The sequence below is a fragment of the Canis aureus genome, chromosome 21 (genome assembly GCF_053574225.1).
Source record: "Canis aureus isolate CA01 chromosome 21, VMU_Caureus_v.1.0, whole genome shotgun sequence".
Taxonomy (NCBI): Eukaryota; Metazoa; Chordata; class Mammalia; order Carnivora; family Canidae; genus Canis; species Canis aureus.
In genome coordinates this window covers 2,061,405-2,202,769 of record NC_135631.1, presented here as the reverse complement: position 1 = coordinate 2,202,769, position 141,365 = coordinate 2,061,405, and the positions used below count along the sequence as shown (strand labels likewise).

At 49.0% G+C, this 141,365-nt stretch overlaps 4 protein-coding genes and 2 long non-coding RNA genes across 13 annotated transcripts in view; 3 read left to right on the top strand and 3 right to left on the bottom strand.

Moving 5' to 3' along the window:
* Positions 1–28,832: 28,832 nt before the first annotated feature.
* LOC144292191 (uncharacterized) lies at positions 28,833–105,551 on the bottom strand. Of its 3 annotated transcripts, none has more exons than XR_013359665.1 (6): positions 105,281–105,551; positions 104,354–104,458; positions 32,554–32,792; positions 30,457–30,669; positions 29,298–29,418; positions 28,833–29,149 (listed from the first exon to the last, which is right to left on the bottom strand). It is a non-coding gene; the product is annotated as an uncharacterized LOC144292191 (long non-coding RNA). The 3 variants fall into 3 exon arrangements; XR_013359663.1 differs by lacking the exon at positions 105,281–105,551 and adding an exon at positions 105,118–105,233; XR_013359664.1 differs by lacking the exon at positions 105,281–105,551 and adding an exon at positions 105,118–105,233 and having other exon boundaries at positions 32,554–32,673.
* SLC22A8 (solute carrier family 22 member 8) lies at positions 34,913–53,991 on the top strand. Of its 2 annotated transcripts, XM_077862074.1 has the most exons (11): positions 34,930–35,128; positions 35,883–36,257; positions 46,829–46,932; positions 47,496–47,650; positions 48,344–48,512; positions 50,756–50,879; positions 51,069–51,184; positions 52,111–52,325; positions 53,009–53,117; positions 53,264–53,467; positions 53,556–53,991. In XM_077862074.1, the coding sequence occupies exons 1-11, from the start codon at positions 34,976–34,978 to the stop codon at positions 53,653–53,655; spliced, it is 1,824 nt and encodes a 607-aa protein (XP_077718200.1). In that variant the 5' UTR covers positions 34,930–34,975; the 3' UTR covers positions 53,656–53,991. The 2 variants fall into 2 exon arrangements, with proteins under 2 accessions (XP_077718201.1, XP_077718200.1); XM_077862075.1 differs by lacking the exon at positions 35,883–36,257 and having other exon boundaries at positions 34,913–35,128.
* Positions 62,281–70,611, top strand: SLC22A6 (solute carrier family 22 member 6). 3 transcript variants are annotated; one of them, XR_013359662.1, is made up of 11 exons: positions 62,286–62,943; positions 63,308–63,411; positions 63,657–63,811; positions 65,247–65,415; positions 65,879–66,002; positions 66,152–66,267; positions 67,328–67,542; positions 67,644–67,752; positions 69,330–69,533; positions 69,758–70,019; positions 70,269–70,611. XR_013359662.1 is itself a non-coding variant. In XM_077862072.1 (10 exons), the coding sequence occupies exons 1-10, from the start codon at positions 62,575–62,577 to the stop codon at positions 69,843–69,845; spliced, it is 1,653 nt and encodes a 550-aa protein (XP_077718198.1). In that variant the 5' UTR covers positions 62,286–62,574; the 3' UTR covers positions 69,846–70,033. The 3 variants fall into 3 exon arrangements, 2 of the variants coding, with proteins under 2 accessions (XP_077718199.1, XP_077718198.1); XM_077862072.1 differs by lacking the exon at positions 70,269–70,611 and having other exon boundaries at positions 69,758–70,033; XM_077862073.1 differs by lacking the exons at positions 69,330–69,533; positions 69,758–70,019; positions 70,269–70,611 and adding an exon at positions 69,213–69,241 and having other exon boundaries at positions 62,281–62,943.
* A 5,668-nt stretch (positions 105,552–111,219) lies between the features above and the next one.
* Positions 111,220–125,228, top strand: CHRM1 (cholinergic receptor muscarinic 1). Of its 2 annotated transcripts, XM_077862070.1 has the most exons (3): positions 111,220–111,835; positions 112,293–112,384; positions 122,721–125,228. In XM_077862070.1, exon 3 carries the CDS (start codon positions 122,807–122,809, stop codon positions 124,187–124,189), a length of 1,383 nt encoding a protein of 460 aa, XP_077718196.1. In that variant the 5' UTR covers positions 111,220–111,835; positions 112,293–112,384; positions 122,721–122,806; the 3' UTR covers positions 124,190–125,228. The 2 variants fall into 2 exon arrangements, with proteins under 2 accessions (XP_077718196.1, XP_077718197.1); XM_077862071.1 differs by lacking the exon at positions 112,293–112,384.
* On the bottom strand, positions 113,084–132,180 carry LOC144292187 (uncharacterized). Of its 2 annotated transcripts, XR_013359661.1 has the most exons (5): positions 131,655–132,180; positions 122,177–122,260; positions 119,496–119,544; positions 115,859–115,988; positions 113,084–113,743 (listed from the first exon to the last, which is right to left on the bottom strand). It is a non-coding gene; the product is annotated as an uncharacterized LOC144292187 (long non-coding RNA). The 2 variants fall into 2 exon arrangements; XR_013359660.1 differs by lacking the exons at positions 115,859–115,988; positions 119,496–119,544; positions 122,177–122,260; positions 131,655–132,180 and adding an exon at positions 114,004–114,283.
* Positions 132,181–137,503: 5,323 nt separating this feature from the next.
* SLC3A2 (solute carrier family 3 member 2) overlaps positions 137,504–141,365 on the bottom strand; it is an 8,889-nt gene continuing 5,027 nt past the window's right edge. Inside the window, exons 4-9 of the mRNA XM_077862068.1 lie at positions 140,619–140,687; positions 140,454–140,512; positions 140,112–140,292; positions 139,854–139,997; positions 138,449–138,532; positions 137,504–138,336 (exon numbers count right to left, since the gene is read on the bottom strand). Coding sequence (XP_077718194.1) covers positions 137,974–138,336; positions 138,449–138,532; positions 139,854–139,997; positions 140,112–140,292; positions 140,454–140,512; positions 140,619–140,687 — 900 coding nt within the window. The 3' untranslated portion in view covers positions 137,504–137,973. The remainder of the gene's footprint in view (positions 138,337–138,448; positions 138,533–139,853; positions 139,998–140,111; positions 140,293–140,453; positions 140,513–140,618; positions 140,688–141,365) is intronic.

The window sequence follows — 141,365 nt, the reverse complement described above, 5'->3', positions numbered from 1 at the left end:
TCTTAGATTTCTTTTTCACAGCAGTAAAGATTCAAGAGAAACCAGGAGGATTCTTACATGAAAGTAACCCAATTTTAAGGTGTATTGCTTTCTACAAATAAGTATCCCCTTGTTTTAAAAAGAAGACAGTCAGGGCAGCCTGGGTGGCTCAGCAGTTTAGCGCCACCTTCAGCCCAGGGCCTGGGATCAAGTCCCACGTCAGGCTCCCTGCATGGAGCCTGCTTCTCCCTCTGCCTTTCTCTGTGTGTCTCTCATGAATAAATAAATAAAATCTTTTAAAAAAGAAGAAGACATTCATATTTAAGTAGTTTCATGATTTGACTTGTTTGCATTATAGGAAGCAAGCTGGTGCTAAGTATTTTTAAATGATTACGTAAGCAAGCAGAACTATAAATCTTCCTTCAGGAGTATGTATTAAGATTATGGAATGGGTGAAAGACATGGGAAAAGGTGGGTATGACTAAATGTATCTTTATGGCCCTATAATCTCTCCTTTCCTTGAAAGTTCTGAAGAAAAAGTGGAAAGATCATTCTGCTGCATTCCTCCATTCTTATTTTTTAAAAAAACAAGTCCCAAGCGCTACAAATGGCTTGTATTGAACTTTCACATTTGAATTAAAGATTGTTAAACATGAAAAAATTTTAAAGTTAAAATAAAAAAATAAAGTGTTCCCAAGAGCTAATCAAAATCAGAGCAAATAAGGCGGAAAAAATCAAGACTGCAGCTTTATACCTGAAATACTAACCAAAAATATAGTAGACAGATGGATACTATTTAAAATGTAGCACTAAATATATCCATTTTTCCCAAATAAACTATGAGTGTAAGTACTTCAACCAAACGACTGCATGGTTTTGGAAAGAAGTTGCAAAAATCATTCCAGATTCATCTGGAAATTAATAATAACCAAAATAAAGATTTAGAAAAGGAGCACCACAAGGTAATAGTGGAGCTGGCTAGTATATAATGAAGCATATGGAAGACTTCGTTGTAAAACTGCAATCATCACAACAGTAACAGCGACAACCACAAATCAAAATTATTCCAGAAACACACCCAAGTATGCATAAACATTTAATATATAAAATTTTAGGCCCAAAATTATTTACAAATTAAAAGATTATGCAATAAACAGTATTACTTAGCTCTATATAAATAAACTTACAAAATTGCATTGCTTTTCCTTTGCATTCTCTCTGGATTTGTATTTTAAACAACGTGAATTGTTTTAAAATAGTATAAACGCTGGGATGCCTTGGTGGCTTAGTGTTTGAGCGTCTACCTTTGGCTCAGGGTGTGATCCTGGGGTCCTGGGATCCAGTCCCACATCGGGCCCCCCACATGGAGCCTGCTTCTTCCTCTGCCTATGTCTCTGCCTCTCTCTGTGTGTCTCTCATGAATAAAATAAAATCTTTTTTAAAATAGTATGAATACTATCAAGTATTAAAGGCCAATTAACACAATAAATGATTTTAAAATGTAAAAGGATATGTATGTGTACATATTTAATAAATATCATTACAAATAAAATCCTACTTCAACACAAAAAGTGAACAAAGAGCAAGAACAAATAATTTTCAGGAAGGAAAAACCACACAAATAATGATCATGTGAAAAGATGTTCAAATTTAATAGTGATAAGAGAAATATACATTAAAATGAAATGCCGGGCAGCCCAGGTGGCTCAGCGGTTTAGTGCCACCTTCAGCCCAGGGCCTTATCCTGAAGACCCGGGATCGAGTCCCACGTCAGGCTCCCTGCATGGAGCCTGCTTCTCCCTCTGTCTGTGTCTCTGCCTCTCTCTCTCTCTGTGTCTCTCATAAATAAATAAAATCTTTAAAAAAAAAAAAGATTTTCATTTACCAAGCTGCAAAGACTTAAATATGCTGTTCATTCTCAGAATGGGTGAAGTACAATATGGTCACTCAGATGTTACTGAGGGAAGTAGAAAGCGAAGTATGGGATAGAGCTGAAAAAAAAAGTGGGACTCCTGGGCTTAGTGATTGAGCGTCTGCCTTTGGCTCAGGTTGTGGATCCTGGGGTCCTGGGATCCTAGGATCGAGTCCCACATCCGGCTCCCTGCATAGAGCCTGCTTCTCCCTCTGCCTGTGTCTCTGCTTCTTTCTCTGTGTCTCTCATGAATAAATAAATAAAAATCTTTTTTAAAAAAATAAGTAAAAATTTAAAATATAATTTTTATTTTTTTTTATTATTTATTTATGATAGTCACACAGAGAGAGAGAGAGAGAGAGGCAGAGACATAGGCAGAGGGAGAAGCAGGCTCCATGCACCGGGAGCCCGATGTGGGATTCGATCCCGGGTCTCCAGGATCGCGCCCTGGGCCAAAGGCAGGCGCCAAACCGCTGCGCCACCCAGGGATCCCCTAAAATATAATTTTTAAAAAAGTAATGTGACATTCTTTTTTTAAGATTTATGTTTTACAGAGAGAGACAGAGTGGGGGGAGAGGGGGAGGGAGAGAATCTTCAAGCGGATTCCCCACTAAGTGCAGAGCCCAAGGTGGGGCTTGATCTCAGAGATCAAGACCCATGAGATCATGACCTAAGCTGAAACCAAGAGCTGGGCACCTAACCGACTGAGCCACCCAGGCACCCTATAATGTGAAATTCTTATCAAAAGCTTCAATACATATGCAAAAAAAAAAAAAAAAAAGCTTCAATACAATCTTTATTCACTCAGCAAACCCTGAACCTGTACAACCCACTATGCTAGTTCTGCTCACCCACCAATAGTTTTTCATTCCAGATGCCCTTTCTTTTCTTTGCCTTATTGCTCTGGTAGGAAACACCAGCACAATATAGAATAGAAGTGAGAGTAGAAATTCTTGCCTTGGTGCACCTGGGTGGCTCAGTTGGTTAAGCATCTGCCTTCTGCCCAGGTCATGATCTCAGAGTTCTGGAATTGAGCCTGGTGTTGGGCTCCCTGCTCAGTGGGGAGCCTGTTTCTCCCTCTCCCTCTGGCCCTCCCCAGCTCATGCTCATTCACTCTCTCTCAAATAAATAAATAAAATCTTAAAAAAAAAAAAAGAAAAGAAAAGAAAGAAAGAAAAAAATTTTTAAAAAAATGAAATCCTTACCTTATTCCTGATCTTTGTGGGCTGGGGGGTGGGGAGCTTTCAGTATTTACTATGATATTCGTAAATTTTCTGTAGGTTCCCTTTATCAGTTTGAAGAACTCCCTTTTATTCCTACCATGGTTCAAAGTTTTTATCAGAAACAAATGTAATTTGCCAGGTATGTTGAAATGATTTTTTTTTCTTTTTTAGTGTCCTAATATGCAAATAGTACTGCTTCATTTTCAAATGTTAAAGCACCTTTGTGACTCTGGGATAACCTCCACTCCATCATGATGTATTATTTTTGCACAATGCTGGATATTCTTTTCTTAAATTCTATTGATATATTCTGTATGAACATTCATGAGGTATTGCTCTGCAACTTCCTTTTCTTGCAATATGTTCATCTTGTTTTTGTATCAGTAATTCTGGCTTCACAGAATTCATTTCAAAGTGTTTTCCCCTCTGTGAGAATTTGTATAGACTTGAAATTATTTCTTCTTTACTTTTTGTTGTTTTTTGTTTTTTGGGGGTTTTTTGTTTGTTTGTTTGTTTGTTTGTTTTGTAAAATTCACCAGTGAATATATCTGGCCCCATAGAGTTGCCTTGTTACATTTTGTTTTGTCTTTTTTTTATTTTTTTTTTCCTTAATTAGGCTCCAGGCTGGGGAGCATGGGCTCAAACTCACAACCCTGAGATCAAGACCTGAACTGACATCAAGAGTCAGGCGCTTAACTGACTGAGGCACCCAGGTGCCCCTGTTTTGTATTCTTTTTTTAAAAGAATAAGAGGAGTTTTTTAAACTACAAATTTCACATCTTTAAGAGATGAATTAGACTATTCAGGTGACTGCTTCTTCAGTGACTTTTCTCATTAAAGGTCATCTGCTCTGGCTTATTTGTTTGCCTAGTAATTTTTTATTTAATGATTTTATTCACTTAGATGCTTGATTTTTCTTCTTTTTTTAAGATTTTATTTATTTATTCATGAGAGACACAGAGAGGGGGAGAGAGAGCTGAATCCTTGTGGGGCCCTCCGCTGAATACTTGTGATGGATCCTATGCAGATCTCTAGAGCTATCTCTTCATGCAGGTCTCTCCTTTCTGTAGCTATCTGCTCCAACTCTGGCCTTGTGGGTCTTCCAAGGCAGGAACAAAAGTTTTCTCACTGTGAATTTCCTAACTTCAGCATCTTTTTCAATCTAGATAGGCTGAGAATGTCCATAGTTATCAAGACCTGGCTCCTCTGTGATTAAGTCAGTCTCTCTCTCTCTCTCTCTCTCTCCCTCCCACCCCCAACCCCCTCATTATTATGAGCAACAAAAAGAAAACAGCAAGTACCTTAAACATTTTGCCTGGACATCCCCTCATTGATATACCCAAGTCTGTCACTTACAAATACTGCTTCCACATAACCGTGGGACACAACTCCACTAAGCTTTCTGACGCCACACATGAAGGATCCCCTTCCCTTCCATTTCTGGTAACATGTTCTTCATTCCATTCTGAGTCTGGCTACATTCCTATCAAAGTCTGTTTATAAGAAAGTAGGAGTTTTCTAAGATGACACAGGTTTTTCCCACCATGTTCTTCACATGCTCAGTCCTCACCAGAAGTCTCATTAACATCCATATTTCAACTAATACTGAAGGCAATTTCACTTTTCTTTTAAAAAAAAAGATTTTATTTATTTATTCATGAGAGACAGAGAGAGAGAGAGACAGAGAGAGAGAGAGACAGGCAGAGAAGCAGGCTCCATGCAGGGAGCCCAACGTGGGATTCGATACCGGGCCTCCAGGATCACACCCTGAGCTGAAGGTGGCGCTAAACTGCTGAGTCACCCAGGCTGCCCAATTTCCACTTTTCATATCATCCTCCTCAAAATTTTTTCAGCCTCTGCCCATCACACAACTAAGGCAAGAATATTTTTAAACAAAGAAAAAAAAAAGGAATATTTTTAAACAAAGAAATAAACCACTAATTCAATATAGTATGAAGTGGAAAGTGCTAAGATGTTCTACACTGATGTTGGTAAAATTAAGACTTCTTGCCTTATGCCATTTACTCAGTAGCCTTAAACACTGTCTAACTCTTCTACAGCACACTGAGAATACATCATACATGGCACTTCTGATTAACTCTTTCTCTGGTGATGGACCAGGAGACCATTAAGGACACTCAACATATTCTGTATATCACTGTGTTCCTTTTTTCCCCTCCGATTTTTAATTTTATTTCTAGTTAGTTAACATAATTGTGTAATATTGGTTTCAGGAGCAGAATTTAGTGATTCATCACTTACATCTAACACCTAAATCTCAAAACGAGGCCTTCCTTAATGTCCATCCCCCACTTACCTCCCTGCATCAACCCTCAGTTTATTCTCTATTGTTAAGAGTCTTATGGTTTGCTTCCCTCTTTTTTCCTTCCACACATGGGTGCAGTCATGTGGTATTTGTCTTTCTCTGCCCAATTTATTTCTCTTAGCATAATACTCTCTAGCTCTATCCAGGTCATTGTAAATAGCAAGATTTCATTCTTTTTAAAGCTAAGTAATATTCATATATATATATATATATATATATATATATATATATATATATATGTTTTATATATTACATCTTTATCCATTCATCAGTCAGTGGAAATTTAGCTCTTTTCATAATTTGGCTATCGTTAATAATGCTCCAAAAACATCAAGGTGCATGTGCCTCTTTGAATCTATATTTTTGTATCCTTAGGTAAATACCTAGTAGTGCAATTGCTGAGTCACAAAGTAGGTCTATTTTTAACTTTTTTGAGGAACCTCCATACTGTTTTCCAGAGTGGCTGCACCAGTCTGCATTCCCAACAACAGTGTAAGAGGGTTCCCCTTTCTCCACATCCTCACCAACACCTGTTGTTTCCTGTGTTGTTAATTTTAGCCATTCTGACAGGTGTTAGATGGAATCTCATCATGGTTCTGATTTGTATTTCCCTGATAATGAGTGATATTGAGCATCTTTTCATGTCTGTTGGCCATCTGGATGTCTTCTTTGGAAACAATGTCTATTCATGTCTTCTGCCCATTTCTTAACGGATTATTTGGTTTTTAGGTGTTCAGCTTGATAAGTTACTTATATATCTTGAATAATAACCCTTTATCAGATATGTCATTTGCAAATAACTTCTCCCATTCTGTAGGTTGCCTTTTAGTTTTATTGACATTTTCCTTTGCTCTGCAGAAATTTTTTTTATCTTTTTTATATATTTTATTTATTTATTAATGAGAGAGAGAGAGAGAGAGGCAGAGACACAGCCAGAGGAAGAAGCAGGCTCCATGCAGGGAGCCTGACGTGGGACTCCATCCCAGGTCTCCAGGATCAGGGCTAAAGGCGGTGCTAAACTGCTGGGCCACCTGGGCTGCCCGAAGTTTTTTATCTTGATGAAGTCCCAATCATTCATTCTTGCTTTTGTTTCCCTTCCCTCTGAAGAAGTGTCACTATTTCCTCCATCTCCAGTGGCAGCTCCTTCATCTGAATGGGATCTTCCCAAACATCGAGTGATATCATTTGAATAAGAAACTGGGCATGGGCTCAAGGATTTGAATTTTTGAAATTTACCTAGGAAAATGAAATATGCCAGAGTTAGGAATCATTGTGCTACATGACAGATGGATTCTAAAATGGTAATGTAGTAGGGTTCCTAATATAATCTACAGAGCCTGGATGGCTTCCTGGAAAAACGTATGTTTAAGATGACACTTGAAAGATATTTGTCAGTTACTGAAGTATTGAGAGTTGGTGGGGTAACCTTACTCAGCTAAGAGAAGCAGGTTGTTTGAAGGTTCAAAGGTGGGAGAGAGAGACTGGGCATTTGAATTTCTGGCAGAAGTCACTGTTTAGAATGTGGGATGCAGAGAGAATGACTAGAGCTGGCTCTAGGGAAAGAGAAAAGGTTGTGTTAGTTTCCTACAATTTCCATAATAAAGTATTACAAACTTGGTGGCTTAACACCAGAGAAATTTGTTCTCTCACAATTTTAGAGACTAGAAGTCCAATTCAAGGTGTCAGCAGGGCCATACTCCTTCTGAAGTCTCTAAGAGAGAATCATCCATTGCCTCTGGTTGTTGCTGGCAATTTTTTTATTTCTTTGGCTTGTAGACACAGCCCTCTCAACCACCAACATCACATGGTAATTTTTTTTTAAGATTTTACTTACTTATTCATGAAATAGAGAGAGAGAGGCAGAGGGAGAAGCAGGTTCCCCCGGGGGGAGCCCAATGTGGAACTCAGTCCCAGGACTCCAGGATCACATCCTGAGCAGAAGGCAGATGCTCAACCACTAAGCCACCCAGGCGTCCCCACATGGTATTTTTCCAATGTGCTTCTATGTCCCAAATTTCTCTCTTCTCATAAGGATACCAGTCATTGGATTAGGGCCTACCCTAATCCAGTATGACCTATCTCTATTTGATTACATTAGCTAGAAGAAAAGAGGAGGAAAGCTCCTTGACAATGGTCTTTGGATATGATACTAAAAGCATGAGCAACAAAAGAAAAAAATCAACAAGTAGGATTCTATCAAACTATAGAGGTTCTTTTTTTAAAGATTTTATTTATTTATTCATGAGAGACACAGAGAGAGGAGGGGGGCGGGCAGAGACACAGGCAGAGGGAGGAGCAGGCTCCATGCAGGGAGCCCGATGTGTGACTCGATCCCGGGACTCCAGGATCACGCCCTGGGCCGAAGGCAGGTGCTAAACCACTGAGCCACCCAGGGATCCCCTAAAGGTTCTGAACGGCAAAAGAAACAATCAACAAAGTGAAAAAGCAAACTCTTGGTTGGCTGGAAGAAGAGATTTGAAAACCACACATCTAACAAGGGATTAGTATCCAAAATATATGAGTCTTACACAATTGAGTAGCAAACAACCACAACAATCCTATTAAAAATGGGCAGAGGACACAAGTAGACATTTTTCCAGAGAAAACATAAATGTGGCCAAAAAGTATACAAAAAAAAAGCTCAACATCACTCATCATCAGGGAAACTCAAATCAAAGCCACAATGAGATATCACTCACACCTCCTGGAATGGCTATTTTCAAAAAGACAAGCTATAATAAATGCTGGTAAGGATGTGGAGAAAAGGGATCACTTTTGTACTATTGTTGGGAATATAAACTGGGGAAGTCACTATGGAAAACAGTATAAAGGTTCCTCAAAAAATGTGAAACAGAACTACTACATGATCCAGAAATCTCACTTTTGAATATATAACCAGAGGAGATCAAATCACTATCTTGAAAAGATATTTGTATACTGTTTACTGCAGCCTTACTCACAATAGCCAATACATGGAAACAGCCTAAGTGTCCAGTGATGGGTAAATAGATAAAAAATATATATATAGTATCTGTGTGTGTGTGTGTGCGTGTGCATGTAATGGAATATTATTTAGCCATAAAAAATAAAGATATCCTGCCATTTGTGATAATACAGTGGACCTTGAGAGCATTACAAAAGTGAAATAAGTCACAGAGGAAGATAAATACTATATAATCTCATTTATATGTGGAATCTAAAAATGTTGATCTCAGAAACAGAAAGCAGAAGATGATTGCCAGCAGTGGGGGGCGGTGTGGAATGAAATGAGAAGATGTGGTCAAAGGATGCAAACTTCCAGTTATAAAATAAATCCCAAGGATCCAAGCAAGGTACAGCATGATGACTATACTGTATTATATACTTGAAAATTGCTATGAGAGTACAGCTTTAATGTTCTCATCAGAAGAAGAGTAATTACACAACAGTGATTATGTAGAGAATATGTTAACTTAAGAAATTTATCCTCTCTCAACAAGATGAGATTTATCTTATTGGGATAAACATTTAACAATGTATACATATACCCAATCATCACACTTTGCACCTTTAGCTTACACAATTTTACATGTCAATTATACCTCAACAAAGCTGGTGGGAAGGATACGATGTGGAGACAGGGAAACGATCCACCCTAAATAATATGTGTCTTCTTCTTGGGCATAGCCTATTCATGCACTTGCCTGCGAATTTATACACTCATGCTCTGTAATTCAGCCACCTTGCCTCCTCAAGAGTTTCTCCCAGGTTTTATTGGGAGATTTATTGGGTTTAATTGGTTCGTTTATCCATGAACCTACCTCTCTTACTTACACTTCTTAGTCCACTTTAAGGGTGGAGTTGAGAAATAATACCAATAGGACATACTAGTTTCAAATCTTATCTAAAACTGGAAACCCGTTTTAATTTTCCTCTGTCTTAATTAACACAATAGCTTTAAAGTGTTTGTTTTTTTATTTAATGTAACAAAAAGAATTCCGCCTAATAAACTAGAGCAGTTGGTCAAGATCAGATGAGTGCAATCACAACTTACTGGATTTCTCACTCAGCTGAATTGCCAGTGATGGTGATGGTTTGGATTGCTTGGCATTTTGTTTATCTTTAATCATACATTGTTGAATTTATACATATAATTGACTGATGGTCAAGTACAGAAAGCATTGGAGAAACTGATGTTGAAATACAAGTTAATAAGTAGCATGATAATGATAGTAATTTTGCAAATTCATTTCAAGATTATTTTAACTAGATCTTCATGGAAATTATCTAAACAAAATTCTGACACAGCACATAGCCAGATGTCCCAAGTATTTTGAAATCCAATGCTAAGAAAGAAAAATCTAAAATGATTACATCCAGTTTGTCTTTTCATTTGTTGAGAATTAATTCTATCCACACCTGCAATGAATAGAATATAGCATCTTGAAAGTCTCTTTATTTTCAACATTTAGAGACTATTTTTTTAACCATTAGTATCAGCCAAGTGATTTTTCTAGTGTTTTGAAGCAAAAATGCCAGACATCATTTTTGAAAGCTTTATGTCTAGTTTGGATGCCCCAAAACCTATTTAAATAAATTTATAAAATGAAATTAATTATAAATCATATTAATAATATCTATTACAACCCCAGACTATTTTCAAATTTCTTACTGAAAAAAGTGTATTTGCTTGCACACACACACACACACACACACACACCACCTGTCTAGAGAAAAGAAAGAAAAAGACTCAAAGATGTCAAAGTCATTCATAGAAAGAAGTCCAGATCTTTAATTGAGGAGAGCTGTCAGGGAAAGCTGCCTAACCTACAGTACTGACTTTATGAGTGAGCAAGAAAAAATTTTATAATATTAAATCTCTTGAATTCGAAAATTTTGTTAGAACTGCTAGAGTTCAACTTAACTAATACAGTTTTCTTCCTGTATCCTTCAGATGGCTCATTATTTTTCACTAAGATCTCAGAGAACTCTGAATCCAATCTGCTGCCAAATACATCATTTATATTTTTCACTTCTAAAAGCCCTACTTTTTTCATAATTATGCTATTTTATAGTTTTCTTATTCCTGCAAATATTTTTAATCTTGTTTTTACTTAGATATAGTAAGGATCATTGTTCTTCTCATGTGTCTGATAACTTCCAACATCTGAAGATTTTTGAAGATCTCATCTTGTTGAGAGAGGATAAATTTCTTAAGCCAAACTCATTGTTACTAGGCTCCTAAATGTGATGTATTAATGTATGCTTGTATGTGTAGTGATTATCCTTCACTGCAGTGAAATATGTGTAACATAAAATTAACCATGTTGGGCACCTGAGTGGCTCAGTGGTTGAGCGTCTGCCTTCGGCTTAGGTCGTGATCCTGGGGTCCTGGGATTGAGTCCCACATCGGGCTTCCCTGCGGGGAGCCTGTTTCTCCCTCTGCCTATGTCTCTGCCTCTCTCTCTGTGTCTCTCATGAATAAATAAATAAAATCTTTAAAAAAATAACCATGTTAATCATTTAAAAGTGTACATTCAGTGTCACAAAGTACATTCACAAAGTTGTGTAACCATCATCACTATGTAGTGAGACTATGTCAACCTAAAAAGCTTCTGTGAAACAAAAGAAATAGTCAACAAAATGAAAAGACAATCTACAGACTGGGAGAAAATATTTGTAAATCATATATCTGATAAGGGGTTAATTTCCAAAATGTAGAAGGAACTCACACAACTCAATAGGAAAAAGAAAAAATCCAATTAAAAAATAGGCAGAAGAACAAATAGGCATTTTTTTCGCAGAAGATAACCAGATGGCCAACGGTCACATGAAAAGATGCTCAACTTCTTCATCCATTCATCTGCCCATGGACATCATGGCTCCTTCCACAGTCTGGCTATTGTGGACATTGTTGCTACGAACATTGGGTTGCAGGTGCCCCTTCATTTCACTATATCTGTATCCTTGGATAAATACGTAGTAGTGCAATTGCTGGGTCGTAGGGTAGCTCTATTTTTAACTTCTTGAAGAATCTCCATACCATTTTCCAGAATGTTTGTGCCAGCTTGCTTTCCCACTAACAGTGTAAGAGGGTTCCCTTTTTTCCACATCCTCGCCAACACTTGTTGATTCCTGTTTTGTTAATTTTAGCCATTCTAATTGGTGTAAAGTGATACCTCGTTGTGGGTTTGATTTGTATTTCTCTGATGACAAGTGATGTGGAATGTTTCTTCATGTCTGTCAGATGTCTTCTTTGAAGAAATGTCTGTTCATGTCTTCTGCCCAATTTTGACTGGATTATTTGTTTTTGGGTGTTGAGTTTGATAACTTCTTTATAGACCTTGAATACTAGCCCTTTATTTGATATGTCATTTGCAAATATCTTCTCCCATTATGTAGGTGACTTTTTAGTTTGGTTGACTGTTTCCTTTGCTGTACAGGAGCTTTTTATCTTGATGAAGTCTCAATAGCTCATCTCTGCTGTTGTTTCCCTTGCCTTTAGTGATGATTATATATACCATGGAATATTACTCAGCCATCAGAAAGGATAAATACCTACCATGTACATCAACGTGGATGGCTTCATCGTTCATGCCCTAGGAGATGAAATTTCCATGTGTCTTTACTAACATATAATAAGATGCTAAGTGGACAAATAAGAGATTTAAATAATGCTAACAGACCAGTTCTGCATAATCATAACAACAGGATGCCAGGCTAAGAGGATTCCAAAAGAACATGGGGCAGGGATGATGAAGGATCCAGGTTGTAAAATCCAAAAATCTACCTGATGTAACACATTAAACTGCAAACAATGAAGGAAGCTAAGCCTAATAACTAGTGTCTTGGATCTGAATCACCTCGGGAGTCTCCTGCTCTAACTAAAAATCATTTCATTGCTCTAACTAAAAATCAGCCCATTTGTTACCCAGATTGCTTCTTTAACCTCAGCTGGTTGACTTGTGGTCAAAACTGGCAGTAAGCCTCCAATATCCATTTTCCCCCTCTTACATACTACAGAATTTTGGCCATTCAGGGAAAAATGCTAAAAATCCTGCCTTGCAGAAAAGTGTGGCCATGTGAATCCTTAGCAGCAGTGTTTTCTGGACAATGAGATGTGAGAAGAAATAGTGTGCATAACTTCTAGGCTGTCTTCAAAGAGAAGAGATATGCCCTCTCCTCTCCCACTTTTGAACCTAGGTGGCCCACCTCCATAACAAAACAAAACAAAACATAGAAAAACCCCTAATTCTGAACCATCATGTTATATGTCATATTGTTACATTGCCACTGGCTCCATCTTGCTCTTCTGCTATCGCCACGCTGTTGCCTTCCTTCATCATCATGATCCAAAAGGAATCCTTCCTCTGTCTTGCATTCTAGAACCTCACCTGGAAGGAAAGAGATGCAAACAGGAACGCCTTCAGATCCCAAACTCTTCACACTGTGCTGTTGCCCTCTAGTGGAGAGATCTGGTGTTTGATGTAATGGTTGAGGCACTGCTCTGGCCCCAGGACATCCTGTGAAAATGAACCCGGGCACCAAGGGTCAGTGTGGAACGAGAACATTGTGGGGATACAATAACTGGTCAGTTAGCATTCCATTATCGGGATACCTAAAAGGATATCAGCCGGAACCTAGAAGAACCCTGATAATGCCCTCTACCACCTGGCTCAGCACTTTTACCACTTCTTCAGGAGAAAGGACCAAAAGCGAATGTCAAAACTAAGTACAGAATTACCATGGTTCCTCGCCTAAATTCATTTATGTCATCTGCCTTGTAAACATGTTGGCTGAGCACCCACAGGACACCAGGCACAGTTCTCTGTCTTGTGATCAACACGCAGATAAGCTGCTTGCTCTCAGATTTACATTCTAATGAGGGGAGGAGTAGACGGGGGAAGTAACAGAGATGATGACCAGGGACAAAGGAAATCTTCAACTTTTAATGTTTGTGGGATCTGCTCCTGGGCTCCCAGGAAAGCTATCCTTTAACCAAGGCCAGAATGACTTCACCAAACTTCAAAGCATGGGCTCTCTTTCTGCTCTGAGCACACATTGTACATCTGTTAGCTTAGCAAATAACCTGAAAGAAACATTTCAAACTAGAGAACTCAGGGAGAAAAAAAAACCTCCCTGAGTTCCATTCCACACCTCTGAGACCTGCACATACTAAAACCATGCACATACTAAAAGCATAAGATACATTTCTCTCTATATAGATAGATAGATAGATTAGATACATAGATACATAGATAGATAGATCTCAAATGTCTCAAGTTTTCTGAAATGCCCTTCATCATAATGATTTTTAACTCTTGAGGTAACAAAAAACATATGTAACCCTGTATGATACATTCCTTCTGTGGAGCACACTCCTTTGTACAGGTTGTATATCCCTGGGGAGCTGTCCTCACTTGAGCTCCAATAAAACTCACTTCCTTTTTTTTTTTTTTTTTTTTTTTTGGAATTCTAAAAGTTTTGTTCATCGTGCATCAACACAATAAGAAATAAATTAATACAAGTGGTGTCAGATGAGGATTAACAGGGACCAGTTTGTGTAGGACTTTAGAGGTCAAGAGTAGTGAGTAGACGTTTTAAAGCAGGGGCTACATGGTTGGAATCAGGTTTCTAAAACTCCACTCTAGCTGCTTGGTGGATACTGGACTGCAGGGAGCAAGGATGGGGGTAGGAAGACCAGTCAGAAGATTATAGCAGAGGTCCAGAGGAGGGAGGAAGATGACTTGGATTAGGGAAGGAAGCAGTAAAGGACAGAAGAAGTGGAAGGATAGGGCTTCACTGTGGATGTGAAGCCAATAGCATTGCTGGTGGATTAGATGGGGAGGAGCTGAGAGAAAGGGAGAGAAATCCAAGATTTTTGCCTAGTTCTCATTTCAGGCCAGTGCCCCCATCACTCTCAATATATTCTCTTGTTCTCTTAATAAAATCCCAATCCAAAGAACTCTCCAGGTGACTAGAGTGAGTGGATCCCACCTAACACCAAGATGATTCTTGATCCAAGAGCAGGCAAAGCCAGATAAGAAGCCTTCTTCCAGAACTGGCTTATTTTTGCTGCATGTGCCTATATGGCGCCTGGCCTGGAGCAGAGTAAGATGAGCCAGCTTCCACGGGGTTCCAGCACCCTCCACTTGTACAGGGGCTTCTGTCCCTCTGTCCCTCTGTCCCTCATCCAAAAACGCCACTGCCCAAGAGACTTTAAAGATGCTGTGGAATAAACCCTCCCCATGTGTCCTAAGGACATCCTCTCCTCCCAGCCCCAGTCAACAGCTCAGGATTCTGTGATAGGAACCCTTGCTGAAGGAAACACCCCTCCAGCCCCTGGGCCCTTGTCTCATACCAGAGGGCAAAGAAGAGTCCAGGTGAACTGATCCGCCCATATGGCAGCCCAATTAAATGCCTCCCATAACTGAAATTGGAAGCTCTTTTAACCTATTTAGGCACACCTTGGAGTCAAAAGTCATAAAGCTGAATGAAAAACTTCAAATACCTCCTGTCATTAGGTCAAATGAAAGTAATTTTCTTAATGAGTCCAAATGTCTTAAATTCTTTTCAGTTCTGTTCAAAGTCTGTTATGGCTTGAGTTGTGTCTCCCCACCCAAAAGATATGTGGAAGTCTCAGCCCCAATGACCTCAGAATGTGTCTTTATTTGGAAAGAGGGTCATTCAGAACAAGAGAGACTCCTAACTCTGGGAAATGAACAAGAGGTAGTGGAAGGGAAGGTGGGCAGGGTGACAGGGTGACTGGGTGACAGGCACTGAGGGGGACACTTGACAGGATGAGCACTGGGTGTTATACTATATGTTGGCAAATCGAACTCCAATAAAAAAACACATACAAAAAAAAAAAAGAAAGAAAGAGGGTCTTTACAGACATATTTAGTTAAGATGAGGCCATACTGGAATAGGGTGGGGCCCTAACCCAGCACAAGTGGCATCCTCATAAGAAGAAACAGACACACAGGGAGGATGTCAGGTGAGGATGGAGGAGTGGGTGACACATCTAGAAGCCAAGGAATGCCTGGGGCCACCACAAGCCCAGAGGGATAGAACAGACTCTTTCTAAGAAGAAATTAACCCTGCTGATACTCCTATTTTGGCCTCATAGCCTCCAGCACCATGAGATGATTTCTGTTGTTCCAAGCCACACAGCTTGCAGTACTTTGTTACAACAGCCCCAGTAGATTGATACCCAGTCAAGTGAGTAGAGAAGAAGCTGATGACAAATAGGCAGTTGAGGGTTCTAGATAAAATCCAGTCTCGCCTCAAGAAGTATCACAGCCCAATAGAAAGGGCACATCTAGGGTAGGGAACTGAGCAGACCTGGGTTTAAATGCTGGCTTACTGACTACATTTACTTCAGAAACAGTTTTAACTTCTCGAAGTCCTTCCTCATCTACAAAAGCAAAGGGAAAAAAGATAATCCAGTCTAACTCAATGTCTTGCAGAGGCATTGAGGTCAGTTTAATTGATGATTCAGGAACATAAACATTAGTTTTTTAATATTTGGGTTAAACAGAAAGCAGCAAAAGTGATACGCTGTCATTTCTGAGATTAGGTTATAAAAAGGCTATAGAGGGTTGCCTGGGTGGTTCAATCACTTAAGCATCTAACTTTGGCTCAGGTCATGATCTTGGGGTCCTCGGATCAAGCCTTGCATCACACTCAGCACAAAGTCTGTTTCTCCCTCTCCCTCTGCCCTCTGCTCTCACTCTCTCTGTATCTCAAATAAATAAATAAAATCTTTAAAAATAAATAAATAATAAAAAAGCTAAAGCTTCCATCTTGAGTCTATGTCTCTATCTCTCTCTCACTCATTATGGAGGAAGCCAGCTGCCATATTGTGAGGTTGCTATGAGGAGAGGCCCACATAGTGAGGGATGGAGACCTGAAAACAACCACATGGAATCAAATCCCCTGTCCCCAGTAGAGCCTTCGGATGAGACCCTATCCCTAGCCAGCAGCTTGGCTGCATCTTCATAACAGACCTTGAACCCAAGGTATCCAGCTAAGCCAGGTCCACCAGAATCCTGACCCACAGAAACCGTGAGCTAATAAATGTGTTATTTTAAGCCACTAAGTTTGGGGGCAATTTGCTCCACAGTAGTAAGTGACTAATAGAATAGGTTCCATGGGAATCTGAGTTTGTGGAAGGATCTGGAATGTATATTTTGGTGACCAAAGTTTAGACTTCTTTTCTCATGATATAGGATGTACTGGGCAGCATAGGCAATTTCAGTAAAATGATGAAGCATGCATTTTGAGTCTGTGTGCTTTCCTCCATCGAGGAAAGTTCCCGAATCACATTCACATTCACAAAGCCTTCCAGTGGCTCCCTGACAAACTTTCTCCCCCCTTGAAATCTCCTGGTGCCTGCTCACTCACCCACCTATACCCTCTTTTTCCATCTTTACAAAATTTAACGAGATAAATCCAGTTTTCTGAAACCCACTTGTAGTGAACTGAATGGTGCCCAGAAAGATAGGTCTACATCCTGTGACTTAAAACCTGTGACTATTGCCTTATATGGTAAGACTTACTCTTCCCTCATATGACAAAAGATGTGATTCAGTTAAGGGTTTTGGGAGTAAGGGCTTATCTAGATTATCTAGGTGGGCCCTAAATTCAATGACAAGTATCCTGAATTTGTTTTCACTGGAAGTAGAGGAGAAGATTGACAATGTGACCATGAAGCCGAGAACAGAGTGATGTGGCCAAAAGTCAGGGAGCACCAGGAAGAGGCAAAGAACTCATTCTGTCCTAAAGCCTCCAGAGGCAGTGTGGCCCTATGACGCCTTGATCTCAGACTCCTGACCTTCAAAATTATAAGAGAAAAAATTCCTATTGTTTTAAGCCATGCAGTTCATGGTGTTTTGTTACAGCAGCCTCTGGAAACTACTATATCACTCTATCTCCACATATGGATGTCCTCCTTGGTTCCTGTATGTTGTGTGTCAGTTTGTATCCTCCCTAAACTCATATGTTTGAAGCTCTAACTCTCATTGTGATGGTATTTGGAGGTGGGGCCTTCAGGAGATAATTAAGTTTAGATGAGGTCATGAGGGTGGGGCCCTCATGATGGGATTAGTGCCCTTATAGCACGAAGAAGATAGGGATATCTGCCTCCCTCAGTGCACACACTGAAGAAAGGCCACGTAAGCCCATAGAGAGAAGGTAGCTGTCTACAAGCCAGGAAGTGAGTCCTTACCAGACAGTGAATCTACCATTCTGACATTGGACTTTCCAGCCTCCAAATCTGTGAGAAACAAATTCCTATTATTAAAACCACACAGTCTATGGTATTTTGTTACAGCAGTCTGCACAGACTAAGACACTGTGGTTGACAGTGAATATGACCACAAATCCTTCCCGCGACCCACTCTGCAACTATAGCCTTGTAATATGACATGATCTTCCCATCAAGAAGTGGAGTCTGGGGGCTCCTAGGTGGCTCAGTCAGTTAAGTGTCTGCCTTTGGCTCAGGTCATGATCTCAGGGTCCCACACCAAGCTCGCTCTCCCTCTGCTGCTCCCCCTGCCTGTGCTCTCTGTCTCTCTGTCTCTCCATCTCTCTCTGTCAAATAAATAAATAAAATCTTTTTTCATTTTTTTTTTAAAAGAAGAAGAAGAAATAGAGTCTGACTTCCAGGTTGGGGAACCAGAACATTTTCACATGCTGCCATATCAAACCCTGAACTCCATGAGGACAGAAGCTCTTTTGTTTGGACCTTGCCCTATGTATTTCTTCATCTGGCTGTTAAGTTGTATCTTTTAATATCCTTTGAAATAAACTGGTAATGAAAGAAAAGGAAGAAGAAGAAGAAAGAAGAGGAAGAAAAGAAGAAGAAGAAGAAAGAAGAAGAAGAAGAAGAAGAAGAAGAAGAAGAAGAAGAAGAAGAAGAAGAAAGGAGAGGAGAGGAGAGGAGAGGAGAGGAGAGGAGAGGAGAGGAGAGGAAAGGAAAGGAAAGGAAAGGAAAGGAAAGGAAAGGAAAGGAAAGGAAAGGAAAGGAAAGGAAAGGAAAGAAAGGAAAGGAAAGAAAGGAAAGGAAAGGAAAGGAAAGGAAAGGAAAGGAAAGGAAAGGAAAGGAAAGAGGAAAGGAAAGGAAAGGAAAGGAAAGGAATGGAAAGGAAAGGAGAAGAAGAAAGAAAGAAAGAAAGAAAGAAAGAAAGAAAGAAAGAAAAGAAGAAGGAGGAGGAGAAGGAGGAAGAGGAAGGGGAGGAGAAAGAGGAGGAAGAGGGGGAGGAGGAGGAGGAAGAGAGGAGGAAGAGGAGGAAGAAGAGGAGGAGGAAGAAGAAAAAGAAAAAGAAGGTGGAGGAAGGAGAAGGGGAAGAGAAGAAGGAGGAGGAGGGATGAAGAGAAGGGAGGAGGGGGCAGGAGGGAGAGCAGAAAGAAAGGGGAATCTATTGCTCCATCCCATGACTGTGTGACTTGCTTTGGTCAAAGAGATCTTATCAATCATGAACCAAGTAGATGCTTGGAAAGTACTTGCTCACAGGGCTTTCCTCTCTTGCTGCTCTTTGGCAGTCCAGGCTAGTTTGCTTCCTGTAAGAATGAGAAAATCCTGGAGCTGAAATGAGCCCCCCACCAGATCAAACCAACCAGCCTGCCAACCAACCCACCAGCTTACTGCAGACCCATGAGAAACCCCGGCAGAAATCGTCTGAGCTGACCCGACCAGAAGAACCCACAAATTCATGAGCTAAATAAATGAAAGTTGTTTTGAACAACTACATTTTGGAGGACCGGTTTGTTACACAGCAATAGATAGTTGCCATAGCTCCTCAAGGTCACCTCAATCCAGTAATAAATGTTGATATCCATAGAGGGTCAAGCTCTGCGTTCAGGGACAGGATAATGTCATGGGCCACTTCCTGATCTTTCTTATTTTCTTGGCGGAAAAAAGATTTTGCATAATCTTGCTTCCGATGGGCCTATGCTCCAAGAAGACTTCCAGCCTGCCGGGCCATTTCTCTCTGAGTGACCTTGGCCAAGTCCCTCTCTCTCTGGCTCTTGATCCTCTCATCTGTACACTCAGGACAATGGGTTTGATAAGTGGTTCTCAAACACTGATTTATGACACAGTATGCATCTGAGTGCCATAAAATAAGAAAAAACAAGACAGTAAATATTTTTCTTTCATCTAAAATTCTTCCATTTAAAGGACTCTTCTTTGGTCTCAGATCATATTCTCCCCACATTGGTAATGTTAAATTGTCCTTTTAAACAATGAGAAGAAAATGGGGCAGGGGAGGATATAGGTGAAACATGATTTGCCAAATGATGAAGCTGAGTGATCCTAATAGATGTTTGAAAAATTCCATAAGAAAGGGTTTTAGTGGGACTCCTGGGTGGCTCAGCAATTGAGCATCTGCCTTCTGCTCAGGGCTCCAGGATCCGGTCCCACATCGGGCTCCTTGCATGGAGCCTGCTCTGCTTCTCCCTCTGTCTTGTCTCTGCCTCTCTCTCTCTCTCTCTCATATGAATAAATAAATAATCTTAAAAAAAAGAAAACATTTTAGTAAATGATGGTACAAGTCAGAGCTGGTGTTTGGGCACACATTTGCTATGCATTTTAATTCTAAAATGACAAAACATGGCAATCCTGAAAAGCAAAAACTAGAGAAGGAGGGAAAGGAAGAGGGGCAGGAAAGGAGAAGATGCTGGGGAAAGTCAGTGAGCGCAGACAGAAGGCTTAATTGTGGAAGGAGGTGCTCACTGAGTGCCCCTTCGCCCTCCACTTCACACATCTCCTGCAACATCCTCCAACTCCTTCCTTCTCCACTGGGCGCCAGAAACTTCCCACCCTGACTTCCAAGTGAGCACAGGTTATCTGAGGGATCTCTATTTCAGGGGGGGGTCAGATGAGATAGTGGCAGTGCACAGGCTGTGGGAGGGGATGGTGCCTATACCTGTTGACCCTCCCATCTGTTGAGTAAAGCAGGTAGATTGACTGCCTCCTGGCCCTGGCCACACACCCCTCCCAGGAGTCTTATGAATATAGAGGGGGACAGGGCCTTGCCATAGTCCCACCACACTCTCCTCCCTCCCATACCAACGCTGACAGGCAAAGACTCTCAATACCCTGACCACAGCCCATTGGCCTTGGCCATTTTGGTAACTGATGGCCTGACTCCCTATTGCCTTACCAATACCCCAACTCCCTCAGCCAAGGTGCAAGAATACTCAAAGACATAAGATCCATGCTGTCTCCTGAATTTCCCCAGTGGGATTCAGCTCCAGAGGCCCACAAGGGTATCTGTCTAGATGACCCACCCTCTACTGTTCCCCTTCCCTTCCCTGTCCCATTTCTCCATTGCCCTCCTAGGTCACCTCCTATATAAACCACTTGCTCTTGTCTCAGGATCGATATGCTTTTGAGAGAACGCAAACTAAGAAACAGACATTGGAAATTACGGTAGACAGAATAATGTCTCCTCAGCAGTATCCACAGCCTAATCCCCGAAATCTGTGAATATGTTACCTTACAGGGCAAAAGCGATTTTGCCAGTCTTGAGATTGCAAGTTAATTGCAAGATTGAAGTAATCCTGGATTATCTGGGTGGACCCAATGTAATTCCAAGGGTCCTTACAGGAGGGAGGTGGTTGAATCAAAAAAGATGTGATGATGGAAGCTGAAGTCAGAGCAATGTGATTGCTGGGAGAGGCCACAAGCCAAGGAACGTGGAAACCTCTAGAAGTGGAAAAGGCAAGGAAACAGATTCTCCTCTAGAGCCTCTAGAAGGAACGCAGTCCTGCGGACACCTTGACTTAAGCCTAGTGGGACTTCTAACCTCCAGAACAGTAACAGAACAAATTTGTGTTGCTTTAAGTCACTAAGTTTGTGGAAATTCATTGCAGCAGCCATAGCAAACTCATGCAGTAATCAACCGACCACTCTCTCCCACCCAACCCAGGCATCACAGAATGCTCCCCAAGGAATGCTCGTCGACAGGAATTAATACAAAAGGAATTATGGGTACCTACAACCCCTGTGCCAAGAACATCTGCCTTCCAGATCCAGACCCTTTGGACACATCCGAGTCACCCTCGTCCTTTGGTGAGTCCAACCCTCACTGGCCTGGGCCCAAAGGCACATTAACAATGAAGAACACCACTTCCCTGGCTCTGTGTGAAAGATGCTCCCTGGAGCACAGCACAGAAAGCTCCAAGAATGACGCTCGGTGACCCAGGGACCCCTCCCTGGCCTGACCTAGGGACGCAGCCCTTTGGGTGTGAGACACTTTGCTGTGGCTGCTTTGGTGCTGCCATTTCGTTTCAGGGACACACTGAGGCAGCCTACGACACACGTCACGAAGCAGTCAATACTTGATTATCAAGTAATGTGGGAAACAGACACCTTGATGCCAAAGCCAAGACCCTCCCTACCCACCCCCACCCACCCCCGCCCTTCCCAGGTTGGGGTCAGGGATGCCTGTTGCATTATAACTCGGTGGTCAGGGAATGTTAGATGATAGCGACTGCTTTTCCCGGTCGGTTGATCAAGCCCCCAGCTGCCTTGCTGGTCCCCTGCCCGCAGCTGGAGCGGTCCGCAGGGCCCCGGAGAACCCGCGGTCCCGCCGCTGGCGCCCCTGGCGGCCACACGGCGACCCGGGTCCATCCAGGGGGCGGCGGGGCTGCTGGGGGCGGGGCTGCTGCGCACTCCGGGGCTCCTGGCGGAGGCTGCCTCCAGAGAGGCTGACCAAGGAGGCCCCGGGGGATCCAGGTGGCCCGGGAGGCTGGGAGACTTGCTTCTCTCTCTCTCTCTCTCTGGAAAGGATGCCCGTTCGTGCACAAAAGGATCACAGGAGGGCGCCCAGACACTGAGAGTGGAAAATACAAATGAAAGACAAAAATCACCAGCCACCCCAGAACACCCATTTGCAAAAGCAGAAGGGAGAATTAACTAAGCGTTCAACCAGAATGTGCTGCGCATCACAGGCAGCGAGCAGAGATGGCAAAGGAAGTCTTCTCTCTTCTTCTGTGGCCAGGCAGTTCGCACAGCAGGTACATCACCTGTTCTCAGGATAGGCCACTAGACCTTCTTGGGGCTTGGCCCCAGATCCCTCACAGGCAGTTCCTACCACGTTTATCCAGGAATTACTGTGGTCACCTGTGTCTGCTAATTGCCCTCCTGAAAAAGAAAAATAGATTCCGCCCTGTCCTTCTGACGGCAGCCAGCTGAAGTCAGGCAGCTACCCCCCCACAGAAGGGGAGAGGGTGCTTCCTTCCTCCACGATGCCATTTCAAAGAGATGGCCCCCCAGTCCTCACGGAAGTATTCCTGAGATATGAGCTGGCGAGAGGCTTAGCTTATGAAAAGATTTACATACTTTTCAAGGGGGCAGAACTTACAATTCCAAGGTTTCTAAACTGAATGCTCTAAGGAAAGGGAGGGATAAAATCTCTTCTCTTTTTTTGAATAGGGAGGATCAAACTCATTTGTTATTTTTTTATTTGTGTTTGCAGTTCTACTCCCGGGGTAAACACTCGTTACCCCTGAAAGCCACCACCTCTGCCTGCCCCACCCCAGACCCTGCCACCTCACCACGGGGCAAACACGCACGCACCTCACACACAGGACAAGCATGCACTAACACCATGCGCACGCACACGCATACACACACAAGTGCACAAATGTGCGTGCACGCGTACTCTCACCCACTCTCTGCTTATCCTTTGTCTTCTGGGCCATTTTCATGTTAAGCTGACTAAACCCAGCAAGAGTTAAGACGGGGTCTGGCTGACCCCCAGGCAAACTATAGAGGTGGAAGCAAAAATAAATCATTGCTGTTGTAAGCCACTGGTTTTAGGAGATAACTGACCAATACAATAAACCTTAATTTCATTTTTAGCACCCGATTTGTAGTTCAGGATCCAGCAGCATGGAAATCAACCCCTTCTAATGTGTGTGCACACACATGCACACATGCATGCATATTTATACACATACATGTGTACACACACATGCATGCATAACAGAACCAGGAGAGGGCAGCCCTGGTGGCGCAGCGGTTTAGCACCGCCGGCAGCCCGGGGTGTGATCCTGGAGACCCGGGATCGAGTCCTATGTCGAGCTTCCTGCATGGAGCCTGCTTCTCCCTCTGCCTGTGTCTCTGCCTCTCTCTCTCTCTCTCTCTCTGACTGAATAAATAAATCTTAAAAAAAAAAAAAAAACAGAACCAGGAGAAATTGCTTGACCTTTCAGTCCTCCTACTTTATCTAGAGCTGGCACAGCTAATGTCATGCCAGACCTACTCCATGGCCGGCTTTGCACGCCTGGCTTCTGCCCCCAACCCTCCTAGCACCTCTCTTGCTCATTTGGTTGAGCTCATGGGCCCAGGGGCTGTAAGTACTCAGCCATGACAAGAAGATGAAGAGTAGGGGAGGTGTCCAGAACCATAATGTGACCAAAGGCCTCCTGTCGTCTATAAGTCAAAAGCCCGGGGTGCCTGAGTGGCCCAGTTGGCTAAGCATCTGACTCTGGATTTCAGCTCAGGTCTTGACCTCAGGGTTGTGAGACTGAGCCCCGAGTGGGGCTCTGCACTCAGGGGAGAGTCTGCTTGAGATTCTCTCCCTCACCCTCTCCCTCTGCCCCTCCTCTCTCTAAAATAAATAAACTAATCTCTTTGATATACATATATTACATATATATGTTTATTATATATTGTTATATTGGTATATATTATATATAATCATATGCATGATTATATATAATGATATACTAATATTATATATAATATTACTGTGTATATATATATATATAAACATATATGTATGTAAGTCAAAAGCCAACCATTTGGTCACTGAGACTAGGTGGCCGCTAGTAAATGCCAGATGCAGCCCCCCATCTCGGGTTTCCCAGCAACCCCAAGAGGCTGCCAGATAAATGAGTCCCAAGGAGTCAGGGCAAACAGCATTGTGGACATCTCCATCACACAGACTGGCATCAAATTGGGGGAAGGGCCCTGTGAGTGTGCAAGAAGGAAGGCAAGTGAGTGGCAAGCATGCCCCCAGCCAGAGGACACCCCCATACCAGCGAAGACGATGAGGAAAGGAATGAAGCAGAGCAGCATCTCAGCAGTGATGTCCTGCAAAGCCTGAGCTGAGAGGGGAGGCTGGCCCATGAAATTTGTCATCCCAGTTAGATGTGGGCTTGGAATGAACTAAGATGGATAACACAGCATTCCCCCCTACTGACCATTAAAAATAAGAAAAATAAAAATAAAAAAGATTGGGGCTGGCTGGTTCAGCAAGGATGGGATTGAGGCTGAACCTGGGGTGGTGCCAGGGATCTGGTCCACCTGGCTTCTTTGCTATGAACTTGGTGTCTGCATCCTGCCTCCCAACCCACCACAGACTGGCCTCTGCCTGGCTTCCCCTTCAACCAATAGACCGTAGTAAGAAAGTTTCCTGGTCTGTGCTGCAGAGACTTCAAGAAGTAACTAGAGGGGACAACACCCCAGATCAGGCCTTTCCCGCCCTGAGCACTCTGCTGAGGCCCCAGGGCCCAGAGGGCCACCTCGGCTGGCTCACTGAGAGACAAAAGCAAGCCTTCACCCTAGCCCACCACCTCACCCAGCCTACCCCAGTGAGGTTGAAAAATCCAGAGTAATTTAGAATTTCTTCCAAAGAGAGTTGCCAGCCCACGGGGAGGGAGTGTTGATACACACCCCTCCGCAGAAAACACCACCCCTCAAGCCAGGCGAGGGGGGACTCAGGAGCACCACTGTAGAGGGCAGAGGTTGCCGGAGAGGACGTGGTATGTCATCCCCACACTGTCGTCCTGGGCGCTAGCTGAGCTGCTGACCCTTGGGCACCGCCGAGGCAAAGCCAAAGGAGAGAAGTTGGGAGGAAGAGGAGACCAGAAACCTGGACTGGCCTCCAGCTCGGCAGATCAGAGGGGAGAAGGCTGTGGCGGGGAGACCCCCTCCCGCCACGGCCCATGGAGCCCCAGAAGAGAGCTGGACTGGCCTGCTCTCAACGGGACCTCACCCGAGAGGGCTGCCTGCGGGCACGAGGCGACCCCACAGAGAGCGGCTTTGTCAGGAGCACCAGGCAGGGTGTGAGCGCTCCCCTGGATCAGACTTTCCTGCATCAAGGAGCACTGTCCTTTTCCTGTCAGCCCTCCACGCCTCTGGACCCTGCTGGAGCCAGAAAAGCCAGAAAGCCGGTGCCCTCCTGGGGGAAGGAGGTGAATCAGAGAGACCTGATCCTCAGTGACCACACACCCACCGACCGCCTCCCCCACTGCTGAGAACCCAGTCAGCTTGCATAGGAGAAGCTGATATTGGGTGGAGACTAAATACTTCTATTGCAATAGGATGAGGCTTGTTTTTTAACTTGGCAAAAATTGTTTCTTTTTTGCCCAACTTTTTACAAGAATTTTCAAACACACAGAAAAGTCGAAAGAATAGTGCAATAAACACCCATATGCTCACCCAAAAATTGTTGACGGGTGTGTGTGTGTGTGTGTGTGTGTGTGTGTGTGCATGGCTTGGCTGAACCATTTGAAAGCAAGCTTCAGACATCACAGCACTTCACTCCTAAATCCTTCACTGTACGTCTCCTAAAAGAATCAGACTTTCTGATGCCAGAAATTGAAATTGATCTAATATCGGAAGGAAATGGGTAAAGCTACACTTAGCTGAATTCTTTTTTGAAGATTTTATTTTTAAGTAATCTCTATACCCAACGTAGGGCTCAAACTCACGACCCCAAGATCAGGAGTTGCACACTTTACAGACTGAGCCAGCCTGGAGCCCCTGAAGTATTTTCAAGGAAGGGAAAGAGAGAAGCGACAGAGCAAGTGCTAGGACGGTGAGGTGAGAAAACACTACTTCCCACTTGCACTGAAGTCCAGTCAGTTGAATAAACCAGTTCCATAAAGAAGATAAGACTATTTCAGATAATGGCTGGTGCTAGGAGGAAAGGAAGTAAAGCCAGATAGAGGTGATAAGACCAGGAAGCAAGGCAATGTTGGAGTGGGAGGTACAGAGTGAAGCCACATATGAGCTGAGACCCCGGGGACAAGAAGTCAGCAAAACAAGACAGTTGGGCGATCCCTGTTCAAGGCAGAGTAACCAGCAAGACCAGGGGCCTGGAGACAGGAAGGAGCATGGAGTGACAGCTTGGGGACAAAAGGGGAACGGGAAGTCCTGAGAGGAGTAGGGGTCGAGACCCAGATCTTGTCAGCCAAGGAGAGGAGTCCGGGGAGAATTTTAAGCGGGCTTGCGACTTGATCTGGTTTATAGTTTTAGATGCTCTGCAGCTCAGTCGAAAAAGACTTGGGTGGGAGGCCCAAGAGGGAAGCCTGGGAACCATCGCGGAGGCTGTTTGCAGTCTTTCAGCCAAGGCGGAGGTGGCTTGGACCAGGGTGGTGGCGGTGACCTAGGCATTATTCCCCGCCCTTCATTTTAAAGATGAGGACATGGAGGCTCAGAGAAGCCTTTAAGTGTCAGGTCCAGGATTTTTCTTGGTGCTTTTTAAATTTTGGTAAAATTTATATAACATAAATTTAGCATTCTAACCATTTTTACGTGTGCCATTCAGTGGCATTAAGTACACTTCTGGTGTTGTGGGACCATCACCACCATCTGTTTCCAGAGCTTTCTCTTCAGCTCACACAGAAGCTCTACACCCATTAACAGTAGCTCCCCATTCTCCCCACTCAGTCCCTGGTTACCTCCACTCTACTTTTTATACGTATGAATCTGCCCATTCTGGATACCTCCTATAAGCGGAGTCCTACAATATTCTGTTGCTTTATGTGGGGCTGATTTCCCTAAGCATGTGTTGCTTAGGGAAAAGCCAGGTGTTGCTGCAGGTGTCAGAGTTCCATTCCTTTTTTAAAGCTGAATAATACTCCACTGGGTGTGTATTTATCCGTTCATCTGCTGATGGGGTCCGGGATTTTCATCAGGACGTCTGAATCCCAACGTGGTTCTGGTCGCTCTGCTCCAAGACCTCCCCGAGAGCCCAGCGCAGTGCGCCCCGCGGCCACCAGGGGGCGCCCAGGAGCTCCGCAGGCAGGCTCGCGGCGGGCACACCCGGGCCGGGCCCGCTGGTGGATGCTAGAGGAAGGCGGAGCCCAGGCTTTCTGCACCCTCCATCCTACACCCAGCACAGGTGTAGGTGTAGGAAAAGAGGGAAGCCGGCCGCGGGCAAAGCGGCTGAACTGCAGGGTCAGCTCAAATGGGGAAAGTGGGGAGGTCAGGGTGGGAGGGGCCGCCCCCACCCCGAAATCCTCTCCAATGGCACAAAGCAGCGGTGCAGGCCGACCCCGCCCCCCGCCAGCTGTCCCCCCTGTGGACAACCCTGGTGCTGAGGGGGGCGGGGCAGACGTGAGGGGTTGAGTCCTGCGAGGCCCCAACCCCCATTCCTGCTCTTCCCCAGCAGCCAGGTGAGCTCCAGCCTGTGGTGTGCACATTTTACAGACAAGGAAACTGAGGCTTGAGCCAGGCAGTGACCGTCCCCGCAAGTGGAAGGGGCACGCTCTGTGCACCCCCACGTGGCCCTGGGCGCTCGGGTCCTCGGAGGCTGGGGAGGCAGGCGGGACGCTGTGGCCTCCGTCCGTCTGAGCCCTGGGCCTCTGCTGGTGCCACGCGAGTGCCCCCGGCCTGGTTTTGGCAAAGCCGCCTCATGGTGACCAGAACCTCTGTCAGCTTTCATCCTTCCACTTTCCACTCATGTGCTGTTTGTTGCTGAGCCATCCACCCCCACCCTCACCCCCACCCCCACCCCCACCCCCGCAGCACCCATGTGCAGCTGGGGCTTTGGATCCGAGTCCGGGAACTGACATTTATCCCTGTCAGATCTCATCTTGTTCGTTCCTCTGACAAGCATTTGCTCGGTGCCCACGCCACCCCGGGCACTGGGGACACAGCGCTGCCACATGAATGCCCTGGCCCTAGGAGCTCCCACTGTCATTAGCCGCGGCCAGTGGCCAGTGGGAGCCCCGCCCTGGGCTGGCGGCCACGGGCTCGCTGTCTCTGACCCTCAGGGCACCGCGGGGAGGTGACATCACCTCCACTTTGCAGACGGACCAGCCAGTGTTCAGGAAGTTTATGCGACTAGTCTGAAGTGGTGTGACTAGGAGGTGGCAGGCTCAGCACCGCCCGTCCAGTCCTTTGGAGTCCGACCCTGTCCTCCTCATCAGATGCCCTCAACGTCAGCTTTGAGTTCTCTGCAAACCCGATACACTTCACCGTCTGCCTTTCATAAACAGCCCTGACGGCAGAGGGGAGGCCAGAGCCCGGGGAGGCCACCACGGCCGCGTACCCCGACACAGCCATCTAGGATTCCACACCCTGCGCACCCAGCACGCACAAGGCAGCCGAGGGGAAACCACAGGGTGGGCCCCCACCCCCACCCCCACCCCCACCCGCAGGCTCCCTCCCCTCCAGGCACCTACACATCTGCTCGTTGGCATCTCTGGCCGTCAAACCGTCCCCACGGCCACAGCCTCCACGTGCGGATGCCTATGCCACGCTGAAGGTTCATCTGCCAGGGGCCCTCCCCAGGAGTGGGTGAGGGGAAGGAGCTACTGGAAGCCCAAGGACCAAGAGTGGCAGTTGCTTTGGGATTTCTCAGGCTCTGAACATCCGCCCTTGCATCCGTGGCTTCTCTCCTGCACCGGCCGCTCCGGGAGCCTCGGCCCATCTTTTTCACTCGGCGTTTCTGCCCAGAGCAGGGAGATAACTGCAGGGCAGGCCTGTAGGCAGGAACCAAGGCAAGTGGAAAACCGCGCTGCTGGGGGTTGGGGGCTGGGTGTGAGATGGGCTCCAAGCTCCCAGCCAGGCCCCAGGGACACCACACCCCATGACAGAGTTCAGACTTTCACGTCACAGGACCACACGCACCTGCTCTCCTCCCAGCCCCGGGAGGTTAGAACTGTTAGGGCTGCACCCATTTTGCCAGTGAAGACTCTAGGGCTGGACGGTGGGGCCCAAGGCTGAGCGCTCCCCCTGCTGAGACGGCTCCCTGAGAAGAGATGGAAAGGAGGGTGGCTTGCGGACAGCGTGCACCTGCTGAACATGACCTCAGAGAGCCCCTGCTGCGTGGTCAGTAGCAAATAGGTCTGAGCCAGGCCCTGCCCTCATGGCCACATGGCCAGGGGCAGGAGAGGCGGAAGACCAGCGAGTCCGAATTCCCGGCCATGACACATGCTATAAAGAGCAGGGAGCCTGTTAGAGAAGGTGTTGCTAAAGTTGGGGGTGCTACTCTACCTAGCACGTCCTGGAAAGCCTCTCTGAGGAGGTGACATCTGAGGAGCCCAGAGGAGCCTACCTTGGGAATAGCGGGTGAAAAGATGACAAAAGAGCATGAATGCAGCATGGAGCCAACCCTCCCACCCCACCCCTATGGCCGATTTCAGACAAGAAACCACCACTCTGGTATGAAGTCTTGGAGGGAAGCACATGGGGCAGTGTCCTTAGGGTTCCTGACGCCCGGCACGGCCTCCACGGATGCCTGTCCCCTCCACTATCCCTCCAGGGCTCTGTGGACCCCAAAGCCACACTCTGTCTTTTTCCCTTCTCCCATCCTCCACACCTCTCTGCACAAGACCCAGCACAAACCAGGTGCTAGAGAAATGTCTGCTGAATGAACAGACAGCCGAAGGCCCTGCTCACCAAATTCTGAGGTCCAGCAAGGAGTAAGGGGAGGATGAACCCAAGGAAATCCTACCTTGCTCTACAAGGAATCACTTGAGGGAGTTTGTGGCTCTAATAGGTGGTAGAAGCAGAAAAGACAAAGGGATTCCAGAAGGTGGGAAGAAGGGTCGCCTACACAATTGGAAAATTTCACAAAGTCCAGATTTCAAGCTATTTTTAAAATATCTGAAGCTCTGGCAACCCAAGCCTGCATATTCCCATGGCAACACCAGCTGGCGCTGAGCACCACTGCCCCCTTCAGACCGGACATGTGCCTTGCACTTCTCCTTGCACCCAGCCACTCACCACAGCCCACGCCTAGCCCACCCCACTTTTTCACATCACCCGGCCCTGTGGGCATCTGTACCGGCCAACCCTGGTTTCGGGCATTTAATAAGCAGAAAGCAGTGCCAGGGACACAGGGACTGAGACATCTGCTGCATCAGCCTGGAGCTAGGGGGTCCCCTCCCTCAAGGTCTTAGAGAAGCTGTCCAGTGTAGGGGTTTCCAGGTCCACATACATCCATCCACTCTCTGCGCTGGGTTCAGGTGGCAGGTGGGCTGGGAACCTTGGCCACGTCCTGGAGGTGAGAGATACAGTTCCTGAAGTGTGCCAGCAGGGAGCGACTCCCGCCAGCCCCCCAGTCTCTTCAAAGCTACTGAAGAGGGCCATTCCTGGCCTGCCCTGGGCTGGGGTCTCCGGTCACTCAAGCACAGTCCCTTAGTCATCCTGGGACCTGTGTCCCTGCCCTTTCCTACTTGGGCTGACAGCCGAGGCCCAGCCTGCCTGGCAACATGATGGGCTCAGCAGTGACTGGCTGGGTGAGGACATACTCCAGGTGCCCAAGGACAGCCTCAAGAGCCCCCCTTCCACCACCTGGAAGCCCTTCCAGCCTGCGACCCTCAGGGCCAAAGGCCAACCCCTCCTGTGCTCTCTTCTTCTAGCAACCTTTTCTCTTCTTCCTCCTCTTCTTCTGGAACTTCTTGGGCTTCCTGAAGCTTGTTCCCTCAGGGCTGACCCTCAAATTAAGTACTGTGTGCTTGGCACTGTGTTCAGGGTTTTATGTACTTTATTTATAAATCCCAACAATCCTAGAAGATGGGTATTAATCCCCATTTTACAAGCGGGAAAACTAAAGCTTAACCAGGTGACACCACCTGCCCACGGCCAAACAACTAGCAAGATTCAAATTCAGACATGTAAGATCCCTCTTCCCTGAACTGCCTGGTTCCTGTGAAGGAAATTTTAGAATAAATGGAGGGGAAAGAGGGGTCTGAAGGCAGAGGACAATCCCTTGTCCAGGTTCGTACAGGCCACGTATTCTGTTTAGAGCCATCCAAGGACATGGACTGAATCTGGAGCCCCTTAGGAATAGCTCTTGGCTCTTGGGAACTTACTGAGCATCTCTCTATCCCCACCTAGGGCCATAGTCTGAGCTGCAGGACGGGCCCTATACATGTCGCAGCTTCTGACTTGAACCCATGATAGGGCAGTGAGGAGGCAGGCAGGCAGCAGCACCTGGAGGTCTCCAAGGGCCCACTCAACTATATGGAAACTTTATGAGGTGAGAAAGATCTGCACTTCACAAAATGTGTTTAGATACTACTGAGCATGACTCCATTGGTGAGCCACAAACCCAAGACCTTCCCCACTCCCAGTGCACAGGGGTAGAGAAGCCCAGGGGATCACCAGCCCCTCCGAGACTATCACAGCTATGTCCCAGCCCCTGGAACCAAGGCCACCACCACAGTAGGCAGAAAGGTCCTGTCCACACTGTTTATCCAACTTACCTTCCATTTCTCCAAACATGCCTATAATCATACCCCTGGGGCTGCTGGTCCCTCCCAGATTCTACCTCCCAATCGTCCAAACCCAGTGTAAATAACACCTCTTTCTCTGGGAAGTTCACCATAATCTGATCCATCAAATCTAGTCATTCTTTCACTCTCTGGAAAGGACTACAACTGCATGGACTCTCCTGTGTCATTGAGGCCAATCTCCTTTGTGCTGTAATTGTTTCTGGGCTGCTATTTTCTCTGTCAAGCAGACTGAAGGGTAGAGCAAGCACCTTAGCTCCTAGTATGGGGCTTCATACATACAAGGCATGAGGCACATTAGACAGATGGAGGGGTGGGTAGATGGAATAGATGGATGGACGGATGGATGGAAAGATGGAGGGAGGGGGATGGAGGGAAGGATGGGTGGAGGGAGAGAGGAATGGATGGATGGAAGGAGGGAAGAGGAAGGGAGGAAGGGAGGGAGGGAGGGAGGGAGGGAGGGAGGGAGGGAGGGAGGGAGGAAGAGAAGGAGGGAGGGAGGCGGGGGAGAGATGAACAAACAAATGAAGAGATGAGTAGGTGGGAGAGCTGATAACCCCCAGAAAGTTCAGTGTGGTCTCGGTAATTGGCCAGAACGCCCAGACTCCCCACTGCTGCTCCCACAGAATAAGATTCCCCTGTTTTACCTGTCATGACGCGTCCTCTGCTTCAGCAAACTGAAGATTTAGAAGGATGGTAGCCTGCAGTGGAGCCAGGGAAGTCAAGGGTCAGGAGTGTGCTCCTTCCTTCACCGAACCTTGGTCTCCCTGCATGTAAGGTCAGGACACTGGTTTTGAACTTGATGATTCCTTAGGCCTTCCAGCTGAAGACACATGCCTGTGCTGGGGCCCAGCAGGGACGGGGCCACTGATTAAGCCCGTTGCAGCTAAAAGGACACAGGGGAGCGCTCAGACAAAAGATGAAGGGACAAGAGAGAAAAGTCAAGAAGGGAGAAGGAAGGAGGAAGGAAGAAAATACATTTCCATATCCCAAACTAAAAATGCATTTAGCGTGTAAGATTTCCCAGATGTATCATTTCTTTAAAAAAAATTTAATTTCAACATATTTGATTTAGTATCGCAGCAAGGAAGAAGTGACAGATCCTCTAATATAATGGAGATGCCTCAGGCAGAGCAGTGGGGGACAGACGATGCCAAGGGGAGGGTGAGCTGGGGGGCGGGGGTGAGGAAGGGGCAGCTTTCTCTCCACCTTCGTACCCACTTTAGCCAGACCACCTCCTCTCATATCTGCTTTATAGATCGACCTTACAAACCCAGCATACTATTTGAATAGAAGATTTCTGGAATGTGCGTGTGTGCGTGTGCGTGTGCGTGCGTGTGCGTGCGTGTGTGTGTGTGTGTGTGTGTGTGTGTGAGCCACTTAACTAATGAAGAGAAATGAGAGGCCCAGAGGGAGGTGATTTGCCCAAGGTCATACAGCAAGTGCCTGACTCCATTCCCTTGGGCCTGGCGGAGAGAACTCCTTGGTTCAGATTTCATGAATCCCAGCACATCCGCTGGGGGCCAGGCCACCCCGGCCTGGCTTACGCGTCTATCCTCTGGCTCACCTCCAGCAGCCTCCACGGGGAGTCACCAGGCTCCTTTAAACAACACTCCACGAGGACAGGAACAGACCAATAACCCAGGCCCAATTAGGAGCCAGAAAACCTGGCAGAGGGCGAATGCCCAGAACAGGGGGGCTCCAGCAGCAACTCCGCTCACCACAAGCCTCAAGTCGAAAACCTTCCTAAAACAACCCCTTGGCTGCTTCAGAGCATAATTTAATCTTCCTTTGATGATTCCGGATCTCGCCCTGCCTCAGGCCACGCTGAGCACATCAATTACTGCTGGGCCCAGGTGGGGAGCAGAGCCCGACTGGCTGACCCTGCCCTGGAGGGGGTGGTGGTAAGGGGCTGGGAGAGGTTTCGAGGGGAGGAGGCCTGCCTGAGCCAGGGAGCTGGATGCTGCCTGGATGGAGAGGGGGGCTGAGGGGAAGAATGGGAAGCCCCCTCCCCAACCAAGAAGGGGAGCCCTAGGTGGGCCCCTCAGTAGCCCCCAGAGCAGATGGGTTGGGGCTGCTCCCCAGAGTCCCTGCAGGTAGAACCGGAGAGCTATAGGCAGGCAGGAGTGATGCTGAGGGGGGAGACGCAGGCTAGCACAAGGGCCCCACAGACTTTGCAGAAGATGTTGGCTCCCCACTGCTGCTGCCCTGATATTTCCTGGCTGGGAGACGGTGAGCAAGTGACTTAACCTCTCTGTTCCTTACTCTCCTAGTTTACAGTGCTTAGAATAGCCACAGGGCTGCTGTGAGGTTAAACGAGCCTCTGTTGGCTCAAAAATGGGGGTTAGACCATAGTCCCTGACGAGGACAGGTCTGGACTAACATACATCAGAACATACACAGGGTTAGCTCTCAGGTGAGGCTGGATGATTTGCTGTGCTCGGCTTATTTGTATTTCCTATGTTTTCTGGAAGAAAAACATTGTTCTATAATTAAAATCATTCAGAGAAAAGAACAAAACACTAGGGACAACGATTTGTCCCCAAAGGGAAGCAACTGATCAGAAGAGGAGCCTGTCCATGGAGAGCGCGGGTGGAAGGGTGCTGTTCTGCAGAGCCTGAGATTCAGGCAGGGGATCCCTGGCTGCCCAGGAGCCCGGCGGATGAAAGCCCGGAGCCTGCAGGGCCAGACCTGGTGACATTTTCTGCTGGACGTGCCTTACCATTTCCTGGGAGATGAGGCTCCAGGCTGCTTCTCAGGAGGCAGCAGGCAGGGGAAGTGATGCCCGCGCAGCACCCCTATCAGTGGCCCACATGCCAGGTGCACAAAGAAGACCCTGGGTCCTCAGGACCCAGATCGGACCCCTCCCTGACCCCCCTCTGGCCAGCTTGCCTTGGCCACCTACCCCTGGGTGGCCAGCAGCCCTGCTAGGCTCAGCCACACCACCTCCCCAGCCTTTGCTGAGGCAGCTCTTTGACGAAAGCCAAGCTCGGTGGGTCCCCAGCACCCTCCCTTGCCAGCACCATTAATTCTCAAAAGAAAGTCAAACATTAGCCTGGGAAACAACTTATGCCTTATATAAGTCCCCCCGGGAAGGCAGAAGCAGAGCTTGTTGGCGCTGAGCTCCCCAACTACAGCAGCGACCAGACTGTGGGACAGTCAAAGGGCTTCAGCCACATTCCACCGCCAGCCCCAGCGGAGGGAGCCAGGCCCAACTACCAGGTAAGGAGAAATGGGGACGCCCCCCACAAGCCCCAGCCCCAATAGGCCCCCGAGAAGCCCCCAAGGTCAGGCCTTGCTTCCTTACTGCAACTGGCCAAGTCCCTTATGTGCTTTGGGACCTGCCTGGGCCCTTTCTGCTGCCCCAGCCTGGGGGACCCAGCCCCAGAGGACAGCCAAAAGCCAGGAGACTCCAGGCTTGGGGGAGACCTTTGCAGCAGGCTCTGCTGGGCTCCGCTAACACTGTGTGTTGGCTCAGGGGGAGCAGGGACCTCCCCACCTCCCCCCACCATCCGGCCCCTGTTGCCAATGTCCACGACCCTTGGTCCCAGCTGTGGGGCCTGCACCACCCCATGCATGCGGCATGTGTGACCAGCCTCTCTGAGCACATGCATCCTCACAGACACACACACACACACACACACACACACACACACACACAGCACATACCCAACCTCGCACAGCTGCACCTTACACTCCAGCCTCAAGATACACATCACTGTAGACACACCCCTGTGCACACACATCCAAACACACCTGTGGCCCATGCCACTAAATGCCACTGGCTGTGTCTTCATGTATCTGCGTAAATCTACGGACACACGCACCCAAGCCCCTACCTGTGCACATTTATACACACACTGTTCTACACACTGGTGCTCACGCATACACCTGGCACACCATCCCACTGTGCTTCCACACCTATCCACAAACACCCACACAGGACCCACATGCCTACTTACTTCTCCCTGGCCAGGTGCCCTGCCTGCAGCTCTGGCTCATCCTGCCTAGTGCCATGGCCTTCTCTGAGCTCATGGACCGTGTGGGCAGCAATGGCCCCTTCCAGTTCCTGAACCTGGTCTTGCTAGGCCTCCCAATCCTCAACCTGGCCAACCACAACCTGCTGCAGATCTTCACAGCTACCACGCCTGCCCACCACTGCCACCCACCCCCCAACGCCTCCGAGGGGCTCTGGGTGCTTCCCAAGGACCAGAATGGGAAGCCTGAGATGTGCCTCCGTTTCATACATCTGCCCAATGCCAGCCTGCCCAACGACACCCAGGGGGCCACCGAGCCATGCCTGGATGGCTGGGTCTATGACCTCAGCACCACGAGCTCCATCGTGACTGAGGTATGCCCAAAGACACCCCTTCTTCCTCCACCCCCAGATGCACCCCCATACCCTGCCATGCTCGGGGGCAGGGGGACAGGCAGGGGGACAGGCTGGGCTCTAGTCTCTCGAGGACTGGGACTAGAGAGCAGGGCACTAGACAGGCCAAGAGGAAGGACTTGGTGCAGATGCAGACAAACCCGAAAGTTAGACTTCTTCACAGAGTTGCAAGCATTTCTTCAACACTGTGCCAGGCATGGTGCTAAGCGATAAGGATACAAAAATGCTCTGTCCCTGCCACCACAGGGTCCACAGCCCTGTGAGGGAACGTTAACTGATGAAAGTACCACATAAAGAAATGTAAAATTACAACGTCAAAGTCCTTAGGGCTGGGCACAGGGGTCCGGGGCAGGCCTGGGAGGATGCATCCCGAAGAAGTGACCCTCAGGCTGAGATAAGAATGTCTTTCAGGAGTTAGCCAGGGGGCACCTGAGTGGCTCCATCAATTTAGCATCTGCCATCGGCTCAGGTCATGATCCTGGAGTAATGGGATCCCTGCTCCCTGCTCAGCGAGGAGTCTGCTTCTCCCTCCTCATGCTGGTGTGCTCACTCACTCTCAATCTTTCTCTAACAAATAAATAAAATCTTTAAAAATTAAAAAAAAAAAAAAGGAGTTAGCCAGGCAACAAGGAGAAAGAAGGAAATTCCATCCTGTCCCAAGATGGGAGGCTGTGCGGAGCAGGGATCAGACAGTGTACAAGGTGTGTGGAAAAGTGCCCGAGCAGACCCCCAAAACTCCCAGAGTTACTCAAGGGTTTACCTGCCATTCGTTCAGCCCTTTGCTGACTCTCTGATTCTTCCACCTGCCATCCCCAGGAATGACAGAGGCAAATGTGACCCTCGAACAAACTGTGACAGGCCAGTCAGGGGACCATGGTAGGAGGAGGGAGAGGAAATAGGAAAGGGCATTTATGGAGGATCTGCAAACTGCCAGGCACATTTTGGTGCTTTGTACACATTGTGATTCTCACCGTGATATTATCTCCTTTTATGCATCCAAAACTCAGAGAAGGGAAGTGAGAGTCCAGTATCACAGAGCAGGTCAGTTTTAGAACTGGGATTTGGGGCACTGGGTGGCTAGTCAGTGAAGCATCTGCCTTTGGCTCAGGTCATGATCCTGGGGTCCTGGGATGGAGCCCCCACATCAGTCTCCCTGCTCAGCAGGAAGTCTACTTCTCCTTTTGCCCCTACCCCCTGCTTGCATGCTCTCACTCTCTCTCCCTCAAATAAATGGATAAAATCTTAAAAAAAAAAAAAAAAAAGGAACTAGGATTAAAGCAAACACCCACAAGAGGCACAGAGGGATACAGGCTTCTGGCCATTGAAAGGAGGAAGCAGGGAAGGGAGGAACCATGGGATTCCAGGAGGCTTCCCGGAGGGTAGGGCATCTAAGCAGGGAACAGAGGCCAGTGTTTTCATTGTCCCCTCAGGCCCCATGGGTCCCTCAGGGCAGTATGTTGCTTTTGCCTCATTAGGAGAGCTATATTTCAAAGAGCTTACCCTGTGCCAGTCCTGTGCCAGACAAGCTGCGTGCAGGGCTCTTGGAATCCCAGGAGGTGGCATATAGAGCCTTTCCCAGGATTACACATGCTTAGGACCTGGCAGAGGTAGGATTTGAATCCAAGATTATCTATGTTCCTAGTCTCTATACCTGTTTTTCGTGTGTTTAATAGATATTTATTCTTATATAAAGCATGTACTATGTGCCATGTACTGTTCTAAGCACTTTATAAATATTAACAATTTTAACCTTGCTGACAACACTATAAGGTAGTTGGTATCATAAGCTCAGTTTTCAGATGGGAGAATCAAAGCATGGAGGTTAAGGAGCCTGTTCAAGTTCACACCACTAATAAAGCGGCAGATTCGGGATCTGAACTCAGGTACCTGGCCCCAGAGTCATGCTCCTAACTATTACACTTGTTCTCATATCCCCTAGATTATATTTCCTCCCCGTCATAGCTACTTTTTCTCTCCAGTGCCAAGCTCAGTGCCCCAAAAGCATCAAACAAACATTTACTAACAACCACATGCATACTACTGAGGACACAGAGGCAAAGTCCACCGGCTCCCTGCCTGCCCTGCAGGAACTCACCTCTAATTTGGAGACAGAGCCACCCCTCCAGGACCACCGGCAGCTTCCTGAGGCAGGGATCCCCAGCAGTTAGAACAGTGACTGGCCCAGAGGAGGCACTATGTGAAATAAGTATTTGTGGAATGAATGGATATGAGCTTTATACACTCAGAGTGCTCTGGGAGCCCAGAGTAGGAGCATCTAACCAGCCTGGAGGGGGATCCACGAAGGCCAGCTGGAATCAGCAACACTCCACTGGGTGTGACAAGGGAGAGAGTAAGCAGACAGGTTGAAGTGGGCAAGTGTGCCCCAGGCCAAAGCCACCGCATGGGGAGTCAAATGTGCAGGAGCAGGATGAGAACAAAACAGTCAGGATTTCAAGAGACAGGTGAAGGCTGGAGGGGCGAAGCCATGGGGTATGGAGGCCACCAGACATGGGGCTGGAGAAGAGGACCTGGCTTGGATGCTAAGGCCCGGGTGTTGCCTCTGTTCTGAGAAAACAGAGAGCCATTGAATGGTGTTGAGTAGGAGTGGTGCGTTCAGGTCAGCCTCCAGGGATGGTCACTCTGCAGGACAGAGAGTGGCTTTGGAGAGTTCTAGTCCCAGGGCAGGGAGACCAGTTAGCAGGCTCCCACAGGGATCCAGGGAAAAGATAATAACTGGAAGGAACAGTGGGAATAGACACCAGAGTTTTCAGGAGTCAGAATCCATGGGACCTGGGGAGAGAATCAAAGATGCCTCAGTATGTATAAAGAAGTTCCCAGATGTATGGGTGACTTGCTGTACAGCTGGACCCTGGGAAATCAGAGAGAAGGAATGAAAGCTACCATCCATGTCCTCTAAACACTTGGAAGCTAGCCAGAGAGACAACTGTGCAAGAAGCAGTGACATAACAATCATCGCTACCACTTACTGCATACTTGCCCTGTGCCAGATGGCTCTAAGCACTTGGCCCATATTAATTCATTCAATCCTCACAACAACCCTGAGGTTAGCACCTTTCTTGTCCCATTTGTACAGATGAGGAAACCCTGGCCCATGGCACCACATTTCATAAATTATGGATCTAGGAGTTAAAGCCAGGCCATCAGGCTCCTTAAGACTGTGTAACCCCACCCACAAACAGTCAGTGTGAACGAGCACGCTGTGGCCACTGGAGGCTGTTGTTCACAGATCCACGTCCTCTGGTGGCAGCACTTCCTCCAGGACAGGGAAGGTGTCTCTCTAACCCATCTTTAAAATAAAATAAAAGATTCATTTATTTATTTTGAGAGAAAGAGAGAACATGAACAGGAGGAGCAGAGGGAGAAGGAGAGAGAATCTCAAGCAGACTCTGCACTGAGCACAGAGCCTGATGCAGGTCTTGATCTCATAACCCTGAGATCACGACCCTAAGATCACAATCCTGAGATCACAACCTGACCAGAAACCAAGAGTCGTGCGCTTAACCGACCACCACCCAGGTGCGCCTCCATCCCATCTTTTTCATCACTGGGCTAGGTGCATAGTAAAGTGCTCAGATTCTGCTGAATGAAGGCCTTGCCCTGTCAGATGCCGGAAGGAGGGATCCAGACATTGCTGACGGCTGGAAAGTGGCTTCCTCTTCAGGGTGAGCCTCAGGTTCCCAGGAGCCTGCCAAGAACAGAGGTTGCAGGTCTTGTACTTGGTCAAGCATCAATTCACATCTGTGCCAGTCAAGTTCCCAGATACCATTCTAGCACTCGGGGCCATGTGAATCTGCATTCCAACAAACGCAGGGTTTCACCAGTCCTCAGGGTACCCTTTTCTGGGTCAGCTGCTCATCAGGCCTGGGCCCCTGAACTCTCAGCTGTGAGAACCCATGGAAGAGGCCCCTAAACAGCCAGGAAAGTGTCAGTGGCCAGACCCAGCAAGGCACTGGTTACCAGCACAGTGATTTTTCTGTCTGTGGCTCCAACTGTGGCAAATTTGTGCTCCATCTGCTAGGGGTGGGGTGAGCAGGGTTTAGGTCCCCATGTGGCAGAGGTAAAACAATGGCTGGGCCTCACCTAGAGGTGGGTCTGTAGAGTGGAGGCAGGGTCTGAATATGCCAGCTGCAGTGTAGAGGGTGGTAATAAAGGTGCGTGGGATCTGGCAACCAGCTGAGGTCCAGGTGACCCTAGTTAGTGGAGGCAAGGGGCCACCCCCTAGAAGGACAATGTGTGATCATGAGCCAGGGTCAAGCAACAGAGTTCACTTCCTGACTCTGCCCTTTACTAGGAATGTCACGAGGCCAGAAGTCCTGGTTTCTTAATGACAGGAGACCATGCAAAGACAGCATTAGCACAGTGCATGGCCCCTGCAGAACATTCAGCTAACGTCAGCGGCCCCTGTGGCTGTTGTTGTCACTATTATGGTTAACAGACATGTCCTGAGATTCGAGGGGGCCCGTGGCTTGGCCACACTCCAGGGCTTCCACCTAGCCCTCCTCTCACAGGAGGGAATGGGAGTTGCAAGCTTGAGCACAGGTCCCAGCTCCACCCCCACAGCCAGTGACCTGGGGTGTTGGCTCCCCTTTCCACTTCAGTCCTCTCATCTGTAGAACAGGATAACAAGGGACTTCCTTCCGAAGGAGGCTCAGTTGGGAGGACCATGCAGGTGATGCGAGCGAGCACATCTAGGGTCCAGCCGGAGTGGAGGGAGTCTCCCCACCCCCCACCACACCCCACACCCCTGCCCTGATCCCCTAAGCTTTCCTGGCAGGGGCGACCACACATTCCTTTCTCTGAGTTCAGCAAAGACAAGGTTGGAATTTTTCAGAAAGAGCTTTACTAGGACATTAAGAGAAAACAAAGGCCTTTCTTTCAAGTCTGGAAAGTGTGGGGAGCATGGATTGTGGGCTCTAGGTTCCCTGGAGAGGAGCTGTAGCCCAGCGCTCCCACAGCACTGAATCTCAGCCCTGTGGGTGCCTGCTCTGTCTGAGAGTCCAAAAACCCACCCTGCAGCTCCCCGAGGCCAGAGTGGGCCTCAATACACAGGCCCTCCCCACAGGACCGCTGCGATTCCTCTCGGGGCCTTGAGCTTTCCTGTTCTGTCTCCAGGGCCTGAAAGACTGGCAACATGACTAGAACAGGGAGGGACACAATGACAAGTGTAAAAGCAGAAAGGAATTCCTGACGCTGTCACGGAATCTAACGATAGCGATAGCGTAACCGACTCAAACTGCAGACTCCATGTGGCCCAGCCTGGGCATTGAGTCAAAATCAAAGGAACATAAACCACATTCTCAACACCTTTAAGACTAATCAAGCCTTCAGCTATAGGTTTTCTTAACAAGGCCTACTCAGGAGTTCGGTACAGCTAACCATACAGAAGAATGCCTAAAATGTCTCTAGGTATCTTTCCCTCCCCACTCCCCGACCCCAAATTCCAGGATGCCTTTAAAAATCTCTCCAATTCTATTTCTGGTTCCCTCATGGCCACACTCTCCCATTCCCAATCCTCTTGCTATCACCACCTACCAAGCCCACAGGTCCTCCAAACATACGGGAATCACACAGTATATCTATTTCCTAGAATTTCCATAACAAAGTACAACAAGCAGGGTGGCTTAAACCAACAGAAACATATCACCTCATAGTTTTGGAAACAATAAGTCCAAAATTAAGATGTAACGATGCTCTCTCCCAAGGCTCTAAGGAGGAACCCTTTCTTGCCTCTTCCAGTTTCTGGGGGTTGTCCATGATCCTTGGCATTCCTTGGCTTATCCATGCATCACTCCAGTCTCTACCTCCATTGTCATATGATGTTCTATCTCTGTGTCTGTATCTTCTCTTCTGACAAGAACACCAGTCATATTGGGTTAAGGGCCCAGACCTACCCCAGGATGACCTCATCTTAACTAACTATATCTGCCACAATGCTATTTTCAAATAAGACCACATGCTAAGGGGTTACGACTTCAACCTGTCTTTTCAGGGGACACAATTTCACCCATAGCAGTTGCACATCCAAGATCTGAGCCCCATGGATCTGTGTTGATCTGCAGGGCAACCCTGGCCACATTTTTATCATCAGCTCTTATGATTTGTATTAGCCATGAAATCTCTGGGAACAACTAAGAGTATACATTTGAGATCCAAGATTTTTTTTAAGCTCTAACCACAAAGCCCTTCTTCTGAGCTTTAAACCCTCATTTTACCCTTCCCTAGTAGACCGTTGCCAAGGAAGCTTTTCGAGTCTGATTGTGATGTTTTTCCAGTCCTCCTTTCTAACACGTGGTTATAGATCCTACATATAAGCCTAGACACTCTCCATCCTGACATACAATCATTCTGGCAAAGCAAAACTGTCCTCCACATAGTATCTAGGATGTAGACCCTATGAATTCTCATTTAGACATCAGCATATCCTAACCATGAAGGTTTTCCATTTCTCTATTCTTTCTGTGGAATGCCCCCTTCAGCCACGGGGCATGATCCTGGAGACCCGGGATCGAGTCCCACGTCAGGCTCCCTGCATAGAACCTGCTTCTCCTTCTGCCTGTGTCTCTGCCTCTCTCTCTCTCTCTCTCTCTCTCTCTCTCTCTCTCACACACACACACACACACACACACACACAAATAAATAAATAAATAAAATCTAAAAAAAAAACCGTATTTAATGAGTGCCTACTATGTAGCAGGCACTGTTCTAAGCAATGGAAGTATAGTAGTGAACAAAACAAACTAAACACTCTCCCCTCATCAAGATGATAACCTTGCAGGAGAAATAAACACACAAAAAGGAACTATATAATATGTCTCATGGTACAAATGCTATAAAGAAAAGAAAGTGGGGTGGAGGAATGTAGACTTCTGGGAGTTATAATTTTAAATAGAGTGGTCAAGAGAGTTCTCACTGAGAAGATAATGTCTGAGCAAAGATCTGAAGGAGGTGAAGGAGCAAGCCAAGTAGCTACCTAGGGAAAGAACTTTCCAGGCCAAGAAAACACCATATGCCAAGAGTCCGAGGTGCCTGACATGTTTAAGAGACAGCAAGAAGACCAACTACAGTGAAGTATGTGGGGAAATAGTAGTAGCAAATGAGAGCAGAAAGGTAACAGGGATAAATCTGGGAGCAGATTCTGCAGGAACTTATTGGCCACTATAAAGATTTGGGCATGTTTTAAACATGACTGAAAGCCTATCCTAAGAATTATATTTCCTGTAAATTGCTCAATTTTCAAGTAGAAACTGACTTGTGACAGTTATTCTAATGCGTACCTCACCACAAATAGCATGGTATGAACCAAGACCCAGCAGATGTGATCTCAGACAGTGGAGAAGGGCAACAGCCTTAAACTAACACAGATGGGTCTGACATTGACCCTCTCATGATCCAAACAGAATGATTTCTTAAAGCACTAAGTGACACAGAGGTTGGGGGGGAGGGGGGGAATCAAATTTCCATTTGCAATTTCTTGTGGCCTATCAGGATAGGCTATGTTGCCATAAAAGAGTCAACAATAATTCAATGGTTTGCAGGATACAGAAGTGGTTCTCTTCCTCGTGCAATAGATCTAAGGTGGGAATTTCAGGTCAATGGGCAGTTTTATCCATAGGGTTATTCAGGGACCCAGATTGACAGCAGCTTCGCCATATTTAATACATGGCTTCCAGAGTTGCTCTAGTTGTCACCATTCCCACCAAGAGGAAGGGAGAAAGCATTCAAGTCCAGACCATGGATTCTCTCTTAATAAAATGAGGTGGAAAGAAAAGCATTTCTTCCACTTACAATCCATTGTCAAGAACTATGTGGCCCCACTTATTACTGGGTCACCTGGGAAATGTATGCTTATTTTGGAAGGGGGGAGGATGTGAGTGAATTTAGGTGGACAGTAGGTCTTTAGATTTTCCTAAAGGAGCTTCCCACAGCATACCACAAAGTACCGGAAGTCTCTCTAAACACCCTCTGGCATACTCCTCCTCACACCCCCTCACTTCCTCCTTCACTCTTTACCCTCCTGCATCACCATACACATACCATGCAGGCTCCCTTCTCAGCCAGAAGAGCCCACTGGGTTCACTGGCCATTCTGGGCCACCAGGAGACAGCCGGAAGACCTGGAGTCTTCATCCACTCCATCCCCCTCACTTCCAGCAGAGGAAAAGTGGAAAGAGCTCTCTGGGATGCATGGTTCTTCCCCCACACTGTTTCATTTCCAAAACATTCTTGCGAGGCATTTTCAGTGAATAAAATTCTCCAGTTCATTACACAAGTAGTTCAAGACAGCTGGACAAAGGGTGTATGTTGGGGATTAGCAGAGATTAGGCCAGACAGGTAGGCAGGGGCCAGAGCATGAGGGCTTTATAAATCTGTGCCAACAGAGCTTTCTCTTTACCCAAAGGGCAGGAGGAAGCCAGGGAGTGCTTTAGGCAAGACAGGAACCTGACCTGAGTGGTGTTTTAGAAAGTCATGCAGGTTAGCAGAAGCATGAATAGAAGGTACTGAAATCAAAGGCTGGGAGCCCTGTCTGAAGATCTCCACAGTCATCATTAGTGGGCCTCAGTCTCCTTATCTGTAGAATGGGGACGATGATGATAGTTATGCCCCAGCATTGTGGGTTGTTGTGGGGACTGAAGAGGTTAAAGCTTGGGAAGTGGTTCCTTACAGCAGTGCCGGGTGCCCTGTAGCCCTCCATGAAATCAGCCATTATTATTAACCTTGCACTAAGATAGTAGCAGTGGAAAGAGAAGAATCCAGATTCCAGAAATATTCAAAAGTTAGAAACTGGAAGATGGATTGATAGTGCCCTGGAGAGGGATGAGGCAAGGTGGGGTTCCCAGCCACTGAGATCGAGACCCCGTGAGGAGTGGGGCACAAGTCTCGTTGACTCTGAGGTGACCCTGAGACATCATCTAGTAGAATTTTCCAGAATGCAACTGACTCAACTGGTCTCAGGGCCAGAAGAGAGGTGGGGCTGAAAATATGGGTTGGAGTCTTCCTCACAAAGTAGAAATTGAAGCCATAGGAGCAGGTGATGTTTCCTCAGGAGAATGGATAAAAGAGAGGGAGACCCATAAAGAGCCCTAGGGAGAAAGGAGCCCATGGAGGAAGAGGAGGAGTGGTAAATAGGGAGAGGAAGATCTGGCAGAGGGAGAGTCAGCATCAGCAATGCCAAGGGCTGCCAGAAGGTCAGATTACAGAAGGTTCCAGGGGGCTCAGTGAAAAAGACCTCATAGGGGGCTCTGGAGAGCACAGTGTCAACAGCGTGGTGCCAGGGGGGGTGGGGGGGTGGGGGCAGTGCAGAATTGAGAAATGATCAGGAGATGAGGCCGGGGTGACAGCAAGTAGAGCTTTTCATTCAAGAGATTCAGCTTTGAAGGGGAGGGAGAAATTAAGTGAATGTGGATGGAAGGTATTCCCAAGGAGGAGAGATTTGAGAGACAGAGACAGGGGATGTGGGATGGAGCAGCAGTGTTCCCCGTGGAGGAGAGAGAGACAATGTCCACAGCAGCAATGTGCACGATAGCCAAACTTTGGAAGGAGCCTCGATGTCCTTTGACAGATGAATGGATAAAGAAGACGTGGTCTGTGTATACAACGGAGTATTCCTCAGTCATCAGGAAAGACGAATACCCACCATTTGCTTCAACGTGGATGGAACTGGAGGGTATGATGCTGAGTGAAATAAGTCAATCGGAGAAGGACAATCATCATATGGTTTCACTCATACCAGGAATATAAGAAATAGTGAAAGGGATTGTAAGGGAAAGGAGGGGAACTGGGTGGGGAAAATTAGAGAGGGAGACAAATCACCAGAGACTTCTAACTCTGGGAAACAAACAAAGGGTTGTGGAAGGGATGGTGGCGGGGCAATGGGGTAACTAGGTGATGAGCACTGAGGAGGGCACTTGATGGGATGAGCACTGGGTGTTATACTATATGTTGGCAAATTGAATTTAAATTTTATTTTTTAGGGATGCCTGGGAGGCTCAGGAGGTTGAGTGTTGAGGTTGAGTGTCTGCCTTCGGCTCAGGATGTGATTCCAGGGTCCTGGGATTGAGTCCCACATCAGGCTCCCTGCGAGAAGCCTGCTTCTCCTTCTGCCTGTGTCTCTGCCTCTCTCTCTGTCTCTAATGAATAGATAAATAAAATATTTTAAATAAATAAATTTTATTTTTTTAATTTTAAAAATGTAAAAAAAAAAAAAAAGGAAAGAGAGATCTAGGCAGCCCCTGAATGTGACAGCTAAGCAGATCCTGCAAGCTCCTGACAGACCACACATGCTGGAGAGGAACTGTCAGTACACACTCAGGGTCAGGGACCCAAAGAGCCACAGGCAGACCCGAGGAGCCCGGGGTCTGGCTGTAAGCAGAACTGGCCTTGGGAGGAGGAGGCCAGGCTCAGGGAAGTCAGGAGACGGTGCTGGGGAAGGCGGCCCCTGGGGGGCACCGGCTGAGCATGGCTGGGAGGGTGGTCCAGATGGAGCCAGGCTGCCACTGCCTTTCTCCTGTGCAGTGGGACTTGGTGTGCAGCTCCAACAAACTGAAGGAGGTGGCCCAGTCTCTCTTCATGGCAGGCACACTGATCGGAGGGATCGTGCTGGGAGACCTGTCGGACAGGTGAGACCCTGGGGCCTCTGGAGCAGGGGCACAATCTATGAGGACATCCCACCTCACTCTGACCCCCCCATGCATGCCCAAAGAAGCAGAGAGCCAGGGGAGGCAGGAGGCACAGTCCCTGCCATGCGGCCTTGGGCAAGTCCCTTTCCCTTTCAGGGCACAGCCCTCTCTCTGCCCCAAAGCTCTGAGCTGGAATCTTCCTACCTCCTCAGACCCTGGGGAAAAGCCTCAAGATTTTCAGACGCAGTGTAGCGCCTATGTGGCAGTGGCAGTGGTGGTGGGGTGCACGGACTGTTTGGGGATAGGAAGGAAGTCCCTTGACCTCTGCTCAGGCCACTAAGCAGGGGGCAGGTGATCACTCATTAACTTGAACCTGTAACTGCAAACCTGTCAAAAAAACATAGCAATTACCAGTGAGGCTCTGTCTAAAGAAGGAGTTTACATGCCCTGCCTACCCCCTTTGGGAGGTAGGGAGTCCAACTCTTTGCCCTGAGACCTGCAGAGTCACTGTCTCAGCTAGCTCACCGTGGCTAACCCCGTCTCTCCTCTCCTGTGAGTTCCAGGTTTGGCCGCAAGCCCGTCCTGACCTGTAGCTACCTGCTGTTGGCAGCCAGCGGCTCAAGTGCAGCCTTCAGCCCCAGCCTCTCCGTCTACATGGTCTTCCGCTTCCTGTGTGGCTGGAGCATCTCAGGGATTGTCCTGAGCACTGCGATCTTGAGTGAGCCACAGGGGGAGGGGGCGTGGGAAGATGAGTTGGAAGGGGGGCATCCAGCCCGAAACCAAGGGCCTGGCCCAACACAGGTTCCCTGTGACTTTGGTCACGTAAGATGCTGCCCCTCTCAGGATCTCAGAGGCCCTCTCTGAGCGTAAGAACAACAGGAAGCATAATAGCAGCAGCTATCAATACGGAGGACCCTACCCCGGGCCTCACGGTCTACCGGGTACAGGATCCCATTCAGTCCACACACACAAGGAGGTGACACTGTTGTCCTCATTTTATAGACACGGACATTGAAGCCTAACAAGGGAAGTCGTTTGCCTCTAGAGAGGCAGTCAAGAGCGTGGGTTTGAGTAGGGGTGGGGGGCACCTGGCTGGCTGAGTCGGTAGATCATGTGACTCGATCTCAGGATTGTGAGTTCGAGCCCCATGTTGGGTATAGAGATTACTTAAAAATAATTTTTTAAGTCTTTTTAAAAAAAAAAGAGTGTGGGCTTAGAAGTCAGAGAGACCTAAGTTTGAGTCCTACCTTCTTGAGTTTTATTCATAGCATTGGTATGGGGGCAATGAGCCCTTACGATCGGCGTCAGATCAAGTAGCTGTTGTGGGGTGGGCAGGAGCGGGTGTTCCTTCATGGGAAGGTTGCCCAGGGCCCAGCACGATCTTAATCTGGTCCTTGGGCTCCTCCTGCAGATGTCGAATGCGTGTCCATCCAGACGCGGGCCATCATGTCAACTTTAATGGGTTACTTCTATACCGCTGGCCAGTTCCTTCTGCCTGGCCTGGCCTATGCCATCCCCCAGTGGCGCTGGCTACAGTTAACCGTGTCCATTCCCTTCTTCGCCTTCTTCCTGTTGTCCTGGTATGTGGCCCTCTCCTCTTCATCTCCCTCCTTATGCCCGCTGGGGCCAAACAGGGGGAGCCCATGTCTGACCAGGCTGGCTGACTCTATCCCAGGACACCTCTGTTCCAGAGTCGGGAAGGGCATTCCAGAAAGGAGGAATTAATACACAAAGGTATGCTGCAGGAGCAAGTGTCTGGGGGGCGGTCAGTGGAGGAAGGGGCTGAGTTGAAATACAGGGTATGGGGCCAGACTGTAGAGAACACAGAAAGCCAAGGAGCCTCAACTTCATGTGGAGGGACAGAGAATGCCTCTGAATGTGTCTGTGTTGCGGGAAGGCCTGATCAAGCTTGTTTGTGACACAAGGACAGACCCATGTGGGTGGGGATGAAAGAGAGAAGGGACATGTCTGTGAAGGTAAGAGGAACCTCAGGAACAAGTCTGAGAGGCATTTTGAAAGACAAATCCACAGAGTTTGGTGACTTCTAAATTTGAAATATAAAGGAATGGAAAACCCAAGCCTGGGAATCTAGGAAAATCAAGGTGTCTTGGTGTGTCAGAGACCCCAAATAGGTCAAGAGCTCACTATCATCACCTCAGACCTAAGGCATGTTGAAAACAGGACCTGAATCCCCAAAATATAATTTGTTTTTTGTTTGTTGGTTTGTTTGTTTGTTTGTTAAACAGGCTCCATGCTGGGCATGGAGCCCAATGTGGAGCTTGAATCCATGACCCTGAGATCAAGATCTGAGCTGAGACCAGGAGTCAGACATTTAACTGACTCAGAGTGACCCTTTACTGAGCACTTACTATGTGCAAGGCCCTTTCCTAGGCATCAACCTAGGTCATCCCAATCCTCATGGCATCTCTGTATGAAGGAGGCATTATTGTCTCACTTTACAGATGAGGGAACGGAAGGAAGCTCAGATAAGTGAAGCTACCCACCCCCACCCCCTGCCCTGTGCCAGGTTTGCACATAAAGACACAGAACTGGGATGGGCCTTTATTTGAAAATGAGAATAGAATCATCTAGAGGGGGATGGACAATCTTGTGGAAAGAGAGGTGGTCGGAGGGTCCAGGGTAGAGCCAGGGAATGTTCACAGCCAGGGATGGGAGCAGACAAAGAACAGAGAGTATTGAGGGCAAAGTAAGGGCAGATGGTCAACAGGGTACGGTCCAGAATTTAGGCCCCTTCCCCCTGTGACTTGGGTCAAGCCTCACCTACTCTGAGCCTCAAGATCTTCCTAGGCAAAATGAAGACAATAATGCCCATCACCCGGGTTATGTTTGCCTGGTCTGCAGGAAGGCTCCTTAATCAGAAGAATCTGTTACTATCTGCGGGGAGAGGAGGTCAGATTCCAGGCCCTGGCTGTGGTGTGTGGGAGGAACTCACTGTCGACCTTGCCTAAGCAGAAATGAGACCACAAGGCCAGCAGGATAGCTTTGAACCTAGGAGGCCACCACTGTCACTGTCGGCTGGGCTTGTGGTTTGAGGCTAGATGATCAATGCCTACTCCCCCAGGCCCTCCCTGGAGTCAAGTCCTGGATGCCGGTGGAGGCCACAGACATAACTGACCCCACTCAGACCAGACTTTTTTAAAACATCAATCCTTTGTACCACCCCCACACACACATCCACCTCCTCTACTCCTCTTAGCCTAATGACACTCAGGGTCTGCTCAGGGTGAACCAACCCCAAAAGTATAGCCTAAAGGTGGGGAAAGTGACATCGGCTGCCCACTCACCAATCCCAGGACCTTATGCTGTGCTTGTACTCTAGCAGAACTGGTCTTCTGCCTCAAACCCATTCCCTAAGCCACAATCCCTACTCCAAGCCACCTTCTCAAGCTGCCGCAGGGCTGCAGCCCTGCCCCTTCTTCACCCTGGGATGCAGCCCAAGGAAGGCTGGGGAGGTGAATGTACGGGATCCTCCAGCTGTCTAGCCTCGAACATGCCGTCCCTTCCCCAGGATGCACCTGCCTTGGCCGAGGCCCAAGTCTCCTAGCTAAGGAAGACACCCAAGGATAACAAGTGGCCCAGGTAGGGGGCAGAGGAAGAGCTCTTCTGGAAGGGGAAAGAAGAGAATGATAGAATTTGTGCTGGCTGCAGGCAGTCCAGGTGCAAAGCTTGGCCCCGTTTAAATTCCATGAAATCTGCAGTAAAACAGCTCGGGTTTCTGGACCTCCTACCCCTCAGTCCTTCCGGCCCCTCAAACAAGGTTCTGGCAGGGGGCAAGTCACTGTGACTTGATTCTGGCACCCAGGTGGATACCAGAGTCCATACGCTGGATGGTCGTGTCTGGAAAATTCTCAAAGGCCCTGAAAATACTCCGGCGGGTGGCTACCCTCAATGGCAAGAAGGAAGAAGGAGAGAAACTGCGCATGGAGGTAGGAGCAGAGAGGGATTATAGTCTGGAGCAGGAGCCCTCCTCTTGCCTCTGCTTCCCTGCTCATAAGCCAACATCATAGCCAATGCCCCAAGCAAAGTCCTCCAGAGACACCAGGCCTGCACCTCCCTCTCTCCTCCCTCCTGCCCACCAGCTGATCACTAATGACACTCCTCTCCTCTGCCGAAAGGAGCTCAAATTCAGCATGCAGAAGGAGATCTCCTTGGCCAAGGCCAAGTATAGTGTCGCTGACCTGTTCCGGACACCCAACCTGCGCCGTGTGACCTTCTGTCTTTCCCTGGCCTGGTAACCACCCACCCCTCCCTGCCCGCACCCTAGCACCTCTGCCAAACAGGGGTGATGAACAAGGCTTCTGGCAGGTTCACCTAAGGGGAAAGCCTAGGGCATCTGCAAAGAGGAGTCAAGAGATCTCCTCCCTGGGCTGCCCCAGCCCAACCCCAATCCTGGAAATAAATCTTCTGTGTCCTCGCCACACACTAGGCTCCGGCCATCAGGGTCTGCTTCCATGTTGGGTCTTGCCCACAAGGCAAATGTTCCAGACTCCATCACAGCTCACATCCCTATGGCAATTTCCCCATTCCATGCCTCTCTGTCATTGCCTCCACTGGTCCAGTTCTGCCCTAGGGGATACCACAGAGCAAGGCTGGCCCTCAGAGCTGGAAGACAGAAATCATGCTTCTCCTGAGTCTTCTCTTCTGCCTGACGTTCTACAGCTCCTACATAGCCCTTTCTGTAACCAGGTTCTGAGACACTCCTCTATCCCTACATGAATAGGGTCCAATTTGTCCAGGGACTTCAAAAGGCATCTCTCAGTTTTGAGAGGGAAAGGGGAGGCAACTAACCCATATGCACAGCTTGACTCTCTCCCCTCTCCCACTCTAGATGTTAAACTATTACCCAACCAAGAGAGATCATTTACTACCTCCTTTGGCCTCCCAGAGTCCCGCCAGTCCTGATATTCTCAGGAGTCAATTATGTGGCATCTTTGCCACCACAGCCTAGACCATACCCACATCAGACATAACCAATGAATCCCAGCACTGAGCCCAGACACAATCTCAAAGAGCTCAGAACAACTCTCCAGCAGCCCCTACCAATTAGCTGCAGTTGGGATAAGAAATGAAACTGTTCGTCATCCTGGTGACCATTGACCAGTATGGGGAGAGACCAGTTCAGCTGCAGATGCCAATCAATCCCTCTCTTCCCCTCAGGTTTTCCACCGGTTTTGCCTACTACAGTTTGGCTATGGGTGTGGAAGAATTTGGAGTGAACCTTTACTTCCTCCAGCTCATCTTTGGTGGGGTCGACATTCCGGCCAAGTTCATCGCCGTCCTCTCTATAAACCATCTGGGCCGACACATCACCCAGTCCTGTGCTCTCCTCCTGGCAGGAGGGTCCATCTTGGCTCTCATCTTTGTGCCCTCGGGTGAGAAGCCAGGGCTAGGCCAGAACCCTCTGAAAGAGGCCCGATGCTTCCGTGGACATCACAGGTTACCACAGGCTGGGACCCCAATTCTGCTGCCTGTGCCCCTAATTATCTGTGTTACCTTGAGCAGGTCCCTGGGCTCTCTGGGGCTCATATCGCCCATCTAGAAAATAACTCAGTTGGCTAAATGATATCAAAGCTCCTTTCCAGATCTGACTCAGACTGGGCAAAGTATGGTGGTGTCTGGCTAGTGGGATTGGATTGCTCAGGGATTGGGCATGGCCTGGTGACATGGCTACAGAAAAGCTGGTGTGAGAAAAACACAGAGCTAAGTGCTCAGGGAAGACCCCACAACCTACTCTACCATGACCTTGGAAAAGCCACTTTTATATAGATGCTTGTGTGTTGATATACCCGTATCCTTCCAAAGGAACTTGAGCTATTTTAGGACAAGCATATATACAACAAAATATGAGAGTAGGGAACCAGAGCCAGGGAAAAACACAACTGCAGCAGGACAGCCTGCAAATCACTAGAAATAGCAGAGGGACTATTACTCAGCTTTAAATTTAGATCTGAGCTTTCCAGCAGCCAAAGCAAAAAGGGAGACAGAGTCCGCTAAGGAGTGAGAACACTCAGGTGCTCCTGAGCCCAAGGTCCATCGCATTTTCTTCCCTCTGCAGATTTGCCAACCCTGAGGACAGCCCTGGCTGTGTTTGGGAAGGGCTGCCTGTCCAGCTCCTTCAGCTGCCTCTTCCTCTACACGAGCGAGCTATACCCCACCGTCATCCGGTAGGTGCTGGACTCGGGGCCGGCCCAGCCAAAGGATGCAGGGTCAGGTGGGATTGTGGCATCCTCCTGCTCCTGCCCAGGGGTCCCAGAGCTGCCCTTTAAGAATCATACACAGGCTGCCAACCCCTGCTCTGGACTCTCCCAAGGCAAACAGGTATGGGCATAAGCAACTTGTGGACTCGTGTAGGAAGCATGGCGGCCCCACTGGTGAAAATCACAGCAGACTTTCAGCCCTTCATCCCTAATGTTTTATTTGGGACCATCACCCTCCTTGGAGGCAGTGCCACCCTGTTCCTGCCTGAGACCCTCAATCGGCCCTTGCCAGAGACTATCGAAGACATAGAGACCTGGTCAGTCCCTTGCCTCTGGTCCCTCTGGAACTCCTCACTGGGGAAGTAGGTCCAGACCCAGGACTTTTCCTGAGATCTCTTTCCCTAGGTCCTGGCAGACGAAGAAACCAAAGCAGGAACCAGAAGCAAAAGAAGCATCCCAGAGGATCCCTCTGCATCCTTGTGGACCAGGCCCGGACCCCTGCTGAGGGCAACAGAGCCCCCTTTCTCTGCCCTCCAGAAACAAATCCTAGCCAGGTCCTCGCCTGCCTCTGGGCTCTGAGGGCACCTTGGGGGCCGCTGAGCAGGTCCATGCTCCAGTTCAAAGGTTCCACCATAGGCCTTTCTATACCTTACCCTTGTCCTCTTCATCCCTCAGCCCAGGCCTTGCCATAGCCCTTCCCCACTGGCCGCCTTTGTCCCACCCTCCTTCCCCAGGGGTTCCCCCTGGACTCCTTGACTCAGTCCTAACAAAGACAGCTTCTCCTTCTTGCTCCCCACCCTTTTCTTCAATGGGAGGGTTCAATAAATGACAATGAACTCAAGCCATAATGCTCAGGAATGGGGGTGGCACAGAGATGGGGACAGGCCACCATGCAGACGTGTGCACTGCAAATCCATCCACCAGTGCTGTGTGTAACACGCAGGTGTGGGCACACAGGTACATACAAGCTGGGCTGATGTGAACCTGTGTGTACATGTGTGAGTGCCCTAGGTGCATATACACCAAGCCTGCTCAGGCTGCAACCACAACATACCACAAGTGGATCACTTAAACAACAAACATTTCTTCCTCCCAGTTCTGGACGTGGGAAATTCAAGATCAAGATGCTAGCAGACTCAGTTCCTAGTAGGAGCCCTCTTCCTGCCTTGCAGATGGCCACCTTCTCATTGTGTCCTCACTTGGTGGGAAGAGCAAGAGAGAAGCAAGGTTTCTGCTGTCTCTTCTTCTGAGAAAACTAATTCCACATGACACCTCACCCTCATGACCTCCTCTATGCCCAGTTACCTTCCAAAGGCCCTACCTCCAATGACCATCACACTGGAAGTTAGAGCACCAACATATAAATTTAGGGGAGGATGCAATATAGTCCATAGCAAGTCTTATGGTTGGAAATACCCTGTGGGCACATACATGTCCCAGTGTGTGTGAACAGAGGTCAGAACAAGCCCAGAGCAACTGCAAACAGAACCCTGGGCCTCTCTGGTCCCAATCCAGTGGCTCCCCCAGGTCTCTGATCTACACCCCAGGCCCATGCCACTGGATAGCTCTGTGTCCCATTTAAGCAAGAAAACTTCAGTCAAAGCCAAAGGCTGCCAATGGCACCCCATGTTCCCCAAGTTCCTTCCAATCCCGGCAGAGAGTCAGTCTCTCACTGGGACTCTGCATCCAGCCCCTTGGGAAGGCAGCCTCTGCTTTCCCCCACAGGGCTCCACCCATTCACTCTCTCCTGGCTCTTTCTCATCACCAATCAAATAAGCTCCAGCCTCTCCTATCTTAATAAAAACCAACCAAACCCACCAGCCTTCCTTGGGGCCATATCTCCCACTAGGGGCTACACTGTCTTCCTCCCCTTCTCAGCTAAACTTTGTACAAGAGCTGTGTCTCTCCCTGGCTTGCACCTTGGAACCTTGTACCTCTTCAGACTGCACTCCCCCGCTTCCCTGAGGGCTGTCGCAGATGGTACTCAGCACCCCCAGTGCTGAACCCACTGGTCATTTTCATCCTGCTTGTCACTTGGCCTTGCAACAGACTCAGATCCTTTTGGCTGTGCCCTCTTTCCCTGGTTTCTGAGGTGCTCTGTGCAGGCAGGTCCCTCCCATACTGTGGCTTCTCCTTCAGAGTTTCCTTGAGGGCTTCCTGTAAATGCTACCAAATACTGCTTGGCCTGTTCTGCCCCCACCCTTCCTCAAGGGTCAACATCCTCAGAACCTGCTAACTGAACAATTCTATGACCTCTGGTCATGGCTGACTGGACCCGATGGCCCTCCTGATCCCATCATTCATAATGTATTCCTTCTTGGGCTGGGGATCTGAGTTATGGAGGTTCTGGTCCATCCCTTGGCCCTTGTCCTGGGAAGGCAAGTTAGCATGACGGTGGGCCAGCCAGATGTAAGTAGATCAGAGAAAGCCGTTTGAAGAGAAAGAAAAAAGCAAATGCACAGAGAAAAGGATACCAAGAGACACAGGGTCCCAGATGAAAAGACTCAGTGAGGGGTGCCTGGGTGGCTCAGTAGGTTAAGCGTCTGCCTTTGGCTCAGGTCATGATTCCAGGGTCCTGGAATCAAGCCCCACATCAGACTCCCTGCTCAACAGTGGTGGGAGGGTCTGCTTCTCTCTCTCCCTCTGCCCCTCCTCCCTGCTTGTGTGCTCTTTCTCTGTCAAATATATACATAAAATCTTAAAAAAAAAAAAAGACTCGGTGAGACTATCACAATTCTTTTTTTCTAAGATTTTATTTTTTTTATTTGACAGAGAGAGAGCGAGCAAGAGCAGGGAGGAGAGGAAGAGGGAGAAGCAGACGCCCCACTGAGTAGGGAGCCCCACGTGGAGCTCAATCCCAGGACCCCAAGATCATGACCTGAACCGAAGGCAGATGCTAACCGACTAAGCCACCCAGGCACCCCTCTATTCACATTGACTCTTAATGGATTCCAGGTCCCAGGTCCTCCTTGGACCTGGATATATGTTCTGACCCTGAGTTCGAGAAAAAATCCTGCATTCTCTAAACAGCTTTTTATTTTGTTTCAGTTAAACTCAAGGGTTTCCAAACCAAACAATTCCAAAAGCAGCTCCTCTCCCTCTATCATTTCAACACTGATGTTCCCCAGACTTCTTTCCTAAGACCCCTTCCTCGAACATTCTTTACCAGCCCTGTCCAGAAGAAATGTAATGCAAGCCACTTATGTCATTTAAAACTCCTAGCAGCCATTTCTTAAAAAGAGGTCAAATTAATTTTAAGTATGTATATATGACAATAACAATATATTTTATTTAACCCAAAATACCCATATTACCATTTCAACATGTAATCAATACAAAAGTTATCGATAAAGATATTTTACAGCCTTTAATTCATATTAAGTCTTCAGAATCTGGTGTGTATTTGACCCTAATAGCATATGTCAGTTCAGACTGGCTCAGTTCACATGCTCAGCAACACCAGCAGCCACCGTATCAGACAACTCAGAAACACTCCAGGGCTGCGACTGTCAGCCACAGAGTTCGCTATTCTCAAATCTGTATTTAGATTTGAAAGACAGCTTAATAAAAATGAAAGAGATCATAATCCACCCCTGCTTCAACTTTTCAGTGAATTCCCAGTGGGATGAAATCTATACTCCGTTACAAGGCCAGTCCCGCTCAGGCCCCAACCTGCCTTGATGGCTTCAGTTTTAACACCCTCTGCTTTGCAACCTGAAATCTAGCCTCATTCTACTTTTGTCCATTCCCAGACTGCACGAACCTAGCCTAACCCCTGCCCTTCATCCATACTCAGCACTTGACATCTCCCCATCCTCCCCCACTGCACTTGGCATGGGGTCAGCTAGCCATGGGGCCACCAGGGCCTCCCCTTGGCTTGACTGGGTCTCTACCTGAGGGCAGAAGAATTGGGCTCAGTGAGGAACACAGTCCTGCTGCCCCATGCCCCGTCTTTCAGCTGTCCAGAATTCAGGGTGGCTCCCAGGATGTCTTGGCCATAATCATTCCCGGGCTGTTCCAGGGTGTTTATTGTGAAGACACACAGAAAGGGAAGATGCCCAGGAAAGCACTTCCCAGTTACATGGTCAGGCCTCCTGATGAACTAGGATGCCAGTCAGGATGTACATGGCCCATTCCTCTTGCTATTCCCAAATCCCCAGTCTGGATTCCACCTGTTGTCCACCTCTACTTTCCTCTACAGCTACGGCTCCTCCTGCAGGAGGCTACTCCTCCGTGTTCTCAGTCCCTGAGGTCAGCCTTCAATGGGCTCAGTGAATCGTCATCCAATATGGAGCACCTCTCTTGGGCAGAATCCTCATGCTGAGCCACCTCATTGGTTACTCCCCTCATGTCCAGCCTTTAAATGGCAGTTTGGGATGCATTTCTAATTTCTGCACCATTCATTATTAGCCAGGGTAGTCATGCCATGAGACATAAAACTCACAATTTAGGGGCACATGGGTGGCTCAGTAGGTGATCCAGGGGCCCTGGGACCAAGCCCCACATCGGGGTCTCTGCTCAGGGGGGAGCCTGCTCCTCCCTCTCACTCTGCTCACCACTCATGCTTGCTCTCTCTTTCTCTCTTTTAAAATCTTTTTTTAAAAAAACAACTCACAATTTGGCTCCTTGCTCAGCATGTTGCTATGTGCCTGGCAGGCACTTGGAGTTTGCCAGACATCTCTCCAAGCCAATCATTTCAAACTCACACTTAGGACTTGTGATCTGAACAAGAATATTTTCTCTGACCTGTAAGTTATTTACTTGAAGTCTCATGAAACAATCAAAATCAAAATCACATGTAGTCATGCACTTTAAATCCCATTTATTTAACTGAATAAAATTAAGGTTTTTTAATTTTTATTTTAGTGTTTGAGAGAGAGAATATGTGTGAACATGAGCAGGAGGAAGGGCAGAGGGACATGCAGACTCGCCGCTGAGTGGGGAGTCCCATGCGGGGCTCAGTCCCAGGACCTTGGGATCATAACCAGAGCTGAAGGCAGATATCTAACCAACTGAGCCACCCAGATGTCCCCAGAATAAAATTATACAAAATCTGGATGTCTCAGAAAATCTGAGATGTGTGATGGCTGCTGGCATGGTAAAGAAAAAAAAAAAAAAAAGGCAGTGGAATCAAGGGGGCCCAGTTCTAGATTTGCTTGCTGTATGATCAAGGACAAACCCCTTGCCTACTCTGTGCCTTGGCCTCCTTATCTGTACAATGAGAAGTTTTCATCTGAGTAATAGCATTCAGCTCTGATGGTATGTGGTTCTGTGGCTCTTGGCCAATCAGAAGTCCCGGATTTGACCCCTTCTTGGTGAGCATGGCCAGAACTGAAGTCCACATTCCAGTCAGTCCAGGGAGTCCAACTCTGAGTATTTAATGACTCAGAATGTCCCTAAAGGATAGTTCTTATTCTGCAAATCATTCGCTATGGGAGCAATTCCACCCAGAAATTCTCCATAAGCTGGGAGGCTGGTGGGAAGTCTCCTTGCTAGCTACATGATCCCAGAAGCCAACGACAATTGAGTCCCTGGAGTCTCCAGTTGAGCCTTTTCTAGGCTCAGACTGGCTTAGAGCTGGTCAGGCACTAGGGAGGGGGCTCTTCGCAAAGGCAGGGTCGGGTTCAGAAAGGGAGGGTGTTTATAGGGGCCACCATCTCCCCCACTGCCCTCAATACTCGTCCCACTCCCCCATGAGGGCACCAAGTCCTGGCAGGAGATTGGCCCTAGAGCCCCCAAGCTGTTTGTCCAGCTGTCCTCACATCCCCAGGCCACAAGGCTCTTATATACCTTGGCCTGGAGAATGTTGTCAGGCATCTGGACACCCACTGGGTCCCAGCCCAGAACCAACACTGGGTGGAGGGAGGGAGGCTGGGCTGAATTATACCCCTCTCTGGGCCTCCCTATTCTCTTCTGCACATAATGAGACTGGATGAGCCCTAAGACCTCCTTAGCTGGGGGTTCCACACCTTTAAAGCAACAGGAAACAACCTGGCTTTGAAGTTAGACAGAATAGCCTAAGACTTCACATACCCCAGCTCCTCAACAGACAGTAAATGTCCTCCCAACTTAATACGCAAAAGTGTAGTTTGTGTAAACTGCACAATGATAGCAGGGCATCTTGAGTCCTTATAGAAGAATCAGAAATCAAACTGCTTCCCCTCAACAATAAGACTTCAAGATTTATGCGTAGAAGAGAGGAGACAAGCCTTCTCCCTTCTTGGCCTCTTGCATCAGCTAATTCATACCGGACCTGGCTACCTCCCATAAAACTCCAGAACCCCAACCATCCATGCTGTTCAGACATCTGCCAAAGTATGTGGTGAAGTGGGGTGGGCAGACAGTCAATAGAAGGCAGATAACAGGGAGGCACAGCCAGAGACCCCAACAGAAACACACCAGAAGAAGAGCCTGGCATAGAACCTCAAACCAACAGTCGAGTTAGAACGTGGTGGAGAATAGTGTTGGCCTGGACACAGGAAGATCCAGGTCCCGATTTGGCTCCTTTAGTGGCAAAACTGGCTACGTATGCCTAGAAATGGCTGCCATGCTCCAGGGCCCAGACTACTCTGCTGTACTCCAGTAGAACATGGAGGAGTTCTCCTCTTCACTTTCAAACATTTTCCCTACTCAAATAAGAGCATGGGCATTCTCAGAAATATTTTGGTAGGAGTCATTTGTATGATTGGAATATCCTTAGCCAAGCGGGTATGGGATGGATAGCTTCAAAATAAGTCTGAGACATCTTTTAGGGTAGGGTTTTCCAAACTTAGCACTATTGACATTTGGGGTCCAGAAAATTTTTGATTATGGGGAGCTGCCCTATGCATTATAGGATGTTTAGCAGAATCCCTGGATTCTACCCACTGCATGCCCGTAGTGCTACCATCCCCAATCATCTGATGAGATCTGATTGGTTGGATCATGAGTTGGGAATACCAATAGAGCACATCATAACTCCTTGCTTTTATTTAATTTTTTTTAAGTAGGCTCCTCACCCTGTGTAGAGCCCAATGTGGGGCTTAACTTCCTGACTCTGAGATCAAGACCTGATCTGAGATCAAGATACTTAATGGACTGAGCCACACAGGTACCCCAACATCTTCTTGCTTTTAATTTGCATAGTGCATAGTATATAAAACATGGATTCTGGACTCAGTTTACTTGGATCTAAATCCAACCAAAAATGTCTCCAGACATTGCCAAATGTCTCCTGGAAGGGGGAGGGGTAGAGGTGGAAGGAGTTGGAGGGAATCACCTCCAGTAGAAAATCACTGTTCTAGAGTAAGATGTGTTTAGGCCTATTTTCTCTCTAAAATCAATATAATAGTCTCACCTTTTTACCAGAAACAAATAATAAGAACAGTTCATACTCACCAAGATCCAGGGCAGTAGGTACTTTAAGATCTTTACTTAAAGTATTCACTCATTTAACCCTCAATAATCCAATGAGGCAGACACGACTACTATACCCATCTTGCAAACAAGAATACTGAGAAATATAGGACTTTAGCAACTTGCCCTGTCTATGCAAACAGCAAATGTGGAATGAGGATTTAGATCCAAGTAAACTGACTCCAGAGTCTGTGTTTTATATACTACGCACTATGAAAACTAAAAGCAAGAAGTTGTTGGAGTGCCCATGTGCCTCAGTCCTTTAAGCATCTTGATCTCAGCCCAGGTCTTTTTTTGTTTTTAAGATTTAAGACTCATGAGAGAGAGAGAGAGGCAGAGACATAGGCAGAGGGAGAAGCAGGCTCCATGTAGGGGGCCTGATGTGGGACTCGATCCTGGACCCCAGGATCACTCCCTGAGCCGAAGGCAGATGCTTTACCGCTGAGCCACCCAGGCGTCCCATCAGCTCAGGTCTTGATCTTAGTGTCATGAGTTCAAGCCCCACGTTGGGCTCTGCACTGGGTGAGGAGCCTACTAAAAAAAAAAAAAAAAAAAAAAAGTTTAAAACTAAATTAAAGCAAGAGGTTGTGATGTGCTCTATTGGATTCCCAACCCATGATCCAATCAATCAGATCTTACAGAAGCCCATCCGATCAAAACACAGCACTGCCCTAATCTTGAGTGATCAGAGCTCAGGAGCCAAACCGTTGGAGGAAATCAAGCGATTGTCTTAGAGTTGTGGCTACAAATAAAATAAGCTCATGCTCACTGAAAAAAAAAATAAAAACAAAAATATGGACAGAGTCAACAAGACAAAGGGAAATTTTTGAATCAGAATAAGCCAGAAGGGGATCCCTGGGTGGCGCAGCGGTTTGGCGCCTGCCTTTGGCCCAGGGCGCGATCCTGGAGACCCGGGATCGAATCCCACATCGGGCTCCCGGTGCATGGGGCCTGCTCCTCCCTCTGTCTGTGTCTCTGCCTCTCTCTCTCTCTCTCTCTCTCTGTGTGACTATCATAAATAAATAAAAATTTTTAAAAAATAAAAATAAAAATGTCAGAATAAGCCAGAAGGTAAAAGCTGACATACCAGGAGACTCAATCTGCATCATGTGTGATACGGGTTCTTAGATCGCACTCCTTCACAAGTAGCCTCTGACCTCTTTCATTTCATTTCTTCCAACTGAACAAAGCTGTGGTCCCATAAGATATGAACTGTCCCCAGGGAGACCAGAGACCGAGGTTGCTAATTTTAGCAAATAAGAATACAAGATGCCCAGTTAAATCTGAGTTTCAGATCACTGAATACTTTTTTAGTATAAGTATGTCCCATGTAATATTAGGGATATACTTCTACTATAATAAAATGTTATTTATTACTTATTATTTATTTGTTGCTCTGATACTGGGAGTTCTGTATTTTCTCTCACAACCATTCCCAGAGACAGACTGCTTGGATTCTGTCCACTCAAAAGGACAGAAGTCCCTCAAGAGGCCACCACACTTCCCAGAGCACAGGCTTCTCACTACAAGGAAGTCAATAAGGCCCCACCTGCCCCCTCCCACCCCCAGATGCCCTCCCAGGACATCCCCTCTCACCACCCCCACTCCAGCCCATTCTCCTGCCCTTTATACCCACTTGGAGAATTTCCACTGACACAAGGATACTCAGAGGGTTAATCCTTCTGATACCAAGTCACACTTTAACTCATTCCCTCCAGGCCAAGGATTAAATCCTGCCCATGTAGGGGTCAGGGCTACCTAGACCCTGAAAGCTGAGCACCCCACCCCCAAGTGAGGGGAGGCTCAAGGGAAAGGGAGGGACAGAAGACGGAGAGAGAGGGAAGGAGGGGCCGCCAGCCAGGCTCCTGTCCCCCCACAGAGCCAGCTCAGATTCAGCTCTAGGAACAGCTCCGCAGCAGAAGCGACGGCGGCTCCTCTCCTCTTGCCGAGGACAGCAGCGCACGGAGGCACAGACAGAGGTGCAAGGACCGGAAGTCCTCAGCCCCCAGCTGCTTGGCCGCCGGGCCCCATGGCCTTCAACGACCTCCTGCAGCAGGTGGGGGGGGTCGGCCGCTTCCAGCAAATCCAGGTCACTCTGGTGGTCCTCCCCCTGCTCCTGATGGCTTCCCACAACACCCTGCAGAACTTCACGGCCGCCATCCCCACCCACCACTGCCGCCCGCCCGCCAATGCCAACCTCAGCACGGATGGGGAGCTGGAGGCCTGGCTACCCCGGGACAGGCAGGGGCAGCCCGAGTCCTGCCTCCACTACACCATCCCCCAACAGGGACCACCTTTTCCCAACGGCACAGACGCCAACAGCACGGGGGCCACGGAGCCCTGCACCAATGGCTGGATCTACGACAACAGCACCTTCCCTTCCACCATCGTGACTGAGGTGAGGATACCTGGGCCCTCTGCTCCATATGCCACGCGGACTTGCCTTCCCCTCTGAGGCAGGCAGACAGAGGCACAGGCATGCACGCATACGCACACACACACGAACACACAGAGACTGTCTCAGATTCACCAGAGGCCAAGATGGGGAGATGAATAAAGGGGTTCAAGATGGGGACCTCTACAGAAAAGGGGGACCTCTACAAGAAAAGTCTCTCAGCTACTGGAACTGGGGAAGAACACAGCAAAGGGCAATGTCAGGGGAAGAGGGTGACATAGGCCTCAGAGGGACAGCCCAAAGGAGGGGACGGGAGCCCTGCAGCCCCGGCTTACCTCTGTCTGACCCTTGTCCCCTCTCCCCACAGTGGGACCTCGTGTGTTCTAACAGGGCCTTACGCCAGCTGGCCCAGTCCTTGTACATGGTAGGGGTGCTTCTCGGAGCCATGGTGTTTGGGTACCTGGCAGACAGGTCAGTCCTGGGCAGAGCCACGGGGGCGGGCTGAGTCTGGGCCTCAGCTGGGTTCAGGTCCGCCTTCCCACCTGGGGCTGGTCTGAGGACCTATGGGGCCAGCCTCATGACACCGCACAGGTCCTGAAAGGACAACCCCTGCCCCTGCCCCAGAGACTTACCCAGGGCAAGCCCTCCTCTCTATACCCTTCCCTGCACAGTCAGCCCTCAGGACCCCTGCTGCTGTCCTTCCCTCCCTGCCACAGGCTGGGCCGCCGCAAGTTGCTGATCCTGAACTACCTGCAGACAGCCGTGTCGGGAACCTGCGCAGCCTTCGCTCCCAGCTTCCCCGTCTACTGTGCCTTCCGGCTCCTCTCTGGCATGTCGCTGGCTGGCATCGCCCTCAACTGCATGACGCTGAGTGAGGGATGCCAGGAGGGCAGGGCGGGTCCCTACCCACTCCTCACTGACCACCCGACCCCAGCGGCCACATTCCACTTCCTCTCCCAGCCAACCCCTCCTGAGTCCTTCCTGCCCTCTTTTGAGGCAGCCAACATAAACAGCCTTTTTCTCGGACTCATATCATCCTGATCCCTCATTGAGACCCCATCTCAAACTTCATTTTTAGGGCCAGGCAATTCCCATAAATGACTGAAGCCAACTGGGTACCAGGGGCATTAGGGAATAGTGAGGACTGTAGCCAAAGGAGAGTCGCACCCCCATCCAGAGGGGCCGCAGTCACTCAGCTGCCCGAGCCAGAAGGTTCAGGGCTGTCAGATCTTATCCCTTCCTCTCTATTAATGTAAAATATCCCAATTTTTTAATGTTGGAAATTAATGCTAATATTTTTAACATACGGTAAGCCAGCATCATGTAGACCAAATACATTTATGGCCTGAGCATGGTCTGTCCATGAGCCATCAGTGTGCATCCTCTGATAAATCACCTCCTTCCCCCTGGTTCTCAGATAAGGAACCTATGACTTGGAAGAAGGGAAAGGATTTACCCAAGGTCGTCCCTCAAGCCCAGAAGGGAATCTATGGATTGAGGGTTCTCTGGACTACAGAGTTAACTGGGATGGCCAGGGCTAGGCAGGACACCTAGAGAATTGAGCCCCAAAACCCAGTCTAGTGTCCAAGTCATTGCCCCAGCAGCCAAATCAGGAGCCCACAAGGAACAAAGCTGGGCCTCTTTCGACCACAACCGAGAGATGTGCCTCCCACTTTGACTCTCCTGTATGGAGGAAAGCCACTGTCTCCTCCGAGCTGCTCTGGCCATTAAATCTGCCCAGGCTGAGGAAGGAAAGCCAGCACTGAGTGGTCAGAGATGCTCTGAAGGGAAAAGAGGCCCTCGCCAGGACAGTGGTTTGGAGGGCAGCAAGAAATAGTGGGGGGAGTGGAGGCAACAATCCCTAGGGATTCCTTTTTTTATTTTTTTTTATAGAAGGTTTTTTTTTTTTTAAGATTTTATTTATTTATTCATGAGAGACACACACACAGAGAGAGAGAGAGGCATAGACATAGGCAGAGGGAGAAGCAGGCTCCATGCAGGGAGCCCGATGTGGGATTCGATCCTGGGACTCCAGGATCACGCCCCAGGTGGAAGGCAGACGTTAAACCTCTGAGCCACCCAGGCATCCCTCCCTAGGGATTCCAAACCCATCTCCCCATTCCTACTCTCACCGAAAGTCCCTCACTTCCCCCATCATGGCACACATCCTCATTTGATGTATCTTCCACTGAGCCTCAGGACAGATCAAAGTTTGGGTGGAGAGAGGAGTCTTTGCCTGGCCCAGGGGTCTCCATCCACCAGGCAGCCCAGTCAGTGGCATCGCTCTGTTCTCACCCTCTTTCCAGATGTGGAGTGGATGCCCATCCACACACGGGCTTGTGTGGGCACCCTGACTGGCTATGTGTACAGCCTGGGCCAGTTTCTCCTGGCCGGTGTGGCCTTGGCCGTGCCCCACTGGCGCCACCTGCAGCTCCTGGTCTCCGTGCCTTTTTTCGCCTTCTTCATCTACTCCTGGTGTGTGGGGGCCCAGGGTGGGCAGGGGTGCCCAAGGGCTGCCCAGAAGCTGCAAGGGACAGGCATCCCCCAGCCACACCACACACTCCACCACACCAAATCAGAGAAGATCAAGGCCAGGAGGTCAAACCCAAGCCAGTGCCTCCGTGTGACAGATGGGAAAACTGAGGCTGTGGGAGGAATGATTTGGGCCCCCCTACCCCAGGGATTGGGTTCTTCAGCTTCCCCCAGTTCTCTAGCCTGCCTGCACTGCTGCCTTTACCCAACATCCAAAAGCTGAGCTTTCGGGTTGGGCAATGGGTCATCACCCATTTGTGGTCCTAGAGAGAGGGATTTGGCCAAACCCCAGATTCCCAGCCTTAAATGAAATCTCACTGCAGGCCCCTGGGAGCCCATCACCTGCCCCCAGCCCAGGCGACTGGAACTGAAGCCATGTCAACACCTACCCCACCCCCACTCCCAGGTTCTTTATCGAGTCGGCCCGCTGGTACTCCTCCTCCGGAAGGCTAGACCTCACCCTGAGGGCCCTGCAGAGAGTGGCCTGGATCAATGGGAAGCAGGAAGAGGGCACCAAGCTGAGTATGGAGGTGAGACCCCCAAGACCTCCCATGACACTCCACAAGGATTCTACCCTCAAACCCTGAACCCAGGTCTCAGAGGCCTTCCCTGAGTAAGGGATTAGTCTGGGAGGAGCTTCTGGAGGAGTCCAGGCCCTGAGCCCTGCCCATCCTGGCAGGTGCTCCGGGCCAGTCTGCAGAAGGAGCTGACCATGGGCAAAGGCCAGGCTTCCGCCTTGGAGTTGCTGCGCTGCCCCGCCCTTCGCCACCTCTTCCTCTGCCTCTCCATGCTGTGGTAGGCCCAGACAGACCCAGTGACAGAGAGATAGACCAGACACAAATGGCTGGTTGGGGAGAGAGTGAATGCAATGGGTGGAAGAATCCAGATAAAAGGGAGGAAAATCAGCGGTCCTGCCCTGAGGGGCAGTAACCCTCCACCAGAGACAGTCTTGAAGAACCAGATGACCTCTCCTCAGTTCACTTCCAGTCTCCACACTGAGCACCAATCTCCATCTTCGTCTCCTTTTACTAACCCTGTTCCCATATGGAAACACCGCATCAGGACAGGTCAGCCCCAGAGTCAGTAGAATTACATCTTGAAGGCTGAGAGACCAGTCTAGCTTGCAAAATATTTGGAGACTTTATTGGCCTTACAGTGCCTGCCAGAAACACAAGCATAGACAATAAGATGCTTAAAACTCATCTCCAAAAGTACACTTTGGCCAAGGCTGGTATCAGCCAAAAACATCCCTTTCCTGTTGCAACATTTCCCATTACCCTTCTGATGTACTACCGCCCTCCTGATCCCATCACCAAAGTAACCTCCTGACAGGAGAAGCACGGTCAACTGTTCCACCAATAGAGTTTTTGGTTCTGATTTGGGATTTACTCCAGGTTGCGGGTCCTATCCAATAACCCAAGCTTCATTATGTGGACTCCTGATGCGTTAAGAAACACAACACCCACCCCAGAACCCTGCACAGGTCTGAAAAGCTCTCTGGCCTTTCCCAACACCTTGAACCTAAAGATGTGGCTTGAAAATCCACCTGCCCTCAGCCCCGTATCAATATACAAGATAAACACCAAAACTATATAAATCATACATGACAACTAAGTGAAAAATCCCCTGATAGACCAGGGACACTCGTTAGTAAAAGGCTGAGAAATTTGAGTGTCGGAGGACTACCCCACACTTAGACTAAATGCATATTAAATGTCCAAAGAAATATTAGCCAAGGCAGATTCCAGCTTCTTAAGCAGGGTAACTGGTGTAGCTCACCCCTACATTGAGTGAGCACCCCCCCTACTGTAAACCTTCCTAACAAACTCCATCTCCCTCTTCCCTCCCCCACTAGGTTTGCCACTAGTTTTGCTTACTACGGGCTGGTCATGGACCTACAGGGCTTTGGGGTCAGCCTCTACCTAATCCAGGTGATTTTTGGTGCTGTGGACCTGCCTGCTAAGCTTGTAGGCTTCCTTGTCATCAACTCTCTGGGCCGCCGGCCTGCCCAGATGGCCTCACTGCTGCTGGCAGGCATCTGCATCCTGGTGAATGGGGTTGTACCCCAAGGTGAGCACCCACAAGTACCCCTGGTCCTTCATCCTTAGCCCTATCCCCAGATGCTCAGCCCCCACTCCTGAGCTCCCATGGACCCCTTCTTTTCTCTCTAGATCAATCCATTGTCCGCACCTCCCTTGCTGTGCTGGGGAAAGGCTGCCTGGCAGCTTCTTTCAACTGCATCTTCTTATATACTGGGGAGCTGTACCCCACAGTGATCCGGTGAGTGGGAGCCTAGTGGGAGGGGTCTTGGGACAAGACATTCCCCCACGCATAGGTCAGACCCCAGAGCACTATCCAGTGTGCCGCAGCCCTGGGCCCCCTCCCAGTACCCATCAGTACAAAGCGTGTATCAGCCACTCAGTACACACTTCATGGCTAACACAGGTGTGCCTGCCCACTAAGCCCTTACTGGATCCAAGGAAAAGATCTCAAAAGGACCCACCAACTGGGACAAGGTAGAGAGCCAAGAAGACACACATCTTAGAGGCAATTAATCAAAGTTTCCCCCCACAACTTTGATCTCCAAAGCATAAGTTAGGAGCTGCCACCAAATCTAAATTTCATCTATAAACCAAGCGGTACACCTGAAAATAAAGACCAAACAGGAAAGTAATTTCTTATCACGAGAGCCACATTTAATAATGCTGATACTTGGTAGCTATAAGGATAAACATAGCACTGCTTTTTGAGTGCCAAAATGGGGGGGGGGCATTTTGCATTAAGAAACAAGAAATACGGTCTATTTTAAGAATGGGACCAAAATTTACATGAGATGTCAAAGATAGGCCAGGCTTCCCTAGGCTATTCGGAATGAGCAGGGTCATGGTTGCTGTCCTGCACCCTCACAGGATTTCAGAGGAAAGAGCTACAGTATAAGCACTTACTATGTGCCAGGCACCATCTTAAACTTTCAACAGATATCAACTCATTGAATCATCATGACAAGCCTATAAAGTAGCTAGTAGTAGGGATCCCTGGGTGGCGCAGCAGTTTGGCACCTGCCTTTGGCCCAGGGCGCGATCCTGGAGACCCAGGATGGAATCCCACGTTGGGCTCCCGGTGCATGGAGCCTGCTTCTCCCTCTGCCTGTGTCTCTGCCTCTCTCTCTCTCTCTGTGTGACTATCATAAATAAATAAAGATTTAAAAAAAATAATAAATAAAGTAGCTAGTAGGACTCTCCCCATTTTACAAATGAGAAAACAGCCATAGCAAGGTTAAGTGACTTGCCCAATGACACACAGCCTGTAAGGAAGGAAGCTTGAATCCAAGCAGTATGTCTCTTGAGTCAAGGTTTTTAACCTCTGCTCTCATAGAGAATGTTCTTAACATATTCTTAACTTGCTGCTTCCAGGTCCTCTCCCCTGGAGATTCTAATCCAATAGATTGTGTGGGCTGGGGCATCTATAACTCAAAATCCCCCCCAGGGCGATCTGAGTACGACTTGCCTAACTTAACTGTCTAATGTGACAGCTCAGGAATTGAGGCCTGGAGAGGAAAAGGGACTCTTTCTCTTTCTCAGGTCATATGTAGCAAGTTATAAAGGCAGAGGAAATCCAGTCTCCTGATTCTCTGGCCAGAGCCCTTCCCACCTGTGGTGGCTTTGTTTTGTTTTGTTTTGTTTTGTTTTGTTTTGTTTAATCTGCAAAACAAATGCCAAATTGGTTTGCTAATCAAACAGGGAATAGAGGAGGGGCCAGGAGGCCTTGACCTGAGCTGCCCTGACCTCAAACTCAGCCAGCACCTCAGCATTCATACTAGACCAGTGACTGATACCACCGCACATTGGGCCCCACAGGCAGACGGGCATGGGAATGGGCAGCACCATGGCCCGAGTGGGCAGCATCGTGAGCCCGCTGGTGGGCATGACTGCTGAGCTCTACCCCTCCGTGCCTCTCTTCATCTACGGCGCGGTCCCCGTGGCTGCCAGCGCTGTCACTGCCCTCCTGCCAGAGACCCTGGGCCAGCCACTGCCAGACACAGTGCAGGACATGGAAAACAGGTAGGAGCAGGGATTTACCCGGGGTGACAGACCCAGGCCAGGGCTCTTTGTCCACTTCCCCCAGCTGGCTGGAAGTCTCCTGGAGTCCTTCCTGGGGCTCCTGGCTCCAGGGAGCAGTAGATGGGACAGAGAGATGGTGGCTGGGCACAGCGAAGTGGGGACCTCCCTGGAAGCCCCCAGCTCCTAGAGGCTGCAGACCCAGGACACCACTCTCTTAACCCCAGGAGAAGAGGAAAGCCAAGGCGGCAGGAGCAAGAGCAGCAGAAGCAGATGGTCCCGCTCCAGGCCTCAGCACAAGGAAATGGACTCTAAACACTGAGAAGGAGCCTTACAGAGCCAGAAATGGAGTGAGGGTCCTACAGGTCCTGAGCCACCCACTCCGGGAAGGGAAAGGGAAAGCCCAAGGGTCCAGGCTGTGGTTCAGGAAAGCCCATCTCAGGGCTCTCCCGCCCTGAGCAGACTCCACCAAGGCCACGTCATTAAAAGGTTTGTGTGCAGCATCTCCTTTGTCTCTCTTGCCTCAAATGCAGTCACCTCTCCAAATCATCCAGTGGCCCAAAAGTCCACGCAGTCTCTGCCCTCAACCCCCAGGACTTTATAAACCATCCTGGAGAAGGTTCTCTTACCTGAGGCCCCTCCCGTGCCCCTACTCCCCGTCCTCTCCCCTCCTTCCCTCTCTACCCCATTCAAATATCTCTGCGGGTTTTGAATATCTTATGCCCCTCCCCCTCCCAGACTGGGAACTGACGAGGATGAAATGAAAGCAGCCAATCAGAGGCTTGGTTTCTGGCTCCTCCCCCTCCGTGAAGGCCAATGGGAATCTCCCGCAGCACAGCGGGATTAAAAGGACCGCTGAGGCTTGACCTCAGGGCGGCGGCCCCTGCTCCTCCAGACTCCGGCAGGGCCCGAGCCCAAACCCGCGGCCGCCGCCGCCGCCTCGCCTCGCCCCGCGCTCCGCGGCCGGAGGTTCCGCCCCTCGCTCCCCTGAGCCGTCGCGCCAACCTCCCTCCACCGAGATTCTCTGCGGTTCCGCCTCCCGCGGGCCCCGGGCTATTAAAGATGAGCGAGACAAACGTTATACGGTCTCCTTCATTCGGGGAATATAAAACACAGTGAGAGGGAATAAAGGGGAAAGGGAAAATGAGTGGGAAATGTCAGAGAGGGAGACAGGACATGAGACTCCGAACTCTGGGAAAGGAACAAAGGGTGATGGAAAGGGAGGTGGGTGGGGGGTCGGGGTGACTGGGTGGCGGGCCCGGAGGGGGCCACTGGACGGGATGAGCACTGGGGGTTATGCTGTATGTTGGCAAATCAAACTCCAGTGAAAAAGAAAAGATGAGAGAGGAGGGAAAGGGGAAGGTGGAACCCAACCTAGAGGGCAGCCCGGGGGGCTCAGAGGTTTAGCGCTGCCTTCGGCCCACGGTGCCATCCTGGAGACCTGGAATCAAGTCCCGCTTCGGGCTCCCTGCGTGGAGCCTGCTTCTCCCTCTGCCTGCGTCTCTGCCTCTCTCTCTCTCTCTCTCTCTCTGTATCTCTCATGAATGAATAAATAAATAAAATCTTAAAAAAAAAAAAGAACCCCAACCAGAGAGCACCAGCACCCAGTGCTACTTCGGTGCCAGGCACAGTCCTAAGCACTTTGCATACATTGACTCCTCTATCTTCCCAGTAACTTTCCAGAGCTAACTACTATTGTTATCCTCATCCTACAGCTGAGAAAACCAAGGCATAGAGTGGTTAAGTCACTTGCCCGAATTCACACAGCTGGGAAATTGTGGAGTCAGGATTAGAATGCAGACAATCCAGCTCTGGAATGCATGTACCTCACACACACACACACACACACACACACACTGCTCAGGGATGTGAGGCACTGAGACTTTGGCCTCTTGCACCCCCAGGTCCTGACTTCTTCTCCTGGCCTGAAAAGAGAGAAGGCTAAAGGGGAGGAGAAAAAGAAATGTGGTAGGAACCATGCGAAAGGAGGGATGGAAGGCAGTTTAGGGGTCACGGTCAGGAAGAGATACGGATATGCAATCAATCACTGCATCAGCAAGGGAGCTCATTTCCAGGAAGCCTAGAGGATATGGAAAAGACAGTTCTTTTTTTTTTTTTAATTTATTTTTTATTGGTGTTCAATTTACTAACATACAGAATAACACCCAGTGCCCGTCACCCATTCACTCCCACCCCCCGCCCTCCTCCCCTTCTACCACCCCTAGTTCGTTTCCCAGAGTTAGCAGTCTTTACGTTCTGTCTCCCTTTCTGATATTTCCCACACATTTCTTCTCCCTTCCCTTATATTCCCTTTCACTATTATTTATATTCCCCAAATGAATGAGAACATATAATGTTTGTCCTTCTCCGACTGACTTACTTCACTCAGCATAATACCCTCCAGTTCCATCCACGTCGAAGCAAATGGTGGGTATTTGTCATTTCTAATAGCTGAGTAATATTCCATTGTATACATAAACCACATCTTCTTTATCCATTCATCTTTCGTTGGACACCGAGGCTCCTTCCACAGTTTGGCTATCGTGGCCATTGCTGCTAGAAACATCGGGGTGCAGGTGTCCCGGCGTTTCATTGCATTTGTATCTTTGGGGTAAATCCCCAGCAGTGCAATTGCTGGGTCGTAGGGCAGGTCTATTTTTAACTGTTTGAGGAACCTCCACACAGTTTTCCAGAGTGGCTGCACCAGTTCACATTCCCACCAACAGTGTAAGAGGGTTCCCTTTTCTCCGCATCCTCTCCAACATTTGTTGTTTCCTGCCTTGTTAATTTTCCCCATTCTCACTGGTGTGAGGTGGTATCTCATTGTAGTTTTGATTTGTATTTCCCTGATGGCAAGTGATGCGGAGCATTTTCTCATGTGCATGTTGGCCATGTCTATGTCTTCCTCTGTGAGATTTCTGTTCATGTCTTTTGCCCATTTCATGATTGGATTGTTTGTTTCTTTGGTGTTGAGTTTAATAAGTTCTTTATAGATCTTGGAAACTAGCCCTTTATCTGATATGTCATTTGCAAATATCTTCTCCCATTCTGTAGGTTGTCTTTGAGTTTTGTTGACTGTATCCTTTGCTGTGCAAAAGCTTCTTATCTTGATGAAGTCCCAATAGTTCATTTTTGCTTTTGTTTCTTTTGCCTTCGTGGATGTATCTTGCAAGAAGTTACTATGGCCGAGTTCAAAAAGGGTGTTGCCTGTGTTCTTCTCTAGGATTTTGATGGAATCTTGTCTCACATTTAGATCTTTCATCCATTTTGAGTTTATCTTTGTGTATGGTGAAAGAGAGTGGTCTAGTTTCATTCTTCTGCATGTGAATGTCCAATTTTCCCAGCACCATTTATTGAAGAGACTGTCTTTCTTCCAATGGATAGTCTTTCCTCCTTTATCGAATATTAGTTGACCATAAAGTTGAGGGTCCACTTCTGGGTTCTCTATTCTGTTCCACTGATCTATGTGTCTGTTTTTGTGCCAGTACCACACTGTCTTGATGACCACAGCTTTGTAGTACAACCTGAAATCTGGCATTGTGATGCCCCCAGATATGGTTTTCTTTTTTAAAATTCCCCTGGCTATTCGGGGTCTGGAAAAGACAGTTCTATTAGCATCCACAGGTGGCAGGAGTCAGGGTACCAGCCATGCCCTGCTGTAAATGTGTTTGCTCAGTCATGCTTGTCTCCTGGCACATTGCCCATTACTCGTTTCCCTGTAGCTAACTCAGCCCCACAGCCCCTCAGCCCTTGGGGAAAGTCCACACCTCTGAAGCTGTACACATTGTCTTCCAGGTGGGACCCTGGGGCTCTAGCTAGTCAGGGAAACCTGGAGAAGGTAGGTAGCCCAGAGCTCCCCTGAAAAAGCCACAAAGCCCTGAGACAGCTCACAGTAGCTCAAAAAGCAGGATTTCCTGGACGAGATGAAATTATGGTAACCCACCCTACCTCCCAGAACGTCTGGGGACTCAGTGTTCTTCCATATGCTGATACTCCCCATGCCCCCCAAGAATTTCTGGGCCATTGTAGGATCCAATAGACGCTCAAGGGCCACTAGCCCTCTTCCTGCTGCCATTTCTCAGGCAGCATTGACCTCATGCCTGAAAAGGAGCACCTAAGACAGTGTCTTCACCAGCCTTGAGCAGGGAGACAGGACCAGTAATGGGAGGCAGGCCACTTGCATCTAGCCCTGCTTTCTGTAGATCTGGAGGTCTTGGGACCAGTGACTTGCCCTATCCCTGCCTCAAAACCCTACCAGAAACTGTAACATACTCTGACTCCTGTGGCTTTCCCATCTCTGTGCTTAGATCACCTGGTATCTTCATCTGCCTCAACCCCTGGCCTGCCCCAGCTGCACACAACCCCTACTGACACAACTGCTGGTGTTGACTCAGCTCCCACCATCGGCACAGAACCCATTTCCCCAGCCCCTGACCAGGGACTTCCTACACTCACCCCATACCCTTGACCAAAGGGATTCCTACCTCCTTCCCATTTTTAAGTTACCAGCAAGTGATCTCCCCAAGAAGTCATCTACAGAATATTGGCTCACATTCCATCCTCTCACATCAGCCCTGAACCTGAGTTTTGACACTGTAATACCTCACCTCCAGTGGTCTTAGATGTTCTACCCAGTTTTGACCATAAAGTCCTAACCTCAGCCAGGACTTGTAGGGCCTTTGCGACCACCCTCAGTGTTTCTACCTGCAGCTCTAAGCAAATCCTGGCCAGGATGGCAGACTCAGGAGGTTTCTCAACTGCCTGACCCCAGTAGAGTGCTCATCAGGAGCCACCTTCCTTCCTGGGCTCCAGCCTTTTACCTCAGGACCCATCTCTACAACTTGGGCTTTAGTCCACAACAAGCCCCTTCACTAGGCTCGTCTCTCTTTTCCCAAGAGTTTTTTTTCATGGCCCTTAAGGAATAGATGTCCTATCAATTAAGCTTTCATATCAGGTGGAGGCTGAATAATAGACCTCCAAAGATGTCCACATTCTAATACATGGAATCCATGAATATGTCACCTTATGTGGTAAAGGGGATTTTGCAGATGTGATTAAGCTAAGAGTCTTGAGATGGGAAAGATGATCCTGGATAATCTGGGTTGGCCTTCTGTGAGTATAGGAGACCAGAGTAGGTAACAGAAACCAGATTTTGGAGTGGTACAAGAAGGGACAACAAGCCGAGAAATGCAAGCTGAAAAAAGCAAGGAAATTGTTTCTCCTCTGAAGCTTCCAGAAGGAACAAAGCTCTACCAACACATTGATCTTAGACTTCTGACCTCTAGAACTATTGGAAAATTGATTTGTGCTGCTTTAAACTACTAAGGTTGTGATAATTTGATGCAACAGCAGTTGGAAACTAATGTACATTCCTCATTCTCAGACTCCTCCAGGGGTGTCAGACTGGCCCCTAAGAGTTTTGTTTTCCCATGTTTCATTTTTTGGTGGGGATAGGGTTTTACTGTCTAGATCGCCATAGGCCTCACCATTCCCTACTGTCTTATACTTGATCGGACCCATACATTTATGTTACCTTATAGTCCTTGTAGCCATTAAGTTTGGAACTCCTAGACTATTCTCTGTTAAACCTCTAACTTACCTTCATATGTATTAAAAATGGTGCGATACTGTTGGGGATTTACCCCAAAGATACAAATGCAATGAAACGCCGGGACACCTGCACCCCGATGTTTATAGCAGCAATGGCCACGATAGCCAAACTGTGGAAGGAGCCTCGGTGTCCAACGAAAGATGAATGGATAAAGAAGATGTGGTTTATGTATACAATGGAATATTACTCAGCTATTAGAAATGACAAATACCCACCATTTGCTTCAACGTGGATGGAACTGGAGGGTATTATGCTGAGTGAAGTAAGTCAGTCGGAGAAGGACAAACATTGTATGTTCTCATTCATTTGGGGAATATAAATAATAGTGAAAGGGAATATAAGGGAAGGGAGAAGAAATGTGTGGGAAATATCAGAAAGGGAGACAGAATGTAAAGACTGCTAACTCTGGGAAACGAACTAGGGGTGGTGGAAGGGGAGGAGGGCGGGGGGTGGGAGTGAATGGGTGACGGGCACTGGGGGTTATTCTGTATGTTAGTAAATTGAACACCAATAAAAAATAAATTAAAAAAAAAAATAAAAAATAAATAAAAATAAAAATAAAAATGGTGCGATAAGAAATAAAAGAAAACCACCGATGGATCCCATTGTTCCTCTTCTTTCAAGAAATCATCTAATGATGTTCTCTGAGATGTGACTGTCTCCATGTGGCTCATATTGTAGTCACAGAACAGTAGCTGATTCGATTGCAACAAGCTGCAGTCATAAGCTAGATGAAATTGAGGCTCAGTTTCCCTGACCAGCTCTAGTGAGGTCTGTTCCTGCTTCTTCTAAACTCTTCCCCTAGAGAAGCCTACACCCAGGAGTAAGTTTCATGTGAGCCACACCCGCAGAAGGAAACAAACAGCCCCTTAGTGCTTGAATTGGTCAGGGTTTAGATTTAGGTGATAAACAATGTTGAGCCTGGATGGGATGTCTGGAACTGTGGCAGCCATCTTGTGACCCAACAGGGAAACCAGAGCAAGGATTAAGGTAACAACTGAGAGTGACATAGTGAAAAGATGGAACCATCCTGAGGTTTGATGACATCATTGAGCCACCAATTTAACCAGTCCTGAAACCACCTACCTCTACTCTGATTGTTAAGTGTGGGAATTTCAACTCAAATCCTCCTTCCTCTTTAAGCCATTTTGAGTTTATTTTTCTGTGATCTGCAGTTAAAGACATCTTAACTAATATATTTTTACAGCTTTATTTAAATGTAATAGACAATTAGCTGCTCATATTTACAGTGTACAATTTGATGACTTTTAACAGATGCATGTACCCATGAAACTATCAACACAATCAATATAATGAACATATCCATCACCACCAAAAGTTTCCTCATGCCCCTTCTTTGTGAGAACACAGGCTTCCGTTTCTCTTGAACAAATGCCAAGGGATGGAATGGTTAGGTAGTATATAAAGTATTTGCTTAACTTTTTAAGAACAGTCAATTTTCCAGTGGTTGTAATATTTCATATTCCCACCAGCAGTATATATGAGAGTTCCAATTGCTCTACATCTTTGTCAACACTTGGTATGATGCTTACTTTAAATTTTAGACAATGTAGTGAATGTGTAGTAGTACATTATCATAGTTTTAATTTGCACTTCCCAGGATGCCTCGGTGGCTCAGCGCTTGGGCGTCTGCCTTTGGCTCAGGGCATGATCCTGGAGTCCTGGGATCAAGTCCTACATTAGGCTCCCTGCATGGAGCCTGCTTCTCCTTCTGCCTATGTCTCTGCCTCTGTGTATGTGTGTGTGCGTGTGTGTGTGTGTGTCTCATAAATAAATTAATAAAATCTTTTTTAAAAATTTGCACTTCCCTAATGACTAATGATATTAAGCAACTTTTCATGTGCTTATTTCCATTTAAATCTCTTCTTTGGTAAAGTATCTAATTCAAAAATTTTGCACATTTTTAATTTAATTGTTTGGTTTCTTATGAGTGAGTTGAAAGGGGTTTTTTTGGTTTTTTCTTTTATTTATTCATGAGAGACACAGAGAGAGAGGCAGAGACACAGGCAGAGGGAGAACAGGCTCCATGCAGGGAGCCCGATGTGGGACCTGATCCCGGGACTCCAAGATCACGCCCTGGGCCGAAGGCAGGTGCCAAACTGCTGAGCCACCCAGGCATCCCCAGACTATGTGACCTTAACCCAAGTTTGTCTAAAGGTGGGAAAGCGCTGGAACCATGAAGACCTTTGCTCAAAATGTGGATGAGAGAACCATGATCGGAGTTGCAGACTTTCTGGTATAGAAGATTATGGAAGCCCTCCCAAGAAGCTGCCTTCTGCTCCTCTGCCCTCATCAGAGAGAGACACTACACTGGGAGTCTAATATTCTGCTTTGGTTTCCCTGGGGGATTGGACAATTCACACTTCCCTGGGGAAGTAATACAGAGGAAGAAAGAAAGGAGCTGTGTAGGTGATAGGGGGCAAAGGGAGTATTCCTGAGCAGGGACTTTGGGGGCTCAAAGTCCTAGAGACAAAAACAACTGTTCTGACTTCATCTAGAAAAAGCTTTCAGCAGCTGAGACCAAGAGATGGAAAGCAGCCAAGGAACTAAGATGGGAAAGAGAACAGAGTTATGGGGGTCCTTTCATCTCTAGTGATCTAATGCCCCTCAAACACACACACACATACAACTATAGAGTCACTCTGGCCTGCTAAGTGGTTCATCCAGCTGAATTCTGCACTTTGTAGCTGTCACATTGATCATGCTCTTAACATGTGTTCTAGTCAATGGTCTTTTGGTTGCAAGGAAGAGAAAATCTCCCAAATCAGCTCATGGGAAAAAGGATATTACTGCAAGGATACAGAGATTTTAGGGAATCTAGGAAAGGGAAACAGTGTGTCCAAGCCTCATGGAAACTGGAATCAGGGATTGGAGCACAAGAGATATCTCTATATACTTACTCCATTGTTCTCTCCTTCTCAGCCCATTTTGTTTGCATGTTCATCTTATAAGATGTCCACCAGTCCCAGATCTGCTCCATTATCTCTCAGATTTAGGGCCCACTACCAACCAGAATGTTTCTGTGTATCTTAATTCAAATTCTTAGAAAAGGCTCTGATTGGCTTGCAACCACACTGATGAACCTCCCCTCACCCTACAACTGGCTCAAGTGTCCACCCTTCATCTAATTATCATTCCAAGGTACAATATAGTGGATTATGTAACCCACTGTTTATTAGTCAAGGATTTGCAGAGAAGATGCCCTAGGAGAGGACTATGGTAGGGTATAGTTCCAAACCTGCTTAATGCAGCATCTGCCTGCACTGCCTGCACCATATTCCCACTAGACAGACTCAAGATCCAGAAGCAGAAGGTGACTAAGCATGATTAGTCCTCCTCCAAGGGAAGCAGGTATCATATGTCATTCCCTCCATGCATAGTTCATTATTTTCCAACCTCACTCTAAGTTCTAAGACATCTTTATCCACTCATCTTAATTTGTATGCTATCGATCCTTCCAATTTTGCTTCCCCATTTCCTTTTTTAAAACTCTACATTCTGGGGGTGCCTGGGTGGCTCAGTCAGTTAAGCATCTTCCTTTGGCTCAGGTCATAATCCTGGAGTCCCAGGATGGATCGAGTCCCAGATCAGGCTCTCTGCTCAGCAGAGTCTGCCTTGCCCTCTCCCTCTTCTCTTCCTCCTTTACTCACTCACTCTATCAAATAAATAAATAAAATCTTTTAAAAATCTCTACATTCTGCTTTCCAACGTTGATAATATTTCAGGATCTATCAACTTAGTTCTTGCTATTCTGTTCAAAAGAGCAGGCAGTTTGATCCAAAGCTTATATTGCTTGCCATGTAGAACAAAGAATCTGGGTAAATAAGCATTTTGGATTTCCTTCAAAATGGAGACTTAGTAGTAATCTATCATTTTTGGTTTCAATGATTGACAAAGTCAGATGCACATAATTCTCCCATTCCCTAAGATGTATGGAGATGCCAAGAATAATCCAATCCTCTTCCAATAGGCACTGTAGATGGGATCATCATCCATCACCACATACGAGCATGGGGCACTAAAAGTCTTGTTTCTTTCTTTTAAGATTTTATTTATTTATTCATGAGAGACACACATACGGGGAGAGAGAGAGAGAGGCAGAGACACAGGCAGAGGGAGAAGCAGGCTCCATGCAGGGAACCCGACATGGGACTCGATCCTGGATCCCCAGGATCAGGCCCTGGGCTGACGGCGGCGCTAAACCGCTGAGCCACTTGGTCTGCCCGAAAGTCTTGTTTCATAAGCACAGCCAGGATACCTCTTCCTTGAGCCAATAATGTCAAAGCCTGTGCCTGCACCAGAGTTCATTAGGATAATATGCAGCTTACGTGTATAATCCAGTGCGAACCTGGACCTTCTGAGTTGTGAACCAAATGAAATGGCTCACAAGTTAACAGGGGCTGCTTAAGCAAAAAGCCTAATTGCAGTGAAAGACACCCCTCCCAGGCCACATGACTGTATCTGGTAGGCACAACAGCACAGGTCACCTAGAGAAACAAGGCCCAACTTGCCCCTTGGAATGATCTGACAACCCAAAGGGATGCTTCAAACACTCTAAATGCAAAGCAAAACATAAATAAATATAGCAAGAAAAAGATACTGGGTATGGGCGTATGAGTTATAATAAAATCTTGCCTGAGCTCTTTTCCTTATTTTCTTCTCAATTAAAATGTCCTGAGTAATAACTAGCAGCTTCCACCTGAACTATATTAATCAGAATCCTTTTTTGCAAATGGCTGTGTTTAACTCAAGCTAATTTGAGCAGTAAAAGAGTGTATAAAGTCTCCCACAACCAAACCACAAGTTAGGCAGAGATGGAGCTGGCTCTAGGGACAATGGTAACCAAGACTATGGATGTCATCGGGACCCTTGCTGACTCTCATCTATGATACTCTTTGCATGCTGGGTGTGTCCACTGTGCACAGGATCCTTCACAAGATGGCCACTGACCATTCTGGGTTCAATCCTAATGACTTCAAAGAATTTCTGCTTCTCAGCTCCAACTTTATAAAATTCTAGGAAAGACTTATTGGCTGGCTTGAGTCATATGCCTACCCTTGGTCCAATGACTGTCAGGCAGGGAGGGCATGAGTTATTATGAATGACCCAGCCTCAATCTCCTTGTTCACTTTCGTTCTGCAGCCAACCACTTTACTTTCTACTTCCTGGTTCCACTACCATTTGTTTTCTCTTTTTCTCCTTTTCTTTTCCCAGAGGCCTCTTATAGCATCTGTCATTTATCATAACCTCTATCAAGTTAGCAGTGCAGAGCCATCTTAGGCAGCAATTCTCTTAGTTGCCCTCAAATCTAACACTATTTATTCCAAGACATTGTTTCCTGTTAATGATAAAATATACTTGAAGCCCAGGAGCACACAGCAATATTTGATATCTGAGGTTTCAGCTGCACAAAAAGAGAACACAAATGGTAAACGCCAATAGTAACCCTTGGGTGGTATAAGCTCCATGAAAAAAAAAAAAAAAAGCTCCATGCAACTGTTGCTTTTGCACAACACATGAATTATAGAATAGCAGTTATTTGAATAAAACAGCAATAAAGTCCATTGCTCTTTGGAGAAAGTATTCAAATGGGGACATCCCAAACTCTACAACATGTCAATGTATATATCTAAGAAATAAATTGTGCTAATATTAAATAAAAGTCCTACAGTAATAATTATATTTACAGATAAGGATTTCTCTCCAACCAAATCAAAATTATTAAGTAACTACACTTGAAAGATGAATTCATTTGGATATATATTAACACATCTAAGGGGCATTCCCTAATTGTCCTGGTCATTCCAGTCCCTTTTCCTTTCTTCTATTAACAAAAGAAAAGACGGTTTTAAAATCCACTCAAAAGTGTCAAAAAATTAGGCCTCACTCAGAAATGCCACGTCTATTTATTATTTTGACTTAATTTTGATGGTACATCTGTCAGCAATATGATTTTTCTGTAGGCTCTAGAGTTGTTTTACTCCACCTAGAATGGAAGTACTTTCAAAATGACAATTTTTTCTTATACTCATTAAAATAAGAAAAAAGGGGCACCTGCATGGCTCAGTGGTTGAGCCTCTGCCTTTGGCTCAGGTTGTGATCCCAGGGTCCTAGGATCAAGTCCCGTGTCAGGCTCCCTTTGAGGAGCCTGCTTCTCCCTCTGCCTGTGTCTCTGCCTCTCTGTGTGTGTCTCTCAGGAATAACTAAATAAAATCTTTAAAAAATAATGAAAATAAAATGAGAAACAAAATTTAAGCTATCAGTTGTAGTATCCAATTGCTGTTTATTTCAGGATTGCAAATAACCATAACCCTCTCAAATTTGCTTATGGAAGGATGCAAAAGTATTTCACAGAACCCTGGGTCAAGAACTTGAACCCAGACCGGTGAGAGACTGGGATCAGGTAACTGAAGGGAACTCTCCATCCCTATTTCTCGGGCACTGACCGAGCTCTGACTTCCCTCTGACTAGAGCTCTGACTTCCCTCTGACTAGAGTACTTCATTATCTCCTCTTCCTGCTCCCTCTCCCACTCTCTCATATTTCAACTCCACTTCTACATTGTGCCAAATATGTAATTATTTACAAGTGACTTATACCCTATTACTTGTAATAGGGTGGCCCTCCCACCCTATTTTACCTAAAATAGGTATCCTCATAAATCTTGTTTCTCTGGGTCACATTTCCAAATTTGTAATAAAAATATTTTGATTAGCTCAGTACAGCTCCTGGGTCAGGTTTCTTCAGCTATGCCCAGAGAGGGTCAGGTTCAGGAGCCCTAAAGGATGTTGAGGGGTTAGTGCCCAGGGAAAGGGGAGTAGTCTAAGCTGGCATCCCAAAAGGTAATTTTTAATGTGTTTTGAAATAATTTGAATCAATCTTACCAGAAGAAGGTGATGAGAAAGATTGTGTGGCAGGGAGAGGAAAGCACTCTTTATGTTCTGGTCACAATTCAGGACCCTCAGCCTCACCTGGAGAGGGGTAGTGGGGCTTGCCTGAAGCTAGTCCAGCTCTCCTTGACAGCTCTTTCTTCCTCACAGTGGGACCTCGGTTACACACAAGACCCTGCCCCAGCCAATCCATTTTCATGGCAGGAGTGCTAGTTACAAGCTTGATGTTTGTGGACCTTGGCAGATAGGTCTGTGCTAGATCAGGAGCAAAGGGTTCTCTAGGCTGGACATGAAAGGGAGGGACACATGACTGATCCACCCAAGGCTGACCATGTTTGGAAAGTCTATAGGAATCACACAACAGTCCATCAGCACTTCCATGACTCACTTCATTTCAATTACTCTTCACAATACCCTTGTGAAGCCAACACAAGTGGTACTATTATCTGCATTTTACTAATGAGAAAACTAAGGGTTGAGGATATTAAATAACATGTCCAAACTGTCTAGAAGGAATCCAAGAAAGTTGTCAGTTGTGAATTCTGAGGAGAGGAATTGGAAAGAAGAGGCTTTCACTTTTCATTACTATATTTTCAACTTTTGTGATAATTTGTTATTTTTATGAGTGTAACAAGTAAATATTTAATGTTTACTTTTTTAAAAGACAAAAGTACAGTCACATAACAGAAAGTGGCAATGAAGGACAAGAATCTAGATTTCCTGACACCCTGAACTAGGCACTTGCCACTACTTCTGCCTTGTATGTGGCCTGTGAGTGTCACAGAAATAAACACAGACCTAAGAATCAATAAGATCTAGGAACAAGTCTCAGATCTACAACTTACTGTGAGTCCATGGAAAAGTTATACAACCTCTCTTAGACATGGTTTTTCCATCTATAAAATGGAGGTATTGGTCTAAAGAATAAAATTTGAAATATTAGAAATGTCATAGCAGATCAAAGGTACTCAAAATCAGCTTTATCCTTCACAAAATATAAGCCATAGTCATATCCATTTTTGCAAAAACATAAACTTTGCAAAAGCTTTTCAAAAAAATAAAGATCACTATCTCTTGGGAGAGGTCTGACAGGAATAACCATAGACCAACAGCCAAAGTACCAACCACACCTCAGAGCATCGCTTTCCAAGCTTTAAAGCTTGTTGAAAATTAGGTTTCTAGCTTGTCCCACAGGACTTGACTGGGATTCATCATCTGAGTTTTTAAACAAACACACCACTATGATTCTGATGAGAGGGTGTGGGCCCCTCCCTCTAGGTGAGCTGGGAGGTGTCAGAACCCTGGACAGCGGCAACACAACAAGCTTCCCAATACTCAGAGCCCTAAGATGCCAGCCCTCACCTTATTATTCCTCACTTTCCATCTCAGCACCCATCTCATGGCCACATCTGGGCAAACTCACATGCATCTGTTAGATTGCCCAGGGCACCAAGGGCAAAACAGCCAGGGAAACAGGCCAAAGGAGGAAGCACTGTGCTCTCCATACCTGTTTCCTCTCCCAGTCACAGGCTGGGCTGCCAGAAGGTACTGATCTGGACCCATCTGTAGTTAGTGGTATCTTCTGCCTTCACACCCAACTTCCCAGCCTACCATGCTTGCTGCTTCCTCTTGGGCATGGCTATGACTGCCATCAGCAGCAACACTCTGACGTTGAGTGAGAAGGGCCCTATAAGGGCAGGCTTATGGGGACTCCTGAATCACAGGGTATTCAGTGGACCAGAAGACCTGACAAATTCAGACCTCGGATCCTTCCTTGAGTGAAAACAGTTCATCTCTCCCAGCATCTCTGCCTATCATGGCCTCTCCTGGAGTAGGCAGTGCCTAAGGCAGAAAGAAACTGAGATTATGGCCTCTTTGGTAGATCTGATCATTTTGGGATATTTAGGGATCCAGATATTTAGGGATCCCAGATATTTAGGGATCTCTGAAAGGATGAACTGAGCAAAGACTTGATAGAGATTAGGTGGGATTCCTTAAAGATGTCAATCAAACTTTGAGCCTTTAATTCAACATTCATTTACTGAACACAATTTCTTTTTTTAATATTTTATTTATTTGATAGAGAGAGAGAGAGCACAAGCAAGGAGAGTGGCAGGGAGAGGGAGAAGCAAACTCCTTGCTGAGCAGGGAGCCTGACTTGGGGCTCAATCCCAGGACCCTGGGATCATAACCTGAACCAAAGGCAGACACTTAATGAACTGAGCCACCCAGGCATTCTACTGAACACAATTTCATATGGCAGTTTGTGTCAGACCCTGCACTGAGGACTCAAAATGAACAAGAGGACACTATCTATGACCTCAAAGAGTTAACAGTCTATTGAGAGAGATTGCCAAGCAGTTACAAATTAGTGTACTAAAAGCTGTGATGGAGGCCATCCTGGGTGATATGGAAGCTCAGAAGTGGGGAAACTGCCCCCAGAGGAAGTGACATTTAAGCTCAGAATTGAATGAAAATTAAGGCAGAAAGTGAGAGGGAGTAAGGTTCTGGGACAGAGTTCTAGATAAAAAGAATGGAATACACAATAAAATATACAGAGGCCAAAAGTATAACCCATTGGAGGAAATAAAAGTGGTGTATCATGGCCTAAGGGCAGGGCTCATTCATCTTTATTTCTCAGTGCAAGCAAAGAGCATGGCACAGAGTTGCCAACCCTAAATGTTTGTTGAATTAAAATGAGTTGAAGGGAGCATAGAAGGAGTGGCTATAGGCAAAAGAGGTTTGGGGGAAGCGGGAAATATGAATGTTTGGGTTTGGGATACTGAATTGGAGTATGCCTGGGAATTCAGAGCCTTCAGGCTCATTTCTTAATCCACACACATGCTGAATCTAGCCAATTAACAAACCACCCTTGCCTGAGGGGCCTGGAGGTGCAGAATAGGACAGACTCAAAAGAGGAGTCCTTCTACTCCAATGTGAGGATCTTCATATCCACCTGGAAGTGACTACCACCGCACACATGCGCACATACCTACACAAACCCTGACTTTGATCTGAGTTCTGCTCTTCTCCCTAGGCCTGGAGTGGCTGCCCATCCAGCCAAGCCAGGTCTGAGCTGCTAATCAGATCTGTACCCAGTCTTGGCCAGTTCTTCCTGGCTTATGCTGTGTCCCACTGGCGCCACTTGCAGCTATTGGTCTCTCTGCCTTTCTTTGCCTTCTCCATCTACTCCAGGTGCACGGGGCCTGGGAGTAGGGAAGAGGGTTCACAATAAGGGAATAGGATGAGCAGAGCATCTCCTAGAACACCCCTTCTCTTCCCACGCCCCTAGTATCAAAGTAGGTGAAAGCAAAGAGAGTCAATGCCCAGTTTGATAGGTGGAGAAGATCATGGCCCATAGAGGGGCAGGACTTGCTCCAGACCTCCAAAGAAGACAGTAGCAATCATTGGGTAGAACCCAGGGCTCCTAATTCCCAGGCCAGAATTCTTCCCACCTCTCAAAAGTGTCTTCCTGCTCTGCCCTGTGCCCTTCTCAGGCAACCACGACTCTTGTCAACGAGGCTGAAGTGGTATCTGCTCCTGACCCCCACCCACAGATTTTTAATCCAGCCTGCCCTTTGCTACTCCTTCTCAGGGAGGCTGATCCTCACCCTGATGGCCCTGCAGAGAGTGGCCCAGGTTACTTGGAAGCAGGAAGAGGGCACCAAGCTGAGTATAGAGGTGAGAACCAGGACCTTCTGAGGCACCCCATGAAGGCTCTGCTTGCCCTTACCCTCACCCAAGAACCCAGTACATCTGGTGCTTCCCAGGGCAGGAAGTGGGGATATGGGTCCCTAGGGGAACCCAGGCCCTGAGCCCCATATATCCAAGGAGCTGCTCCAGATGACTCTGTGGAAGGGCCTAACCATGGGCCTAGCCCAGCCCTCAGTGTTGCAGCTACTATGTTCCTCTGCTGTTCACCATCTCTTCCTCTGCCTCATGCCAATGCAGTAGGTCTATCCCTGTTCAGGTAAGACATGGAAAAATGGACAGACAGATACAGACTGAGAAAACAGGACAGGCTGAGAAGGTGAAAGGCTGAGGAAGGCCCCACATCAAATAGCAAAGGACACAAGTGCTCTGGAAGTTCAGAGGGTTCTACCTCTCCAGGGAAAGCTCAGCTGTCCCTCAAAATCTGAAGTTCTTTGCTCCTCTCCCAAAAGTTTTGAGCTCAACTAAGTGGCTTCACTGACCTTGGGGGAAAAAAGAAACAGTCACCCTCAGAAGCCCTAAGAGCTGTGTGCCATAGGCTCTCATATTCCCCCTAAAGATGTCTGTATTCTTCTGTTTCCATGTAACACATTGCCACATATTTGGCAGCTAAAAATAGCACAAATTTATTATCTCACATTTACCATGGATCAGGAGTCAGCGCACAGCTTAGCTTGAGTCTTCCACTTAGGGTCTTACAAGGCTGAAACCAAGAAGCAGAAGCAGATGGTTTGCATTCTCATCAGGAGACCCAACTGGTAAAGAATCCATTTCTTTCTTTTTTTTTTTTTTTTTTTGATATTTTATTTATTCATGAGAGACACACACACACAGAGAGGCAGAGACACAAGCAGAGGGAGAAGCAGGCTCCATGCAGGGATCCTGTTGTGAGACTTGATCCTGGGACTCCAGGGTCATGCCCTGGGCCAAAGCCAGAGGCTCAACTGTTGAGCCACCCAGGTGTTTCAAGAATCCACTTCTAACTAAGCTCGTGTAGGTGGCTGCCTGAATTCATTTCCTTGCAGATCTAGGACCCAGGGCACTGGCTACTTGCTGGCTGTTGGCTAGAGGTTGCCCTCAGCTTCTAAGGATGGCTCTCAGTTTCTGGCCATGTGGGTTTACCCCACATGGCTGCTTACTTCATCATGCCAGCAAGTAGTATCAGAGTGGGTCTGCAAGCAGGGGCCACCCCAGAGTCTGTCTGCCACAATGTCTTTCTTTTTTTGTATACACACAATTTGCCAACATATAGTATTACACCCAGTGCTTATCTCGTCAAGTGCCCCCCTCAGTGCCCATTGCCATAATGTCTTCCTAAACACTGTGCAACATGTCCATAGCAACACAGTGATTTGTAGTTGACAAAGGTACAGCCATGACCTCACACGATATGAGTATTTCCATAATAGCTCTAAAGGAAAACTTACAAGTTTTCTGTTTATAAAGTAATATTAGGTAGTAGGAATAAGCAAACACAAAAAAATTTAATGATTTCCTAACCCTGCTTCAAAAACAACCACCGTTAACCTACCATCATATGCCTGTCCAGACATACTGTTTTCACATGAGAAACATACAAACACACATATATTACACGTACGTACAAAAATGTAACCATATTCTTCTTACAGCTCTAGAATCTTTTTTTTAATTTTTATATTTATTTATTTAAGTAATCTCTACACCCAACATGGGGCTCAAACCCATAACTCTGAGATCAAGAGTCACACACTCCTCTGAATAAGCCAGTCAGATGCCCCAGAACCATTTTACCTTCATATTTTATGAAAATCTTTCCATATCAATAAATGTAGACCTACACAGTTGACCCTGTATTATCACTAATAAACCACCTCCAAGTGGGCTTTATTCTCTTTGGCTGTGCAAAGGGCTTGGAGAGCAATGAAGGTAGCAGGTTTCCAAAGTGACAAGCAACTCAAGCTGACTCATAGAAGTCATCAGGAAAATGAGGAAATGAGGCTACCTCTTTCAGTCTAGGCTTTCTATGCAGTGGTACTAAGAGACAGGCGAGGTGGGGCAATTCATTGACATGTGGCTTATTTGTACTGGTTGTTCTCTTGCCAGTAGCAGAAATAATAGGCAGACTCTAGAAGTTTGAGACAATACAGGTTAAGTATATTCCTTATACCCATCACTGGACCCCTCCACCATATTATTTTATTTGTGTTCTGCATACAAACACCTCTCAAACTCCACCTTTTTCTCATCTCTTCCCTCTTCTCTTACACACACACACACACACACACACACACAAAGAATTGTTTCTTCATCTTCATCATTTGCATGTCTCCAAGCATCTTGTTCCTCAGGCTTTTGGGCTGTTGTTGATGGAGATTGTGTTGATACAATTGTCCTGACTGAATGTCTTCCCTTTCTAACAACAAAACATCACACACAAATATTGTCAAACATGCAAGACCACTTATAAGATCTCTTATGCACATTCCCTGGATGTATTTCCTTTCCTGGTAGTTTCTCCCTGTATTATTACAATAAATTTACCCCTACCTTGCTCATAATAAAAGACTACATATTATCCCATAATTTTTTTATTTATATTACTAGTACAAGTGGTAGACACAAGGGTCTTTCCAGATCTTCTTAATTATAAACCAGGTTGCCATAAGTATCCATATACATTCATCCATGAGCATCTGTCTTGTATCCCCCAGATAAAGCTTAAGAGTGTGCTCCTTAGGCCAAAGGCATGAAAATATGTAAGGCTTTTCACAGATACTGTCAATCTACTGTCTAGAAAAGTAATATTTTATGAAAGTGTATAAGATACCCTTATCAACAATGAGTAATATTGCTCTGAGAAGCAGAAAGCAGTATCTTGATGTTTTAATTCACATGTATTTGATTCTGGAGGATGTTGAACGTTTCCTTCTTATGATTTTGATCTATTTATAATTACTTTTTTGAAAACCTCCTATTCATATTCCTTGCTCATTTTTATTGACTTGTTAGACTCCTCTTTTACATCAAAGATACTAATCTATTACTATATATGATTAATATTTTTTGCATTTTATTTTATGTATTTATTCATGAGAGACACAGAGAGAGAGACAGAGAGAGAGACAGAGAGGAAGAGACACAGGCAGAGGGAGAAGCAGGCTGCATGCAGGGAGCCCCATATGGGACTCGATTCCGGGTCTCCAGGATCATGCCCTGGGCTGAAGGCAGGATCATGCCCTGGGCTGAGATACCTGGACTGCCCAACTTTTTGCATTTTAAAATGCATTGTAAAAACTCTTTCCAGTGTATCACTTTTTTATGTTTTTATTTTTTTAAAGATTTTATTTATTTATTCATGAGAGACACAGAGAGAGAGGCACAGACACAGGCAGAGGAAGAAGCAGGCTCCATGCAGGGAGCCCGACATGGGACTCGATCCCAGGTCTGCAGGATCACACCTTGGGCCAAAGGCGGCGCTAAACCGCTGAGCCACCCAGGCTACCTAAGTGTATCACTTTTTTAAATTAAGGAACTTTTAGAGATGCATGAGTGGCTCAGTGAGTTGAATGTCTGACTCTTGATTTCAGCTCAGGTCAGGATCTCACCATCATGAGATCAAGCCCCATGTCAAGCTTCACACTTGGTGCAGAGTCTGCTTGAGATTCTCTCTCTCCCCCTCCCTCTGCCACTCCTCTCTCTCCCAAATAAATAAATATCTTTTTAAAAAAATAAAATTAAGGAACTTTTATTTTTTATTTAATTAAATTTATCATTTTTTAAATTCAGCTTCTGAGTTTCAGATTACATTGACGTTATTCTCCTCCTGAGTATAAACTATTCCCCTAGATTTTCTTCAAGCATGTTTGTATTTTTTTAGGTTTTTATATTTTGTCATAATCCATCTGAAATATAGTTGAATATAAATTAAGAAGGATTCTATTTTTTCCCCTAGATTAGTAAATTGTCTCAAATCCACTTAATCAATATTCCAAAGTTTCCTGGCTGGTATGAAACACCAACCTTATCACATACTGTTTCTGGACTCTTCAGTCCCATTGACTTGTCTGTCTATTCTGGTTCCAATACTATTCTGATTGATTCTTAATTAGACTGTGGCTCATATGAGATCATCTTCTGTGGACAACTTCTCACTGTGTCCTTCACCAACCCTGTGGCAGGACACAGCACTTCAATGCATCTCTAAGGAGCAAAGCTGCCCCACAAAGTGTCATTAAACATTATTGATTTTATGAAGACTTCATGGAAAATGGAAGAGATGCTTATATCACATACCACACAGCCAAAAAACTGAATAGGCATTTCTGTTCTCCCTCAAACTCATCCTTGGCTAACAACCATTGATTCTTGCCCTCTCTCTCCTAACACTTCTTCCACTTAACCTCTAAAATCTGCTACCAAGAATTCATCTCTAGTTGTAGTTTGCATACATTACCCAGCAAAGCAAAACTCCTGCCATGAAATTAATTCTTCTTTCTTAGAATTCATTAGTTATTACTTGAACATCCCTAGGAGGAAGGGTCTCTCAAATACACCCTCTCCCAGTGCAATCAACTAATCAAAAGCATGTACCTATCAAAAGCAGGTCTTTTAAGGCATGGAACTGGGGAGAGGGTTGACAAGAAGACCTACTGCAAAGTAAAAAACATTACTTTCTCCTACATAATTATAAAATATAGTCTAATATATAATCGATAATATTTGGTCTCTTATAGTTAAGAAAAGACATCCTTACCTAAAATTAAAAGATAAAAAGTCCACTCATAGGCCTAAAGGAAGAACAGATGTGAGAGTAGTTTGCCAGCTGCAATTGCTATATAGATGCAGCATGGACAACACTCAAAGCATATCCCTCTGCTTTTGCCCCAGGTGCACACTCTTGTTCAGCTTCTATGGTATAGTCATGAGTCTCCAAAGTTTTAGGATCAACATCTATCTGATCCAGGTGTTCTTTGCAACTGTGAACCTACAGTTATAGTTCCTGGGCTTTTTTTTAAGACTTTATTTATTTATTTATTTATTTATTTGAGAGGGTGAGAGAGCATAAGTGGGGGGAAGGTGAGGGACAGAGGGAGAGGGAGAAGGAGACTCCCTGCTGAGCAGGGAGCCCAATGCAGAATTTGATCCCAAGACCCTGGAATTGTGACCTGAGGTCAAGGCAGACACTTAACTAACTGAGCCACCCACGTGCCCCTCCTGGGCTTTTTGGCCACCAAAACGCTGGGTCATAGGCCCACCCAATGGCCTCCCTGCCACTGTCAAGGATCTGCACTCTGGCCTGTGTGATGATACCCCTGGATGAGCATGTCCCCCATTCCTGCTCCTGTCCGGGTCCCTAGTGCTTGCTTCGGCAGCACATATACTATCCTGATCCCTTCCCAGACCCAGCCCCTAACCTGGCCAAAGCCAGCTACTTAGCTAGGTAATAAAGACCCAAGGCTCCTCTAAACCTTTCCCAGCACCCTGTCATCACCTTCTTTTCCTTCCAGGTCACTTATTTCTCCATATCATAATGGCTGCATTAGGAAAGAGCTGTGTGACTAGCTCCATGAACTCCATCCTCATGTACACCGGAGAGCCATATCCCACAAGAATGCAGCAAGTGCGGTGTGGGGTAAGAGTCCTGGGATGGGACAATCAGGCCCTAGAGTCAGAAGGCTTCCAGTCAGAAAAAGCACAAAGGTAAATCAATTCTTTTTTTAAGGCAAGAAAGGAGGACAAAAACATACAACAATTAATACGAATTAAAGACAAAAAAGTAAGATGTTTCAATGATTCCAACTATATCAGTCACCAAAATAAATGTAAACAGGTTAAACCCACCAAGTTAAGAGACAGAGATATTCCAAGTTAATTTTATTTACCACTCCATGCTTTTCAGAGACCTATCTAAAATGTTAGCACAGGGATCCCTGGGTGGCTCAGCGGTTTAGCGCCTGCCTTTGGCCCAGGGCGTGATCCTAGAGTCCCCAGATCAAGTCCCACATCAGGCTCCCTGCATGGAGCCTAATTCTCCCTCTGCCTGTGTCTCTGCCTCTGTGTGTATGCGTGTCTCTCATGAATAAATAATAAAATAAAATAAATCTTTAAAAAAATAATAAAATAAAATGTTAGCACATGAAAATACAAACAAATGGAAAAATATACCAAGCAAATATTAACCAGAAGAAGTTAGGTAGCTATCCTGATAGGAGTCAAAGTACACTTTAAGGCCAAAGACAATACAATGGTTAAGAACATGGCTCTGGGGGCGGCTGGGAGGCTCAGTCAGTTAAGTGTCTGACTCTAGAGCTCAGCTCAAGTCTTGATCTCAGGGTTGTGAGTTCAAACCCCTGGGCTTGGAGACTACTTTTAGAAAAAAGAAAATTTAATATAACTTGATTTTTTTTAAGTTGATTTTTTTAAAAATTGAAGGGGCGCCTGGGTGGCTCAGTGGTTGAGTGTCTGCCTTTGACTCAGGTCATGATCCCGGGGTCTGGGGATCAAGTCCCACATCAGGCTCCCTGCATGGAGCCTGCTTCTCCCTCTGCCTGTGTCTCTGCCTCTCTCTCTCTGTGTCTCTCATGAATAAATGGGTAAAATCTTCAGAAAATAAAAATAAAATAAAAAATAAAAATAATTTTAAATTCCAGAGGCACCTGGGTGGCTCAGTGAGTTAAGTATCTACCTTCTGCTTGGGTCATGATTTCAGGGTTCTGGGATTGAGCAAGCCCCCCGAATCCACCCACCCCCATCAGGTACCTGCTCAGTGGGGCGTCTGTTTCTCCCTCTGCCTCTGCCCCTCCCTCCCCACTTATCCTTTCTCTCTCTCTCAAATAAATAAAATATTAAAAAAAAAATTCCAGAGGGTTCCTGGGTGGCTCAGTCAGTTAAGCATCTGCCTTTGGCTCAGGTCTTGTGGGATCAAGCCCCTACTGAGGAGGGAGCCTGCTTCTCCCCGCCTCTGCCTTTTCCCCAACTTGTGCACTCATGCTCTCTCTCTCTCTCTCTCCCTCTGTGTGTGTGTGTGTTTCTCTCTCAAATAAATAAATAAAATCTTTTTAAAAATCCCAATGGAGGGCAGCCCTGGTGGTGCAGCGGTTTAGCGCCACCGTCAGCCCAGGGCGTGATCCTGGAGACCCTGGATCGAGTCCCGCGTTGGGCTCCCTGCATGGAGCCTGCTTCTCCCTCTGCCTGTGTCTCTGCCTCTCTCTCTGTCTCTATGAATAAATAAATAAAATCTTAAAAAAAAATCCCAATGGATAGTTTCCAAAAACTGGCAAGCAAATTGTCAAATGTGTATAGAAGTGCTATGGGTCAGTCACATGTAACTAATAAAAAAATCTTTTAAGATTTTATTTCTGAGAGACAGAGAGAGAGCACAAGCAGGGGAGTGGAAAAGGGAGAGGGAGAAGTAGACTCCACTCTGAGTGCAGAGCTCAACATGGGGCTCAATCCCAGGACCCTGAGATCTTGATCCAAGCCAAAGTCAGACATTCAACCTACTGAGCCACCCAGGTGCCATAATTCTTTTCTCTATTTTAAAAGTAGGTTCCACACCCAGTCTGGAGTCCATCACAGGGCTTGAACTCACAACCCTGAGATCAAGACCTAAGCTGAGATCAAGAGTTGGACACTTAACAGACTGAGCCACCCAGGCACCCCTAAGCAGTTTTTTTTTAAAAGAATGAATGGGGGACGCCTGAGTGGCTCAGCAGTTAAGTGCCTGACTTCAGCCCAGGGCGTGATCCTGGATCCCAGGATTGAGTCCCACATCAGGCTCCCTGCATGGAGCCTGCTTCTCCCTCTGCCTATGTCTCTGCCTCTCTCTCTGTGTGTCTTTCATGAATTAATGAATAAAATATTAAAAAAAAGAAAAGAATGAAGTAGAAGGATTTGCCCTACCAGAAATCAAGACATATTATAAATTCTTATTATAAAATTGTAGTAATTAAGACAGTGGATGATGGAGCAGGAAAAAACAAATTGCCCAATGGGAAAGAATAAGAAGCTCAGAAACAGACCCACAGAAGAAAGCTGCAGAGGAAGCATTGCAGATGATTGGATAAAACATGGACCGTTCAATAAATAGTATCAGGACATCTACTCACCCATATGCGAAATAAGTAAAATGCAATTCATATTTCAATCTTAAACAAAAATTAATTCCTGCTGAAGTGGAAAGGATTTCTTAAGACATAAAAAAGGGCTAACCAAAACAGGAACATTGATAAATTTTTCTGCTTTGAGTTTTTTTCAGTTCTGGCCATCTGTTTCACTATAAATAATGTGAAAAGAGTAAAAGAAGGTATTTGCAAGGATTTGTATCCAGCATTTATAACGAACTTCTGGAAATCAATTAGAAAAAGGATTTCTATTTCCATTAAAATAACAAAATAACACTGAAGATAAGCTCAAAAAAGTATAAAGTATTTTAAAATATCCTTAAAAACATCAAAGAGCTGGAATAAGATTAAAGGAAAACTGGGCCAACCGTCTAAGGGAAATCAGGAACCCAGAGAGAGTAAGGATCAAAACAAACACTATACAGAATGGAGGAAGTTGTGTGCATGCTCTTTGACCTTGGAATCAACTATGCAGCACAGTACTAGGGGTCCCGGACAGCACTGATCTACAAGGAAAGAAAGAGATATAAGAAATGTAAAAGAGAAGTGTTTAAAATGTCGTTATTTAGAGAGAATATGATCATCTACCTAAATAAACCAATAAAATTAACAAACAATTAAAACTGGGAAGAGAGTTCAGCAAGGATGCTGGATAAAAAATCAAATTACCAGAAGATCAATAGAAATAACCTAGAAGCAATAATCCAGAGAAATAATCTAGAAAACCTTTGAAAATTAAGATACCATTCTGAACAATGCCAAAAGCTAGGTATCACTAGGGAATTGACATAGGACACCTGAGACTTTCATGAGGAGAATTTTTAAAACTCTTTTTAAGATCATGAAGATTATTTTAGTAAGTGGAGAGAGATCCCACACTCTTGTTTAAATGACATAATGTGGGAGCACCTGAGTGGCTCAGATGGTTGAGCATCTGACTTTTGGTTTCGGCTCAGGTCATGATCTCTGGGTTATATCATCAAGCCCCATGTCAGGCCCCAGGTTCAGCATGAACTCTGTTTCTCTCCCTCTCCCTCTGCCCCTCCCCTGTTCTCTCTCTCTCTCAAATAAATAAATCTTTAAAAATAAAAAATAAATGACATAATGTGATAAAGATGCCCATCATCCCCAAGTTAACTTCTAGAAATTCAATGGACTCTAATCAGAATTTCGGTTTGTACTCTAAAATGTGTATAGAAGAGAAAAGACCATAATTGCTAAGTGAATTTTGAAACAGGAAAGCAAGAAGGAGAGACTCACTATACCACCTATTAATACATAGAAGAAAGCTGTACTATGTGAATTGCCTTCTTGATGCAAGAACCAAGCAGAAATGAAGAGAGGGCTTAGAGACAGAGACAGAGAAAGAGAAAGAAGAGACAAAGATATATGGCAAGGATATCAATCTGATGATATTGAAAAGGACTTCTGGGGACACCTGGGTGGCTCAGCAGTTGAGTGTCTGCCTGCAGCTCAGGGTGTGATGCCAGGATCCAGGATCGAGTCCCGCATCAGGCTTCCTGCATGGAGCCTGCTTCTCCCTCTGCCTGTGTCTCTGCCTCTCTCTCTTTCTCTCTGTGTCTCTCATGAATAAATAAATAAAATCTTAAAAAAAAAAAAAGAAAAAGAAAAGGACTTCTGTTTATTAAAGGGCACAATGGGGGATCCCTGGGTGGCTCAGCGGTTTAGTGCCTGCCTTTGGCCCAGGGTGCAATCCTGGAGTCCCGGGATCAAGTCCCACATCGGGCTCCCAGCATGGAAGCCTGCTTCTCCCTCCTCCTGTGTCTCTGCCTCTCTCTCTATGTCTATCATAAATAAATAAATAAATCTTTAAAAAAAAAGGGGGGGGCACAATGGACAAATTTAAAAGACAAATGACAGATTTGGAGAAGGCATTTTCAACATTTAACATTGACAAATGGGATCCCTGGGTGGCGCAGCGGTTTAGCGCCTGCCTTTGGCCCAGGGCGCGATCCTGGAGACCCGGAATCGAATCCCACGTCGGGCTCCCGGTGCATGGAGCCTGCTTCTCCCTCTGCTTATGTCTCTGCTTCTCTCTCTCTCTGTGTGTGACTATCATAAATAAATAAAAATTAAAAAAGTTTTAACATTGACAAAGTTCTAATATTAAAAATATTAAGGGGGAGCCTCAGTGGCTCAGTAGGCTGAGCATCCGGCTCTTGATTTCGGCTTAGGTCATGATCTTGGGGTGTGGCATCAAGCCCTGTGATGGGCTCCAAGCCCAGTAGGAAGTCTGCTTTGGATTCTCTCTCTCTCCCTTCCCACTGCCTCTCCCTCCTACTCACGTGCCTGCTCATTCTCTCACGCACTCTCACTCTCTCACTCTCGCTCTAAAATAGAGGAATAAACCTTTTTTTATAAAAGATTATTGGGACGCCTGGGTGGCTCAGAGGTTGAGTGTCTGCCTTCAGTTTAGGGTGTGATCCTGGGGTTTCAGGATCGAGTCTCACATCGAGCTGCCGGCAGGAAGCCTGCTTCTCCCTCTGCCTGTGTCTCTGCCTCTCTCTCTCTCTCTGTGTCTCTCACAAATAAAAAAATAAAATCTTTTAAAAAAATGTAGAGAAAAAGTGACTAGGTAGTTGCTTAGGTAAGAGGATCAGAATGACCAGGCAGGTCTCCCCAGTAAAGATTAAAGGTAAACAGTAAGTCTGAAGGCCTTCATGAGAATGCAAAGGAACAGGTACACAATAAGAATGGAGGAAAGTTGGGACTGATCATGCAGGGATTTGCAAGGAGGTCAGATTTTATTCTAGCATGATGAGAGGTCACTGTGTGGTTTTAAGCAGAATGTGAAGTGATCAGGACGCCTGGGTGGCTCAGCGGTTAAGCGACTGCCTACCGCCCAGGGCCTGATCCTGGAATCCCAGGATTGAGTCCCACATCAGTCTCTCCGCCTGGAGCCTGCTTCTCTCTCTGCTGTGTCTCTGCCTGTCTCTCTCTCTGTATGTCTCTCGTGAATAAATAAATAAAATCTTAAAAAAAAAAAAAAAAAGTGTGGGCAGCCCCGGTGGCTCAGCAGTTTAGTACCGCCTTCAGTCCAGGGCGTGATCCTAGAGACGCAGGATCCAGTCCCACATCGGGCTCCCTGCATGGAGCCTGCTTCTCCCTCTGCCTGTGTCTCTGCCTCTCTGTGCGTGTGTCTCTCATGAATAAATAAATAAAATCTTTTAAAAAATGAAGTGATCTGAGTTATGGCTTTAAAGATCATTTTGGGGTTGGGGGAGGAGGGAATGGGGGATCTAGGAGGGAATGAAGGAGGGCACTTGTGATGAGCACCAGGCAACGTATTCAGTCACTATATCGTACACTTGAAACTAACAACACTGTATGTTAACCAACTGGAATTAAAAACTTTAAAAAAAGTAATTTAAAACATTAAAGATCATTTTGGCTTCCTCGTGGAGAACAAGCCAGGGACAAAGGGCCAGACACAAGACCAGAAATGGGAAGACGAGACCAGAAGATACTGCAATTGTACCAGCAAAGATGAGAAGGGCTGGAGTGGACTGGCAGGTGGTGGTTAGAGAGAGATCCAGAGAGAGCCTGACTCTGAACATGTTTCAAAGAGTGTCCAAATTCATACCCTGGTTGTAGGAAAATAAGAGAACAGGAGGCATCATCAAGAAGATACTTGAGCCTGAGCAACTGGGTGGTGGTTACAACTGCCACATGCCAGGATGGAGAAATGTGGGAGAGGAGCAGGCCTGGAGACAGAAATGATGAGTTCCTTGACCGTCTAAAATTTGAAAGGCCTTTTAAACAGCCTAATGAAGATTTTGAACAGGAAGCTGGACATGTAGTTTGGTGCTCTGGGGAAAGACTGGTCAGGAAGTTGTTCACAGTCACACAGCAAATGCAAAATTGAGACCAGAACCCAGGCTCCCTGGTTCCAAAACCATTTGCTTCCCACTTTCCTTTCAGCCAAGGTCAGTGCAAGCATTTGGCCCTGTAGGGAATGTGAAAAGAGGGAGCACTGGTAGCAGGCAGAGTTAGAGCACTCGGCAGCCCCAATGACCTCACCAAGGTGTTCCTCTTCCCCACAGGCAGAGTGGTCTGAGCATGAAAATGACCTTGACTGACACAGGCAGGATCCTGGTGGGCCCAATAGCTGAGTTCTACCCCTGCCTGCTTTTCTTCATCTATAGACAGGACCCTGTAGCTGCCTGTGTCATCACTGTCCTCCTGCCAGACACTCTGGGCCAGCCACTGCTCAACACACTATGGGACCTGGGGAGAAGACAGAAAAAGGCCAGACTGAGGGGAGAGGTCAGCTGGGGTCATTTACCTGGACTCTGGTAGAGCCAAGGCCAGAATCCAGGCCTCTTGCCTGCTGAGCCTCCTGGCTCCTGTTCTCACAGGCTGAGTCCCCTAGAATCCTTCCTGGGACTCTCGGCTCTTGGAAACAGTTGGGTGGTTTGGACATAAAGTGGGACAGCTGAGCACAGACACCTAAAAAGAATCCCCCAGTGCTACTCCCAAGCCTTGCTTCTCCTTTCCCCATAGGTAAAAAGAGAAATTGGGGCAGAAGCAGCAGGAACAGCAGATGGTCTCACTCCAGGCCTCCTGAGGACTGAGAAGAGGTAAAAAGCGGAGAAAGGAGCCCCTGCATCTCATGGATATGGATGCCAAGAGGAGGGCTGGAAAAATGACAGCAGGGGAGGACAGGAGGGACCTATCTCACTGTGATTCCAGAGAAGCACCCGACCTAGGAATCCCTCCCTCCTAGCCAAACCCACCTAAGTCCATTTCATTCAAAAAACTATGCCTAGGGGCACCTGGGGGGCTCAGCCGGTTAAGTAGCCACCTCTTGGTTTGGCTCAGGTAGTGTCTCAGGGTCCTGGGAGCAAGCCCCAAGACGGGCTCTGTGCTCAACGAGGAGTCTGCTTCTCTCCTTCTCTCCTTCTCCCTCTCCCTTTGCCCCTCCCCACTCACTGAGTGCTCGCTCACTCTCTCGTTCTCTCTCTCTCTCAACAAAATAAATAAATAAATCTTTTTTTTTTTTTTTAAAGTAACTATGCCCAACTTCTCCCATTGTTCCTCTCTGGTCCATCCGCAGTGGCCACTCCACATCAGCCCACTGACGCCTCCAAACAATCATGCAGTGACCATCCATCATCTATGCAGGAAATCCAATGGAATCTACCACAACTAAAACATGAGCTTAGCAAGGTTGTGGGATCTATATCAACACTTTTAAAGAATTGCTCTTTTTTTTTTTTTTTTTAGTTTTCCCTTTTTTTTTTTTAATTGGAGTTCAATTTGCCAACAGATAGCATAACACCCAGTGCTCATCCCATCAAGTGCCCCCTTCAGTACCCGTCACCCAGTCACCCCCACCCCCCACCCACCTCCCTTTCCACCACCCCTAGTTCATTTCCCAGAGTTAGGAGTCTTCATGGTCTGTCTCCCTCTCTGATATTTCCCACTCATTTTTTCTCTTTTCCCCTTTATTCCCTTTCACTATTTTTTATATTCTCCAAATGAATATGTTTGTCTTTTTCCGATTGACTTATTTCACTCTGCATAATACCCTCCAGTTCCATCCACGTCGAAGCAAATGGTGGGTATTTGTCATTTCTAATGGCTGAGGAATATTCCACTGTATACATAGACCACATCTTCTTGATCCGTTCATCTTTTGATGGACACCGAGGCTCCTTCCACAGTTCTATACACTAGCAATGAACAACTGGAAATTGACATTTAAAAAACAGTATCATTGGGGATCCCTGGATGGCTCAGCAGTTTAGTGCCTGCCTTCGGGCCAGGGCATGATCCCGGGATCCGGGATTGAGTCCCACATCAGGCTCCCTGCATGCAGTCTGCTTCTCCCTCTGCCATGTCTCTGCCTGTCTCTCTCTTGTGTCTCTCATGAATAAATAAATCCTTTTTTTAAAAAATACACAAAATACATGGAGAAAGTAAAAAAGGTCAGTTGTCAGAGGTCTGGAAGGAGCAAGAAGGGATGAGGTGGACCACAGGGGGTCCTGTTGTAGAGCAGGAAAACTATTCTGTATGATATGATGTCATGACACATATCAAAATGCTCTGTAATTCATAAGGCAAGTATTATTATTATCCTCAGGAAGAATTACTATTACCCTTGAGGAAGGTAAGACACAGCTAATAAGTAATGGAGCCTACACTTGAACCCAGGTAGTTGACTTGGCAGTAGAATTCATGCACACACACACGCACACACACACACACACACCATACTCCCAACTTCCTCTCCATTTCTCTCTGCTCCCCGCCGGGCTTTTCTTAGTTACAGTGAAAAACCATAGGCATCTGCTCACCCCCCAACTTCCACGGGCCCATCAGTCTTCCCTGGAAGTGGGAGAAGGAGCCTATCAGGAGGCTGTGAAACTCCCTCCCTCCTTGTTTCTCCTCTGGAAACAAGGGAGAAGAGAGGAAGGGGGAGTTGACCAGGGAGGCAGCAAGTCTCTGCTCTCCTAGCCAGGCCCTGGCTGCAGCAGCAGTGTGCATCCTCACACTGTTCAGGAAGTCCAGCTAACCTAGGCTTTACTGCCAGACCCCTCAGCTCTTCTGTGATCTGGCTCCAGTCAGCCCTGAGCTAGCAGGGATGAGGCCCAGGAAGGCAAAAACACAGCCAGGGGAGTCAATGAGATCTGGTCTCACCCTCCTACCCTCGTGCCCTCTCTCCCCCTCAGCCCCTGCTGAGGCACTGATGTCAATGGGGACAACACGTGAAAGACAGATGGAGGATTGCATGACCTGCGGTCCAGATCACACTGAGGATTCCTGGTCCTGGTACCAGTTCTGAGCCTGGTTGGGTGGGGGCAGGGGGCAGTAGAGGTGATGGGGAGTCTGGCAATGGCTGCAGAGAGCAAGTTGGGATGCAAGACTGTGGCTGCCCAGTCGGGAAAGCGCACCTGCCAATCCAAAGCCTGCTCCAGCCCCTTCCTGGGTTAACAGAACTCTACCCTGGCCCAAGGAGCCTGGCTCCATGTGCGTCCAAAAACAAGTACACATGGTCCCAGCCCCAAGAAAGGGAGGAAGAAGGAGGGCTCCGCACCAGGCTCTGCAGGGGTGGGGCAGACATGCCCCCGCAGGATTCACTCCCAGATACCTGTTCTGATCCCTTTGAGCCAAATGTGTTTCTAGATCCACCCTATTCCCTCCCAGGGCTTTTCCTTAGCCTTGGCCCTGCCTTCCAACTTCTGACCGCACCCCCTTGTCCTATCAGCCCCGCCTTCAGAGCCCCCTGAGAACCTGGGCCTGGTTTGATCCTAAGGTTCCATCACCTGGTCCCACTTCTGCTGGGATTGCGGGTACCTACCCGGCCATCTCCTTCAGATTCTCCACTTGCTTCACCTCCCCTGTTACTCAGATGACTGGCTCGGGACTAGCCTCACCCAAAGGAGACACATGATGGCCTCTGCCCGGACCAGTCCCGCCCCCAGGCTCCAGCCCCTGGCCCTCTCCGGTCTGAACTGCCTCCCAGCCCAGCCTACATCTCCACCAAGGACAGGGTTTCTGTCCATTGTCTCAGTAAACTCCTGGAGTTCCTATAAGACAAGGCCCACGACCCTCATTTCATAGGCCAGGCCAGTAATGTCCCGTCCAGCACACTGCCACTGCCTCGGGCGGCCTCTGCACCTCTTCTCCCAGGACCATCAATGTGGCTCTCTGTCCCGCCAGATAGCCCACCATTCCAGAAAGATTTTGAGCCACTGACCTCCAGTCCCAGGCTAGAAAAGTATTTGATTTGTTCTAGGAACAGCAAGGCCAGTATGACTGGAGCAGAGTAGTGGGGAGGCAGTAGTAGAAAATGAGGTGGAGGGGGGAGAAGAGGCTGACCACATGGGACCTTGTAGGTCATTAGAAGACCTGGAACTTTACTCTGAGAAATATGTAGAGTTGTTAGAACATTTTGAACAGAGGAAGGACATGATTTTACTTATGTATCAAAAGGAACTTTCTGAATGCTGTGCTGAGAACAGACGGTGGAGGAGTCCGGGTAGAAACAAGAATGCCAGTATGGAGGCAGTAATCCAGGTAAGAGATGACACTGGCCAAGACCAGAGTGGCAACACCCTGGATAGAGTTAAGGAAGAGACAACAAGATTGCCTAATAAATTTGTTTTGGGATTACGAGAGAAAGAATGGAATCAAGGGGACACCTGGTGGGGGCTCAGTGGTTGAACGTCGCCTTCCGCTCAGGTCATGATCCCATGATCCCATGGTCCTGGGATCAAGTCCCACATCAGGCTCTCCATGGGGAGCCTGCTTCTCCCTCTGCCTCTGTCTCTGCCTCTCTGTGTCTCTCATGAATAAATAATAAAATCTTAAAAAAAAAAAAAAAAGAAGAAGAAAATAATAGAATCAAGGCTGACCACAAGAATTTGGGCCTGTGAGCTACTAGAAGGAGAGGGTTGCCATCAACTGAGATGGGCAATGCTCCAAAGAGGTCAGGTTTGGGGTTTGAGATGAGTCATGTCTGAGATGATTCTAGATTTCCCAGTTGGAGCTGGCAAGCAGCAGTAACGACAGGGACAATAATCATAGCTCCAGTCATCATGTTCAAACTGAGCCCAGCACCTTCCAGACACTTCACATATCTGAACTCATTTAATCTGCATGAGAGCCTGATGAGGTAGAGCTATTGTCACCCCCATTTTACAGATGAGAAAACACTGGGTATACAAGGCTGGTATTCAGAAGAGAGGCTGGGCTGGAGACAAATGTGAGATTCATCAGTGCATGGGCGGCATGAATTCACCTGGGAGTGGGTGTGAAGGTCCGAGGACTGAGCCCAGACACTCCAAAGTTTAGAGTAGGGAGATGAGGAATGTCAGCAAAGGGAAATGAGGACAAAAGCCAGAGAGAGAGGAGGAGAACCAAGAGGGGGGTGTCCTCAGAGAATAAGCACAGAAAGTATTTCTAGAAGGAGGAAGTAATGAAGAGAAACCACTTCCATAAACTGTCAACTGAGATTATAATACAAAGAGACTATCTGGGTGTGAGTACCAGCTACTGGATGGCTGTGTAGCCCTCAGCAAGTCACACAGCCTCAGCTTCCACATCTATAAAATGGTACCTTTCACCCTGTGACTGGCCCTTGTCCCCAGCCTCATCCCAGGACCACCTGCTGAGTCAGGCCTACAACTCTACCACCCCACCATCTCTTGGCCTCTGCCCCTGCCTCTGCTTCCCACCTCCCGTCACTTACCTGACTAGAACGTTTTAGTTCATACTCTATTTTTTTTTTGCCTCGAAAGGGTTCCCTCGCCTTGGACCAAGATTGTGTTGGGGGAGGAGGATTTTAATGTAAACACTGTGCGGTGCACTCCTCACCAGGCAATATGTGTAATCACTCCCCTGCGGCCCTGGCCGTCCTTTGACTCTGGCTCTGGCCCAAAAACCAAGTGGGTTGCAGAAGCAGCTGGGACAGGGAAACTGTCACCTGCTAACCATATAGAACCCAAACTCCTGGAAACAGCTCTGAAGAGGAAGTCTGAGAGCCATGAATGGGAAGTGGGATCAGGGCTTGGAGATGAGGTTCAAAGTACAGGATCTAGAGGTGGGAGCCTGTATACTTGGGGCCAGAGGCCTCATAGTAGGCTCAGGAATGAGGCCCGTTGACTGAGGAACGGAGGCTGGGCCTGGGATTGGGAACCAGGAAACCCCACCCAGGGCTATGGGCGGCCATCACACTGACCCCTGCCAGGAGAGCCCAGGTGGCATTCTTCAGATCCTCTGGGAACCAAAAAGGATCTGGGAAAGGGGCAGGGAACGGACTAAGTTTCAACCATCTAGGGCTGAGTCACGGATATTTGAGGGAAGCCAGGCACACACTAAGGAAAGTAGGGCGAGGGGTCCTGGGATGAGGAGTGTCCAGAAAAGCTTGGAGCCAGGGAAAGGGGCCCTTGATGGGGACAGGAGTCCAGGTCTGAAGGGTAGAGAGAAGGCCTGGTATTATCACGTGTGGGAGCTGGAGGGCTTCCACACAAGCTTGTGCACTGTGACTCAAGTATGCTCCTCGGATGCCAGTCCTAAGAGATGCTCAGGTAAAAAAAAAAAAAAATCTGTCAGGGCACCTGGGTGGCTCCGTCGGTTAAGCCACCGACTTTTGGGTTCAGCTCAAGTTATGATCCCACAGTCGTGGGATCAAGCCCCACGCATTTGGCTCTGTGCTCAGTATAGAATCTGCTTCAGATTCTCTCTTTGCCCCTCCTCACTCGTGTTGTCTCTCTCTCAAATAAATAAATAAATAAAATCCTTACCAAAAATTCTGGTGGTGAAATAAGTTTGGGAAATCTGCATGTTTTCTCTGTCTCTCAGAGATCCTTAGTGCATATTTGCCATTTAAAGGTTCTGATAGGTTCCTGCAGTAAAGAAAGCCTAATTTCCTGTTTTCTCGTGGAGGCCTTTTTTCTTATAATTTACACCTACTAATGTCTTGCAAAATAGACTTTGAGGAATACTAGGCTAGACTCACCTCCTGTTTTACTTCTGAAAAACCAAAGCTCGGAGAAGAGGAGTGATCTGGTGAAGGTCTCTGAGCCAGGAGAATCAGAACTGAGTCAAACCCCAGGTGTCCCATCTGCAAAGAACATCAGAGCTGAAAGAGTCCTTTGGGACCATCTAGTCCATCTTTACCTCTATCCCCGTCCCATTTATAGATGGGTAAACTGAGGCTGGGAGAGAGACCATGATTCCTTTCCTCCCACAAGATTCTAGACTGGGCCCCCAACCTGACTCAGTCAGGTGCCCTGACATCCTACAGAAGCCCCGGAACCAGATCATCCTCTTCAGCCTGCCCTATACCCTCCCCAATGAGGCCAGCTTCCATTGACCATCCCTGTGCTTTTCTTCACCTTTTTTTCTTATTCCCAGGAAATTCCTGAACTCTGGGTACACCCTATCTCCTAACTAGATCATCCTATCTTCTCAACTTGCTCATCAACCCCACGGCTTCTGGGCTTTGGTTTCTTTTGTGCCCTGCCTGGTGTTTTTAGCACAGTGCTGGGCCTAGACTCTAGACTGTTCCCTTAGGATGGGTCTGAATTATCAACCTGGAGGAAGTACGGCATACTATATAGACCGTACTGTGTGGTTTTTAGAGTGACTATTGTTTAAAACTCCGGAAGCCTATCCCTGGAATGTAGGTCAAGGGAGCAAAGGCTCCCCTATAAGAAGGGCTGCGCTGGGCCTGGGTTTTTATCCCTGTCTTCTCACACCCCGGGTGGCTTGCAGACTCACCTCCTTGGCTGGTGGTGGCAGGAAAGCTAGAGCAGGCTGGACTTAGACGTGGGCTCAAGGAAAAGGGCCACAGGCCTAGGAGGAACACATACCCTTCCCCACCCCACCCCACCCCACCCCCCAGAACTAAGCAACTTGAGGCCCAGGCAGGGCAGCTTCCCACCTTCCACGGCTCAGAGCCAGCCTGGCTTCTTCCTTCCTCCCAGGACTGCCGCCAGTAGGCACCCAGCCTCTCCCTTCCTGAGCCTCCCGCCCTCCGTGGAAAGGGCAAGGGCAAGAAAGGCAGTGAGGTTCGTCCCCAGCCCCTGAGGGCCACAAGCTCCGCAGCCCTGCTGGCCCGGCACAGGGCTTCTGGCCTTCTGGGGGCTCCGGCTGCCAGCAAACTCCTGAAGCGCCCCGGGGAGAGGCGGCTCTAGCGGGAGGCCCCTCCCCGCCCCTCCCCGCCCCTCCCCCGCCCCGAGCCCCAGCCGCCGAGCTCCGGCCCTAACTCGATTGTGCGCCGTTAATCACAGAGTGTGCGGACGCGCCGAGTAAACAGGCCGCCTCCGAGGTCGCCCGAAGTCATCAATCCCTGCCCGGGTCAGGCCTTCAGCGGCTGGGGCTGGCAGGAGGCGCCAAGGGGCGAAGAAGGGCGGGGGGCGACCTTGGCAGCAAGACTGGTTGCTCACAGTCAGAAATAAGGGGCAGAAGGGGAAGGCGGTGTGGATACCTTCATACTGGGGACCTTTAGGATAGAGGCAACAGCAATAATGGGGAGTCTACTGGCCTCGCTCTGGCACCTACTAGCCGAGCGACCTTAAACAGATTACTGAACCTCTCAGTACCACAGGTTCCTTTTCTATGAAATGGGTATAATAATTCTACCTATTTCATTAGGTCATTACAAAAATTAAATTGGTTTTAAAAAAAAAAAAACATGTAAGGGATGCCTCTTTGTGTGTGTGCCTCATGAATAAATAAATAAAATCTTTTTAAAAATACATGTAAAACACTGAGAATAGAGCTCCCTGTTTGTTAAATAAATGGGGCAGCAGAATGAAAAGCTGGGGGAGACGCTGGCTTAGCCAATTCTCAGGATATCCCTCTTTCTTATTTTTTTTTTAAGATCTTATTTATTCATGAGAGACAGAAAGAAAGAGATGCAGAGACACAGGCAGAGGGAGAAGCAGGCTCCACGCAGGGACCCTGACGCGGGACTCAATCCGGGACTCTAGGATCACCCCCTGGGCCAAAGGCGGTGCTGAACCGCTGAGCCACCCGGGCTGCCCTATCCCTCCTTCTATATACGGCCCAGAGTTCTCAACTAGTTAGGCTCCACGCCGGGGCCAAGATCTACAAACTGTGAAGGAGTCCAGATGGCAGACTGAGTTAACCGAACCTCTCTGGGCCTCAGTTTTCTACCTGGAAAATGGAAATCCTCACAGCACCGTGCCCAGGGGGATGTTCCTGGGCACGTAGAGAAAAGCGCAGGTAAAGCGCTCATCAATGTGCCTTGCAAATGCCGCAGTGAGGGGTAGCCCACCCCGATTTCCTCCTGAGAATCGGATCTTCACCATCCCTCACGCGCCCCTGCCCACCCGCGGCCCGCGCCGTAGGCCTGCCGGGCACCACCGCGCCCCGCCCCCCCGCCCCTCCCGGCCGGAGCCCCGTGGCCAGAGGGCGTGGCGGAGGTGCGGAGCGCGGGGGGGGGGATGTGACGCGCGCCCGGGGCAGCGGAGGACTGCGGAGGACTGCGGGGATCCGCGGCTCCAGCCTCCCCACGCCGCAGGCCGAGAGGCCCACCGACGTACTCGCTGCGCCCGCGCCCGGGGCGAGGGTCTCGCTGAGAGGTTGGCAGGAGGGAGAGCGGGCTTAGGCCCCACCGCCCTGCTCGGTCCCACTCCTCGCCACCGTGGGCTTCCAGCCTCGGCGTCCGTTCGGGTGGGGACTCCAGGAAAGGGTTTACACGCTCACGGGGGTCCGGGGGCGGGGGGATGCTACGAGGCAAGAAAGCCAACTTAGCCGGCCCGGGACAGGGTCCCCGAAATCGGCCCTGCCTCCCGCGGGTGTCTCGTCGGGTGCGTGGACTCAGCTGCAGGGGGCTGGAAAGAAGCCTTTGGGGACCCGGCCCGAGGCGCCCCGCAAAGCTCTGCACCGCTTCTCCCCAGGAGTCTCACGTTGGGTCAGGACGAGGGACAGGGCGCATACACCAGACAGCGGAAAACTTGGGGCCCCGGTGCCCACTGACCAAGCGAAGCAAAGTCGACGCCGCTAATGAGATTTTTCAAGCCGTTTTTGGCCGTAGAGGTTTGAGTGCGAGGCACGGACCTCCGCAGCGCTGGGGCAGGCGCCTCTTCCCTCGGTCTGGGACAGAGAGCGCTTAGGAACGCCCAGCCCGAACGCCGCTGCCCCCCGAGGCCCCGCGCAACCGCGATCCACAGACTCGTCCAGGATGCGTCGCCTCGGATCCCAGCATTCAACACCCCCCGACTCCTGCTGCCCCACCCGCCAGAGGGACGAGGGGGCGCTCTGCCCAGGTCCAGGCCGCGAAAGGTCCAGCCAGAACCCACCCATTCTCGGGAAGCCGACCTCGAGGCTGCGGGGCGGGTAGGGCTGGGCTGCCCGGAGCCCCGCCCCCGCCCCGCCCCGCCCCCGCCCCCGCCCGAGGGTGCTGCGCAGAGCCCCGCCCCGGAGGTGAGGCGCCCGGTACTTGGAGGAAGATTGTTCCTCGGAGCCCCGAACTGCAGAACCGGATCGGAAAACGTTGATTTCCTGTCCCAAGATGATGCCTTTTGTTGTGGCCACTTTCCCCCCCTCGCCCCGGCCCCGGGTGTCCGGGACTCAGAGGCCGGTTACTAGGCCTGACTTCCCCGCAGCCCCGCCCTGGATTTTAGTTTCTTCTTTTATCTGGGAATTTCTCCCAGAGTATCCCCCACCCCACCCCCCACGTTGGGAAGGTGAGGGAAGAGGCTGAGGGCCTGCAGCAGCGGTGGGGCGGCGGGGGGCAAGGAGGGGTGCCTGCAGGGCGACTAACTGCCTCCCTCCCCCCCCCACCTTCGGGCTCGAAATCGAGGTCACCTCCCACAGCGGGTGAGACCCCCCCAACCCACACCCATTCCCCAGGAAGCTGAAGACCAGCCAGTTCGACCTCATAGGTCTGGTGGGAACGAGGAGGATCGCCCACTGCAGCCTCTTCCCAGGACGGAGGAAGCTATGCTAAGTGGCACATGTATCTGGGTTCGAGCCTCTGACGCGGGTCCAGGCTGAGGGGGACGGTCTACACGGAGGGGCTGCCGGCGCAGAGCACCAGCACCAGCACCAGCAGCAGCACCAGCACACGCCCAGAGCGCGCTCACTTCCTGTCCCCACCCCACGCAGCCCTCAGGCAGGATCCCCTGCCTTTAACACATGCACGCTGCCCCACGTACCACGACAGGTCCCTAGCATCCCCTGTGACCCCCACCCTGACCCCAGCCCGGGGATGGCCCAGTCGCGCTGACTGCACCCTCCACGGAGCCCTGGGGTTGCCGCCACGGGTAAACCTACTCATCTGTAAAATGGGAATAACAGAAACTCCCTCGGGGAGTCGTGAGAGATGCACGAGCTAAAGAATGTAGAGCGTTTAGCAGCGCCCGCGCGTAGTGAGTCGCCGCTCGAGTTGTAGCCATCGGCGGTCGTGGCTTTCGCGGGTGGCGAGCGACCGCGCCACGCTTAACCTGCCGCCAAGGGTCGACCACCCCGGCGGGGAGGATATTTCTGACTGCAGTGACAAGGATGGAGGCAAAGACCTAGAGGGGGGCACTAACTTGCTCAGAGAGGTTCAACTGGGAAGAGGCAGAGTTGGATTCGCGCCCAAGGGCAGCTTCGCTCCTCCCGCGCGTGAGGCTGAGAAGGGGCCCACCCCGCGCGCGGACAGCCCCGCGTCCCTTCGGCGGCCCGGCCCGGAGCCGCGCATCCTCAGCCAAGAGACCCAAAATAGCAACCAGCAGGAGCCGAGCCGCAGGTGTCCCGCGCCAGCCGGCGTCCCAGCCGGCCAGAGAGAGGCGGCGAGTGGCTGAGGTCAGGCCGGGCCGCTCCCCGCGGCTGGGGGTCGAGCGGGGGTGGGGCCGGACCCCCACGTGCGCCGCCTGCGGCTGCTTAGCCGAGCCCTTTGTCGCGAGCAGCAGCGTTCGTGCCTCACTCGGCGGCTTAAAATAAAGACAATGTTCCCAGCCTCCCTGCGGCTAAATCCGGCGCGGGTGCGGGGGCGGTGAGAGAGCCGGGTGGGAGAGCTGCTCCCGGCCCAGCCTCCCTTCCTGCCTCAGTTTCCCCATCTGGGAAGGGGACCGAGCCAAGTCTGGGCGGGCAAGAGTCAGACAGGCTGGAGGGAGAGGGGGTGGGCATCATCCCCCTGCCCCCGCGGCCTCACGGCCCCAGCGAGGAAGCCGCCTGGGACCGAGGGGGGCACCCGTGAAGAGGCAAGGGAAAGCTGGACACCCTCCCCTCTCGCCTACAAAATAAGTGTTTTTATTTCTAAAGGGACGTGTGCAGAGGCGGTGGGAGAAGAGAAAAGGGAGACCAAGGAGATTGGGGGGAGGGGGCAAGGAGAGAGCCTGATTCAGACTCGGAAATGGATGTGGAGCGTGGAGGCCTGACACCCCCACACTCAGCCACGTGTACGCGCACAAGTACACGCAGCCGCGACCACAACCCGAGGACCGCCCAGCAGGGGGCAGCCCGAGTCAGCGCCCACGGGCTGGGGACCGGCGCAGTTCTGACCCCACCCCTGACCCGCTGGTGGGCCCTGGGGTGCGAGGGGGTGCTCGGATTCCTCTCCAAGCTGCAGTGTCTCCTCAACTTCAGAAAGGAGGTGGACTGGTTGCTTGCTCAACCCTCAGCTGCCTTAGAGAAGCAGAGATCCCCCACATGTACCTGCCACGTGTGCCCACCACCTGCCTCCCATGGCTGCTGGGGAGGCCCCAGGGACCCCAGTTTCTGTTCCACCTGGCTCCGTTGGCACCTGGGCTCCAGCCTGAGGAAGCCCTGGGTTACCCTCAGGTTTGGGGAATGAGAAGGGGTGCTCGGTGGGGAAATGGGCAGGTGAAAGTGGTGGAGCAGGTCCCCACTCCCTGGCTTAGAGCCACTGGACCTGAGTCCAAACATTTGCCCCCCCCCCCCCGTGTTTGAATCACGCCTCTGCTCTTCAGTTTCCTCATCTGCATAATGGGATTAAGTAGATGGATCCCTGTGCATCCTACCTTCCACCCCAGAGCTTCAGCATGGCCCAGGGGGGCAGAGGACACAGCAGCCCAGCAGAAGTCTCCCCAGCTCCTGTCCCTGGTCAGCTCCCCAGGAGGTCTCTAGGGCCAGGTGAGGGCGGTGCAGAACCCACAGTCTCTATGGTAAAGGGCCCCCAGGGGTTCTATCTCTGAGGAAACTCAACCAGAAAACCAGAAAGGGTGAGGGGCGGTGCAGGGGGTATTAACCAAGCAGTGGGGCTAAAGGAGTTGGGGAAGAAGGGCAAGTTTGTCACTTCCCAGGTACACACCTGTGAGCCCTGAGTGGGAGTCAGGGGAGACAGAGTTTGACAAGCTGGGAGGAGAGCTGTCTGTCTGCCTGTCTGTCTGTCTTCCAAGTGGAAGCTGGGGGTGGAGCAGGCAGGGAGGTAGAGGCTGCCTCCCTTGTCAGAATTAGCAAGTTCCACAGTTGGGCAACACTCAGACACACACCGAATACAGACACACGTGTATACACACGTCCTGGTTCCAGACCAGGAGGGTGACACCTGCATTTACACAGGTTGCATGGTATTTCAGGGACACTCACGTGGGAGGGGACACTCAGCAGCACGTGTGGTGGGCACACGACCCCCACTCATCCCTCCCCATCAGACCCCCATATACCCTCACACCCGGGTTAGCAGCAGGGACAGACGCCAGAGCACGCAGCCCAGCACGCGGGGACGTCTGCCCAGCCCCTGGGGCGGGTGCACCAGCCCTCTGGGTCTGTTCCAAGTTGGAGCCTCTCACGTGAGGCCCAATGTGTCATTTCCAAACAGAAGGAATCTAGCTCCTTCGCAGCAGGGAGGAAGAGCAGGGTGTGGGGCTGGGTGGGTGGGTGGGTGGGCATGTGGGCATGTGCAGGGGGCAGGGCATGTATGTGAGGGAAACAGGCGTGTGAATGCCGGGGCATGAGCGTTGGGGCACGGTGCACATGGGTTAGGGGCTTTAAGGTTGGGTGGGGGAAGGAGCCCCAGGAAACAGTGTGCCTTTGTGAGGGTGTGTGTGTGTGTGTGTGTGTGTGTGTACCGATGAGTCTGTGTGCAGTGGGTGTGGGTGTTTGTCTCCCTGTATCCGCCTTCTCTCCCATTCTGGACTTTTAGCCTTCCTGGGCTCGTTTTCCTCATGTCCTACCTCCTCCCTCTTGGGGCTCAAATTAGGTGCCCTAGTGGAGGGGGGGGGCACGCTCCAGGACCTAGTCCAACCCCAGACGCTGCCTGAGGCTTCCCTCCAGCTCCCCCTCCCTTCCTTTTCTCTCTCTCCTCCCTCCCTCTCTTTGCTCTCCTCCTTCCACCCCCCCCCCAGGCTGGCGTGCCAGGGGGTGGGACATGCCAATCACTGGCTGTGCCTCTCCCGGCTGCCAGCACAGGGCGCAGCTCCCCCCCCCACCGGAGCCAGGTGTTTGGGTCCCTGGAGACGCCGCCGGCCCCCCGGGAAGGCAGTGGGGCTGAGGATCCTACAGACCCTTCTCCAGACCCATGGTGAGTACATTTGAGAGGGTTTGGGAGGGGCTCCACTGAGGCGGGGGCGGAAAAAGCAGGGTCCTGGGAGCAAAGCAGAGACCAGGACTAGCAGGAAATGGGGAGGAACTCCAGAGAGAGGAGGGGGCCCAGGAGGGGTCTAGAAGCCAAGGGGACTCTGTAGCATTGGAACTGGCTGCTCCAAACACCCAGTCTCGTGGCTTTGAGCAGATACACCTGATGTTTTTCTGGAGTTCAGCTGGCAAAGGCGATGGAGACCCCCCCTTAGGAAACTGGACCTGGAGCTCAGAGAGATTAAGCTGCTACGTAGCAGACAGAGGACCCAGAATCCCAGGGACAGAGTGGAAAGGGTAGGAGGCCAGAGGGCAGCCCTTGCCACCAGCATCCCGTGGGAGGTTGACACCCCCCCTTCGACATTGGGGTGCCAGTCCCAGAATCTCCTCCTCTTCTCCTTCAGGGAACCCTGAATCCCACCACCCCATCCATTTCCAGTCCCCCCAAGATGGACTGAATCAGGTTGCTGGCCAGATGGACAAGCTGGATGCCAAGGTGGGTATTAGGCCAGAAGCCAGCAGGAGACCAGGCCAAGAGCCCCAGGGCTCTCAGGGAACAAATGGCCACATGGAAGGCCACACCAGCCAGGGAACGTGGCCCTGACGTGTGCAAGGGCCCAGAGGGCCCTCCCTAGGTCCACAGTATCTTGGACTCCCACAGAGTAGATCTCAGTCCTGTGTCCTGGTCATGCAGGGATACTAATGGGCACCCATGCAGGCCCCCATCTCAGTACCCCCAGACTCCACAATGTAGGCTGGTAGCTAGGAACTGGGTGGTCAGCCCTCATTGGGTCATTCAGATAAGTGCTGCTTCTGGGTTATCAGTGCTAATGAGAGGGATTCACCTCTTGCCACAAAACATACCTACAGCCCCACTCAGGCTGACCCAACCACCGACAACAACCCACCCTCCCACCCCCGCCCAACTGGCCGGAAGGAGTCAGATTGTCTCCTATAGCCGGACAGTCTCCTGTCCCTGGGTAATCAGCTGCTCACTGAGCTGTCAGATAAGAGTTAGTTCTCTGCCCCCTGACCTCAGCCACTAGGCAAGCCATGATCCCTACTGAGATATAGAAGGCAGGGGAGGGGATGGCGAAACAGGGCTGCGGAAGACTTGACTCTTGTCTCCGGGGCCGGGCCCTGGAGGTCTGAGAACTAGATCCCCAAGTGCAAAGAGGAGTCCAGAGTGCCAAGATGGGGTTGGGCAGAGGTCACATCAGCCCTTAAAAGAAACCTTCCCATTGAACAGATGGAGAGATTGAGGCCCAGGAAGGAGAAGGGACATGCTTATGGTCTCAGAAGGGTCCCAGCCCAGGAGGGACCCCATTCCCCTCACCCTCAGTTCAGCACTGCACTCCCACCCCCCCACACACACAGCAAGATGATGGGGTGGGGGAGCAGCGAGCGCTGTGAGGCAGGAGCTTCGGCTCCTCCGGAGGGGAGGGCAGGCGGGGAGAGGTGGGTGAATATCTCGCTGAGGTTTCTGCTCTGCTGTGATGCCATGGTGATGCCTAGAAGGATGGGGGAGGGAGGGAGCGAGAAGAAAGGAAATGAGGAGGAGAAGTCGAGGATGGAAGAACAGGGAGCAAGTGGAGAGGATGATGAGGGGTGGAGCACTGCTGATGCCACCTGGCAGAGTGAGGTCTGGGGCCCAGCCTGCTGACTGCCGGCTCTGGCATGGTTTGGCTGAAGTCGGGCAACTGGTTAAAGTCCATCAGCAGTGAGTGTATTTGGCAGTGGTTCTAGGGCTGACGCTCCTGCTCCTCTTCCGGCTCGGCAGCACATTTATGAGTATTCAACTGATGCCTGCTGATCTCCCCAGGGCTAGCTGCCACTCCGGTGGTAACTGTTGAGCCTGGAAATGTGAAAGATTGCATGTGTTTACCCCCTCGTTCCCCAGGCCAGGCACAGAGGTAAGAGTTTTGTGCTCCTTTCATGGGTCAAGAGCTACTTGTAGAGAAAAGTTAAGCCAGGGGGAGAGCCGCCTCTGACAGGCTGGCTTCGGGATTTAGCCTCCAGCAGAAGGGACCAGTCCGAAGACCAGGCCGGAGGAGCGCCCTCCTGTCTGCATATGTAAAGTCCCAGAAGCCCAGCCCTGCAGCCCCTACCTCCTACCTCCTTCTCGTCAAGTATCGCCCATTCTCTCCAGCTATTCCCCACGCTCTGCCAACATCCAGGCCCAGAATCACAAGATGGCTTCGCTCTTCCTCCTGAATCTCTTCCCCAGCACCCCCTCATTCTCCGTCTCCCCTTCACAACTTGGCCAGTGGCGACATTCAGGAAGCCCAAGTGTTCAGGAATCCCTCTCCCCAGCGATGGCTCCCAGCCCCCTTCTTCCTCTGGCCAGCCAGATCCCCAGCCCCTGGGGATTGGTCCAAGGCTCTGGCCATAGACAATCTAGCCTGCTGTTCTAGAGGCTCTGACCTCATCCCTTAACTCTTTAAGCCCAGGCCGACTTTTTCCTTCCCTGACACTGACAGGGCCCATCCTATACCCGTGCCAGTCCTGTCACCTCCCTCAGTTTCCCTGCAGCAGGGGAGTCAGGGTCTCCTTGGTCCGTTTTACAGGTGAGGAGATAGTGACTTGGCAAGGGAGGGGAGGCAAGAACTGGAAGGTGCAGGGTGCCCATACTCTGGAGCCTGACCCCTGTGGGTTCATCCTCATGCCTCTGAGCCTGAAGTCAAACAGAAGGACCCCATGCATATCTCCCTGTGTTTACCCCACAGATATTTATTGAGTGACCATGTGTGCCAAGCAGCGAATGAGGCAGATACAGCCCCTACCCTGCTTCTCAGAGCTACGGCTAGGCCTCCCCCTTCCCACGGCACTGTCATCATACATCACGCAGATCAACAACAGACACTGTCACACACACACATGCATACACAACACGCAGGGGCCAGATTCTAAAGGAAGGACCGAGTCCTCAGTGACTCAAACTATGGGTTGGCCAGGTCAGTCAAGGTGAACGAGGAGTCCGTGGAGCCCACCATTCTCATATGAGGGATTTAGAGTGGGCAGGGGTCCAAAAGGCCTAAATCCCAGTTGCCTCACTGATGAGCTGTCAGGACCTTAAGGTCTCAAAACCTCAGCTGTCACTTTTGCAAATTGAGGTTAATAAAACCCGCTTCACAAGGAGTTGTAACAGGTCAATTAAATCACGAATATAATGCGTAGAGCCGTGTCTGGTATATGGTAAGCAGTCAGTAAATGCCGTTTGCTATGATAATACTAATGATATTATGCAAAGCTGCCAACAGCTTTCATCAGGAGGCCATGGTCCTAAGCAGAAAAGCACCTCCCTATTTCATTGCCTCCTTCCGGTACCCCAGACATGAGACCCTCAGAAAATGAGTCCTACCCCATCCCCTCAAAGTTACACTCCCACCCCACCATTTCTTATTTTCACTCAGCAATGCACACACCCTCACACACACATACAGTCATCCCTACAGAAGGATTATGAAGTTGGGACAGTGACGTGCCCAAGGTCACACAACAGGGACCAAAGCAGAGCCACCAGGAGCATCCTCCTAAGCAAATCACTGTCCAAGAGAGGTTTGGGGGAAGACCCTTGCTGCTGATGGTGGAAAAAAGGCACAGTTATTGACAGCTCTGTTCTTGGGCTACATCTTAGGGGTTCAAAAGATCCAGGCAGGGCAGCCCTGGTGGCGCAGTGGTTTGGCGCCGCCTGCAGCCCAGGGTGTGATCCTGGAGACCCTGGATCGAGTCCCACGTCAGGCTCTCTACATGGAGCCTACTTCTCCCTCTGCCTGTGTCTCTGCCTCTCATTCTCTCTGTGTGTTTCTATGAATAAATAAATAAAATCTTTAAAAAAATATCCAGGCAGCGGCAAAAATCAGGGTCCAATTCCCCAGAACCACCACCCTCCTCCAAGTTGTCCCAGGTGGGAGACATTAGCCCCTACAGCTCACAGGGGGGTATAAAGGGAAGTAGAAAGAATGTATACCTCGGAGCCTGCAGGGCCCCATAGAATCCCAGCTCCACCACTTCCTGTGAGACCATCAGCAAGTCTCTTAGCCCTGTTGGCCTCAGTGTCTTCATCTATGAAATAGAGAGAAGAATTCCCATTGGGTGCCCTGTGGATTAAAGGAAATGATATCATACATCAACTGCCCAGCATGCAGAAGGTAATTAATTATAGTGGTCATCAGTGTGGCTATTAAAATGAGTGAGTGGAAGGGACTTCTATCCATTAAGGAGAGAGGGACTGCCGGCCCCCTTACCTCCAAGGATCACTTCTCATAGGTCCCCATCCTGAAAGCCTTTTTAAAACCCATCAAAGCTAGGGGCGCCTGGGTAGCTCAGTTGGTTAAGCTGCTGCCTTTGGCTCAGGTCATGATCCTGGGGTCCTAGGATGGAGCCCTGCATCAGGCTCCCTAATCAGCGGGGAGCCTGCTTCTCCCTCTCCCTCTGCTCCTCCCCTTGCTTTTGCTCTCTCACTCTCCCCTCTCTCTCTCAAATAAATTTTTAAAAAATTTTTAATTAAACTCATAAAAGCTATAGCTAGTTTTAATAAAAGCTTTTGATAAACAGAGGTTGCTATGTCCCCACCCCAAGGAGATGTCATTCCAACCCCATCTGGGAGAACCCAAATGAGCCTTCAGTCTCTGCACCCTCCACTCAAGGATTTGGGTCCCATATCAGGGCTCTGGAAAATCTCCCCACCTGCCAAGCTGGTCCAAGTCCCCTACTGTACAAATGAGTAATCTGAGGGGTGCCTGGTTGGCTCAGTTGGTGGAACTTCAACCCTTGATCCTTGGGTTGCAAGTTCAAGCCCCACACTGAGTGTAGAGCTTTCTTTTTCTAAAAATAATAAATTTAAATAATTATTTTATAATTATTAAAAAATTATAATTATTTTAATTCATGAAAGACACAGAGAGAAAGGCAGAGATGTAGGCAGAGGGGGAAGCAAGCTCCATGCAGGGAGCCCAATGTGGAACTCGATCCCAGGACCTGGGATCACACCCTGAGCCAAAAGCAGACACTCAACCACTGAGCCACCGCAGTCCCCCTAAATACATTTTAAAAAAGAAAAGAAGAAGAAAAAATAAACAAGGACTCTGGGGCCTAGAGAGGGGCTATGCCAGAGTCTGTAAGCTGAAGGGCGCAGCAAGAGGTGACTGGGCTATGGATCAGAATGAGGAGCCAGAAATAAGTGGGGAGAGGCTTTGGATGCCATTAGTCCCATAAACTGGCAGATGCAGAGAGGCCAGGGAAGGACAGGTTAAATGATTGCTGAGGATCACACTGCTGGGAAGAGACAGTTTTGAGGGAGGACACACACAAAACTCACTCATCAAGATAACTAACATTGAAATGTAACATTTTTAAAAATCAACTAGCAAAAAAAAACAAACAAACCACAATCAAACAGCAAACCAGGCAGCCCACAGGCGGGCCATCTATTTTTGTAAATAAAGTTTCATTGGAACCAGGGCCAGGAACAGGGTGAGTCATGTGTGATAGGATTGTTTGTGTAAGTGCAGGGTTGAACCCTGCCTTTATTTAAAATTTTGTTCATGATGGATTGTTTTGCATCAATTTCCTTTTTTTTTTAAGATTTTATTTATTTATTCATGAGAGACACACAGAGAGAGAGAAAGAGGCAGAGACACAGGCAGAGGGGGAAGCAGGTTCCATGCAAGGAGCCCGATGTGGGACCTGATCCTGGAACCCCAGGATCACACCCTGGGCCTAAGGCAGGTGCTAAACCATTGAGCCACCCAAGGATCCCCTCTTTTTTTTTTAATGTAATCTCTACACCCAACATGGGGCTCGAACTCACAACCCTGAGATCAAGAGTCATGGACTCTTCTAACTGAGCCAGCCAAGCGCCCCATCAATTTCCATTATTTATTTATTTATTTAAAGATTTTACTTATTTATTCATGAGACACAAAGAGAGAGACGCAGAGACATAGGCAAAGGGAGAAGCCTGATGCGGGACTCAATCCTAGAACCTCAGGATCATGCCCTGAGCCAAAGGCAGACACTCAACCACTGAGCCACCCAGGCATCCCTTTTTTTTTTTTTTTTTTTTCATTTATTTATGATAGTCACACACAGAGAGAGAGAGAGGCAGAGACATAGGCAGAGGGAGAAGCAGGCTCCATGCACCGGGAGCCTGACGTGGGATTCGATCCTGGGTCTCCAGGATCGCGCCCTGGGCCAAAGGCAGGCGCTAAACCGCTGCGCCACCCAGGGATCCCCTTTTTTTTTTTTTAAGATTTTATTCATTTATTCATGAGAAACACAGAGAGAGAGAGAGAGAGAGAGAGAGAGGCAGGGACACAGGCAGAGGGAAAAGCCGGATCCATGCAAGGAGCCCAATTTGGGACTCGATTCTGGGTCTCCAGGATCATGCCCTCCACCAAAGGCAGGCACCAAACCATCGAGCCACCCAGGGATCCCCCCATTTTTTAAATATTGCATTAAATATCATTTTCTTGACTACTGAGTTTGGGGGTACCTCAAATTTTACACCCCAGGCAAAACTGTCTCCCTTAGGTCCTCCTAGGCCTGGTCCTGCTGCGGTGTGGGACCAGATCCGACACTGGAGGCCTTGGCACTGCATTGAGGGCTGCGCCGCGTCCAGGCAGACAGGATGCTCCTGGAGCTGCCGAGGGTGTGGCCTCTGAGGTCAGCAAACTCATCTTGTCTGACTCAGGCTTTTCAGGTCTTGGCCCGGGGAACCACTGGTCCCAAAGCACCAGAGGTTGAGGATCAGGAAAGGGAGGCAGCACCAGGCTATGAGCTAGGAGACTTTGGGATATACCATAACTTCTCCCTTTACTCTGGACCTCAGTTGCTCTGTGTGTGTAATTGGCACTAAACAGCCCTGAGTTCAGGCACCTGGGTGGCTCAGTCGGTTAAGCACCTGCCTTTGGCTCAGGTCATGACCCCAGAGTCAGGGGATCAAGCGTCAGGCTCCCTGCTTCTCCCTCTCCTCTGATCCCATGCTCATTCTCTCTCTCTTTCTGACTCTCCCCCAAATAAATAAACAAAAATCTTTAGAACAACAACCACAACAACAGCACTAAGTTCAGATCAGAGGGACAAGAGTTGTGCAGGGCAACCCTGCCATGGGTGGTATCATACCCAGAGAAAGCCCCAGCAGGCACAGTCTGATGCCAGCCTCCAGCCCAGCACTTTACTTTGGTTATGGGAAAAGGATGCAGCAAAACTCAGTAAGCAGGCCAAATAATATTTCAGCATAATATTTTTAAGATTCAAATTGACATGCACCTGGCTGGCTCAATCAGAAGAGAACATGATTCTTGACCTCAGGATCATGACTTTGACACCGTGTTAGGTGTAGGGATTATTACAAAAATAAATAAATACAATTTATTTATTTATTTTTAGATTTTATTTATTTATTCATGAGAGACACAGAGAGAGAGGCAGAGACATAGGCAGAAGGAGAAGCAGGCTCCCTGCGAGGAGGTGTCTCAATAAATACAATTTAAAAAATAAAATTCAAATTGGCATACTGTGGCCTCCAGGCCAGCCATCTGTTTTTATAGATAAAGTTTCATTGGCACAAACTGCTTGGGCTCAGATCTTGGTTCCTACCTTACCTGTGTGATACTGTGCCATTCTCTTGCTTTTTCAACCTCAGTTTTTCACCTGTGAAATGGAGAGAAGAGCAACCCCTCAGTCACAGGTGCCCAGTGAAGATTACAGGCAATAATGCACATAAGCACTTTGAGCAGTGACTGCCACACAAGGAGAACTGAATAATAGCAATGATCATTATCATTATTAGTTGCTATTGTCATAGTATTAGAAATTTCTTTTTTTTTTAAGATTTTATTCATTTATTCATGAGAGACACAGAGAGAGAGAGGCAGAGACATAAAGGGGGAAACAGGCTCCTCCAGTGGAGCCTGACGCGGTGGGACTCTGTCCTGCATCTCCTGAACCATGCCCTGAGCTGAAGGCAGACACTCAACCATTGAGCCACCCAGGCATCCCTAGAAATTTCTTTTAAGTTTATTTATTTAAGTGATTTCTATGCCCAACATGGGGCTCGAACTCATGACCCCAAGATCAAGAGTCACATGTTCCACTGACTGAGCCACCCAGGCTACCCTGAGAAATTTTTAATCAAAGGAATAGACACTTGGAGCACATGAGTGGCTCAGTCAATTAAGCATCCAACTCTTTTTTTTTTTAATTTTTTTTTAATTTTTTTATTTATTTACTTATGATAGTCACAGAGAGAGAGAGAGAGGCAGAGACATAGGCAGAGGGAGAAGCAGGCTCCATGCACCGGGAGCCGGACGTGGGATTCAATCCTGGTCTCCAGGATCGCGCCCTGGGCCAAAGGCAGGTGCTAAACCGCTGCGCCACCCAGGGATCCCAGCATCCAACTCTTGATTTCAGCTCAGATCATGGTCTCAGGGTCCTGGGATCAAGCCTTGCATTGGGCTCCATGCTCAACAGGGGTTCTACTTGGGATTCTTTTTCTCTCCTTCTCCCTATCCCTCCCCCCTCAAATAAATAAATCTTAGAAAAAAAAAAAAGGAGCAGACATTCACAGGAGGGAGCCTCCACTAGTACACATGCTAAGACTCAACGGGGACCTAGTGCTCATCATGTGCCAGGCCTGTCCTGGGGACTCAACGCCCATGGACCCATTTTGGCTTCACAATAATTCCTTGATTTATTAGCTAGGGAGTAGTCATTCCTATTTTTCAGCTGAGGAAACCGAGGCTCATGGAAAGTATACCACCGGCAGGTAGTAAATGGTAGAGCCTGTATTCAAATGGAGACAGTCCAGCTCACACTGTCCAGACTCTTCCACCATGATGTCCCCTGTCTCCTTGATGTGCAAACTGCCCAAAACACAGGCACACACTCATAGCCACAGTCCTTCTGGCTCATTCATTCACACTCCAAAGAGTCCCTCCCAAACACCAACACCATGACCAGTGGAGATGAGCTCCACCACACACCCTCGGTCACACACTGTCCCAGCCACGCACCTCAAGGCCCTCCCCTGCCCCCCCAACAGGCATCGATCTCCTCACAGGCATATAGCACACTAGTCTCTCTGCCACAGACCTGGTCCTGAGGAGCACCGGAGGCTGGTGGGCCCTTGCCTGACATCTCTCCCTTGGAATAGCTCCAATGACACAGCCCCTGAAGCCATAGCTGCAGGTGGGAGGAGACCCCAACTCTTCTGTGGACAGATAGACACCTGAGGCCCAGAACAGGAAGGGACCAGCCAAAACATACAACAGCAAGGCTGTGGCTGAGCATGAGGCGGGGGAGGGCAGGCGCTGAGCAACCCCATCACCAGAAGGTTGCTCAGAGATCTGGCTTTTCCCTTTACCCGCCTTTAGTGCCCAGGCTGGACTCCAGTTTCAAGAAAAATGTAGAGAGGGAGGCCTGGGTGGTTCAGCGGTTGAGTGCCCGCCTTCCGCCCGGGGTGGGATCCTAGAGTCCCGGGATCGAGTCCCACAACAGGCTCCCCGCAGGGAGCCTGCTTCTCCCTCTGCCTGTGTCTCTGTCTCTCTCTTTCTGTCTCTCATGAATAAATAAATAAAATATTTTTTAAAAAAAGAAAAATATAGGGGATCTTCCCTTTCCCCTTGCTGTCCCCCTGGGTCCTTGGACCAAAGAACAGAGTGGGGAGACAGAAGGGGGTTCTCACACCTCATCTGGGGCCAGACCCCCACTGGGAGCTGAGACCCTTGCCCTCACTACCTGCTTTCACTCCAGACTTTCTACTACCAGGCAGGAGTTCAGGTCCAGCACAAGTCCCCCCCTGCCCTCCTTTTTTTTTTTTTTAATATTTTTTAATTTTTATTTATTTATGATAGTTACAGAGAGAGAGAGAGGCAGAGACACAGGCAGAGGGAGAAGCAGGCTCCATGCACCAGGAGCCCGACGTGGGACTCGATCCCGGGTCTCCAGGATCGCGCCCTGGGCCAAAGGCAGGCGCCAAACCGCTGCGCCACCCAGGGATCCCCCCCCCCCGCCCTCCTATAGGGTCTCATTTAGCTCCAAACACTGCCCTCCAACTCTCTCATCTCCTCTCTCTCTCTTTCTATTTCTGTCTCGGTCACACACGCGTGCGCACACACACACGGAACCATGCAGACACACAACATACACCTCCTTCCCCCTATCTTCTCTAGAGCCCTCCCCACCCATCTCCTGCCTTCCCATCTCTCCATATTTGATGGAAGGAGCCTGCTGGAGCTCCACATGCTCAGAGGAGGAGAGAGGTGTGGGTTCTAATCACACTCACCTCCTCTGTCACTGTGGCCAGGTCTTGTAGCTGCTTGGAGCCACAGTTGCCTCAGGGAAATGAGGAGCATAAGAGACCTTCCTCCTAGAGATGTACAACAGTTAAATTAGATAATTCAATTAAGTGCTAGTGCTGTGTCTGGCATGTAGTAACTACCTAGTAAATGAGAGCTTTAATAAAATTGAGTGAAGTGCTTTGAAAATTTGGCAGTGCTGTATACAAAGCGAGTCTCCCAACTCCTGCCACATGAGTTAAGCAAGACAGGAATTAGTAGCAATTTCCCAATGAGAAAATTGAGGCTCAGAGTCTGAATGGTGAAACTGGAAGGAGGGACTCCATCTCGATTCCAAACCACTTCTGCCCCAGTGCTGCTGGCACATCCATTCACGGCTGGGAAAGTGCACTGTAAATGATGGTGTGTGGCCACTGGTGAGAAAGGGTGATGTCTGGCCTAAAGCCCTGAGAAGGCAGAGGCTGTGACCCTAGCACCTTCCACCTGGAGATGACCAGCAGCCCAACCAAAGTCCATGTCATCTCTTTTCAGGTGATGACCTCCCCCTGAAGAAGCCCTGTAGTCTGACTAGAAGAAGGGGCTGCCCCCCGCCCGGCCCCAAGCCCCACCGGGCCACCATGAATACCTCGGCCCCACCCGCTGTCAGCCCCAACATCACCGTTCTGGCACCGGGAAAGGGTCCCTGGCAAGTGGCCTTCATCGGGATCACCACAGGCCTCCTGTCCCTGGCCACAGTGACAGGCAACCTGCTGGTTCTCATCTCCTTCAAGGTCAACACTGAGCTCAAGACAGTCAACAACTACTTCCTGCTCAGCCTAGCGTGCGCTGACCTCATCATCGGTACCTTCTCCATGAACCTCTATACCACGTACCTGCTCATGGGCCACTGGGCGCTGGGCACACTGGCCTGCGACCTCTGGCTGGCCCTGGACTACGTGGCTAGCAATGCCTCCGTCATGAACCTGCTGCTCATCAGTTTTGACCGCTACTTCTCCGTGACCCGGCCCCTGAGCTACAGAGCCAAGCGCACACCCCGCCGGGCAGCCCTGATGATCGGCCTGGCCTGGCTGGTCTCCTTCATCCTCTGGGCCCCGGCCATCCTCTTTTGGCAGTACCTGGTAGGGGAGCGGACAGTGCTGGCCGGGCAGTGCTACATCCAGTTCCTCTCCCAACCCATCATCACCTTTGGCACAGCCATGGCTGCCTTCTACCTCCCAGTCACGGTCATGTGCACACTCTACTGGCGCATCTACCGGGAGACGGAGAATCGGGCCCGGGAGCTTGCGGCCCTGCAGGGCTCCGAGACTCCCGGCAAGGGGGGCGGCAGCAGCAGCAGCTCAGAGCGGTCCCAGCGGGGGACTGAGGGCTCCCCAGAGACCCCCCCGGGCCGCTGCTGCCGCTGCTGCCGCACACCCCGGCTGCTGCAGGCCTACAGCTGGAAGGAAGAAGAAGAAGAGGACGAAGGCTCCATGGAGTCCCTCACCTCGTCGGAGGGCGAGGAGCCCGGCTCCGAGGTGGTGATCAAGATGCCCATGGTGGATCCCGAGGCACCGGCCCCCACCAAGCAGCCCCCCCGGAGCTCTCCCAATACAGTCAAGAGGCCCACGCGGAAAGGGCGCGAGCGAGCAGGCAAGGGCCAGAAGGCCCGAGGGAAGGAGCAGCTGGCCAAGCGGAAGACCTTCTCGCTGGTCAAGGAAAAGAAGGCGGCTCGGACCCTGAGTGCCATTCTGCTGGCCTTCATCCTCACCTGGACGCCGTACAACATTATGGTGCTGGTGTCCACCTTCTGCAAGAACTGTGTTCCCGAGACCCTGTGGGAGCTGGGCTACTGGCTGTGCTACGTCAACAGCACCATCAACCCCATGTGCTACGCGCTCTGCAACAAAGCCTTCCGGGACACCTTCCGCCTGCTGCTGCTCTGCCGCTGGGACAAGCGTCGCTGGCGCAAGATCCCCAAGCGCCCTGGCTCTGTGCACCGCACCCCCTCCCGCCAATGCTGATGACCCCTCACCTGCATCCCACCACCCCAGTCCCTGGGAGAGCAGGGTAGGAAGTGGGCAGGGGCTGTGACCTCAGACCCAGGGCCCTGCTCTGTCCTCACCAGGCCTGGGGGGTTGGGGGGAGCGTCCCCTAGGTCACCTTCCTGGACAGCCTAGAGAGACCCTGCCAACTTACCAAAACCTTGTTATTCCCAGGTGGAATGAACCCGAACCCGGGGAACTGGTTTTTCTGTTCCTGCTGGGTGGGAACGGGCTCTTCACCAGGAAAAAGGCTAGGGGAGGAGGATCCAAGCTTGGAACCCTCTGTTTGCCTTCAGGCAGGAAATCTGTCGGGAGCCACCAGGGCCGGCCAGGAGAAAGAAGGTTAACATTTCAGTCATCCCTGGCCGAGGGGCTGGCCCAGATTGAGGTGGGAGATGGTCCCCCCTGGGACAGCAGCTGGGAACTGACACCAACCACGGAGAGGAAAGCTTGGCTCAAAGGGCGCACCCCAGGCTGGGTATCCCCTCCCCCCATGCTGCCAGGCCTAGGCACACTCTCCGGGATGCTCCAGCCTCCTTACAAATGTCCCAAGAGTGTCCCCAAGGCAAATATCCAAGCATCAGGACGATGCCACCAGAAGAGACCAGCTTGGCTAGTCACAAACCAAGTCCAGAGGCAGCAGCTGGACCAGGCGCCAGGTGTTCTGACTGTCCCACTACGTAGTTTTCCTGGGAATGAGGGGCAGGGGTGCCTGCTGTCCAGCCCCACACCTATACCCTCTGCCCCAGAGAAAGCCTCAGTCCCTCCCTCCCTGGCTCACAGCCACCACCTGGGTGGATCTGCTCCACACAGGTCTAGCCAGGCCTCCCGCATGCTGCCTGCCTCCAGCCTGCCCCACACAGGCCTGGCCCAGCCAACGGGTCCTCTCCTGTGAGCTCCCAGTCCGACCCATGCATGGCCTCCCAGGCACCCTCATCTCCAAGCCTAGCCTGGCCCCAAATGTTCTTTCCTTCTATCCTCAGCAAGTGCTGAGTCTGTGAATAAAGCCACATAACTAGCGGGGGCTACGGGGCCTTCTTTGCTGTGTTGGATGGAGGGCCTAGTCTTAGGCCAGGGCAGAACGGGACAGGGAAGGCCCCAGTACTGCTGAATGTGGGCCACTGCTCCGAGGGTGGTCCCAGGAGGGGCAGAACCAAGTCCTGGCTCTGCTGAAACCCATGGGCCCCAGCACTCCAGGGTCCCCGGCTCAGGTGAGTAGGGCTCTCTAATGGGCGGTAGGGAGAGCAGGTGAAATAAATTGCCTTTGCCCATAGCCTAGCATGTTCTTCATCAGCTTTGCCATATGTGGCTGCTCCAAGGCCCTGTTATACCCAGGGAGAGCAGAATTGCTCCTAGGCCCCATGTATAGATGGGGAGACTAAGGCCCAGTGACCCAGGAGGAATATTCAGGGCTACCCTACAAAGCAACACCCAGGCTTCCAGGCAACTCGCAGCCTCCTGACCCCTGGACTACAGACAGAGGACACCTGGGGTCCAGGCCAAAGTAATCCATAAAGGTGACCTTCAGGCCAGGTTCTAAGGCATTTCATTGATGAGGGGACCCTAATGCCTAAAGCATAGAGCAGCAGTTCTCAAGGTGTGGTTATCATTGGGGGTCCTCAAGACCACTCTTAGGTTCAATGATTTGCTGGAAAGACACACAGAACTCAGCCAAGCTGTTACACTCGTGGTTAAAATTTATTACAGTAAAAAGATATAAATTAAAATCAGCAAAGGAGGGGTGCCTGGGTGGTTCAGTCGGTGAAGCATCCCACTCTTGATTTCAGGTCACAATCTCAGGGTTGTGGGATCAAGCCTCATGTCAGGCTGCACAGCGGGCATGGAGCTTGCTTAGGATCTCTCTCCCTCTCCCTCTGCCTCCCCCTCTCTAGGGAAAAAAAAAAATCAGCAAACAATAATGGCACCTAGGGCAGAGTCTAGGAGAGACCAGGTGCAAGCTTCCAGTCATCTTCTCCCAATGGAGTCATGGGTACAGCATCTAATTCTTCTATGTGACAACATGCATGACGTCCTGCCAACCTCAGGGCTTACCTGAGCCACGGTGTCCAATGTTTCTACTGGAAACTGCTCATGTAAAGCATGGCTGACCTTAGCTACTTAATCTCCAGCCCCTCCAGAGGCTAATCTGATACCACAAGGCCCAGGGCCCCAGGTAGGCAAAGAGACTTTTATCAGGGCCTTAGGGGTGCTCTCCCAGGAGCCAGGCAAGGACCAAACCTTTCTTTGGAATGTGCAGGGTTTGGACAACCCAGACCTCCTGGGTTATTAATCCTTGAAGGAACTGCAGTCCTGGCCAGTAACATCAGCATCACCCAGGAACTCATTAGATCTGTAAGTTCTCGGGGGTCACTCCAGATTTACTGAATCAGAAACTCTAGGGGTAGAGCCCAGCCATGCGTTTCAACAAGCCCTCCTGGTGTTGTGATGCTGGCTGAAGTTTTAGAAATGCTGGCCAGAGGAATGAGATCCTAGGTGGGGCTAACCATTTGCAGAGAAGCCATGGAAGATTACCCCACACACAGCTGTCAGGACTCCAGGAAGCCTTTGAAAAAGAAACTTTCAACACTATGGGCAGGGACGATCCACTAACGAGGTGGACGGGACAGGCTGGCCAGGAGCTGGCAGGAGCACTACCCCGGGGAGGGTGACCCTAGGAAGCTGACCCCAGACCCCTCTCCCTCCTGCACAGTTTTCTGGGTTGTCAGCTCTAGACTCTGGGAGCACCCCTTCCTCACCACTGCTCCCTCATAGCACTGAGTCCACTTTAGGGTTAAATGCCCTACCCTGTGGCGAAGGGTGGCACAGAGACCGAGAAAGCCCGAGCAGTGTTGGGAGAGCAGTAGTGCTGCAATCAGATCCAGCTTTCCTGGAAGCCAAGAGTGGGAGGTCAGAGCTGGTATCCGCATCAGAATGGGGCTCGCAAGTGCACACTTGTCCCGGGTCCCAGGTGCAGGTTCTACCTGCCCGTGGCCCCTCACCACGCAACCCTAGGGAGGTCTCTCACTTTCAGTGTCCTCAAGAGGAATGAGTTGCTCCCAGAAGAGTGAAGAGGGCGGGCGGGCCAGAAAAGAAAACACCTCCGTGGCTCTACTAAGACTAGTGTTACCACCGGACGAGGGTGTTCTCAGGTAAAGGTCAGAAACCAAGTGGTTTCAGACCCATACCTTTCCCTACACCTCCAGCAGTGGCTTTATAGAGTCTAGAGTCCCATGCTCCCTGCCAACCCAGAGGGAAGAAGTGGGGCCTGCAAAAAGGAGTGTCAGGGGGCAAGCCTGGGGGGAGGGGAGAGGGCATGTGATCCAGGAAGGCTTCATCCTAGAAATGGAGCCTGGGCCCTGCAAGCCTCTGAAGCAAGATTCCTTCAAACTCAGCTGCCAGAAGACAGAGGAAACAGCTTGAGCTTGACCGGAGAGGGTGGCTGGCCATGGCATCAGTCCACCCCAAACACTACACCCCCTCCCGCCCTGAGGGAGTCTTTCTTGGCCCCAGAAACAAGGGCTGTTTCGCAGATGAACAGGAAGCAGGGAAAGAATGAGGTGGCTTTGTGAGTGCCACCTCCTCCCCTTACCAAGTTGAAGCAGGCCTAGAGAAGGGGCACCCCTTAGGCCTTTGTCCTCAGGGCCGCTCCCATCGTATCACTTGAGCGTCATCTGCAGGCAACCGAGGGTATAGCCCCATCAAGAATCGTGACGCTTAGAACCTGCTGGGACGGCATCCCAGAGAACAGGACCACAGGGCAAAAGATAGAGTAGATGGTCTTGGCCACCTCAGCAACTGCCCCCACATCTCAGTAGGAACCCAAGGCCCTGGAAGGACCAGGTCGCTTGGCTACTGCGCTAAACCCGCCGAGGCAAGCCCGACCTCTCTCCTGCATGCCGGCTTCACCAGACAAGTAGGAGAGGGCTCAGGGGAGACTTGGCATCCCAGGACAGACCCCACATGTCTCCCGGTGCCTACCCCAGGCTTTTGGAATCCTCAGTTTCATTTCTTGGAACCTGGCCCTGCTTTTACAGAACAGATGCTGATCCAACTGGATGTTCAGACAGGTACCTACCTGCTCACCTTGACAACACGAAGGTTTTTGAAGCCCAGGTGTCCCACACCAGCCTCAGGCTCTAAAGACTTTGAGGTGATGTCTTTGTTCTTAGCATCTTTGTAACACATGCCAACTACATAACTCCAGTAATCAGACTATCACACAAAATAGGCCTGAAAATTACTGTCTCTGTTCCTGCCAGTCCGCATACTTCCTCCGCCCCTCAGGTCTACTCCCCCTCCTGGTGTTCCTGGCCTGGCTAGCCCCACCATCCACCCAGCACTCAATCCATAAATCTGTGAGTCATCTTGGACTCCTTCTCTTTTTCACTCCATGTACCAGTTGGTCAGTCCACCCCCCGAACAGTTCCTGAATTCATCCAGTGCTGTCCATCTGTCCTGTCACCATCCCAGTGCAAGAGTTCCTGAATGCTAAAATTATCCTTCAGAGGTTAACAAACTTTTTCTGTAAAGGGCCAGATAGTAAATATTTTAGGCTATGTGGACCAAGAGGCAAAATTAAGGATATAATGTAGGTACTTCTGTATTATAGTCTCTGTCACAACTATTCAGTTCTGCCATTGTAGGCAAAAGCAGCCATAAACAATACATAAAATGAATGAATATGGCTGAGTTCCAATAAAACTTTATTTAAATTCCACAGAGCTTTGAATTGCATATAATGCTCATGTGCCACAAAATGTTATTCTTCTCTTGATTTTTTTTCGGCCCTTTAAAAATGCAAAAACCCATTCTTCACTCATAATGAGTACAAAAACAGGCCAACCAGCTGTAGTTTGCCAACCTCTGACTTAATTGATCCCGTTCCCATTCATTCGCCATGCTTCAGTCAAAGTGATTTTGCCAAAACATAGCTCTGATGGTGCCAACCCCTTGCTAACAACTAGCCAGTAGCTTGAGATAAAAATGCAAGCTCCTCAGCCTCCCAACAGCCTTCTGTTCAGCCCTACTTCCTTCTTGAGCCTCTTCTGTGACTCCTCACCCTCACTGACCTTAGACAGACCCTGAAATTCTCCTGGTCCCAGAAGCACCCCAGCCCACTCATTCATGCTTTTCACTTCTTCTGGCTCCTCTGCCTAGAATTTTCTTGCCCCATTAAAATAGAAAAATTCTGTTTCCTTTATTTACATTCTACTTACAAAATTTCTGACACCAAGTGGTGGGTGTTTGTTTGTTTTTTCCACACCACACCAGCCAATTCTCCAGCATCAGCCAGGTGTCTGACACTATCTACCTGTGGTTAACTTCAGATCCCACAAGTTAGGGGCTCAGGACCACAAGACGTCCCCCTCTCCCCCACCAATCTCAAGTAGTGGGTCATGAGGGTACCCATACTTCTGTCTGATTGGGCTACATATTGGAATTCCCACAACTCCTTCCTCGGGTTCAATAATTTGCTCACAGACTCAGATAAACATATTGACTGGTGGAGGAGAGGAGACGATAAAGGAAAGGATGATTTAAAAAAAAAAAAAAAAAAAAAGGACGATAGGGGATCCCTGGGTGGCGCAGCGGTTTGGCGCCTGCCTTTGGCCCAGGGCGCGATCCTGGAGACCCGGGATCGAATCTCACGTCGGGCTCCCGGTGCATGGAGCCTGCTTCTCCCTCTGCCTATGTCTCTGCCTCTCTCTCTCCCTCTGTGACTATCATAAATAAAATAAAAATTTAAAAAAAGGATGATAATAGAGGAGATGATAAAGGAGAATGGACAGATGAATGGTGAGATCCCGAAGGATCTCAAGCACAGGAGCTTCCGTTCCTGTGGAGCTAGGGGGCACCACCCTGTTAGCAACATGATTGTGTTCACCCACTGGGAAACCCTCTGAATCCAATACTGTAGGGATTTTTATGGAGGCTCCATCATGTAGGTGTGATGGGTTGTTGACTCAATCTCTATCCCCTCTATCTAACCCCCAGCTGATATGCTATAAGTCTCCCTCCAGCCGTGAATGGAAAGATCCTGGATGTTTATTCATACCTCTCCCCTCTCCTCAAACTTCCAACCTTGGGGAGGCCCCAATCCTCACTCTCAGCAGGTGACCTCATTTCCTATTTCACCAAGTAAATAAAAAACAATCTGGGAGTGGAATTTCACAAACTCCCACAGGTCTACTTTGTCCTGGCAGGTGTGCCTCCTATGTGACAGTGCAGGACCACCAGCCCACCAGCCCTCCTCCCCTATCCCCACCCTAGATCCTGTCCCCTCTCCCTCCCACCAAGGCATCTACCCAGCAAGTGTCATCCCTCTGGCATCTCCCCCTCTTGCCCTAAGCAAATGTGCTGTGGCTGCTCGCATGCTAAAGAAACCAAAGACTTCTGGTCCCGTCTTCCCCCTGCTACTCACTCCCTCCTGTCTCTCTCTTCCTTAATAGCCCCCATCTATGGGCATAGACTCCCAACTCTCTCCTCGGATCCTCCACGAAGCCCCTTCGAAGTTGGCTTTTGCCCCAGCCTCAACCAAAACTGCTCTCATCAGGGTCACCAAAGCACTCCATGCTGATAAACCTAAAGGCCAAGCCTCTGTCCTCCCTCCAGCCCCCAGCAGAGTCGTTCACAGCATCTCCCCAATGCCAGGCCTCCAGGGTGCGCCCTTCCACCTACCTCCCTACCCCTCTCTTGCAGGGTCTGTTGCCAGCCCGTCTCTGACCCTGTGAAGAGCTTACTCCTCTTCTCTGCCTTCTCTACACCTACCCTACTGCCCCTCTGACATTTTGGGGCTCTCCATGCCAGCAGCACCCATGACGCCCAGATTCGAATCTCCAGTTCAGGTCACTGCACCAACACTGGCGCACATGTCCTACTAACGTCCTGACATCCCCACCTAGGTGTCTGTCAAACCCCAGAAGCAGCAAGGCCCAAACTGACCTGCTCATTTCCCCTGTAAAGGCTCTTCCCCACTTCAGCAAAGGCACCCCTCTGCCAGTCTTCTAGTTGCTCTGGCCAAAACCCTGTAATCATCCTGACTCCTCTACATGTGGGCACCCCCAGGCTGATCAGCACCCCGCTGTGGACTGGGAAAGGGTGCCCTCAGTGCAGGGACTTGGGGTCTGAACTTCAGAGTCCCCCATACCCCATCTGGAGACTCTATGTCCAGCTGTGTGCACATATTGGCAGTGTGTCCCCTGGTGGCAGCCTCCCAGGCTGCTCCAGTTAAAGGAAAATTATCCTTCCTGCTGCTTGGCACTTGCTTCCTGCCCGTTTTGCAAGTCTGGTCCTGCCTCGTCCTGGCAGTTCCTGATGGCCTTTCAACAAATTCCTTTGCTGCTTAAGAAAGCCAGGAACAACAAAAAAAAAAAAAAAAAGAAAAGAAGAAAAGAAAGAAAACCAGGAACAGGGATCCCTGGGTGCTCAGTGGTTAAGCGTCTACCTTTGGCTCAGGTCGTGATCCTAGGTCTGGGGATCGAGTCCCACGTTGGGCTCCCTGCATGGAGCCTGCTTCTCCCTCTGCCTGTGTCTCGTCTCTGTGTGTGTGTGTGTGTGTGTGTGTCTCATGAATAAATAAAATCTTTAAAAAAAAAAAAAGAGAAGAAAAGCAGGAACACCCACTGATACTATCTAGAAACTTGTACAAATCCCTCCTACCCTTAGAATCAGAAAACCTCATTTCTCCTTCATCCCCTGGAAGCGCCCTGGGGGGGACTGCCAGAAGACCACCAAAGATGTCAGCAAACTGAAAGGTCACCCGCAACAGCTCTGCTCTAGCTGACACCAACCTGTCTCTTCTTCCTGCCTTCCTATCCCCACCCCGGGCTCTGTTCTCTTCTGGGGGTCCCGCCTCCATTTCTGTCCTGCTAATGGTGCCAGTCCTCTGGGCTCCAACCTCTCCCTCCCACCCTTCTCACTCGACTTGCTCACCAGAGCATCATTCACGCTCATGGTATGCAAACACACACACACCCCGCCGCGCCCCCACCCGCTGCTAGCTACAGACCCTCCCCTGCTGGAAGCCTCCACCTGCAAGTCCAAGAGCATACACACTCAGCACATTTACCAGGAGCTGATCCCCTTCCCACCCACAGCTGCTTCTCTTCCTGCCTCCCCTACCCAGCTTGAGAGCCCCAGCCACCCCCACAAACACCTAAGCTAGAAACTCAGGAGCCACAACACAGCTACCTTCTCCCTTTCATTCACATCCATCCCTCGTAGGCATTCATGAAATCCCAGAGCTGCTTCTCTTGAACCATCTGTCCAAGCTATCTCCTCTCCTACCCCGCAGCCTCTGCCTCCTTAACCTCCGAATCATCCCAGGCTGTTCCAACGGCCTCCTAAAGGGCTCCTGGCCACCCTCAACTTCTTTCACAACAGCAGAGCCAGAGCAAACTTTCTGAAACTCAGACCTGACTATGTCACTCCCTACCAAGGGCTTCTCAACCAGTGAGAGCAGTGTTCCTTCCTCGTTCTTATCTGAGCTTCTTACAAAGATTCTGATGTCCTTTCCCAGACCTGGTGAAACAGGACATCCAGGAGAAAAACCAGAACTTCTTTGCCCTAATCTTTGTATTCAGACATAACTCAGCAAGTCTGGAAAACATTGATCTAGTGATTCCCCAACTGCTGTGGGAATCATTTCAGAAAGCTGGTTAAAAATCAGCTCCTGGGGGCAGCCCAGGTGGCTCAGCGGTTTAGCACCACCTTCAGCCCAGGGCGCGATCCTGGAGACCCGGGATCGAGTCCCACATCAAGCTCCCTGCATGGAGCCTGCTTCTCCCTCTGCCTGTGTCTCTACCTCTGTGTATGTGTGTGTGTCTCGTGAATAAATAAATAAAATATATATTTTTTTTAATTTCAACTCCCAGGGGCGCCTGAGTGGCTCCATTGGTTAAGGGTCTGCAGCTCAGGTCATGATTCTGGGGTCCTGGGATCGAGCCCATGTGTCAGGCACCCTGTTCATCAGGAAACCTGCTTCTTTCTCTCCCTCTGCCCCGCCCACACACGCAGGTGCTCTCTCTCAAATAAATGAGTTAAATATTTTCTTTTAAATAAAATTAGTGATGCCTGGGCGGCTCAGATGTTGAGCATCTGCCTTCGGCTCAGGGTGTGATCCCAGAGTATTAGGATCGAGTCCCACATCGGGCTGAGCTTATGTGTCTGCCTCTCTGTGTGTCTCTCATGATTAAATAAAATAAAATAATTTTTTAAAATAAGTAAATATTTAATTTAATTTAAAAATAAAAATCAACTCCCAAGCTCAGCCCCTTGGAGATTCCAATGCAGTGGATATTGAATGTAAGAGATTTTTCCAGAGGATTCTGCATAACCAGGCTGAGAATCTTCATACGGGCAAGGTATAGACAACTTGAATATGACTATTAAAGCCCTTTGTGCTTCAGCCTCTGGCTGGTTCTCATGACTTCAGAACTGGCCAACACCGTGCATGGGCCTCGCATTCACTCTGCTGTCTCAACTAAGTGGCTATACATAAAGTCGCCTCGATGCTGGTGACCCAGGCCTGTGTCATAGGACTGCTTACTGGTGCCTCTGTCTCAGCTCAGATGAAGACTCCCAAGATTTTCCTGATCCTCCCTGGGTTAAACTCTTCCTCTGTACTCCACAAAGCCCAACTCACTGCTGCCTGAGAGGGGCCTTTTACTTCTGAGCCCTCCCTGGCCTCCTCTGTAAACAAGACCCACACAGTCCTCAAAGGTACATCACTTCAAAGAAACAAAAAGTGAAGTTTCCTTAAACCAATGATCTCACTTAAAAGTGCCCTTAACCCTTTAAGAGATGGCCTCCAGGCCTTAAAATCCCAAGCATTTGGTCCTTTGGAGGCTGGAAGCAAGTGAGGGCAGGGTCCTGTTTACCCCAAATCCAAAAAGATGGGGATGATGCCAGGCATGAAGCAATAATTCAAAAAAACTAGGTCAATGAATGAAGGAACAGCAGAGGAATGTTTCCCATAGAAGCCATTGCTTCTGTCTCCCTCAAATGGCCCTCCGGAGAGGCATTCTGACCCCCTGCCTCAACTAAGATAATGTCTGTGAATTCCTCCTTCACAGGGTAGTTGTGGTGGCTAATGAGACAGCTTCAGCCTGTACCTGCCTCTCCACTCTCTTCCTCCTCTGACATGGGAAGGGAATGTGAGGCCCTCCACAGTACAGCTCTTGGGGATTCGGAGCCCCATTCGCTGATCTCATGTGTTCCCCAGGGCACAGAGGTCTAGGCATTACCAGGAATTACCCCAGGATCTTTGGGAGCTTCGGTGTCTTCATACAAATATGGCAGCCAGCCCGGGTGGCTCAGTAGTTTCGCGCCGCCTTCAGCCCAGGGCGTGATCCTGGAGCCCCGGGATCGAGTCCCAAGTGGGCTCCCTGCATGGAGCCTGCTTCTCCCTCTGCCTGGGTCTCTGCCTCTCTCTCTCTCTGTGTGTGTGTCTCTCATGAATAAATAAAATCTTAAAAATAAGTACATAAAAATTAAAAAAAAAAAACAAATATGGACGGTGCTCGGGTGGTTCAGTGGGTTAAGTGTCTGCCTTCAGCCTAGGTCATGATCTCAGGGTCCTGGAATCAAGCCCTGTATCGAGCTCCCTGCTCAGGGGGAAGTCTGCTTCTCCCTCTCCTCTGCCCCTCCCCTCCCCTGCTCTGTGTGCTGGCCCTCTTGCTCTCTCAAATAAAAAAAATCTCTTAAAAAAAAAAATTAGAGGCACCTGGGTGGCTCAGTGGTTTAACTGCCTTTGGCTCATCGTGATCCTGGGGTCCTGGGATCGAGTCCTGCATCAGGTTCCCCACAGGGAGCCTGCTTCTCCCTCTGCCTATGTCTCTGCCTCTCTCTCTGGTCTCTCATGAATAAATAAATCTTTAAAAATAAAAAAATAAAATAAAAAGAATTTAAAAACAAATATGGAGGAACAGAGCTATGTTTAGTGGGCAGTCTCCATTCAGCATGATGGAGAAGTTTTGGAGGTGGACACTGGTGCTGGTGGGACCACAGTGTGAATATACTTAATGCCACTGAGCTGTACACCTAAAAACAGGTAACGTGGCAAATTTTATATTTATAAAAACTAAATGTTTTCCTCCAGCAGTCTTCCCCACCTCAGCAAAGGCACCTCCAGTCTTCCAGCTGCTCCAGCCAAAACTTTATAATCATCCTGACTCTTCTATATCTGGGACCCCCTCCCCCCGCCAAGGCTTAATCAGCACCCTGCTGTGAACCCGGAAAAAAAGTTAGGACAGCCCGGGTGGCTCGGCGGTTTAGCGCCACCTTCAGCCCAGGGTGTGATCCTGGAGCCCCGGATGGAGTCCCGCGTCGGGTTTCCCCGGCAAGGAGCCTGCTTCTCCCTCTGCCTATGTCTCTGCCTCTCTCTGTGTCTCTCATGAATAAATAAATAAAGTCTTTAAAAAAATTTTTAAAAATTAAAAGTGAAAGTTAACAGTAAATTACAAAGCACAAAATGAGGAAGAGGCTCCATCTGCAGTGACATCATGATACCAACTGGGTCAGAGGGGAGGCCAGGGGCAAAGCAAAGGAGAAAAGAAGAGGGGCTGGAGCTGGCACCCCAGGAAAGAACCTGAGGGTGGGGAGCCTCAGGAAGAGGAGAGGCCCAAATCAGACAAGGGACAGGTCTCAGAAGTGCTAGTAGGAGAGAGAAGGGCAGTGCAAGGCAGAAAGAGCTAAGGCCCAGCTGGCTGGCTGCCAAATGTCTTCACAGGAACTGTGCCCTGGCACCAGAGTGCATGCCCTCACAGCCCTTGGCGCAGGTGAGGGCAAGGGAAACCAGAGAGCAAGCATGGACTGGGCCTTAATTGGGGCATCTAATCTCCTGCCCTGTTCCCCCCATACCAGGACCACCTTCGAGGCCCAGGCCCAACAAGTCCCATCCTGCAGGCATAGTGCTCTTTTACCTAAGAAAGCTGGGAGGGCGGGACTTAATCCCAAAGGCTGTGGGTGAGTCCAGGCTAAGAATCAAAACTATGGTAGAAAGATCCAACAGAAAATCCTGCGGGTCTCCCCACAAAGTAAATGCACTTGGCACCTCCACTGAGGCTATCCTGGGAAGTCTACAAAAGCTGCAGCGGTAACAACCACCCTAATCGGCCTCCCTGCTAGCAGGACGGTCAGTGAGTCAGCGGAAAAACAACTTCAGACCACGCTCACTGCTCCAAACTCTCCCAATTCCCATCCCACTTCCTCAGACCCTGTGTGCAGAGAAGCTAATCTTACCCAACATCTGACCTTTACCCTTGGTTCCCCGGAGGGGATCTCTATGCCCCTGGAATGTCCTGACAGGAATGTCTGGGGATTTCAGACATCTGTCGGTCTGACAATGTGATTTACAAAAAGTGCTTTGGGACACATGACCTCTGGGCCCAGAAGTCGGGGGGAGGTAGAGACCGAGTCAGCCGCATCCGAGATTGTGAGTAATCCCCCAGAAACCTGGACCCCACAGCTCAGGTCCCTGCTTGGCCACACTGTGTCACAAACCAGGAGGAGGTCTCAAGTCGAGGGCTCCCCTGGGAGAGAACAATCCTTAGGAAGCTTCACTCTTGGAACACCTCTTCGCATTCCCCCTGCCCACCCATTCCACCCCTATGCAACCTGTCTTTTGGCTGAACACATATCCTTCCAGATATACTGCTTTCCTGAATTCGATAAGTCATTCTAGCAAATTACCCACTGAGGGTGGTTCCGCAGACCCAGAACTTGCAACTGGTGTCTGAAATGAAGTCAATCTTGTGGGTCCCATGCCCTCTGCCAAATTCTTTGCGCCCTTCGATGTGACCACCTTACTTGGGCCTTTGTGATCTGTTCAACCCCTACCAACCGGAACTCATCACCCCTCACCTCCCTCACTCTCAAGCAAGGCAGGCCCCTGCCATAGGGCCCTAGAGAGCCCCCTTCACCAGGTACCTGGCAAGCTAACCCCCTCCTTTGGAGGGCCTTTCATTCAGATGTCACCTCCTGGCTGAGGCCTCCTCTCCTTCCTCCTCAAGCTCCCTCTGCCCCAAGCCCCTCCCTCTCTTCCTGCATGACTTTTTTCCCCTTGGCACACTATCACTATAACCCAGCACTCTGAATTGTATTCACTTTATTTCTCCTCCACCTCCTCACTGCACCATAAGCCCCAAGGACAGAGAGATGCTGTACTTTGTTCCCTCCTGTAACCCTGGGACCTAAACCGATTTCTGGCACACACTGAGCGCTCAGTTGATTCTTTGTGGGGAGGAGATCCTGCCCTGGCAGGTAGAGGGAACTCAAGACCTCACCAGGCAGGAGTGACTTTTTTTTTTTTAATATTTTATTTATTCATGAGAGAAAGAGAGAGAGAAAGAGAGAGAGAGAGAGAGAGAGAGAGGCAGAGACACAGGCAGAGGGAGAAGCAGGCTCCATGCCGGGAGCCCGATGTGGGACCTGATCCCGGGTCTCCAGGATTGTGCCCTGGGCAGAAGGCAGTGCTAAACCGCTGAGCCACCACCCAGGGTTCCCCAGGAGTGACTTTTATTTGAAGCCAGAATATACCTTATCTGGGGTTTCATCTGTAATCTGTAACAGAAAAGGAAGAGAGGGAGGGAGGGAGGGAGGAGGGGAGGAGGGGAGGAAGGGAGGAAGGGAGGAAGGGAGGAAGGGAGGAAGGGAGGAAGGGAGGAAGGAAGGAGAAAAAAGAAAAGAAAAAAGAAAGAAAAGAAAAGAAAAGAAACGAAACCAGGACCCAAAGGGCCAGAGGAAGGGAGGAATAGTGTGTCCTGTCAGGCCACGTAGGGGAAGCGGAGCAACAGGCCCTCATGGGGCTCCAGGTTTAGATGCTCTAGCTCAAGAGAGGCATCCTCCTCATGGCCCAGATGGGTGCTGAGCAGCAGGTTGACTTTGGCTGGCAGGCTGGCTGTGGCCGGCAGACCCGAAACCCCCAGCTTGGCAAGCTGGCCTACATCCCCAAAGTTGAGCACTATCAGGAAACGCTCATTCTGGTCCCACTGGCGGATGTAGGCGAAGATGTCAGGCCCCGAAGAGAGTGCATGGAAATCTCCGTGCAGTAGGGAGCGTTCCTTGCCTCGCTGATCACTCAGCCTCCGGAACAGGGAAAGGAGGGAACGTGGGTCTTCATTCTGGCTCTGCAAATGATCAAGATAGCAAGAAAAGATAAAAGACACCCCTGGGCACAAACTCCTACAAGCCACCTGCCCACCCTCTGCTGAGCAGGCCTAGCCCACTCAAAACCCTTACCTTCACACTCATGTTGCTACTTCCAGGTCCTGAGGCGTTGGGGAAGCTGGATTCATCCCAGAGCATGAACGGAGCCTGCGCAGGCTGAAAAACAGGGAAAACAGGACTTGGAAAAGGCCTGGGCCTGCACTCCCTCCTCCTGTTCCCAGCCTCACCCATGCAGAGCCTCCCCCATGCCCCTACTCCCCACTCTGGCCTAATTTCTGCTGGACAAGCAAAGCAGGCTCCTGCCTCGGTCCCTGCCCACACTGTGCCCTCAGCCTGGAGGGCTCTTGCAGACAGCACAAGCTAGCTCCCTCATTGCCCTCTGGTCGCTCTGCTCAGTTGTCTCACCAGATCCTCTGTGGCCACTCGATGGAAAACATCCCCCCACTCCATGTTTTTCTTTTCTTTTCTTTTTTTAAGATTTTATGGATTTATTCATGAGAGACACAGAGAGGCAGAGACACAGGTAGAGGGAGAAACAGGCTCCATACAAGGAGCCTGACATGGGACTCGATCCCAGGTCTCCAGGATCACACCCTGGGCTAAAGGCGTCGCTAAACTGCTGAGCTACCCAGGCTGCCCCACTCCATGTTCTCTAGGCCCCTGGCCCTATTCTCTTCTGCATGGTACTGAACAGCACTGGGCACCTTTATTCTATTTTACTATCTAATTTCACCACCTTCAGCCCTTCTGTGTACTGCTGTATCCTTTGTGCATGGCATATAGGATTTACTCCATCAAACTATGGATTAACTAAATGACCAGTTCTATAAATACAGCTTGGGTGTCCAAGCTTGTGGCTAAAGCTAAATGAGTGCCTTCATGCTCTTACTGATCATGGCAGGGGCTACCGTGCATTTCTCGTACTCATATGGGTCCTCCACTCAACTATGAGTTGTGGAGGACATAGAGTCCCCTTGAATGCATCAGTGAATGAATGAATGATGGCTCCCATACTGAACACCTACCACATGTTCAGGCACTGCATTTAAAAAATATGCTCTCGGGATACCTGGGTGGCTCAGGGGTTTGGTGCCTGCCTTTGGCCCCAAGACATGATCCTAGAGTCCCGGAATCAAGTCCCACATTAGGCTCCCTGCATGGGGCCTGCTTCTCCCCCCTCTGACTGTGTCTCTGCCTCTCTGTGTCTTCATGAATAAATAAATAAAATCTTTAAAAAAATATATATGCTCTCATTGAATCCCAACTTCCCCACAAGAAATGCAATAACCCAGAAGAGATGATCAAGGCTATGGCAGTGAAATGACTTGCCGAGGCCACACAGTGACGAACTAGGTGGCTGACCAGGAATCAAATGCAGCTCCCCCTGAGGCTCACATCTGCCTGCAGTCATCCACACAACCATTGAGATAGATGAACATAGCCTCCCCAACTACACTGGGGAGGTAGCAAGCCGTACCTGGCCAGGCAGGGCAGCTGCCTCCAAGCCAATCTCGTCTCCATAGCTGAAAACTGGGGTTCCGGGCAGGGTGAAAAGGAGCAGTTGGTAGAGGCGGAGGAGATGAGCCGGCACGAAGGAAGTCAGGAATCCCGCCTGAGACAACTGCAGGAATGGATGCACTGGTGAGCCCCGAAGCCCACCTCTGCCTCCATCCGTGAACACCCCTTCCTCTAAAAGGCCTCCTTCTGCGCCTTCTACTCCACACTATGTACTCACACTCCAGCTGCACCAGCGATTGTCAGTGGCATTCAAATACTGGGTCACTAGGAATTCTGTATGCCTCCCAGTGATATCAGGGCTCGACAAGTATGAGCTAGTCAACAACAGGTCTTTGGTGGAGCCAAGTAGGCTCAGGATCTGCTGAAGGTCAGAGGACTCAGTCCCCGCAATCAAGAGCCTGCACAGAGCAAGAGAATAGGACAAAGTTTGTAAAGAGCAAGAAAAGAAAAAAGGTGAAGAAGGTTCTTGGACTAGGGATCCCCCCATTCCTGGGGCCTAGCACTCAGCTGAGGAGTTCCCATGGGGAAGCTGAGTTGGCAGGGGAGGTCTGGCACCTACCTATCTTCACTGAAGCTCTTGGTGACGTTCTGCCATTCAGCCAAGTACAAAGATGCATCCTAGAAGGAAAAAAAGCAGAGTCAAGGAGGAGCAAACACTACCAAGCCCTGGAAAGTCCCTCTGCTCTGACCCAGGCTCTGCCTCTCACAGGGAAAAGGGACTTACCGTCAGATTCTCCACGTTCCGAACCTGGAACCCATCCACACCAGCCCGCAGCCAAAAACTCAGAGCAAACTACAGGGAAGGGGGCAAAAGAAAACAGACAAAAGGTATCAACACTCCGATGCAAAAGCTTACAAAATCCAGCCCACGTCAAACCATGACCACCACGCACTTCTCCATGACCTTGGGAGAGTCACTTGCCTTGACCAGCCTCAGCCTCCCTTAACCACCTCTATCATAAAGGTTTAGCCTTCGGTTCCCTCTCTTTTTGAACTATCACTGATTCTTAACAGTACAGCATTTCACTTCTCTGTTCCACCTCAGGGCAAATCACACGGCTTCCCCTTTGGACTCCTATAGGAAAGGCCCAAGAGAAAAGGTACATTCATAAAAATAACTTCATTTAATCCTAAGCATGTGTGGCGATGCCTGGGCGTTTCAGCGGTTGAGCATCTGACTTCGGCTCGGGTAGTGATCCTGCGGTCCCAGGACTGAGCCCTACATCAGGCTCCCTTGCTTGGAGCTTGCTTTTCCCTCTGCCTGTGTCTCTGTCTCGCTCTCTCTATATCTCTCATGAATAAATAAAATCTTTTTTAAAAATTTTTTAATTAAAAAAAAAAAAAAAAACCCAGGCAGCCCAGGTGGCTCAGCGGTTTAGCGCCGTCTTCAGCCCAGGGCCTGATCCTGGAAACCTGGGATCGAATCCCACATCAGGCTCCCTGCATGGAGCCTGCTTCTCCCTCTGCCTGT

What these genes read in the sequence shown, in the direction of transcription:
- SLC22A8 (XM_077862074.1), top strand. Translation starts at nt 34,976, where the DNA reads ATGCCTTATATAAGTCCCCCCGGGAAGGCAGAAGCAGAGCTTGTTGGC. An exon ending in GCCTTCTTCCTGTTGTCCTG is followed by an intron (nt 48,513 to 50,755) that starts GTATGTGGCCCT and finishes TCTGGCACCCAG; the next exon opens with GTGGATACCAGAGTCCATAC. An exon ending in TTCTGTCTTTCCCTGGCCTG is followed by an intron (nt 51,185 to 52,110) that starts GTAACCACCCAC and finishes TCTTCCCCTCAG; the next exon opens with GTTTTCCACCGGTTTTGCCT.
- SLC22A6 (XM_077862072.1), top strand. Translation starts at nt 62,575, where the DNA reads ATGGCCTTCAACGACCTCCTGCAGCAGGTGGGGGGGGTCGGCCGCTTC. An exon ending in CTTCCACCATCGTGACTGAG is followed by an intron (nt 62,944 to 63,307) that starts GTGAGGATACCT and finishes CTCTCCCCACAG; the next exon opens with TGGGACCTCGTGTGTTCTAA. An exon ending in GCACCAAGCTGAGTATGGAG is followed by an intron (nt 66,003 to 66,151) that starts GTGAGACCCCCA and finishes CCATCCTGGCAG; the next exon opens with GTGCTCCGGGCCAGTCTGCA.
- CHRM1 (XM_077862071.1), top strand. Translation starts at nt 122,807, where the DNA reads ATGAATACCTCGGCCCCACCCGCTGTCAGCCCCAACATCACCGTTCTG.